Raw genomic sequence first — 144,179 nt, forward strand, 5'->3', positions numbered from 1 at the left:
CTAAAACAACAACATGCAGACCAATCAAAGAAGGAGGGAAAGAAGCAATAGAAGACAGAAAAAAAGGGGAAAGGGAAGGTTATATTTAGGATGGGCAGTTGGGTAAATGTCCTGCAGTCGCGATACCTGGAGTTCGAAAGCAGGAGGGAGATAATTTGCAACTATTTAAAACTGTACATAAATTAATAGAATTTCTCTGAAAGCATTGTATGACTGTCAGCTAGCACAGGCATATAATGGAGTGATTGCCCATTTCACCTAAGGGGTGCACTGGGCAACCTTTCATAAAGTACTATTTTTCACATTTTTATATTGCAGCCTTGTGCTGCAATTGTTTAGTTTTTCTTTTTTTTTCACATCAATCTACACTTAAAGGACCGCTATAGGCAACCAGACCACTTCAGCTCAATGAAGTGGTCTGGGTGCCAGGTCGATCTAGGGTTACCCCTGCAGCTGTAAACATAGCAGTTTCTGCTATGTTCACAAAAGGGTAATCCAACCTCTAGTGGCTGTCTCATTGACAGGCGCTATAGGCGCTTCCGTGCTTCTCACTGTGAAAATCACAGTGAGAAGACGCTGACTTCCATAGGAAAGCATTTTGATTGAATGCTCTTGCTGCGCATGTGCATTCAGTGCTGATGTCGGAAGAGGGAGGAGAGTTCCCCAGCGCTGAGGGAGCCTGGCGCTGGAGAAGGGTAAGAGTTTAACCCCTTCCACCCCGTTCAGCCTAGCGGGAGTGGGACCCTGAGGGTAGGGGGGACCTAAAGACCCTATAGTGGTCCTTTAATAATATGCCATAATGACACAGCAAAAACTAGATTTTTGAAAATTGTGAAAATGTATGGAAAAGAAAAAACTGAAATATTCACTTTATGTGAGTATTCAAACAATTTTTTATGACACATGAGGTTTAGCTCAGATACATCCCATTTCACTGGACCATCTTTGAGATCTTTCTTTGATTAGAGTCCACTGATGACAAACTAAATTGATTGTTTTTATAAGGTCTCACAGCTGTAAATGCACATCGTATCAGACAGGCTTGTGTCGACACAGATATGGGGAAGGCTATAAAAATACCTCTAAATGCATTGAAGATTCCAAAGAGCACAGTGGCCTCCATAATTCTTATATGGAACAAACTTTCTAGATCTGGCTGCCCAGTAAATTGAGCAATCAATGGAGACAGGCCTTGGTATGAGAGGTGACAAAGAACCCAATGGTCATTGTGGATGAGCTCCAGAGATTATGTATGGAGATGGAAGAAAAATACAGAAGGACAACCTTCAATGCAACACCACCAATATGGCATGTATGGTAGACTGGACAGATGGAAGCCTCTCCTCTCTTATTTGCAGCCTTTACAAGGCCCTCCCCTTCTCCCCATCCCAGACTCCAATCACAGACATCCCAATGCAGCTTGATGAAATGTCTTAGCAAGTGGTAGTATCACCAAATGGGCTTTTTTTCAACAGCAGGAACTAAAAGACTGGTCAGGGTTGAGAGAAAGCTGAATGCAGCAAAATACAAAAATATCCATAATGAAAACCTGGTCCAGAGTGTGCAGGACCTCAGACTTGCTGAAGGTTCACCTTCATAGAGGACAGTGGCACTAAGCACACAGCCAAGACCATGCAAGAGTGATTTAGGGACAACTTCATGAATGGCCCAAGCAGAGCCCTCTGGAGTGACCTGAAATTGTCTGTCTACCAATGTTCCTTCTCTAATCCTACAGAGCTTGATAGGATCTGCAGAGCTGGATGACAGAAACTTCCCAAATCCAGGTGTGCAAAGCTTTTTACATCATATCCAAAACGACATGAGGCAGTAATCTCTGTCAAAGGTGCTTCAACTAAGTACTGAATTAAAGCTGTGAATATGTCATTGGGATATATCAGATTGGTTTCTCTTTTATATATTTTCAATGGTGACAGAAATCTGTTGTTTGCTTTGTCATTATGGGGTATTGAGTATAAATTTATGTGAACAGAAAATTAAGCCATTCTAGTTTATGACTGTAACATAAAACTGTGAATAAATATGAAGGAATTGATACTTTCTGAATACACTGTATGTAACTGGCATATATTTTTCCTAAGTCACTTTAACCCCTTAAGGACACATGACATGTGTGACATGTCATGATTCCCTTTTATTCCAGAAGTTTGGTCCTTAAGGGGTTAAACTATTCTGTTATTGATGTGAGTGAGTAAGGGACTTTATTAAGTTAAATCTGGATCACCACACTTTCATCATGTAATGACACAGCTCTATATTTACTGAGCACACTGCGGGTGTACACACCCCTGCACATCTGTCATTCTTAGTGCTTAATATATCTAATACACCCACAGTTGGTAAATAAAACTTAGTACTGAAATCTGGTAAAACATTCTATTTACTTTCATTCAGTCTAGAAACTCCAGTACAGTAAAAAAAGAAACTACTTGCTTTATCTATCTATCTATCTATCTATTTTTTCACTGCGCATTTTAACCAGTTTTGAACCTGTATTCCTATATGATGCAAATTAGTCGTAGGCTCTCCCCATTGCAGTCATAATGGCACCATTTATAACTGAATGGTCTTGTCCCTTTAGGTATAGAGTAATGGTAAACACCAGAAGGATTTGTCATTTTATCATTGTTATTGGTCTTGTATTTTAGAGAACGGCCAACTATACTTACACAGTGCTATGTAAACACCCCTAAAGTCTCACAGTGAAAACTGAGTGTATATGTAAGAGTGAAATTAGGGATTATTCTAGCCTCGGTGAGGGCATAATCTAAATTTTATTAAAGACAGGAGGCGAATATTTGCTTTGCCTTCTTTACTGAAACCTCCAGCAGCAAAGAAACAGTTAACAGAACTTTTCAAAACAACCAATCAGAACAAAGCAACAGTAGTAGATTTCTGAAATAAATTAAATCATTCTTGTTATACTAAATGCATTGTAAGTTTGCAAGTTTTCATCCTCTGGTTAATACAAGGTGTCTGCAGCTGGGGCGGTAAAAATGAAAGGTACATTAGGTCCATGTGCTCTGTCTATGTCTGAGGCCTGTATCACCAAACACCACCAATCTGCTAGAAAAGAAAGGACTTTGTGCCACCTTGAAAGCTATGCAATAATGTGTATTCACCTGCAAGGGTAAGGAGTCATAAAATGAATGATGCACAGCATCTTCCTCATTATTTTTATACACCTGTAAAGTTTGGTTCTTAGTTATTTTTTCATGAGATAAGTTGACAATCTTATTCAGTGGGTTATGGATATACTTAATAATATGTTTGGTATAGTACAACCTGGGTTCCTAACTGTCCTGATTTCAGTGGGGCAGTCCCTTTATAAGTAGGGTTACCAGATCAACCATTGTGGCAAACTCCTCTTTTTACCTAAATTTGCCACGAGCTCCTGGAGAAGCCTGCTTGCCAGCCTCCTGCCCACAGACTATGGGCCCTGCAGGGAAACCTGTAAAAGACTACCGAACTTGACCGACTGTTAGCATTGATTTTCCTGGAACTGTTTTGGACATGGGGCCATGCTTGTGGTCGGTCAAAACTATGACTTCCAGGAAATTCCTGAACCCCTGAACCAATCTGGGTGATTCTTGGATATGTTGTTCACCCAGATCAGGGCTATCAGGGTTTTTTGTGTGTTTTAACCCCTTAAGGACTAAACTTCTGGAATAAAAGGGAATCATGACATGTCACACATGTCATGTGTCCTTAAGGGATTAAGGTACTTTTTGGGGTTTCATAAAATTTTTTTTTTAAAATTCTGTGCTTGGAGATAATTAGGTTAGATTAGTACAGTTCCTGATTCAATTATCTCCCAAGCACAAAGGAGGGATTCTATTGTTTGTGTATGGGAGTGTCTCACTGTATGACTCTGTTTTTATTGGTTTGTTCACTTTGTGTCCCTGTGCCCAACAAGGTCCACCTGGGTGTCACCCTTGTTGGGAAACTTGCATAAAAGGTTAGTGTGCCTCCATTAAAAGCTATTCCAGCTTACACTCCAAAACTATGTGTCGTCCTGTTTACTCCGGTGTCTGCTGTTCCAGCTTGCAGGGGATTCAACGGTCGAACGTCCTTGTAAGGACTAGAGCTAATTCCTCATTCGGCTCCAGGAAGGAGCGGTTCCAGGGCCCTAGTCAAGCCACGGTGACTGTGGGCACAAGTGCTGCGGTTTGTCCCCTGTTCCAGCTAGGAAGCGGTCCTTTGGAGGAGGTACCCAGGTGGGGTACAGTGTTTTTACTGGGTACCCTGTTTTCAGGGTTTTGTCATATGTATAAAAACACATGCAAAGAGTTGCCCTGCAGTATGTATAATGCATATTCTGCAGGATCAACTAATTAATCTTATATACCTTTTTTTTAATTCTTCAAACTACAGGGCAACCCTTTTCATGTGCTGTACATTAATGTGTATATCTAATATGTGTCCTTAAAAATATGGTGGATGTGGTAACCCTATTTTTAAGGTCCTGTCATACTTTTCTGACCTTCCCTGGTGTCCTGCTTTTTGAAGACACCAGGGAACTGAGCCCCAGAAGCTAATATGAGGGCATCATTAGCACTGTTCAATTTCAGGTTTACATTCGCACAAACCTTCAGTAAATGTACATTCGCACAAACATTCACCCTTGGTGTTAAGCAGGCAGCCTGACATATATGCATGCAATGGACACGGCAGACACTGCAGAGAGTGTTGAAACAGCACTATCTGCATGGTCAACCTTTGGTGGGCCTGCTGCCTTGATTATCAGGCAGTCTGACATAGCCTGACAGCCTGACATGCAAGGTTACCTGCTAGTTATTGAGTGGACCATTTCCTTTCCGTGCTGGTCCACAGTTTTTAGGCAGCGTCAGTGATGTGATTCGTGTCACTGGAACTCCTTGTTTGTCAAGCAGGAGTAAGTGGAACAGGACAGAGGAAGTGAAATGAGAAGGTGGTTATGGGTCCAGATTCTGGAACAGAGATGTGACCAACCCCAGATGGATGTTTATGAAGAGGGCCAGCAGCTAAATGGACATAAGGACATGTTGTTGTTTTTTTTTTGTAAATATGTTTTTTTATTGGTTGTAATGTAGATAAACTCAGACATAAGATTTGTACATAAAGACTTGCAGGTCTCAAGCATATATTCATTTTGGTAAACATAAGGTGAAACTTCGTAATCATGTGGGCACGCAGGCTCCATTTCTGTCAGGTCGCTTTTCAGCTCACAGGCCTCAATCAACATATAGCATTGTCACATCAGCCTGAATCCCCAGCCTGTATTAGGTGTTTGGGTTAACTAGTCATTATCATGGTTTATTTGGGTTCTCAGGGTTAGGGTTCTCTGTGATTTGTGTCTCCCTGCCAGTGTGTCTCTACGTTCTGTTTGCTGTGTCAATGGTATTTCCATGAGTGGGTCACATCTACCCTCCTCTTTCCCTTGACCTTGACATATGATTGTTCGCTTTTCAAACCGGGTCGATTAATTAGCTCGGTCTACCTGTCATGTTTGTGTGACTTCTCTCATGAGCCTTTTAGCTTTGCATGTGTGGATGCAACTGTGCCCACAGTGGTGCATCCGCCTCATCCTACTTCTGAGTATCTCTGTCTCCGCGTCTTGTACTCCCATTGGTCAATGTGCGCGTTTGTTGGTGGTTTCATTCAGTTTGTGTCAATGTTGTTGTTTGTAGGTCTAATAGAGTGTAGCTTTGGTTGTGTGGAACCTTGACGGATGATTGTGTGCCTTCCCTTTTGGGTTTCCAATTCGTGGATGCTAGCAACGTGTATGAGTTCTCCAGTCTTACCTGACCTTTATGCGTTAGCCGTTCATAGTTTTGTTCCCTGTGTTTATATTGATGCGTGTCTGCGAGTATCTGTGTACTAAACTATGTGAGTGTTGTTTGCTTAATGTGAATCCCTTGGGTTTGTTGCGTCCCTATGTATCTTGTAGTGGGTGAGGTTGCTGCGTCTTTCCCTATCTGGGGCCATTCCCCCTATGTGCTTCATTTTTATCCACTGTTGGGTCTTTTCAGTTTGTCCTCATCGGGTACTTTTCTCGTGTCTTGAATGTGTGGTTATGTCGTCCCTGTTCGGAACTGGAGAGTGTATAGGTAAGTCGGGGTAGGGGGGGTAGGTGGGTGAGGGTAAAAGTGGGACGGGGTAGGTCGGTCACCCTCCCGGCATGCCCGAGTCCCACCTCACACCATCTCTCGTTCCTCTCAGCCATGTGTCCTGCTGTGTCGTTGCCTAAGCGATGTACAGTAGCCAAGGCTACTTCCTTGTGCCACATCAGCGTGTGTAATCTTTTGTCAGTGGTGTCTCTCCAAAGTGTGACCCACCGTTGAGGGGTGAGTCTATGTGCAGTTCCCTGAGTCTCTGTAGTACCGTTGCTTGGTGGTATAGTTTGATGTCACGTAAAGCTAATCTTCCCCATTGTCTTGGGAGGCAGAGTTTGTCGTAGCTGATCCGCGCACTCTCTCCCCTCCACACGTATTGGATAAGCACCGTTTTGAGCGTCGTAAAAAATGTTTGCGGCATCGTCTGTGGCGTGGTGTGGAAGAGGTATAAGATCCTGGGTAGGATGTTCATCTTTATCACCGCTCTCCTCCCCAGCCAGGAGATGTAAGCCTAGTTCCATCTCCTGAGGTCTCTCAAGATGTTGGCCTGAAGGGGTGTGTGGTTGTGAGTGTAGATGTCCTTTGCTGCGGTTGTGATCCAGAGCCCAAGATATCTCATTCGGTCTTGGCACCAGTGGAACGGGAACTGTCGTCTCAGCTGTGCGCATTCATTTTCGGGCACGGTGACGTTAAGGATGTCGCATTTGGTTAAGTTACATTTTAGTCTGGATAAGCGTCCATAGTTTTTGAATTCAGCCATTAGCTGTGGAGTAGAGTCCAGTGGGTTCTCAAGGAAGAACAGCATGTCATCCGCGTAGGTGGCGACTTTGTGTTTGTGTGTTTTGTATCGCAGTCCTGTTATCCCTGGTTTATCCTGATGCGATCTAAAAGTGTCTCCAGGGTGAGGGCGAACACTAGTGGTGAGAGCGGGCATCCTTGCCTTGTGCCATTCCTGATATCGAAGCTTTCCCATTCACTCTGACTCTGGTGGTCGGTTGGCTGTAGAGCGCAGCGATCCATGTGAGCGTGTTCCCATCACGTATGCTATTTAGCATTTTGTGGTTGTTCAGATAGCATTAATATCTAATACAATGCCTTAGGGATTTAGGGACTTTTCTGAACATTAGTAGTGCCACCTTTTTTGTGAAATTTTGCTTCTTCTAACATATGCCCAGCTTCCTCTATAATTAGCCAAAAATGGTCTTGATTCAAACTATTTTACAGACATGCAGATGAAATTGTTAAATTCTTGTGACCATATGTATACCAGTTGAGACCTGTGTCCTTTGGCAGGAGATTTGTCTTTGATACTAATATGCCTTTATAGGAGCCCCATGTATCTCACAGCTGATCTGTGCACATGTGTAATGACATCAATACATTCAGTGGATAATCGAAAAGATTGCTGATGGTGTGCACATTTCTCTCACTGCTGCTTTAGGGGTTTTACATCCTTTAAAATCATAAAAGAAAATGTTATCACACCCTCCTGTATTGATATGGTGAAACCAAAAGCTACATTCTCTGCTTTGTCAAAATTTCTAAGGAATGTTTCAAACAGATATTATTTTAAAATGTTATGTGTATCTGAATCTGAAAAGGCAAACTTGTAATGAGAATGTTATGAGAGGTGAATGAGCCAACAAGGATCTCCCAGGGATCTTTGGTTTTGGATATCTAAAGCTCAATCCTGAAATTGATACACAGCTAGCGAAGGCAAATTGTTAGCCAACGCTTAATCGTCAAAGGTAGTTCAGTGTAAAATGGACAATGTGACAAAGGACATTAAGCAGACAGGACAAGGTGTCACAGGGTGGCGGTCCGTAGCCCGGGACCCAGACACTGTCCGGGTGGCGGAGCGAGGACCGGGACCCAGTATGCCTGATGTTCAGAGTAGGAGTCACAGTGTGGAGGTGGATTAGCAGGGTCTGGTGCAGGGTAACCGCACGCCCCCTGGTGTTGAGCAGCAGCCTTTGTGCAGCCACAAACCAAGACCCTGAATCAGCTTATGCGGATCCCACGAACTAGAAATAAGCAGACCTCCCAGAGCTGAATAGGGAGGCTCTGCAGCAAGAATGTATCCAGTACAGAAACAAGGCAAGACTAGAGATAGGCACCAAACATGAAAAAAGACAAAACTAATAGAACCCAGAACCAGAGAAATATAGTAAGCTAAACCCAGAACACATACACAAGACATGAGGAAAACATGAACATAACATGGGCATGACTGGACAGGACTGTACATGAACTGGGTATACAAACTAAAACAAGACAAGATAACATAGGCAAAACAAGAGGAGAAATAACTAAGCACTATATATGAAAATCATGGGGATTTAGTCACATTATATGATCATACATTGCATAAGCCTGCCAACAACGCCAATGTACCCCATATCTGGCAGGTCCTACTCTGCCTAATGTATGCTAAAACAACCAAAGAAGACATATATAGCACTTACCTGCAAAAAAAGGGACACTGAAACAAAAGGAATGATGGAAAACAAATGGGTGTGGCAAATAAAACAAACATTTAAATGAATCCAAGAGACTGGGAAATCCAGGGACGGACTATAGGAATGAACCCAGAATTCCAGCATAAAGAAAACCAGACATAGAATAGAAAACCAAAAAAACAAGAAAAACTAAACAAGAATTGTAACAAGAGTACTGGATACCAGAAGCCAAGGCCAGACATCTCCACAGAACCGAGCAAGATGTGACACAAGGTAAAAGAAAAAGAAGAAAAGATCAAAGGCACTCCAAATTCAAGCCGTATGCAGCTTTAATGTAAAAAAATGCGACGCAACGTTTCGACCAACAAAGGTCTTTTTCAAAATGTTGCGTTGCATTTTGTTACATTAAAGCTATATACGGCTTGAATTTGGAGTGCCTTTGATCTTTTCTTCTTTGTATATTGTCCTGGGATTGCTGGTCCTGATCTGGAGCACCCTTGGCCATTTGGATTGAGTGCGGTTCCCACTATCTACTCTGCACAAGGTAAAAGAAAGGCATGGATCCAGTCCAGGACTCGAGAATTATGGAATAATGGATTGAGTTCAGGTACATAGGAAACTTAAATACATAACACAGACTTAGACAATGGGTGTCAAGCTAACTTAGGACTTGCGTCTTAATATCAAAAGTTCCTCTATCTAACTAACTAAGCAGCCATCAAGCAGACTAAACCATTGGGAATCATATTGTAACATTTTGATGAGGTGATGCTTGGTCCCAACGAAACTAGCGAGGATATATAGTGATGCCTCTTCATTATGCTGGAGATGTGGGCAGGAACCGGGATCGTGTATACATGTCATCTGGGAATGTCAGGGGATACAACACTTTTGGGTACAGGTGAAAACAGCCATCCAAGAAACCACAAAAGAAGAGATTCCACTGAAACCAGAATATTACCTCTTGCATCTCATACCTACCTTACAATGCATAACATGCTTCATCTATAAATGCCATACAATAACCTATAGGGTTTGCTATTAGATGCAATTTATTAGTTGATTCCTATTTCCAATGACCTAACTAACATTTTAATTAATCTGTCTTATTACACCTTTTTTGCGTCCTTTGTTCCTTAAAAAAGTATCTGTCACCTAATGCTTTCAGGATAGGGGTATTTGTAGTACTGGTGATGTTCTCTCCATGTTTAGCCTTCAGCTGGGGCTCTTTTGCACATGCTAGAGTGCTTATTTAAGTATACTCTAGATTTCAAAAATGGGCATTTCCATCAGTGTAATGAAGAAATTCTGGAAATGTTTCTTTTAAGGCAATCAAGACAGACAAGCTAAGACTAACAGAGAAAGACTCATTATTGTCACTAATAGAGCATAGCTGTCAGGGCAAAAGATGAGAATGGTATTGGCAACCTATCTGTAGAGCCACTGATCTACACTAGAGGTTAACCCTCTATCTTTGGATGACCATATTGCCAAGTCTTGTTAAAAAAAACAAACCAGGCACTAAAATGGTCATCCCATTCCTTTGTTGTCCAGTTATCTTACAGTCCCTCTCTTTATATACGGTGAGATGGCTGTATCCAGTAGGGGAGAGCATTTTCAAAGTGTTCTGTTCTAAAAACTGGTCTGAAGAACTAAAAGTGAGGCAATCACCATAGAAACCAGTGGAACCAGTAGGCACGCTCCATTGCTGACTCTTTCCCTTTTACAATTTTGCACATTATTTTCAAGAGAACTTAGAGATCTCCTCCTTTTATGTCTACAATTAAGCATTATGTCTACAGTTAAAGGAACACTATAGTCACCTAAATTACTTTAGCTAAATAAAGCAGTTTTAGTGTATAGATCATTCCCCCTGCAATTTCAATGCTCAATTCACTGTCATTTAGGAGTTAAACCACTTTGTTTCTGCTTATGCAGCCCTAGCCACACCTCCCCTGGCTATGATTGACAGAGCCTGCATGAAAAAAAAAACAGTTTTCACTTTCAAACAGATGTAATTTATCTTAAATAATTGTATCTCAATCTCTAAATTGAACTTTAATCACATACATGAGGCTCTTGCAGGGTCTAGCAAGCTATTAACATAGCAGGGGATAAGACAATCTTAATTAAACAGAACTTGCAATAAAGAAAGCCTAAATAGGGCTCTCTTTACAGGAAGTGTTTATGGAAAGCTGTGCAAGTCACATGCAGGGAGGTGTGACTAGGGTTCATAAACAAAGGGATTTAACTCCTAAATGGCAGAGGATTGAGCAGTGAGGCTGCAGGGGCATGTTCTATACACCAAAACTGCTTCATTAAGCTAAAGTTGTTCAGGTGACTATAGTGTCCCTTTAACTTTTCACCCTTATGGAAAAGACCTCTTGAGGATTTCAATGTTGAAGGCTTCCAGTAGAGGATAAAAGCATTCTTTTCACATCCAAAAGCTTGCTTTTCAAATTATATACATTCAATTCACTATTTGATTCTTATTTGGCATTCGATTATACATTTTTATGTTTAATTCACTGCATTGAGATGGTTGTTAGAGTGATTACTGTCATTGCCTCACATTACTGTTACAGCAGCCAAAATGATCGACTGATTTGCATCAACATCATGCCCGGTGATTTAGAGTAATGCGGTCCGTGCTATGAATATATGCAAGCTTCCCTTGCGTTTTTTAATGCTAATTCCTTTTGCATTCTTTTTTCAAATAATCACGTGTACCATGATATCGAAATCTATATGTAAATATATCAGACTGATCTGATGTATTCTCTGCAAGAGGTCCAGTACACGAAAACTTACATTATTAGAGCACTTTGAATGTAAATATTTTACAATTGTTTTCTGCCTATATGACATACTTTCAATTTGCACTCAAGACTTAGAGCTAACAGACAAACCTTTATGCAGAGCCTGTGACACAATAACAATATTCATCCGTTTGCACTCAGGACTCAGAGCTACCCCTTACCTGTAAAGCTCTGAACAACTCTAGCCCCTGTTACATTAATTCAATAATTGGTGGGTACATCCATTTTCGGTCTCTCCTGTCTGCCAGTGACCTTCTCCTGTCCTCTGCTCTCAACTTTTCTACTAACTTGTGCTTGCAAGACTTCCCGCGGTTGGCTCCTTTCCTTTGGAACAGCCTACCACCATAAGACTCTCTCCTAGTCTTTAATAATTTAAGAAAGCTTATGGCCTCCCAGAGAAGCTTCTATTTCACCAACCTGTCTCTTAATCTCTCTGAAAGGGCCACACTCCACCATCACATCCGATTTCTTCTACTTTCCCCCCTTGCTGCTTAGTTGCTACCATCACCTTTGATGCCCTTCTTGTTGTATTTTTATATCCCACCTCCTTTCGATTTTAAGCTCGTTTGAGCAGGATCCTCATCTACCTATTGTTCCTGTAACATTTTGTAATTGTCTCATTTATTGTTAAATTTTTAATTATTGTAAAGCCCTGCAGAATAAGTTGGCGCTATATAAATGTTATAAATAATAATAATATATAAAGGCAGCGTCGTAAATTATGTCTTTACATGATTTCTTCTTGAAATATACACTTTATGAAACAGGGATTTCCTAGATATAATGGGTTCAAACTACAGGGCTTCTGATACTTCTCAAAATATATGGTCTCTTCTGTAATCAATTACATTTTCCTGGATTGAATAGTTCATGTTGGGCCAATAGCCCTACGTTTAATTCCTATAAATTGTAAGGCTCGTCATCTCCCTGCTTTCCATGTGTCCTTCTAATCTGCACTTACAATATTAAAGACAATCATTTTTTTAAACCAAATGTTCAGCAAAGAATATCTGGCATCCATCATCCATGAATTTGTGCCAACAACAGTGTTGTACGTGTCATTTCCAAAGCCATTGATGTCAGAAGTATTGGTAACTGGACTAATGAAAAAGAATTGGAAAAAAGTCCTGTAAGCAGTAAACCTGAGAATACATCTTGACAATGATCCATGTTCCATGTGTGGAATTAAGATGGAGATTCTCAGTTTTCCTATAGTTTAGCAGTTTGTAATTTAGAAAATATAGAGTGTTGTTTTTTTTCTATATTCCATTGATGGAATAAACCTCCCAAATTTCTCAGATGGAAGACTCTTTCATGTGAACATATGACGGTTACAACTCAGAGCATTTCCAATTGATTTCTTGCTCATGAAATAATACTCTGTAGAACGCCAGCAGACAGGAGCATTAAACATTAGTGATGGAGATTGTATATGCTTTTTATAAGGAAATTGCAGTACTGGAAGTGTCTTCCAAGCACACAAAGGACATAGATATTGTAATATCTGTTCTATGCTTCCTGTGCTGCTTGATTACTGGAGAGTCTGTGGTATCAGTTGCATAGGGTAATTCAATTATAGAGTAACTTAACACTCCTTTGTACATGCCCAATGCAAGCTTGAATGCAGATATTTTAATAAACATTTTGACCCTTTGTATGCCTAAATGTTGTATGCCAAATGATTATTATACGACTATGTAATAAGGTTACTAAGGATACTCTTTATTTCCTCCCATTTTTCTACATTTGGTTTCAAACAAATTGCAATTTGGAAATTTCTCTAAAATCCCGAACTTTGATATGCTGTGTAGATGAATCACAAAACAAACGGAAGAACAATGTGCAAAACCGGAGTGCAATCCGTAGGGTAAAAAAAAAAAAAAGAAGACATTTGATGGAAAAGAAGATGACTGATGGTTGGGGAACAGACACTAAATTTTCTTTACAGATCAAGAGGGGAAAAAGGTGGAGCAGGAAAACAATATATGTATAAATGATATATTTTATAAATGTATAATATATAAATATATATTTTCTTTTACTGCTACTCTTCCCCCCCCCCTATCTATTTGTTACCTCATTTTACCTGGTGATCAAATTAATTTGTTTTGATCAAAATTTCAAATGATCACAATCTGTTAGGAAAACTTTTCAAATGATTTATATATATATATATAAAAAAAATCCTATTTACTTAAATGGTGAATTTTGTTGATAAATCCTTTGAAAGGTTTTTCTAACAGACTATGATAATTTGAAAAACTGATCCAAATGAACTCAGTTGAGGTCTTGATATGTGAACCAAATGGTGCGCAAATGCGGCCATCAGTGTACTGCAGAATATGTTCGTGATATTTATATTTTGCAGTACACAGATTGGCCAATTTCCACGCCATTTTTCTTTGACCAAATAGTTTTTCCCAAAATAATTTAATGAGCAGAATTTTTCTGATCTGCGCGACTGCAAGAAAATGCATATAAAGTTTTCACACAATGGTACATTACCCCTGCCAAAATACACGCCGGTGATTCTACGATTCCAGACACGTGCGGTGTTGCGGTACGGAGAGAGGAACCTTCACCCACATCTGGTGGTACTGCACCCTCATTAGGCCTTTCTGGGAGGCAATCAGCCAAGTGATAAAAGAAGTGCCACAGACACCGGCCCCATATCTCCTCCATCACACCTCAATGCCGACACTGGCATATAAAAGATCAGTAATCCCGCGGCTTCTCAATGTCGCAAATGCGATCATCCCCATATTCTGGAGATAACCACTTACACCCCTCCTCAAGCGATGGGTGGAGGAGGTGGAAGACACAAGGAAATTTGAAGACCTAAAGGCGACCTCGCTGAAAGCCAGGGAAAGACACACACAACAATGGTTTTACGGGCTGAGACACATCTCCTCAGGCACGTTCCTTTGACATCTGGACGACACATAAACAGCATGTGAACAGAGGAGGGGGTGCGGTGGGCTGAGGTGGTGACCGGGGACAGTGTCCGGGAGGGTTTCTCCCCCCCTCCCTTTTTTTTGCTCTCCTCTTTCCTCTCACCTTTTCTTTTCATACACCGCCTGACATTCTCCACAGACCTAAACCCACGCATAGACTCTCCTTCATACCAAGGGATTGACGACTAGGTGTAGACGACACCCAGCACACCTCGAGATACGATACACGCCTGTCTGACATACACAAATTCACCTACCAACTCAACCATATTTATGCAATAGACAGCTACGCTAACCGCCGATCCACTATAAGCGGATCCCCGCCTACATTATAAATACGGCCAATTAGATGAACCTGCGGGAGGAAAGGAGGGAGGGGAGACGAGATTGTTGAAGCATATGGAAAATAGTACACATGAGCGAGCCCCAACAAAAGCAACGCCAATATTTACTATTTTATGAAAAGTATATACACACACCCCTGCGGTGGAAACTAGGCTAACAGATCAATCCCGACAACCATGGATTTAGAATATACTATGCCTCTGTGCAGGCAAACATCGAGGTACCAAAGCTATATCAATAATGGACCCTATACTACTCCCTATATTTGCATTGCCCCCCCAGAATGGGAGTTTTGGTTTATGCTCCATAACCACTGATCTAACACCAAAGTTGAAACCATAACCTAAAATTCCTTGCACTGCCTACAATACGTCCCCTGAGTGGGAAAACTGTTTACCTTGTTGACCGTTATGTTAGTGATAACGCATATATAGTCTCTGCGCAGGTGAGTATACCAGTGTATCAGTATACCAATGCTTTGCCAAAACTGTTTAATATATTGTAAACTGAATATGCACTACATCCCCTGCGAGGGAACACTGTTTCTAAAATTGTCTCAATAAAAACGGATTTAACACTAAATTTTTCTGTACCAAAACACTAAATGGATGCAACCTGAACTTCCTGAAACAATCTTTGCATTTTTGTGCAAGGCAACCTGTTGTGTAAGGTTAGTCTTGTGACTGGCTCCTATAAATTTTACAGCAAACTTTGGCTAGAAAAGCACAGCTAAATTAAATAATAATACACACTATATTTGAAACTAAATATTCCCGGCAAATTAGAAATGCAGATTATTTTGAGAAAGTTTTGTCTGTGTAAAGATTCTAAATGCATTCAGCATTTTGTTGCATAATGGTTACTCAGTCAGTCAGTGTCTTTGATGTATATACAAAATTTGCTGTTTGAATATAGCCAATGTTTGCTGGACCAATATTCGTGCCTTCACGCTCTGCATGAAGACGGCAGTCGCTCCTCAAAGAGATTCATTGAGCCAATCAAGGGATGCTGATGGACGCAGCCTGACGATTGCAACGCATACAAATTAGCCTCAAAGCTCCCCCATGGGAGAGCATTGCAGTGGTTAAGAACAACTGTAATGATGGTCTTAGACAGTGGTGGAGTGGTGGCCATGGCAAAACCATTGAGGTGGAGGACTAAAGTTAAGTAAATATTTCATTACTTAATCATGTAAGGTTAAGTAACAAATTAATCTTAATAGGCTGGAAAACACTCTAAAGTTAGAAATACATTTGGCCCACAATCTCCAGCCAAAATATACAAAATATTATTGACAAGATTTGCCAATGTGCAAAAAAAATGTCAATAGAAAAGCCCATGTCTTTCTATCACTCAACTTCATATAGTAAGTGCTCTTTGAAGTGAGCCAAAAAATATTATGTAAGTGGAGAAAGCTGCTTGGTGGCATATTTAAAATTTTCAGTTCCTTAATCCCTTCTAAACCAACGTTGTATGAGCTGTCATGAACAGGGGTGTTGGCAGTAAAGGAGGGGCTGAACAAGGCTAGCTACTTGAGTGGTCGCTATGAAGATCAGGGCCAACATTTTTACTTTCACTACTGTTAGTCTCGTGTCCCCGAGGTATGTGTCTGTACAGAACAGGGGACTCAGGACTAACAGTAATGAATTGCAAAATTTAAAAAAGGGGGGGGGGAGCAGAGAGTACCTCTGGTATGGCACCTGTGAGCTCTGGTTGTTCAGAGGATTACAAAGAGTTACCGTGGAAATAATCTGAATGCCGGAACTCGCAAGAGAAACCTATACTGTCTGCATCCAGCGGAGGTGCAGGGCATACTGGACCACGAGGGAAATGTGGCAAAAGGATGGGGGTCACAATGTTGTTGTGTGTATATGTGTAACAAATTTGTGTATAAGTGTGTGTATGTGTATAAGTGTGTATCTGTGAGTATGATGTGCAATAGTTTGTATGTTCCTATTTTACTGTGAATATGTGTAACAGAGGGTATCTGTGAGTGTTTGAGTGCATATATGTTTAATAGTGTGTGCATATGTGAGTATGCACACTTTTTGCATGTATCTGAATGTATGAGTGTGTATATATGTGTACTTGTGAGAATACCATTGTTTGTGTATGTTTAACTGTGTGTGAGTCAGTAAGAGCATATACATCATTGTCTACTTTAATATATATAATGGTTGGTGACAGGGTTTGGGGCACTATAGTATCCCTTTAAATTTGGAATTGCTTGTTTGAGTGAAGATTTTGGGAGCATCATCTCAAGAGTAGCTGTACTGGAGGACGCTGCTTCTTTTAACAGTTGAGGAAACAGTCCATCTAGTACAGGTGGGGCTGAGAATGTAAGAAAGGCTAGACAGATTGTGTGAGGGAACTCTACTATTAGAGTGTAGATAGGATAATCTGTTGCTCTTATCATCTCAACCGGACAGTCTGCTGTCTCCCGGGTGCTCGCAGGGCCGGTGCTTGGATTTTTAGGTACATAGGCGAAGATGCATTTTTCCGCCCCCCCCCCAAAAAAACATCTTCACCTATGTGCCTCTTAACCAGCCCCTCTCCCCTCCCCGACCAATAGTGGTCCCTTCCCTGCCCCTTAGTGTTCTTCTCCCCTCCCCCCTCTTGTCCCTGTCTCTTGGTGTTTCTCTCCCATTCCCTCCCTGTCCCTTGGTGCACCCCACACCCCGTTAGTGGTTACACTCCCCTTCCTGGTGTGCCTTCTACCTCTATTGTTGCATTGCCTAGCGGAGCAGATCCCCTAAAGGAGCTTCAGTTTTCTGTACCCGGCCGAACTGACAGGGAGTGCTCTCTCTGTGAGCACCTCCTGTCAGTCTGGCCAGGTACAGGAAACAGAAGCTCCTGTACTGCGCTCTGCTCCGCTACACTCTGTACACACTGACAGTCACACGCTCAATGACAAACATACAGACGTCACTGACAGACACAGACTCATTGACACTCATTGACAGACACACGGATAGTCACACACATACTCAATGACAAACATACTCTCACTGATTTGACAGACACACACTCATACACTGACAAACACACTCATCATACACTGACAGACACACTCCTAAACTCACATGCACACACACAGACGCACTCACTCACACACGCTGTCACTCATAGACGCACGCTGTCACTCACAGACGCACACTCTGTCACTCACAGACGCACACGCTGTCACTCACAGACGCACACGCTGTCACTCACAGACACACACACAGACACTCACAGACACACACACTGTCACTCACAGACACAGACACTCACAGACACACACACAGACACTCACAGACACACACACTGTCACTCACAGACACACACACTGTCACTCACAGACACACACAGACACTCACAGACACACACAGACACTCACAGACACACACAAATACACTCACAGACACACACACTGTCACTCACAGACACAGACACTCACAGACACAAACAAATACACTCACAGACACACACACTGTCACTCACAGACACTCACATACACACACACTGTCACTCACATATACACACTGTCACTCACAGACACACACGCTGTCACTCACAGACACACACACAGACACTCACAGACACACACACTGTCACTCACAGACACAGACACTCACAGACACACACACTGTCACTCACAGACACACACACTGTCACTCACAGACACACACACAGACACTCACAGACACACACACTGTCACTCACAGACACACACACAGACACTCACAGACACACACACTGTCACTCACAGACACACACACTGTCACTCAGACACACACACAGACACTCACAGACACACACACAGACACTCACATACACACACACTGTCAATCACAGACACACACACAGACACTCACAGACACTCACAGACACACATCACATACATTCACTAATTATTTTAATAAATATACATTTTCCACCCAGCCTCCTTACCTGGAGAGCTGGTGTGGATGATGCATCCTTCCCTGGGGTCCTGCTGAGCGGCGTGCGGCTGTGCTGTGCGGAGATCAGGCGCTGCGAGGGAGCTCTAATCTCACCGCTCTGCTCCCTTGCACGCTGTCTGCTGATACCGCGGGAGCCGGAATATGACGTCATATTTCGGCTCCCGCGGTAATCAGCAGACAGCGCGCGAGGGAGCAGAGCGGTGAGATTAGAGCTCCCTCGCCGCGCCTGATCTCCGCACAGCACAGCCGCGCCGGGGGCCGAGATGGTGGCTGGCAGGAGGGAGAGCTTCCCTCCTGCCGGTCACTGAAATTTTGCGCCCCCAGAGCCCGTGCGCCCTAAGGCGGCCGCCTGTGCCGCCTTATGGACGCGCCGGCCCTGGGTGCTCGTGTCTGGCATGTTGCTGACAGAGTGGGAGGGGTTGGGGATGACCTGGCTGTCATAGTCCATATTGGTACCAATGACAAAGTCAGAGGATGCTAAAGAATGAGTTCAGGGACTTAGGAAGTAAACTGAAGAAAAGAAGCTCCAAGGTAGTATCTTCAGAGATATTACTTGTGAAGATGGGGAGAGGACGTATGTAATAGTAGTAAAATTTCACATAAAGTACAAATGGCTCATGATTATATTAAATGTATGCTCATTAATAAAAGGGAGCTAAATAACAAAATGTGTGAACTAGAGGCAATAGTATATACTAAGCAATATGAATAATAGGCATAACAGAAACATGGTGGGATGATACACACGACTGGACAGTTATCTTACAGGGTTACACATTATTTAGGAAGGATAGAAAAAATAGGTAATGTGGTGGAGAATGTTTTTATGTCAACCATTAGTTAAAGCCAAATATTAAGCAAGTGGAATATGACAATGAAAATGTGGAAGTTTTATGGGTAGTTATCTGCTTGGGGCAAAAAAAGGGAAATTATTTATTGGGTGCGATATATTATAAACCACCTCATGTTGATATCGATGAGGAAGCACAGCTGTTAGAGCAAACTGGGAAAGCTGCACATCTGGGTAACACATCAATTATTGGAGATTTTAAATATCATAAATTAGGGTAGAGAGACTAGTAGTTTTGCAAGTGGAATCAGGTTTCTGAACCTGTTAAATGACATCCCTGTTAAATGACATCTTCATGTCACAACTGGTACAAACACCAACTAGAAAGGACATTTGTCAGGATCTGGTTATAATACACAGTGCTGATCATTTGACCAACTTCAAAAAGTTGGGGAGCACTTGGGAAATAGTGATCACAATATGGTGTCTTTTGAAATAAAAGCAAAAAAGCCAATGCACATGGGGTTTACTAAAACATAATTTTTAAAAGGTCAGTTTCAATAAGACTAAGCAGCTTTACAATTCATTGACTGTCTTAAACTCTTTAGTGAAAAAAGCACTGATGATATATTGGAAAGGTGGAGAGGGACGTGATCCATCCAAAGTATCTTTCGGATCTTTTCCCGGATGGCAGCAATCTTCTGAAGTGGCAGACATAGCATACAGGTGGATGAATTTATCTAGAAGCCCAGGAACTGCACGATCTGTGAAGGTATGAGTGCTGACTTCTCCTTGTTCACCACAAAGCCCTGTGATTTGAGGAAGTCTACGCAAAGTTTGTCTAAAAGGTGAGACGGGAAGGTGAATCACAGAATATGACTCGTCCAGGTAGATCAGACATCTGACACCTCGAGACCTCAAGTATGCTACAATGGGTTTTAGGAGCTTTGTGGAATTTGCCACAATTCTGAGCCACTGATACTGACAGATATGCGTCTTTCAGGTTGAGGCATGAGAATCAGTCTCCATCGAGGGAGCAGGTCACATAGCAGGTGTATGCCTTCCATCTTGAAGTGCCTGTATTCTACAAAGTGTTGAGATGTCAAAAGTTGATGACCAGATGGAATTCTCCCATCTTTTTCCGCACCAAGAAGATGTTGATGAAGAATCCTCCCTCGTCCGTCACGAACTGAACTGTGCCTTTGGTGAATAGAGAACAAATTTTCTCGTTGATGAGAGACTCGTGGTTCTTGGACACCCGAAGGGGAAGTGGAAGGTTGGAAAGGTGTTGAGGTGAACGTCACACCTTGGTCACAAACACTGGCCAAAGTTAGCGTTAGTATTTGTTTGTGTGTGAAAAATGCAAAAACCGCCAATTTTGGCCAGTGTTTGTGACTAAGTGGCTACTAAAAAAGAATGGACATACCCCATTTGCAATACCTTGGGTTGTCTACTATTGCAAATGGTATGCCATCATAGGGGTAAATTTCATTCTTGGGCTACCATAGGGTCACAAAGGCAATGTAAGCAATCTGGCGAATTTTAATGTGAAAAAAATGAAACACAAGCCTTATATTTGACGCTGTAACTTTTGAAAACACCATAAAACCTGTACATGAGGGGTACTGTTGTACTCGGGAGACTTCGCTGAACACAAATATTTGTGTTTGAAAACAGTAAAAAGTATCACAGCAATAATATCATCCGTGTAAGTGCTGTTTGTGCGTGAAAAATGCAAAAAACGTCACTTTTACTGGCGATATCATCGTTGTAATACATTTTACTGTTTCGGAACACTAATATTTGTGTTCAGCGAAGTCTCCCGATTAAACAGTACCCCCCATGTACAGGTTTTATGGTGTCTTGGAAAGTTATAGGGTTAAATATAGTGCTAGCAAATTCAATTCCCTATACTTTCGGCATGGGTTGTCAGGCAGGTCCCGCTAATTGTAATTAATTAGGATACCTAATTATGTAAAAATATTACATAAATATATGTGTAGAATTAATATATGTATATATATATACGTATGTGTATATATATATGTATATATATAATTTTTTTAAAATAGGTATATATAGTGATATATACGTATATATTTATATATATAGATATATATTATTTTGTTCCAAGTGTATTTTTATATAAATATATTAATATCACAATACAGTTAGAACAAAATAACGCACATCTATAAATTTTTTAATTATTTATTTTTAATTATTTTGTTAATTTTATTTTTTAACGTATTTACATATTTTTTTATATTATATATAAATATATATATATATATAACAATAATTATATATATATTTAATCAGTATCAGTCTACGTGGAATTTGATATTAATATATATATATATATATATATAATTATATATATATATATATATTAATAGTAAAATGCACCTAGACAGTGTGTGTGTGTGTATATGTGTATATATATGTGTATATATATATATATATATATATATATATATATACTTAGATCATATATATATGATCTAAGTATATATATTATTTTTTTTTACACTTATTTTAATTTAAATTTATTTGAATTCAGCCAGCAGGGGGACTAACTGTCATTACAGGCAGTCCCCCTGTTGGCAATGCATGAGCCAGCTAACCCGGCCATGTGATTGTGAGGTCCTCGCAAGGACCTCACTCTCACATGGCCGGGGGGCCCCCAGGAGGACGGACGTGCCACGCGGGCTCCCTGGGAGTCCCCCCAACCGTGATCGCCGACGTGGGATCGCGGGCGACCGGGTAAGTAAGTAAAAGCCGGAGGGCGTACTATTACGGCCGGCGGCTTTTAGAGCCGCTTAAAAAAGGGCGTAATAGTACGCCCTCCGGTCTTAAAGGGTTAAGTGTTGCCCTTCACCACCTGCAATCACCACTTAGTTTGCACTAGCAGAAATCTGAAGTCCAACACACGAGAAGAATTTGAGAATTGTTATAGACAAAAAAACTAGGTAACAATGGACAATGCTAATAAAAGGGGCATTATTTTTCGTGCCTCTAATATTGCCTTTTTATAAATCAGTGGTAAGACCATACCTTGAATATGCTGTCCAGTTTTGGCCACCTGTTCGAAAAGAGGATATGATTGCACTAGAAAAACTGCAGAGGCAAGCTGCAAAATTAATAGCAGAAATTAAACATTTTACTTATGAAGAAAGGTTAACAAATTTAAATCTCAATAAATAAGCATGCATCACCAGAACCCCTATTAACTGGGGATAGACGAACAGAATGACAAAATTAAATCATGTAGGGTCCTGTGGAATCCTTGATGATTGTTAGATCTGGTCACATAGTTCCCACAATACTCATTTCAGGAACATTGGAGTGCACAAATAAAACAATTAATACCTTTCTGTGAGCAGAAGTCAGTTTTGCTCCATCTTCCCAAAGCCTTCCTATCATACAGTACAGGATTGAAGTAAGGCAAGGAAGACATTGCCTTCTCCTTTGTATCAGCCCTTTACTCCATTGGGTTAAGGAAGGGGTTGTTAATCACTATACCCATGCGGTTGTTTTCCAGTCTAGTGCTGTCACATGTTTTTCAGGTGACCTGTCATTGTGTAAAGTTACAGGGGATTTGACTTATTGCCGATTCCTCCCTAGTTGTGCCTATTTATGGGCACCAATTACTGATCAACACTTCTAATCTGGTGAACCTGAGGAATGCCAGTATAATTGTTTTGGGTTGAATGTGGAAGAGAATTTATTGGGTGTTTATTCAAGGCAATTCCTTGAGATTTGTGATTGTTAATGCAGGCCATTCTTTTTACATTTAGACGTCAACATCATCCTAGTTTTGGCACTAAAGGGCTGATAATGTTTTGCTTTAATGCTGGCCTGTCTTCCAAGCAGCAGAATAATCAATTGAATGAATAACATGAATACATGTTACCTATATACCTTGTTCACACTATACAGTGAAAGAATACTGGTTGACAACAAAAATGAAATCATTCCACATCTAGGGAGGGTGCAGGTTATTGCTGTAGTTGAATGGTGCCAAGGACAATAGGAATCCTATTGAGATATGTGGTTACTGTTATAAGGAGCTGAGTATCTTTTTAGTTGAGCCTATTTCCTGGCACCAGAATGTTGTAAGTATTTGCAAGCACTACCATCTATTCAGCTAATCACATCCTCACTAAAAGTGTAAGTAAGAATAGGGTGTAAGATTAAAAGAGACCTCAACAATTCTTAAAGATCAACTGAAGTTTGGAAACTGTACAGTTTTACGCAAACTCTGACTAAAATAAGCTCTTTGGGATCCCTAGATTAATAAAATCATCTCAAATGTCCTAAACTATAGAAAAAGGACAGCTGGAAACTAAGGGCCTATCCACCCAGCTTTTCTCTCAATGGACCTTTGCTACACTCCTATGTTTAATGGAGCCCTTGCATGATATTTACCCTGTCTACCAACAATTGTAAATTAGGTGCAGGAGAGTGAACTCCTCTACTGTACATGGGGTGAAAAGGGGATTGCTTTATACATGTTCTTTTATTACTATTGTTTGTTTTTCTTATTTGGGAGCCATTCATTCACTCACTCATTCATTAATTTAGTAAAAAGATGAGTTCACTCTGACACACTTCAATACTGATATACAAGCAGTCACAGATCGAGTAAGAGCAGCCAACGAGGAAATCATCTATATTCAAACCAATTCCTCTGGCAATAGTGACACGATTAAAAAGCTCCATATTCAACAGATGACCATGTCACTCAGAATGACCACAATCTAAGACAGACAGCGCCGCAACCATATCAAGATTCACGGGGAAGAACTACCGCATGTTTGGCAGTTGCTGGCAACAAGTCTACCTAACCCAGTTGCCAAAAGGGTGGCCATCAACAAAGTCTATCGCATACTAGACACATCTAGATCATCACTTGATATGATACGGGACATATCATGTCCTCTCAGGAAAAAAACTAATCATGATGGCCCTGAAAGGCAAGACTCCACAGTCCTTCAAAGGCTCTTCTTTATCCTTCTTCCTGGATCTCACAAAGGCCACTCTCCTTTGGCGCAAATCTCTTGAATCTATCACATCATAACTGAGAGCCGCGGGGGTGACCTACCATTGGGGAGCCCCTGGAACATTGCAAGCTATGCATAATGGAACTGTACATGTGCTTGCCTCGGTGGCTGATGCACCTGTCTTTCTCACCTTGCTGGGAGTGGGAGACCAGAATGTGGGTCCATCTACAGGGACACCTGCCAACATCATCCTGTTTACCCCAAGATCCGGAGCTTCACAGGTCTCAAAAACCTGACTACGCCGGCTGTCCAACTATACATGGCACAAACCTGTAGACGCACAAGTCGCCTACCTTAGACACGCGCAAAATTCATAATGTGCCACAGAGTGTTATAATTTTATGTTTTCTTCATGTTTCTGTTAAGATTTGATTTTCAATTGTTGCTGGCTGTGAGTCAAGATATGTTACACTCATGGCGGTTACGAGGTGTACTCACCCAGACAATAATCGATAACTATATGATGGTGAATAACTCTCCCCTCCCTCCCACTGCTACCCCCTTGGTTAGGGGCATCTCATCCGGAGGTAAATTTTACTCTCCCCTAGTATCCAGCTCACCAAATGCTGGTAAATAATGGGCCACAAGTTTGTCTAAAACGCACCTATTTTATACCCCAGTTCATAGGGGTTACATACTTATGTACCTGTAAGTGTAGACCTATGCAATATTTTTTTTTTTTTTTTTTTAAATTCTTTATTTTATTTGTGCACGGAAAAAAAAAACATATCTTGTTTACATTGCCACAACAGCTTGGATGAATGAGCATTAATTCGTATAGTTACAGTGGTGAGGCTTGTAGAGGGTTCTGCACATTTTTTATATATATGTTATCGTCGCTTGACAGGTGGATTGTCCTGTTCAGCTCGTCAGGTGAGGAGAGGTACAAGATGAACTATATAACATAAATAACTTGAACTAACAGAAGAGTAATTCTAGACATTTAAATATTGTAATGCTGCTACTCGTTGGTACCATGCCATCATAGCCCATTGAGCGGTTGTTTGAGCTGGGTGTGTGCTAGGCAGGCATGGGATGGAACTATACAGATATATATACTGTGATGTCGCTTTATCAAAAAGAAGACAAAAGAGTTTGTCCTTGCTCCACTTTTCAGGGCATGTGGGTTACGTTAAGAACTAATGTATAAGATCTTAACCCAGCATATCGACTGCGCTAGGGACATAAGCAGTGCAGTGGAGGAATGTGGTTTACGAAACCTATGCGGAGGTAATAGTGGGCTAAAGAAATAATAAGTAGCTGGGGGGTTAGACCAGCAGCTGAGTTGCTTGCACACAGAGTATGCCCAGAAGAAACAAGTTACCCCCGAAAGCTATGCGTCTAACATTTTGTAGTACCTTAAAACATTTGGCAAACATCAAATTATATTCAGTAAGTACACATTCGGTAAGTACATAACAAAAGAGTCCAGTGCAGTCGATCGGAGTGAAAACAAGACATGGTGATATCACGATGCCTTTTGAGTAAGGTAGCGTATCGTAGGGCCTTGAGCGTCTATGTGATTAATTGACAGCTTGGGGACATAGCCTAATATATTGGTGCTAGGTTAGAGATTACCCGTCTATGATGCAGCGATCTTGCCCCTATTCTCTAGTGTTACCAGAATTTTCTAGCTGCAGCCTTTTATCTCAAGTGGCCTATTAACTAATTATGGGCCTTGGAGATAGCACCTATGTGTGTAGCTGAGGGAATGACACAAGTAAAGGCCCGTGAAAATGCGTTGCAGGTTCCACTACGGTAACGGGCATATGTAAAAAACCTGGTCCTAGTCAGGAAACCTAAGTGGGGTCATATAGACGTAAGAGTGGTCGGGTGAGGTAGCCCTCAAACATTATATTTAGGCCATTTGTGTCGGAGAGTTCTGTAAGAGTGTGTAGCACAAACCAAATAATGATAACAAAACAAACGAAACAAACGAAGAGAGGCGTTAGTGTCCCTGGGCATTTAGTCAGGTATAACCCCACAAGAACGTCAGGAGTCACGTTCTGCGTCCAGGTAGGTAACCGAGGTATGGGCAATTGCTGTCTTTCATCCGTTGTTCCCGGTGTCCCTCGGGTGGTAGTCTCTGGGATGGACAGTGTTCATAATAGACCACACAGCCTCCGTAACCTCAACAAATGGGAGGCGAGGATCACCAAGCCCATCAATGTTTTCAATGTTCGCTCGTTGATTGAGCCGCTTGGGGAGATCTTCTCGGGACAAATGTCTCGGAGGTTGCCGGATTCCACGTATGGGTGTTGGCGGGTTTGGTACGCTGTTGTAGGGCGTCTTGAGGGAGACCCCACACTGCTAGGTGCTTTTTTGCCTCCAGTAGGTCGGCAACCAGGTAGGTATTGTTCCCATGGAGTACCTGTAGCTTGCGAGGTGGACGCCACTGGTATGTTATGCTGTGTGCGCGGAGTAAGGTGGTGAGTGGTCTGAGGGTTGCACGCCATTGCATAGTTCCCCTAGATAGGTCCGTATAGAATGAGAGGGACATGCCCTCGAAGGTATATGGTGTGTTTCCTCTTATGGCGGCCATTATTGCTGTTTTATCGTGATGTTTTAGGAACTTAACTATAATGTCCCTGGATGCCGTCGCTGGGGCTGTCGTGGGCTTGGGTATGCGGAATGTCCCCTCAATGCATATGCCCTTGGCCTGTTTCGCAGGGAGAATCGTGCTTACCAGGCGTCGGATGAGGTGAGGTACTTCGGCGTCTGAAACTGAGTCTGCTACTCCCCGGATCTTAAGGTGTTGGGCCCGCCGCGTGTCTTCCATCGCCGCCATTTTGTGTTCCGCTTGCAGGTACTGCTGCTGTAGGGTGGCTACATCTCTCTGTAGTGCAGTGAGGTGCTGCGTGTGGCTCTCGGAATCTCGCTCGACGACATCCACGCGGTCCGACAGGCCCTGGATGTCTTTCTTCATATCCGCCATGTCGGCCTGGATGCCCCGTCGGAGCTCCGCCAGCAGCTCCTTCATCTCCGCCTTCGTGCCCGGTGCCGCATCCGACTGTGTCTTAAGTTGTGTCGGCGGTCTGGAAGCGGGTAAGGTCACCTCTTCTTGGTCTGAGAATTGGTCATCAGAGTTAGTGAGGTCGTCCACATAATCTGTGTAGGCCGCCATGTGGGGTTCTTGGGCCTCTTGTGCTCTCCGCCATAGGTCCCCTATACTTGCGCCGGGACGTGTCCCGTCCGATTTTAATTTTTTGTTCTTCTTCCCCATGCTGTCGCTATTGTTGGGGTAATCAGCTTGCTTCAGTTGTTTATTGGGGGGTGATATATGTAGTTTTTTTCGCAAATAAGCTTTTATGCCACGGAGCTCGCTGGAGTTGCGACCGCACAGTTCAGCTGTTGGCTCCGCCCCCCTATGCAATATTTTAATGGTAATCCCCAGCAAGTTCATAATGAATGCTTTCACTAAGGCAAAGGGGCCACATGACGGATAATCACCACTACAATATGCCCCCTGTAGGGCACTCACAGCTCAAGTGAGTGCAGCTTGTCTAAGATTGCATGGGTTCTTAACCTTGTTATATTACGCTCGGGCTTTTAGTCTAATATTTTTCGCAGTTTAGTTAAGCCTGTAATCTTCCTGTAACCTTGCTATCACCGACCTGCACACAGATTTGTCTAGACTTAGATTTGTCTAGACAATAGTAATTTTTCATCTGACTTGTTAGGTCAGTCTGTTTTCCACATGATAAAGTGGGAGCGGGGGAGGCAAACAAATCAGCATTTTGGATATCTCCTTTGTCATTATCGTAGCACTGCTTTTTCCATTCTGTAACAAAAAGATGAGTTCACATACCATATAAACAAAAGGTACAAGTTTGAATCACTCTTACGATTTTTCATATTCTCTCTCATAGTGGATATCCACTTTCTCCATACAACGAAAGAAATTATAAGCATTGATTCAGGGTATTTCTGAAAAATTTGTCTTTTTTTTTTTTTACTAACTTAGTTGAGCAGGTGACTGGAAATTCCCTGGTCCTTAGGTATGTTATGGTTATGAAAAAAAGATAAAGATCCAATTATGGATATTTTTGGATAATCTTTTAAAATAATAGATTTTTGGAATACCTTTTTCATTTTTAAAAAAATAAATATTTAAAATAACAAAAATATATTATATAGAAAAATGCATCAATATATAAAAAAGTCATTATTTTAATATTTTACAACATATTAAATCAATTTAAAGGTTATCCAAAAATATTAAATAATTTGAAAAGATTACTTAAAAAATATTAAATCAAGGTCTACATTTTACAGGTGGCAAGGCCAAAGTAAAGAGTTTCCACTAATTCATTGTTTGTTTTGGGTTTTTTTTTGGGTGGGGAGGGGGGAGAGTTAGCAGGGGGGTTTACTGTGTGACCAATTCATAAGGCAACCAATGGTCTTTCTACTTTTAATATAAGTGGAAGAAGGTTAAAAAAACAAAACAGATAAATAGCCAAATGCTTGTTTGATTGGTCATACCTTTACACCTTGCACGAAGGATTAGAAATGAACGGGGGTAGATATAAGCCACTCACTCATTTTTTTTTTCTAATAAGTCCCCAAACTGGCTTTGAAAGGGCAACTTAGCTTTTCTCTGTGCTTTTTTTTAAAAAAAAATTAATTTGGGATAGAGATTGTGCTTACACACAAGCTGGCAAAATAATATTCAGACCTCCTCCTTGATTCTTAGGAGACTATATGGCTGTTATTTTATTTGTAATGGGTGATAAACAATTATATTTTCACTGCTTATTAGATAATTTCATATTGTGCCTGATTCTTCATTCAGAGTTGCCAACATTTGAAAAAAGAATTCTAGGGACACTTTGTGGCAGATGTACACAGACATATTCAAAAGATACAAGTACAATGACATACAAACTCTCTGACACACACCTCTAGATACACACACTGACAAACTGACATCCTCAGAGAAATAAATTAATAAAACAAATATTTGCAGTCACCTTCCTGTGAGCTATGGGACAGGTATACTGACTGCACCCTAAGATGGGGGACAAGTTCAGGACTCATTTTTGTGTATTCAGCTTCGTGGTAGAATACTTGAATACTCAAGCAATTGAAATGTGATTGGAGAAAGATTTTTTAAGAAGCCGTAGTGTGATTTTTGCAAGTCCACAATTATGACTAGCTTTCACATATATTCATTGCCCCTATTATATACAGAAACAAGATCTATAAACAAACACCACAAATATGTAAAAAATACATCAGCAACAACTTGCAAGACATGTAGGATTTTATCAAGTTCATGCGCTCTAAAAAACTTGCAGTTTTCGTAAATCCATTACTTTGCAACATGTTTTGACCAAGAAATATTAATAGTATACTCTCAATGTTTGTCTTGTGCAAATATCTTATAATCTTTCATAATCAGAAAAAAAACATACGGGATCATTGCCTTGGCAAACACTAAATGTTTATTAATCTTTTTCCAACAAGATTAAACTGTTGCATGAGTGGTTGCAACTAATAAGCTGTGTTGCATCACATTTGCCATAATTCTAAACGTAAAATATTACATAATACACCTGGTAAATTCCCGGTTGAACTGTACTCACCTGAGGAGGAATACACAGATTATTTTGTCTACTCTGTGAATGCTTTATGAAACCCTTACATCAGTTTGGAGAATTACAAATGTAGACATGAATCTGTATATTGTTCATAGTTCCTCTTTATTTGTAACAAGCAGTCAGTAATGTAGATTTAATGAAATTATTGCTATTTCTGATTTGAACTGTCATACAGACAGGTCAATCAAGGTGTTGATGTAGGACTACCAGATTAAGATCCATTCATGGGAAGCCCAATTCTAGCACAAAAAGTTATTCTTCTGGTCAGCGAAGACTGGTGGTATAGCACACATGAGGCAAAATTTTGAGTGATACAAATCAAACTCAGATATACACATTGTTGTGAGTAACACATGGCTATTTTAGATGTAACCCATAACCAATCTTTTGGGGATATTCTCACTGGGATATAGACAGAGGTTCAGACTAGGATTTTCTTTCAATTCCTAAAACAACCACACAGGGCATTACCAATGTCAATTTGACCACTTGAAACGTCTTCTAGAAAGAGGAAGAGTTGTCTGAACTAGGCATTGGTTGAGCAATTTACTTTAACATTTAAGAATTATTTTGGTCACTGTGGTAAAAATTGCATGACTGTTTTTATACATCATCTCACCCATGCCAGGAAATGTGATTACTCTTCAGTGTATTTTGTGTAGTTTGAGGACTAGGGTTAGGGAATTGTTTTGATGACCACATGTACTGAAAACACAACAAACAGCATCTTCTCACTAGGCTATAGACAGAGGTTCAGACTGATTTTTTTTCAATTCCTTAAAAAAAAACACACACAGGGCATTTACAATGTCAACTTGACCACTTGAAACGGCTTCTAAAAATAGGACGCGTTGTCTGAACTAGGCATTAATTGAGCAATTTACTTTAACATTCAATAATTAATTTGGTCATTCTGGTAATCGTTGCATGACTGTTCCTATGAATCGTCTCACCCATGCCAGAAAGTTTTATTACTCTTCAGTGTATCCTGTGTTGTTTGAGGACTGGTGTTGGGGAATAGTTTTGATGACCACATGTACTGAAAACACAACAAACAACAGACTTTCAGTGTATCATTAAAACAGAACAAGTAAGTGTACCATTAATATGAATGGTCTTTCCTAATGAATTGGCAAAGTAAGATCTGTGTTGTAATCCAGCCTCAACTAGTGAGGACAGTACCAGGCACTCAAAGACAAAACATTTTACTACCGCAGCAGAGGTTGGATGTTTACTTTGACATTTGAACTCCCAAAAGCCATTGTAGTATATTTTCCATGTGGACACCTTAGATGAAGAAACTATAATTAGGTTAGAATGCCTCTTTTGAACACAAGGGACTATAATACTCTGCTCTGTATTTTCTGTTTCTAATTACCAGGAGGAGAGCAATAATTATGTTCTGATTTCCCCACAGGGTTTCTGATGATTTTTATATGAGTTGTTGCTACATCGTTTGCAGGATCATTGCTAATAACGATTATATTGTTATATGTCTTAATCTGAGTTTTGTGTCTGTTTCTTTTCGTGTGTTTGTTTACTTGTGTGCTTGTGTGTTTTTTTTTGTTTTAGTGTGTGCTTTCCTGCCACAAGCAAGCTCAATGTCTTTCTATTTTACATTTGGTGTTTTGTTTTATTTTCTTTTTATCCAGCATTGTGTTAGACCCTCTCAAAAGTTAATGTGGTGGCAAGCTACATCCTGTGGCTGAACCCCACTCATTTACCATATATGTCAGTGTGCCAGACTTCTGTATTCTGTTTGTTCTGTTGTGTCTGTGATTGTTCTATTGTGTTTTGTCTAATTTCTGTGCTTGACTTTGGCTCTGCTACATTTCCAAATTCTGTGTGTCTATCAGGCTACAATACCAACCAACCTCTTTCATCTCTACGTAACAAACAAATCCTTCTTAACATGTTACTCCAAATATGTTGAGCAATTCAATGATTTAAAGTAGTCATGATGTCTGGAGTCGGTGCAGTGTTTCACTACCCTTCTGATGCCAGATATGTAATTCCACCAATGGTAGTGTCATTAAGGTTGTCATTAACCAGCCTGGAACAAGAATTCTGGGAGAGTAATGTGAATTATGTACAAAACTAGTGACTAGTGCCAGCACACATAGCATGTTGGCACCCAACAGTCTATTGCAGCAGGCCCTACCGTATGCTTGTCCTACCTGACATCCCTCCTCCTCTACTGAGGAGGAATGATGTCAGTGGAGGAAGATCAGACTGAAAGGAGAACTTGGCCTTGGTGTTGGAGCAGAAATACATTTGAACTGTTTCCTTTTTGGGAGGAGGTAGGGAGGTTGGAGGGGACCATATAAGAAGAGTTACTATGTTCAAAAATAGTGTTTCCTTAAAACACTACTTTTTGTTGGATTACACCTTTAAGTATTGATGTGATAGCCAGTAGGGAACAGGGCAGTTGGAGTCACAAAACCTGCCCATTTTGCGCTCCTTTGGTGTTCTCTTTGCCAGTCTATGCATCATTCTTGCTGGGTTCAACTCCAAAAATTAAGCCACTAACCAAAGACACTGCATCAGTATTAATGCATGATTCAACTTCAAAAAGGAAGCCATTGAATTATAATTACTGTTATTATTTATAAAGCGCCAACAAATTCCGCAGCGCTATACAACGGGTGGACTAACAGACACGTATTTGTAACCAGATGAGTTGGACATACAAGAACAGAGGGATTGAGGTGCAAGTTGGGAATACGTAAGACCACTGAGAAGCAGACTACAATAGTCAATAGTCAACACCTTTGCTGTATCAGTTGTTAAATAGGGTCGGATGCGCGCAATGTTTTTAAGATGGAAGTGGATGGATTTGGCAATTGATTGGACATGAAGGGTGAAGTAGAGGTCGGAGTCAAAGAGAACATCTAGGCAGCGAGCCTGCGAGGTGGAGCAAATGGTTGCTCCATTGACTTTGAGGGAAACAGACAAGAGAGTAGCAACACTTGAGGGAAGGAACACCAGAAGTTCTGTTTTGGACAGGTTACGTTTAAGGAAATGAGCAGCCATCCAGTTGGAAATAGCAGAGAGGCAGTCAGAGACACAAGTCAAGAGGGGTGGTGAGAAATCAGGGGAGGACAGATACATTTGCATGTCATTCACATAGAAATGATAGTGGAAGCCGAAGGATCTGATAAGTTTACCAAGGGAGGCAGTGTAGATTGAGAACAATAGGAAACCAAGGACAAACCCTTGGGGAACACCAACAAAGAGGGATTGGGGAGAAGAGGCAGAGCCAGAGAAAGAAACACTGAAAGAGCGCTCAGAGATTTAGGAAGAGCACCAGGAGAGAATGGTATCTCGTAGATTGAGATTACGGAGGATGAGAAGAAGCTGTTGATTATCCACAGTGTTAAAAGTAGCCGAAAGGTCGAGGAGAATTAGGATAGAGTAGTAGCCATGTGATTTTGGATACTTTGGTAACAGAGTGACGAGTGCTGAGTGCGGAATCCATATTGAAGCAGGTCAAGCAGAGAATTTGATTTGAGGAAGTCTTTCAATCTCGCATACACAACTCTCTCAAGGATCTTGCAGGCAAACGGCAGTAGCGAGATAGGGCGCTAGTTGGACAGGGAATTAGGCTCAAGGTTAGGCTCTTTCAGAATCTGGGTTATGGTTGCATGTTTGAAGGATAGAGGAAATGTAACAGAGGAGTAGGAGAGATTGAAAATTTTAGTGAGAGGCAGAGCAAGAGAAGGAGACAAAGTGCGCATGAAATACGAGGGAATAGGATTGAGGAAACAGGTGGTGGGGTGGGAGGAACGAAGTAGAGCAGAAACCTCTTCTGCTGTAGCAGGTGCAAATGAGCATAGGACAGCTGAGGGAGTGTGGTAACGGGAAAAGTTGGTAGGGGATGGAGTGAGATGAGAGATTGTAGAAAACATCTCAGTGAAGTGAGTTGCAAATTTTGTGGTGGTCAAGTTGGTAGGAGGAGGAGGCACAACAGGGTGAAGAAGAGAGTTAAAAGCATGAAACAGTTGTTTGGGCTCCCGGGAGAGTGTGGTTATGAATGTATTGAGGTAGTTTTCTTTTTAAGAGGACACAGCCAGACTATAGGAGCCCAGCATAAATGGGAAGGAAGTCAGACATAGAGTGAGACTTTCTCCAGCAGCATTCAGCAGTTCTAGAACATTTTTGGAGGTATTGGATAATCTTGGTGTGCCAGGGTTGTAATTGGGGGCACTTGCTGTGTTTAAGTGTAAGAGGTGCCATGATGTCTAGTTGAGAGGAGAGAGTGGAGTTGTAGAGGGAGGTTGCCGTGTTTGGGCAGGTGAGGTTTAAGATGGGTGAAAGGATACTTTTGAGGCTGGTGGAGAATCGTTGTAGGTCAAGACAATTGAGGTTTCTGTGAGACTGATGTGATGAGGGTGGTGTAATTTGGGTACGGGGTATGCTAATGTTAATGGGCAGCAGATGGTGTTCAGATAGAGGAAATGGAACATTGGAGAGATTAGAGGTTGTACAGAGATTGGTGAAGATGAGCTCAAGAGTGTTTCCTGATGTATAATTGGCTGAATTAGACCACTGTGGGAGTCCAACGGAGGAGGTTACAGAGATCAGACGAGTGGCATCAGGGAAGTTGGGGTAGGAAATGGGGTAGCCAGGAAGTAAAGTGTTCAATAAACAGCCTATGATGACTGGCGGTGGTGGGGGGGGAAGCAATAAATGATGGTAATACTTAGAGGAGTGGGTTTAACTAGTCAGACAGTGTGAACTTCAAAGGAAGTAAAGGATAGGGCAGGGGCTGGGAGGATAGGTTGAAAGGTACATTGAGGGTAGAGAAGGATGCCTACACCCCCCTCCTTTATAGATTTTTGGTCTTGGAGTGTGGGAGAATTGTAGCCCACCGTAATATAAGGAAACAGGAGTAGCAGTATCATATGGAGACAGCCAGGTCACAGTGAATGCAAAGAATTTGAAAGAATTTGAGATAAAGAGGTCGTGTATGGCTGTTGATTTTATATTGCTGCAGATGGAGCGGGTATTCCAGAGTGCATACTGAATATTGGTAGATGGGCATAGATGGCATGGTATTGGGATAAGGTTTGTGTGGTTTCTGGTTGTCTTTGTGTGAGCAGAGTAGGTGAATGGCCCTGGGTTGAGAGAGACATTACCAGCTGCTAGAAGCAGGAGGAGAGATAAAGACAGAAGATATAAGTGGGTTTTATATGGATGGAGTCTGGGATGAGATCAAGTAGGAGAAGGATGGAGAGAATAGATAAAATAGAGCAGGGCATGAGATGAGAGAAGGAGAGTGCAGCAGAGAGGGGTTAATATGGAGGTTGAGGGAAATGGGTGTGGAAGGAGAGATTTTGATGCTGAGGGAGAAAATGGAAAATAAGAGAAGATTTTTACGCTAAAGCCCTTAGTTTTTCAGGATGTCAGTTTCTATTATGTCAATCCAGTGCCACCATCCATGCACTTTCTAGTGTAGGAATTTGATTTCAGCCAATAAGGAGTTTCTTCCTACTATTTGAGCCCCTCTCTACATTACTTTGATTTGGTTTTTGTACCCAATCAAACCTTCTTGCCACAGCTCGCTTTGATGTAACATCCTGGATGCACTACCTGAGCCACTTGTGTGGGTTGTAGACTCCGTCTCATGCTACCACTAGAGTGAAAGCACCGCCAGCATTCAAAAGTGACCAAAACATCAGCCAGGAAACATAGGAACTGAGAAGTGGTCTGTGGTCACCACCTGCAGAACCACTCATTTATTGGGGGTGTCTTGTTAATTGCCTATAATTTCCACCTGTTGTCTATCCCATTTGCACAACAGCATGTGAAATTGATTCTCACTCGGTGTTGCTTCCTAAGTGGACAGTTTGATTTCACAGAAGTGTGATTGACTTGGAGTTACATTGTGTTTTTTAAGTGTTCCCTTTATTTTTTTGAGCAGTGTAATTAAAAGGAATATCAAATGGAAATATGGAATGGCTTAAAGTGTTACTTATATTTATGTATAAAATTAAAAGTTCAGAACAATGTTTCAAGAAAAATATTACTACACTATATATATTAACACCATATATATCAGTGGCTATTTTTGTACATGTATAAATGCATTTTATTTTATGACCTTCCAACTCTACCAGGACTGTGCAAAATTTGACAACATTGTATTAAATCGAATGGCTACCCTAGATATAAAATAAGACCAGAGACTTATAAAATAGGGCAAACTAGATGGGCTGAATGATTCTTATTGGCTGTAACATTCTATTTTTCTAATGTCCCAGAAAAGTTAGAGGCTGAGCCGTTAGTAAAACTGATCTAAAGTGAACCTGTCATGGCTTGTACACCCATAAAGGGGAACTGTCATACCTGTAATGAGGTTAAGTAAAATCACTTAAACTCACTTATTTTTTTTTGTCAATCTTTCTTTTATTGAGGTATGTGTTTATGGTGGTACAGAATAAAGAGAGGGAGACTTGCAGGGGATATACAGGTTAAGGACATCATAACGAATTACAATATCTCCTAGGTTTAACATCCTCATTTTAAATTATATAAACAAGCTTATCTCAAAAGGAACAGAATAAAGTAAAGAAATCAAAGTGATGGACATTATAGGTGCTATATATGGCTTAACAGCGCAGATTCTTATCAGTAACAGGCGAGTAATTATTATAGTAAAGCATGAGTAAATATACGCTGGGAGTCTGTGCCAGGCTTAATAGCAGGAATAACTTGAGGGTCAACATGAGGATAACCGTCCGAGCCTAAGAGTATTACAGATTAAGAGACAGCAGAGTGGTTTGCATTATGGTAGCGGTAATGGTAGCACAGTAAGCACTTATTATATAGTAGCTAACTCAGTAAGTCTGGTGTGTATAACATGAGGAGCGGGTAAAACATCATACTGCGTGAGTTCCTTGCAGACTATGGTTAAGGAAAATGCCAATAGGCCATACTAGCCTGTCTACAGCATTTGCACCTGGGCAGAGACATGACAATACGTGATTAGCTGACAATATGCTCTCCTAGCTGCCACTAAGTAGGAGCTATATCTGCTAAGTACCGGGAGACAGGGCAAAATTAAGACGATAAGGCTACATTCGATGTAGAGACATGCCAGTGTGTATATAATAGCTGTGGTAGAACCTTACTATTGTGTATTTGGACTGGTTAATCTGTTAGTGCGTCATTAAAGATACATATCGAGAACAGTAGTGGAATAAAGGAATTAGTAACATCAGTGAGTAGTTAAGTTAATGTGAGACATTACTGAGCAGCCTTTGAGTGCGTTCCCTTGGAAGGGATATGGTATGTGTCTCTTACGGCCGGGTCAGTGTACCATGGTGAGTGTCTCGCTTTAAAGTCCATAGTTCGGTAGGTCCAACTGTGTTTGCTGTGTCGCGGGCTGGATTGTTGGCTGTGGGCCGCAGTCTGCTGGAATCCGGATCACCTCACCCGATGCCCGTTCTGGCGGCTCTGCATGCGTGCCCGAGTAGGCGTGAGTCGCACCGGTTCCCTCTGGGAAGGGTTGCCGGCAGCGTCTGCAGGTGGGTCAGCGAGGAGTGGAGGTGGTTGATGCAGGGTGCTTCACCCTTCTTCCGGGCATAGTGTGGGGTTGGCACCTTGTAACCACAGACACGGTTGCCTCTCGGGGCCGGGTCTTTCCCATGGTGGGCGCTGTGGAGGGTCCTGGTGGTCATCCGCCGCCTGCGGCGGGCGGCTCTCCGGCGTTGTGGTCGGTGTATGGGAGGGAGTCTCCCGACGTTCCCCTGCCCGGACGGGTGTACCGCCCGTCCGTGCGTGGCGGTTGTTCCTGGGGTCTGCCTTCTCTGCCTCGCAGTTTGGGGCTGCCTCACCTCTTCCATGCGTTTAGAATTGTGGTGTGCCATCCGCTCATCTAACATCTTCCAGAACCGGTTGAGCAGTGTGTCTAGCCGCTCGTGTAGAGGCTGGGTGGAGGCTTGCTCCTTGGTTGGGCCTGATGTCGCCATTTTAGGTGCAGTCATTTGTTTTCTCCTTTCGCATTCTCTGCTGTTCTCACTCCTTACATTTAATTCAGGCTTCGGGTACATGCTTGTGTGGACCAGGATAACCCCCACTGGTCCTGGGGGGGGAGTTGAGAGGCCCGATGCTGCGGGTGCTGCTGGTTTTGGCGGGTCGGGAGAGCGGCCGTCTCTCCCATCCACCATGCGTTGTAGGCCCCAGGTTCTCGGCCCGGATTATCAGTGTGTTCTCCGGCTTGAAAGGTGTCAATCTGTGCCCCAGCTTGCATAATGCCGGTTGCCGTATTGGAGGGACCGGTTCGGGTAAGGTATCCTCCGTTTTTCGCCGAAAATCGGGCCCAGGCTCGGGAGCTCGCTGAAAGCGTGTCTGCTCAGCTCCCCGGTCAGGCCCCGCCCCCTAAACTCACTTATAACTTGCGATAACCTTTGTTTAAAATCAGATGTTTCCCATAATTTTAAAAATGTATATTAGAGATTTAAAAAAGAAAAATTAGGGGGGCGGAGCCGAGCAGCGAACCTGGATGGCAGCAATCCCTCAGAGCTCCGCTCAAAATTGACCAAAAACGGCTGAATTCTGTTAAAAAAAGACCTGCTTACCTTACAAAAAACGACACCCTGACTGCAGGAACCAGAATGGGTCGCAAAAACAAAAAATCTAGACCTGATAAGAGTCCACCGGGCCGAGACATTGGAGAACTTTTCCGAAGCTCACAGAGGACAGCATGGGACAAAATGGCGCTGGCGGACGACTGCTCCTCTTACTCGTCGGACGACATGGCTGTAACGGATCGCCTGGCACCCCGACTTGGTACCTCCGTTAATGGATGCTCCTAGTGCTTCCTGAGGACTCCAAGCACTCTGGCAGACACCACAATCACCGAATCAGAGAAGCATATGAATCTTCTCAAGCCTCTGAATGCTGTAGACAGTTGAATAGGAACCATACGAATAGGCTTGTCCTCCTAGCAGTCAACTGGAACAGCATGCAATAAATCCTTCCCCCCAATAATGAGACGACACATCACTTTGAGGGTAAAACAGGAACTCTGGACTGGCTCATCCAGCCTGGCTTTTATTTCCAACTCACACATACAGGCCACACCCAGGGGGAGGCATAAAAGAACCAATGACATAGATGTTACCTCCCACACATCCCCTCCCCTTAGTGTGACACATAATCCCATTATGCATACAGTGTAAAATATACTTTTACACAACTTTCATAACTTTAAAACCATACATCACATTCACATAAAAATACATATCCACAATCAATCCATTCAGGGGAACAACATATTAAAAAATGGCATGAATCCGACCAGGGGTACAAAAGTTACTAAAAGTATCTTTTGTTCCTTTCTAGCTGGCAGAAAAACATCCCCACAATGCACCCTGGTTTCCTCCCTTCTGCCCTGGAGTTAATTGGAGAAGTAATCCAATTACCCAGGACTAAAGGCAGACTCCATTAACCACATGGTTGCAAAACAACATAAAACACTTTAAAATACATAAAGTCACATTTACACATAACACACAGACATTTCACCTATCCCATGATAGCTGGGATCTGCACGCACAAAACTACCGAATAGCGCGCAGATCCTACTCACACAGTACAATTGCCATGGAGCTAAAGTCTTTCCCATAGTCTTTCATTATATGAATAGGCTCCATGGTATGGCTATCTGGGGTATCACATTCCCATAAAGTCTGGTCCATAGTCCAAAGGCAAGAGGCGGGCAATCAGCCCCCTCCAAGGACACGTGGCGAGGTCGGTTTCGCCACAATGGCAATTGCCCCAAGGGTACAGACCACTCCGGCTATGAAGCAGTGCCAAGCCCCACTGGGGACCACCACAGACCGAGACCCGGTCACCGCCGCGCAAATCAAGGCGATGCTGGCGGAACTCCGCGCGAATTTGGCGGACGACCTAGCCCCCCTCAAAAAGGCAGTGGAACACACTACTGCCAAATTGGCCCAGCTCGACACTACCCAGAGCAAACACGCTAACCGGCTCACTGCGGTGGAGACAGGGCTGGCAGCCTTAAACCAACACCGGCTAAAGACCGACCGCAGACTCGACAACATGGAGGACCAGAGGTGCAGGCACAATTTGAAACTCAGGGGAGTGCCGGAACATGTGGGGCTATCAGACCTACCTCACTTCGTCAGGAGATTCATGGCGGCCCATCTACCTCCAAAACAGGCCAAATCAGTCAGAATTGATGGTATGTTCAGGCTCCCCAAGCCGCCAAACGCACCAGCCTCCACTTCTCCGGACCTCATCATCCGCTTCAGCTCTCTACAGGACAAGGCCCTGCTGCAGGCTGCGGTGAGGGGTAAAACGCCCATTCCCTTCGAAGGCGCTTCGCTGCTCCTTTTCCCGGACCTGTCCAGGAACACACTCCTGTGGCGCCAATCCATGAGACCGCTACTTCAGCAGCTGAGAGCCAAAGAGGTGCCATATCGCTGGGGTCCCTCCCGCACGGTGCTGATAACAGCCCGGGACACTACCCTCCGCGCGGAAACCTATCAGGAGCTAGAAGACCACCTACGGTCGCTGGGACTCCCCCTTACTGCTACACCTGAAAGCAGCAGCCTGACACAGGTTGACCTAACCACGATCCGAGAGTTCGTGCCTCGAGCGACAGGACCCACCGCATCCGTAGGATTCGGGACTTGACTAAGAGGTGGAAGGGTCCCAGCGGAGGCTGAGCACCTACCCAAATGCCTCCACACTGCCAGGGACTGTACGAACTGTACAAATCGTTCTCAAGTTACCGATATTACCGACCGCATGGTCAAATGTTGGACTTATTTTTTTTTTTACTTTACTTTTTCCATAGTTCAGGACTCTGAATGATCTAATTGTTATACTTGTTTTAACCCGCATTTGCTGTGTCTCCAACACACACATATACGACACAGACCACATAATAACACCATCCAGGTACTCATTGCAAACATATCAGACTCTCTCTCTCCCCCCACCCCTTCCGCACTTCCATCTGCCGCACTGATCGCGTTACTCTCTCCAGAGGGAAGGGCACACACTCTAGCCGCGAATATACAAATCACCCACACTGCACTCCGACACTACAAGTATGCGGCATCACCACTCACATAACAATCGGGCAGGCTCTCACCACACAACAAACTCACCCCAATTCACTAATAGAGCTATATATAGCAACGAGATTGTAAACAGGAACGCTGAACCTCGCAAATGCTATAAAAATGTTGTTGTTCCCCTTATTTCAAACAACCCTACTGTTAGTGATCACGTTGCAGAACCTTCCCATATAAACCTATAGCTAACAGGGAGGTCTTCTGTTAGCACAGTACTCTACATTATGCTACGATATTTGGGCTGTGTAAACAGTAACAGCTTCTTGTGCACCGGTAGCAATACGTAGCTCACTCTTGCTAAACTAACCGACAAAGGACAGAGCTTCATGCTTCCTATTTGTATCAATGTCTTAAAATGCACCAATACTGTTGAGTTTTATACATGTACTTCTCTTCAATATATACAAAAATGAGCGCAGTTTTTCCCATGTACCACTACTATATTATATGTTGTCAACACCTGTCTTACTTAGCTGATGTGTCAAAGCAAGAATACTTGTAACTTTCAAGCGCTCCAAAAATAAAGAATTAAAAAAAATAAAAAATAAAAAAATAAAAGAAAAATTACATCCAGTTCATAATCCAGTTCAGTATCAGACAAGGCAAAGCCAGGGTAAACATTACATAGTTTCATAGGCTGAAAAGAGACATGTGCCCATCAAATTCAGCCTTCCTCTTATTTGTTTTTTTGCTGTTGATCCAAAAGAAGGCAAAAAACCCCAAACATTTTGAAGCACTTCCAATTTTGCAAAAAAATAGGAAAAAAAAAATCCCTTTTGACCCCAGAATGGCAGTCAAACTTATCCTTGGATCAAGAAGCTAGAACCCTACATTCAAAAATCATATCATTGAATATTCTGTTTTTGCAAGAATGCATCTAGTTGCTGTTTGAACATCTGTATGGACTCTGATAAAACCACTTCTTCAGGCAGAGAATTCCATATCCTTTTTCTTACGGTAAAAAAACACCTTTCCTTTGCCTTAGACTAAATCTTCTTTCTTCCAGTCTACACGCATGACCTCATGTCCTTTGTAAAGACCTGTTTGTGAATAGATTTCCACATAATGGTATGTATTGGCCCCGGATATATTTCTATAATGTTATCATATCCCCTCTGAGGCAATGTTTTTCTAAACTAAAGAGGTTTCAATTTGTTAACATTTCTTCAGGTTAAAAAAATTTAAATGTTCCATTCCTTTGATTAATTTTGTAGCCCGCCTCAACCCTATTTCTAGTGCCATAATATTCTTCTTTAGAACAGGTGCCCAAAATTGCACAGCATATTCAATATGTGATCTTACCAGTGATTTATGGAGAGGAAGAATTATATTCTCATCCCGAGAATTAATGCCCTTTTTCATGCATGACAATATCTTTTTTTTTTATAAATTCTTTATTTTGAAAGATTTTTGTTTTATGGGGTGGGGGTACAGAAAAGAAATGCATGACAATATCTTACTGACCTTAGTCACTGCTGATTGACATTGCACATTTTTGCACATTTGTTGTCTATAACAATTCCCAAGTCCTTCTCGTATGTTGTTATCCCTAATTCACTCCCATTAAGGGTATAAGTGTTGCATGTGCATTTATTACACCAAAGTGCATAACTTTGCATTTTTCTACATTATATTTCATATGCCATTTGAGCGCCCAGTCCCCCAGTCTATCTAAATCCCTCTGCAGCAAAGTAATATCTTGCTTACATTGTATTACTTTACAGAGTTTTGTGTCATCTGCAAACACTGAAACATGACTATTAGGGATGTGCATGGGAAAAATATTTGGTTTGGTTTGGCAATCCGAAATTCGGGAAAAATATTCGGTTTGGTTCGGCACTTCGACACTTCAGAACTTTGGCACTTCGGCACTTTGGAACTTCAGGACTTCGGTTAAGTGAAGGTTAGGGTAGGGTTAGGGGTAGGGTTAGGGTATGGTTAGGGTTGGTTTATGGTTGGATTAGGGGTAGGAGTTGGGGAAGGGTAGGTTAAGAGTAGGGTTAAGGGTAGGGGTAGGGTTAGGTTAGGGGTAGGGTTAGGGTTGGTTTAGGGTTAAGGGTAAGGTTAGATTTAGTGTAAGGTTAGGGTTCGGCTTAGAGGTAGGGTAGAGGTAGGGTTAGGTTAGAGGTAGGATTAGGGTAGGGTTAGGGTAGGGTTAAGGGTAGGGTTTAGGGTAGGGTTAAGGGTAGGTTTATGGGTTAGTGTAAATGTAGGGGTAGGGTTAGGGTAGGGATAGGGTAGGTTAGGGTTATGGTAGTATTAGGGGTATGGTTATGGTAGGGTTAGGGTTAGGGGTAGGGTTGGGTTAGGAGCAGGGTTAGGGTTAGAAGTAGGTTAGGGGTAAGGTTAGGAATAGGGTTAGGGTTACCCTAACCCTACTCCAACCACTAACCCTATCCCAACCCCTAACCCTACCTCTACCCCAACCACTAACCCTACCCCAACCTCTAATCCTTCCCCAACCCCTTACCCCAGCCCACTCCTGTTTTGCCACTTTTCTGAAATCCGAAGCACATCGGCACTTCCGAAATTTGGCACTTCAGCAATTTGGAAATTCTGCAATTCGGCACTTCTGCAATTTGGTTCGGCATTCCGAAATTTGGCACTTCCGAAATTCAGCAATTCGACACTTCGGACATTCGGACTATTTGCACATGTCTAATGACTATTAATTATTTTTTCAAGATCATTTATAAACATGTTAAATAGAAGGGGCTCCAGAACAGAACCCTGAGGGACACCACTTGCCCCCTCTGTCCAGCTTGAAAATGTATTATTAATGACAACTCTCTGTACTCTATTTTTAAACCAATGTTCTACCCAAGAACACTAATTTTCCTCTAGACCAATTTCTTTGTTTGAACACTAATCTGTTGTGTGGAACTGTATCAAACGCCTTGGCAACATCCAAATAGATCACATCCACTGCAACACCCTGATCTATACTTCTACTTACTTCTTCTGAGAATGCAATCAAATTAGTTTTACTTGACCTGTGCTTCATAAAACCATGCTCATTTTTGCTGAGAACCATATTCTTCTCAAGGAATTCTTGAATAGTATCCCTTTATAAACTTTCAAATACTTTGCCAGCCACAGATGTTAAGCCCACAGGTCTATAACTTCCAGGCAAGGGTTTGAACCCTTTTTGAAATTAGGAACCATATCTGCCTTCCTCCAATCTACTGGAACACTTCCCAAAAAATAATCTTGAAAGATTAAAACTGAGGTTCACTTATTTCCATACTTAGTTCCTTAAGTACTCGTGGATGAATACCGTCAGGCCCTGGAGCTTTGTTTATATTAACTTTCTTTAGTTCCTGCAGCATCTGTCTTGAGGTAGCCAATTAAAATTTTTCTGCAAGTTTTTTGCAGCAGTCATTTGCACATCTATTGCCATGGGTTCTTCCTTAAAATGTACAGAGGAGAAATAGTTATTTAAAATTTCTGCCTTTTCCTGGTCTCAATTAACTAACACTCCATCCTGGTTTTTAGTGAACCTACACATTCATTATTTGGTTTTTTTTTAGAGTGTATGTACTTAAAAAATGCTTTGGGGTTGATTATGCTCTCTTTGGCTATCATTTTCTTATTTCGAAGTTTAGTGAATCTAATCGCCTTTTTACACGCATTATTGGCTTCCTTGTATCTTTTATAGGATGCCTCTGATTTGTCCGATTTAAAGGCTTTGATTTTCTCATTTTTAATGTCTTGATTTACTTTTCCACTAAGCCACATTGGTTTCAATTTTTTTTTTTATTTATTACCCAATACTGAAAAATGTACCTTTCTAATATTTGTTGGAAGATATTCCATTTACCCTCAGTGTTCTTTTCACTAAAGAGATTATACCAGTCAATCTATTGTAAAGCTCCCTTAACTTATTGAAATTGGCCTTTTAAAAAATATATGTTTTAGTATACCCCATGTGCTTTTGTTTTTTGAGTTTATTTCAAAGGTTACTATGTTGTGTTGTTTTCCCAAGTGCTCACCTACTTGAATATTGATAGAAAAATCTACGTTGTTTGTTAACGATACAAGCTATTCCTATGCAAACAGAAAAACTATCCTACAGGTCAGTGGCGGATCCAGACCCTGATCTCGGGAGGGGCACTTGTAGATTATTTAAATAAATAATCCAGACACAATAACCACTACAGCTCAGTGTAGTGGTTATAGTGCCAATAATGCCAAGACCCCCTCCCAGAGTAAGTAGTCAAACTGTTTAAGAACTGTTTGACAACTTACCTGAGGTCCTCTGGGAAATGGGGCTGTAGTAGGGCAGAGGAGCAGTGGAATGTGTGAGTGGTGCAATGTGTGAGGGGTGCAGTGTGTGTGTGTGTGTGTGTGTGTGAGGGGGACAGTGTATTAGCAGTGTGTGTGTGAAGGTTGCAGTGTGTACGTGAGGGCGGCAGTATATGTCAGGGGTGCAGTGTGTGTGTGGATCAGTATGTGTGTGTGACAGTTACAGTGTGTGTGTGTATTGCAGTGTATGTGTGGGGCAATGTATGTGTGTGGGGGCAGTGTGTGTATGTAGGGGCAATGTGTGTGTATGTGTATATGGGGGCAATGTTTTTTATGGGGGGCAGGGGCAATGTGTGTATATGGGGGCAGGGGCAATGTGTGTGTATATGGGGGGCAGGGGCAATGTGTGTATGTATGGGGGGCAGGGGCAATGTGTGTGTGTATGGGGGGCAGGGGCAATGTGTGTGTGTGTGTGTGTGTGTGTGTATGGGGGGCAGGGGCAATGTGTGTGTATGGGGGGCAGGGGCAATGTGTGTATGTATGGGGGGCAGGGGCAATGTGTGTGTGTGTGTGTGTATGGGGGGCAGGGGCAATGTGTGTGTATGGGGGGCAGGGGCAATGTGTGTGTGTGTATGGGGGGCAGGGGCAATGTGTGTGTGTATGGGGGGCAGGGGCAATGTGTGTGTGTATGGGGGGCAGGGGCAATGTGTGTGTGTGTGTGTATGGGGGGCAGGGGCAATGTGTGTGTATGGGGGGCAGGGGCAATGTGTGTGTGTGTATGGGGGGGCAGGGGCAATGTGTGTGTGTGTATGGGGGGCAGGGGCAATGTGTGTGTGTGATAAGAAGGATTTTTTTTTAATGTGTGTGTGGTTTTTTTTTTTTTTAATTAAATAAATGTTATGTCCCCCCTCCCTTCTTACCTTTACTGGGAGGAGGGGGGACATCTTTCTTTCCCTGGTGGTCCCAGTGGGGAATCCCTGGTGGTCCCAGTGGTAGGAGTGAACTCTAGCCCGCGCTCCAGGGCTAGAGTTCACTCTCGCGAGATTTGGAGTGGTAACCACGGCAACGCTCCAAATCTCGCGAGAGGAGGACCCGGAGGAGCTGCTGGTAACAGCTCCCGGGTCCTCTCTCCCTCCCCTGCCGGTCGGCTGTCAGTAATGTGCCTGCGGACCGGGGAGGGAGATCACTGATCACTGATCTCCCTCCCCGGTCTGCAGGCACATTGCAGGGCTGGCACTTGGGCAATGTCAGCCCTGCATTAGCCGGCAGGGGAGAATCTCGAGGGGGGCAATTGCCCCGTTGCCCCCCCCCTGGATCCGCCACTGCTACAGGTTATCCTTGCTAGTGGGTTGGAGATAATTACTTATGTATTCCCTACCGTGAGATGTCTGCATGGGTGATTTGAAATAATTTATTTGAATCTACAAAAACTTTTATATACAAAATGTTAATTCTTGCTACACATTACCTTACATGCAGGGCCGGACTGAGAAGAAAATTCGGCCAGAGAGGCAGAGAGGGTGTGTTTTGTCATCACCAATGACAAGCACGCCCCATCACAAAGTGAGCATGTTGGTTCAATGCTCTTCCAGAGCAGACCATGCGCAGAGCTCTGCTGAAGAGCTCTAGCATAAGAAAAAGGCCCTGTATTTGTTCTGCACAGCGCAAGCTAATGTAATAACATGCTTGCACTGGGTTTCCTTGAAATTTGTCTCTGGTGTCTCCATAGATGGGATACCAGGAGACAAAAATGGAAAGAGTATTGTGCAGTGTGTGTGTGTGTGTGAGTGAGTGAGGGTGTTGTGAGTGCCAGGGGTGCAGTGTGTGTGTGTGTGAAGGTGCTGGTGTTTGAATATGTTTAACCTCTTAAGGACCAAACTTCTGGAAAAAAAGGGAATCATGACATGTCACACATGTCATGTGTCTTTAAGGGGTTAAAGAGCTTGTGTGTTGGTGGCGGGGGGGGGGGGGGGACTGACTAATATTACTTGTGATATTATATTTTTCTATAGTATATAACCAGAATGACCTACATTTCTAATAAACAAAGCTAGAGCAGAGTGTCAGTTCCATTCCTAAGACCATATAAAGTGTAATCATCCATGAACTGTTATGTATTGAAAATGCTGGCACCTGTTCAATGCATCTATAAGTGTTAACACAGAATAGGTATTTTTTCAGATGCTTTCACTTCACATCCAGTCACCTTATTCTGTTGACCTCATTTCTGGACAAAAAAAATCCATCCACTGAGAACGGCTCATTGACTTTCCAGGTTAATCTTCCTCCTCCATCTGCCATGTCAACAATACAATCTAGAAATGATCTCTTATTAAAATAAATTCACTACATGCCAACTCCTGATTTGCAAATTAATGAAGTGTAATTGGGGATTTTCACCAGCAAAGCTTTTTTCAGTATTTTGACACTGTTTCCATCCTTTGTATGAGCCCCAAATTACCAATAACTATATATATATATAAAAAAAATTAAATCACCCATTCTGTACCACTACGACATAATTTATTTTATGCTGCTGTTCGGCTTGTCCAACTTTGGTACAACAAAAAAAAATTGAGAAAGATTTTCAGAAAACCAAAACAGCTGAAAAAACTGTGCTGGCATGCAAAAAAATGCTACAATATTGCCCCATTTAATGGCTATACAATATGAGACATTTTGTTCTGAGTTGTCAAAAGTAAATTATTATATATTTGGATTTAGAGACAGCATTTGAGAGAACTTAGTTTTAATGATTAATTGTAATCTTCTTCCTTTTCTTATCTTGTAGAAAGAAACATAGGGAGCAGTTTAACCCCTTAAGGACAGACGACGGATATATTCCGTCATGATTCCCTTTTATTCCAGAAGTTGTGTCATTAAGGGGTTGGAAAAAGGAGAATTTTTCCAAAATTAAAGGAACAAAGTCAGTGGACAATTGACCACCCAATCACTCCATCCACCCTGAGAACAAAGCTCTCCCACTTATCCATTCTCAGTGACCATCCTTCAGTGTGGGAAAACTGTACATAGTGCTGTCCCGAACGGTTCGCTGGCGAATAGTTCCTGGCGAACATAGCATGTTCACGTTCGCCACGGATGGCGAACATATGTGATGCTCGGTTTGCCCCCTATTCGTCATCATTGAGTAAACTTTGACCCTGTACCTCACAGTCAGCAGACACATTCCAGCCAATCAGCAGCAGACCCTCCCTCCCAGACCCTCCCGCCTCCTAGACAGCATACAATTTAGATTAATTCTGAAGCTGCAGTCTTTTTTTTTAGACAGAAGTGTGTTATATTTGTGCATGCTAGGCTGAACGTGCGTATATCATGGCTAGTTGCACTGAGGGTATGAGTATATAGCAGTACATTGTTGTGAAAGATGGCTGTCATGTTTAGGGTGTAGCTTGCACGTTATCAACTGTGTATTTAGATCAGCAGCTCCACCACTAGTTATAAATCAAGTGTGAGTCGCCCCATGAGATGAGACTAGTGAATAACATAATACATGAACGGTTAAGGTAAAGGCATGTAAGGAACTACGACAATAAACTCTTTAGGAGGTGAAATAATGACATGTTTAAACGCTTGCTACTTTACGATTAGTTAATGTGCAGAGAGCAGTTCATGTGATCAAAGGCATGGTGTGGAGGATCGGCTATAGTGGGACATGCTTGGCAGGCTGCTGTTTACTGCTTGTGCTCATCCGATCCCTTCTGGGCGCCAGGTGTAGACCCTGGGAGTCCCTGATACCTGGAACAACAAAGGCAAGTCTCTGGCTGAGTGCCGGGTTCACGGCTTGAGGTGGTGGAAGCTTGTTTTGTCGGGTGGTCGGATGTGTCCCGGTGGTGCGGGATTGTGGTGGCTTAAGGTGGAGGCGAGTGCTTGACATGGGGCAGGCTCTGCATTTCTTTTTGTGCCTCCGGCCCCGTCTTTGACGCCTTTTGCGTTGGTGGATTTTAATGGGGACTGCTTCGCTTAGCTGTGATGGAGCTTGTTGGGGCAGTGGTGGAGCTTGTTGGGGCTTCCTGCTTGTTATTTGCTTCCAAAATTGATTAAAGAGTCTGTCCAGCTTAGACTCAATATCCTGCCATGCTTTGCTGGTACCAGGAGGACACGCGGCTGCCGCCATATTGGGAGAGTCGCAGATGAGTATGTCAGCCTGGGCGGCTGTGCTCTGTGCGTCCATTAGCTCCAGACAGCCTCTCAGGGGTGGACCGGGATAACCCCCACCGGTCCGAGGGGGGGTAACGGAGCTCCTGCCGGGAAGTAGCTGCTCCTGGGCATCCCAGGATCGGGAGATCGGCCGCCTCTCCCGCCCAGTGAGTACCAGGCCACACTTGCCACGCGGAGGTAAGTAAGACTCTGTCGAGTTGCTGACCGCTATTAAGCATGTCAGGTCGGTCAGGTAGGAGCAACATTGCTGGGTCATCCCCTTCTGGGGTGAAATTCGCTTGTTGATAGCTGCTTAAAGTGAGATATTGAGGGAGCTCACACGAAGTGCGTCTTTCCTCCATGACAGCTAGGCCCCACCCCCCGGAAGCTGAATTCTTAGTGAGAGGAGGGACAGTGTAGCTGCTGCTGATTTAATAGGGAAATCGATAGCTAGGCTAGTGTATTCAGTGTCCACTACAGTCCTGAAGGACTCATCTGATCTCTGCTGTAAGGACAGCACCCCAAAAAGCCCTTTTTAGGGCTAGAACATCAGTCTGCTTTTTTTTCTGTGTAATCTAATTGCAGTTGCCTGCCTGCCATCGTGTGTGTCAGGCTCACAGTGTATACTGTGCCCACTTGCCCAGTGCCACCACTCATATCTGGTGTCACAATAGCTTGCATTTAAAAAAAAAAAAACAACTGTTTTGATTGTAATATAATAGCAGTCAGTTTCCTTCACACGTGTGCGTTTCAGGGCCTGCCAGGGCACAGTGTCACACCAGTGCAACTCATATCTGGTGTAACAGTAGTGTACATTTAAAAAAAAAAAAAATACAGGGGGCTTGTTGTCACCTTTTGGGGACCCTTGGTGTTGTACGTGGCTGGGTGGAGGAAGAGACCTTCAATTACATCAGTGAGGACAAGGAACGGGACATGGCTAGCTTGGTATCCAACCTTGTGCAAATGGGGAGTTTGCGGTTGTGCAAATGGACTGTTTGCGGTTGTTTGCGGTGCGTTAAACGGGGAGTTTGGTCTGTCACTGTGAAGCGGGCGTAACCCTTACACTACCTGATCGATACAACATCATACCTGATGTTTTAAAGAACGTTCTTCCAAACAATTTAGGAATGTTAGGTGATTTATGCCCTTTATGGATTAAAACCAGACTCTGCATCAACTATGTAATTTTCCATGGGAGTTTTGCCATGGATCCCCCTCCGGCATGCCACAGTCCAGGTGTTAGTCCCCTTGAAACAACTTTTCCATCACTATTGTGGCCAGAAAGAGTCCCTGTGGGTTTTAAAATTCGCCTGCCTATTGAATGCTATGGCGGTTCGCCCGGTTCGCGAACATTTGCGGAAGTTCGCGTTCGCTGTTCGCGAACGGAAAATTTTATGTTTGCGACATCACTAATAACAAATATTAAATATTGTCCTGTTACCTCCAAATGTGTTGATCAGAAACTGAAGGAGCTTAATTGAAAGAGTAATTAAGACTTGGAGATGAGTTTTGAACTGAACTGCAATTCAACATAATAGTGTTTTATTAGTATTTTCATTAGTGCATGTAACATTGGCACCTTTTGTTTCAATAAGCCTTTTGACCCCTCCTGATTGCAACAACTGTAACAAAGACATTCTACAACTCAAGCAATGCCAAATTCCAAGTCCTCATCAATTCTTCAAACCTCCCTGCTGTCTTTGGTACTGTAGATATGGGAAATAGTGAAAATAAATAAAACACAAAAATATACAAGTTCATCTTTGCATATTTTTTTCTGGATCTACAGAGATCAAGAAGATACAGTTTTTCATCCAATCCTATTTATTCAATTGTTTCCAATAAGAGCATTTGGCAAGTTTAACTTATTCCTGTGCAGCATAGGTTTATGGAATAAGTAGTTTAGCAGGTTTTATTTTTAATTTCTTTGTTCATAATAAACATGTGTATATCAAGCCCAGGTTAAGGCTAACAACAAAGTCAAGCTCTGAGCCAAAGTAAAAAAAACTAGAAAAACAACATCAATCAGAGGCGAAAATAGCCCTGGGCCCCTCATGTGTCTAACCCCCCAGCCCCTCCACGCATCTCATTCCCTCCCCCATAGTCTTTCCGTGCATCTCTTTTTCACTTGCCCCTCCATGCATCTTATTTCCCCCTCAGTCTTCCATGTGAGTCATTCCCACCCCCCCAGCCTCTTCATGCGTGTCATTCCCAACCCTTCCCCCAGCTCCCCCTTGTGTATTATTCCCAACCCCTCAGCCTCTCCATGTGTGTCATTTCCTCCAGCCCTCCAATGTGTTTCATTCCCAATAAGGGCCAGTGCAAGGATTTTTAGCTACACAGACGATGTCGCATATTGATATGCCCCCCCTTAAAAAAATGTGTCTTCATCTGTGTGTCTTTTTGACATTTATACTCTTTATTGTATTTTAGCCCCCTTTTACAATGTCTTACACCCACTTGTGTGTCTCTTCCAACCTTCCTTGTGTATCTCAGCCACTTTGTGTGTCTTTCTTCCCCCCCAGGGGCTGAGAGGGGTGGACAGGGGCTGTAGTGGGGCTGTGGTGGAGGTCACAGAGGGTCACAGGGCCTGTAGTAGGGGGCTAGGGGCTGTAGCTGAGGGATAGAGGCTGTAGTTTGAGGGATGTCTGGTAGGGGAGTCCAGGGTTGTGGTGAGGGGCGCAGGCCCTGAGAGGGGGGGATAGGAGCTGAGGGGGGCGATGACACAGGTGCTGGAGAGGGTGGGACGCAGGGGCTGGAGATGGGGGTGAAGGGGCTGGAGAGGGTGGGGTGTAGGGGCTGGAGAGGGTGGGAGGCAGGGGCTGGAGAGGGGGGACACAGGGGATGAAGAGGGGGACACAGGGACTGGAGATGTGGACACAGGGGCTCGAGAGATGGGTGACAGGAGCTATGGAAAGGTGACAAGTGCACAGGGGCTGTGGTGAGATGGACAAGAGCTCTAGAGAGGGGCACAGGGGCTGTGAGCCTTGAGATGGGGATACATGAGCTCTAGAGGGAGGACACTGGAGTTGGGGGGGGGGGGAGACAGGAGCTGGAGAAGGGGATGGACTGGAGCTAGAGAAGGAGGGATAGGTACCGGAGGGGGAGCTGTAGCTATAGGGGGACACAGGAGCTTTAGAGGGGGACACAGGGGCTGTGATGGGGGCAAAGGGGGGTGGGGGGTTGGACAGGGGCTGTAAAAAAAATTGGATTAAAAACAAACAAACACATATCCCCCTTGAAAGAGGAGCGCCTCCATGTTTGTCATTCCCAACCCTCCCCCGGCCCCTCCATATGTGTCATTCCAAACTCTCCCCCGGCCCATCCATGTGTGTTATTCCCACCCCAGTCCCAGCCCCTTCATGTGTGTCATTACCACCCTCCCCAGCCCCTCCATATATCATTCTCTCCAGTCAATCAGTGAATAAATTTGTTATATTTTAAACAGTATTATACTATCTGCACTCTCTTTTTGTGCTCCTGAGGATTTATCCAGCTGGAAGGATTTTCATCATCTAAAGACACCCCTGAGGGGAGATATGCGCAGAATTTCTATGTTTTCTTGTAAGTTCTCTACCTCCTGGAGTTAGCTATCCAGCTTTTACATACTTCACTATATGTGATTTTGTATTTTCAGATCTGTACAATATTCCATCCTGTTTTCTCAGGTTGTATCCTCTATATATCATATTGTGCAATACCACCCTCCTCTCTATACTTCCCCACGGGGGGCGTATATATAACTTTTTTGTCTTAACAGTTTATTTGTGTATGTGGGGTACACTTAACGTAGGGTGGTGGCACTGCATTTCTGTGTTATAATATAGTACATACTTCATGGATTACTATAAATACCCTAAATATTTATTCATTGCAATTCCGTCCCATGTATGACTTTTGGAGATCTTTTTAAAATGCTGTTTAAATGTGGGTGATTTCTATAAGCATTAGAATATTTCTTCTTTATTTTTGTTGTGCATATAGTTACAAACATACTTGCAGAGCCACAATAGCTATAGCAAACAATTCAAAAGGCATAGTAGTACAATTGTGTGGCATTGCGTTAATAATGCACATTTTTAACAATTATAGCAAGAAAAGAGACACAGTGCTTGGCGTTTTAAACAAAAATAGAGCAACTAAGTGAAGCATATGCACTGATTAGCTTAGCAACAACAGAATTTCGTTCCACCCTATAGGATGGTTAGTAAATGCAAAAGTTAAACCGGGCAAGTGCACAGAGAGAAGAGTAAATATAAGAATAAAAATACAGAGTAGAAATAGAACTTCTCACTTGATGCTGATTTGTAGGCAAGTATAGTAAAAACAAGTATATAACAAAAATAAATAAAACATAAAATATCAATTGCCTGGTAGCCCACACCACCCCAACACTCAAATACCTTAGAGGTCAGCCTGCAATGAACTGATCTAAGAGGGCACTCCCATGATAACAAAGGATGGTGTGATGGCTTGGTATTATAACAAGGTAATAGTATCTTAAACTCAATGCCAGCATTAGAATTTGATGAAACATAGCTTAACTTTGCCTAATACAACATAAAATAAAAGATAAGCCTGGAATAGAAATAAACAAAGCATAAAACCCCCAGAGCCCCAAACCACCATGCGACCCAATATATGATTGCAGAGAGCTTGCAATTATATAAATGCTCCTCATCTCCTTCCAACCTCCTGCAAGTCTGTTGACTAATGGCAAAATTCCTGCATGTCAACCAGTCCAGCTAGCTCTGCTCCACCACCCTCATGGCGTTGTACGAGCACGCTTCTGTCACCCGCGGATCTGGCCCTTCAGTGAGCTATAGTCGGTATCCCTGAATTGGCCCTGGTGGCGTTCCTATTGCCGGCGGATAGCCCTTCTGCAGGGCTCGATGCCTGGGTAAGCAGCTGCGAGGCTAATCTCAGGTGCCAGGTAATCTCTTCATGTTAGGGCCATCCTGTAGGCTGAACATTGTTGCTGGGTCTGGAGGGGCCTCTGCGGCAGCCATTTTAGGTTTGAGTCGCTGGTGCACTCACTGCAGGCCTAATGAGTATCGGTCGCTGGACTGACTCTGGGCCCTCCAGTGGGGGTACCAGCAAGATGGTAGAAGCCGATATGCAGCAAAGGCAGATGAGCAAAGCAGCGGCCGTCCACTTCACTCCCCGCCCCTGTAGGCTGCAGTCTCAATTCCCCCTCGGGGGCCATAAACTCCTGATCTTGGGCCTGTCAGCAGCACCAGTAGCTGCCTGCATCGTAGACATCAGGATTCTGACTCAAGGTAAGTGGAACAGTGTGATAGTCATTGAATAGAGGCCAGAACCTTTAGGAGCACTTCTGACATGCGGATATCCGCTATGGCGGCCCAGCCCCGCCCCCCCCAAATATTTATTTTTGATTGTATACTATTTACTTTTCATACATTTAAAATTCATTGTCCTATTCAGTTCTTTGTTTCTCACTGCATTAATTAACCTATTAATTTTCCCTTTATGTGCGCTACTCTGTGTTTTGTATTATTTATGTACTATATTTCGTTCTCTCATATTGCTTTCATAGATTATAAGCTTGTTTGAGCAGGGCCTTGTTACATCTTGTAATGTTTGTATGTCAATTTATGGTTGTTGAATATCCCCATTCTATAATTGTAAAGTGCTGTGGAATATGTTGGCGCTATGTAAATGCTAATATCATAATAATAATGCTCAGACTTCTGTAGCACAGACTGAATATTGTAAAGCAAAGCATCGGGTGACTTGTAATATTACAAAGATGTGGATGGTGAGAGCAGATGTGGATGGTGAGAGCACTCAACAGAACTTTACCCTTTTAACACTTGTAAAAATACACACCACTCTTGTAGATCTGAAAACAAGAACAAGAGATATATAGGGTAATAACGTAGCAGCTAAATAAATTTAAATCTTCAAATGGTTGAACTCACATGGTCATGGGCCACTAAAACAAGCTGGCTCAGACTAACAGCACATCAAATCAGCCTTTGTATATTGATACTCCAAGTTGGCTCCTTTCTGTGGTCCTTAATCCTTATGGCTTCAATTACTCCAGGATGCAAGAGGTATGAAACAAAGATTTATTGGACACACTATAGGTGCCTAAACATAAGTAAATAAAAACAAACAAACACTCTTATTGTAAAAAGTCAAGAGTTCATCGGGTGACTTGTAGTTTTACAACATTTGGGGAACTACCTTTTGGGCACCCCTGCTTTAGAGATTGAAAACAACTGTGGTGCCAAGATTAAATGGAAGGCTGCGCATTTACTACTGATTAAAGCAGTTCATTTTTATGAACATTTTTATAAACATTGGTAAGAAAACATTGCATCTAGATCTGAATCTATAATGACCAGGTCACAAGTGAATTCCATTATTTCACCATTTTGTTTAAAAATCACAAGAAATTAACTACTTGTTCAGTTGCCAGATATTTTCTTCAACTAATATCCTCACGTTGAGACTGACAATTTGCCTCTTAGATGAATGCATTTACTAAGTGGGAATGAGATCATTAGTTTATTCACTTAAAAAACATTTCTAGGAGAAGAGCAGAATATAGAATTGAAATCAGTGGCCAATATTTTATAAGATAATTAGTTTAATAATGAACATAAAATATTTAAGATGTGCTTTATAAGGTGAAATACATCTTATTTTCAAGTATGTCCTAAGAACATCTTTTCCCCACCAAAATCTTTTAGAAAAAAAAATATAGACAAGCTTTTGATGTCTGGCGTACCACAGCCATTGTCAATTCCTGTGCCAAAAAAACGCTTCTTTTCATCACATCAGAAAAAGAGCCGGGCTATTACAGGTCAAGAAAAATGCAGCTGCTCATCTACAAGTGAAAGGTTAAACCAACAATAGTTTTCAGCCCTGAAGCAGAGTTAGTGAAAATTCTGCTCCATCCATTAAATGTTGCCATTCTTTGTAATATGAGTAAAAAAGACATAAAACCGGTATTAGTGAAGTCTGCTTCCAACTGGCCCATGATTGAGTGGAAAGCCCCCAGGTGCCCAAGGGTTGAATCTTGTTACATATTATGTGTTGCATTTTTATTGCTCGTAAACTAGCTATATTTCATATTTAGCACAGGCCTGATCACCAAAAAGTGCCAAATTTACACCTGGAGTTTATGTACATCTAAGTAATATGATAAGTAAATTTGAAAAACGGACCACGTTTGATTTCTGCCATAATTAGTTTCATGAGATTTTTTTCAGGTTACACTAAAATTCAGTTAAACTTACTTCACTCCCAAACAAACGGCCCTAGATCTTTATTTTTTTCCCTTTCCAGGCTTTTCAAGTTGCTACTATTAACCCAGCCAATTAACTTTCTAGTTTCCAATTATCTGAGTGACATTTGTCAGTCTCTTTTCCATAATAATAATAATAGGTGTTGCCCAATTGGGAAAAACAGGTAAATCCAAATTGCTCAGCTTGCAGAGGGAACTGGAAACCCCTCAATCAATATCCAAATGTGTAAAAGAAACAGGAAGCATAGTAATGTAGCCCATGGATCAGCACAGCTAAGGGAGTTGGCCTTGACAGAGCCAGGAGGTAGGCATAACAGCCAAGGGAAGTTGAGTGACAGCTAGCAAGCTAGCGGTGAGGGAGGGAGTGGAGGGAGCTACGATGGGAGTATTTATACCGGCCATTTTGTGAAGTGGTCATCTTAACTAAACCTAAACTTAATTGTTAGTTGTCTCTCATGTTTGGGTTGTTTTTTTCTTTCTTTTCAGATGGATCCTGTTGAAGAATTCTTGCAGGTGTTCATGTGGCGGTGAGGAAGCGCGGCATCGCTTGGCTGCAGGAGCGGAAAGCAGCCCCTGGACCTACTGGTGGGCCGGCAGTGGTTCCAGAGCGACGGCCTGTGCGGAGGACAAGGCCTCCCCAATTTTGAGACCTGGTTCAGTGCCGACAAAGAGGAGGAGCCCATCTTCAAGAGCTGCTCCCGTGGCAGACGGTTCCGCAGCAGGCCACGTGGTCGAGGTGGCGGTCGGCGGGGAGAGAGCTGGGCCTGAGGTGTTGGCCGCGGAGGCCCCTTGCAGGCGATCTACGCCAGGCGACGTTGCTGGAGTGGGTCGGGTGCGAGAGGCTGCATGCGTCTCCCAAGTCAGCCTGTGCCCTGTCAGGAAAGGTCGGGTGCTGAGGACGGCGGGCTCCAGTGTGGCAGGGAATGCCGCTGGAGACGCCCCTGCTGCTCTTGGTAAGTCAGGCCCCACGGGCCTTGTATCCTTGGGGAGTGTGGGGCAGGACGTGGGTGCCCAGGGGCACAGAGGGGAATGGGCCGTGGGGGGGTCCAGGCAGCAGGAAGGAGTCTGGTACAACCCTGGCTGCGGCCAGGTCGGCTGCGATGAAGGACAATATACCAGTTGGGGCTAAGTCAGCGCGGGCGCCGGCTGGTTCAGGCAGCCAGGCAGGGATAGGACATAGCAGTCCTACGGCCAGGGAGGTGCCTGGCAGGCCTAACAGGCAAGATAGGAGCCCTAATAGCTGGGATGCGGCCCAAACGGGAATTGGGGGGCACAGCACGGCCCACACGGGGTCAGGTGGGAGAGAGTGCGCCTGGCTACATGGAGCCAGGCAAATGGATAGGCCGGATTGGATGAGTCATGCTGTCCGAGAGTTCAGGAGTGCCTCTCTAGGACGAGGGATTACGGGTCACCAGGTGTCCCAGGCCAGGCTACTTTTCAGGATCGTTCCAAGGATAGGACCAGGTGCAGTGCAGATAGACGGTCCATGCGGGTCGGTGCAACAGAGACAGGAGCCCTTCTGTTAGGCATTACAGCAGGGGTCGTTCAACTTCTTCCGAGAATAGGGCAAAGAGGCGGTGCAGGGTTTACAGGTCGCCTAACAGCTAGTTCTAACAGCTAGTAAACAGAGAAGAATGTAATATCAAATCTTAAAATGCTTATACATAGGAAAAACTGAAATGGAATGGGTCTATAAGTTACAGACCCTTATACCTCATGGTTTAAATGCAGACTTTGATCTGTATAACTTTTTATGATCATACATATCATCAAAACCATTTGTCACAATTTTTGATATGGAACTCTCAGTTTGTTTTAATATTTTAATTGTTAAATGTGTATTTCATGGTTTTTATTTAAAACAGCACACACTATTTTATTTTCATAATAATATGTTATAAGGCTATCCTAGATATAAGATAAGGCCAAGGACTAATGAAAGTATTTAGAAAATTGGGCAGACTAGATGGGCCGAATGGTTCTTATCTGTCATCACATTTTATGTTTCCATGTTTCTAGTAACATTGGTAGAAGTTGCAGAGGAAGATCAGTGTCCAAGATTTTAGAAATCTGGGTGTGTATTTGCTTCCAGAAAGGAGCTATCTTGGGGCAGGACCACCAGATATGTAGGTCTGTCCGTATCTCAGATTTACATCTCCAATTGGTCACTGGAATATCCTTGTTCATGCGGTGGAGTCCAGTTGGGGTATTTTTACCAGAACATGATCAGCTTACAATATAGTTTTTGCAGCTTTGTGCTAATAGTCCCTTGGTGTGCAAGTATGTGGATCTTCTCCCACTGAGGGTCCATTAGTGTGAAACCCACATTCTGTTCCCAGGCTGCCATGTACCGCGGTGGGGACCTCTGTGTTTTGCAATCTTAAATTACATTTTTTTTTTTAAAACTTCTTCTGTTTCTCCTTTTGTTTTACCTTAGTTACCATATTTTACTATTGCTGAATTTGCTTAGTACAGGAAGGCAATACATAGTTTATTATAATAAAAATTATTGTAATGAAAAATTTTCATGTTTTTGCTGCTTAACTTGTATTGCATTTAGTGAAAACTGAAAAACCTTGATAAATATACCCGTTTATCTCAGCACATGCGCAATATCCAAAACCAATCTTAAATCTAGTACCAAATCTCAAAATCCATCATCGTGAACTTAAAAAAGAGCAGAATGTTCTATTAAGTGAATAATAATTATGATGTACCATTCTATGATGTTCCTCCTGTTTCACTCTGATATATCAAATTACTTGTCCCTGGAACTTATTAACATCAAGGTCAAATAAGGGATGTGATCGGATAACTAGACCGTGTAATGAAACGTGGGCAGCTAGATATGCAGTATTTCTGTGTGAGTATATCCATTGCAAAGCATAGCTAAGGTAAGTTTCTCTCTTATGCAAAATTTGCATGGAATATTCACAAATAGGTATATTAAATGGTTTACATTTTGAGATAGTTCAGAAGACTAACAGCTATAATTTAACCACTTCACTCCTGTGTGAGTTTCACTATAACGTAAGAATTACATTTATTTGTAAAATGGGATGTATAGTGTACCTTTGTACAGAGTACAAATTTTATGCATATATTGCTGTTTAGGGATTCATTTAACTTATGTTAACTTCAGTGGTGGCTGGTGAAGTTTTAAGATGGTGGGGTGCCAGACCTCTGCTCTCTGCATTGTATTTATATTTCTGTACTGTATAGGCAAAATTCTGAGAGAATTTTGCCTATACAGTACAGAAATATACATACAATGCAGAGAGCTGAGCATAATACAGAGGCGCTGATACAATAGAACAAGCTGGGCACAACATAAATATATCAATAAAAAACATAGAGCTGAGTACAAGTAAAAAAAAAAACTATACCACAAAAAGAGCTGGAAAATATAGAGATACAATACACAGAGATGGGAACAATACAAAGATAACCCATACAACAGATAGAGCTGAGTAAAATATAGAGTAATAACAGCTAGACACAATAAAGAGATAACATAGCTATCCCACACAGCCTTGATCACTGTGATGGATTACACAGAGCTGCAACACAGACATGCCCACACAGTACATGTCTCTTTAAAATGCTGTAGGTCTACACACCACAGATTGGGGCTGTACCTGTGTGACTGCCTAAAACACTTCCGAACACCCAACAAACACGACCTAAGAGGGAGATGCACAGTCATTTAGGACCGTGAGTTGTACTCAGGCCCTACTGGGGCAGGTGTGATAAAGGAGGAATATTAGCAGAGACGAGAGGGATCTAAAGTATGATGTATAAAGTATGGTATATAATGTCTATAGGACGAGTAAGATACATCGACAACCAAGGGGTTCCCCTTTGCACTCCACACCCAGGTCTGCATAGGAGGGCGAAGGTATAAGGCACTACCCGCACTGCCCTGCTTAACCAAGCGGTTGACAGAGTTTTGACGCAAAGCACTCAGCCAAACCTGCAGACCAGCCAAAATGGGCCTGCACGGCTCAACACCCCCACTACTTTATAAACTCACTATGTAACTCGAGATCTCACACTAACTGCCCAGTACCATGACTACCGGGAATGCAGGGCAATGTATTATGTATTATTATCATTATTTCATGTATTGCATAACACAATGCCTACTGAAACTGTATGTCTATCCTTGGATGAGGGACCATATTGTCCATGAATTGATAACTGTTACCTGATGCCTGTTTAACAAGCAACGACTAATAACTACTGATTCCAGACTGTCGATTGCCGATCAACCACTAATGTGCACAACTGATGTACTTGAACTCTGTGTATATTTTCCCTTTCCCCCCTCCCCTTTTTTCCTTTCGGTACCCTATATCCAAAAACCTTTTCAATAAACTACGAATTGAAAAATAAATGCTGTCTCTATCTTCCTAGCCCTCTCTTAGCTCTCCCTTACATGATCCCATCTCCATTAGTACTTCTGCTATAATAACTTTGACTTTCTATTGAATATTGCAATAAAACATGTCAGCTACTCTATTAGCTCTCAGCACACAGTGTGCACAGGGTTAAAGCATCAAGATACTAGACTCCTTATTGCTTTTGTTGCTGGCAATAAAATTAATCATTAGTGGTAATATGGAGCCAAGAAGTAGCTGACATGGTTAGCCGAATCAACAATCATTACAAATTAAAACAGATTGAAATCAAAATTAAATTAGTCCTCAGAGTCAAAGCCTCAGTCCTGCAGTTTCAAGCTTCAAAACTTTTCAACTAGCCACTGCATGAGTGTCTCAGGTCAGCTGTAGAGTGACTGAGCACTTTAAGGAAGAGAGTGGGTATGTACAGTAGGAAGTATTAAAACTATCAGTTTCCCAACACATGTTTTACCACTAAATGGGCTCTTCCAGGGGACACCTGGAAGTCCCCTGGAAGATCCTATTTAGTGGCAAAACACCTGTCAGGACATATCTTCAAAGTATGGAAGACTACACAGTGTTAGATTATAGATTTAACTAGATCCACACTATATTTTGTTTGGTGGGTGTGGAGTATAGGAGGGGTGTCCTCAAGGCAAAGTTAAGAGTTTTTTTGTTTTTACCAGATCTACATAGTACAAACTTGGATATAGTTATAATTAGTGTTGATGGTTTGCAGTATTTAGTAGATAAGCCGACTGTGCAATTGTGTATTAACACTATTACAATCTGACCAAGTTTACATAGATTGTATCTCAGTAAAGGACACAAGGTCTGACAAGATCTACTTTGCTCTTTCTGTTTTTAGTTACAGCTGCCCAAGATAATTTAGTTTGTTTATTACACCTTTGTGTACCAGATGGACCTTCAGATAAGTCTTTCTCTGCATTAAATCTTTAGGCTGGTAGCCTTTGTATACTATGCCCTTTTTATTGTTATATATCATGGCTTTGCCATTTTAACTATAAGCATGATTCAAAGATAAAGGGACACTATAGTCACCAGAACAACTACAGCTTATTTTATTTGTTCTGGTGAGTATAATCATTCCCTTCAGGCTTTTTGTAGTAAACACTGTGTGTTCAGAGAAAATGCAGTGTTTACATTACAGCCTAGGGATAACTCCACTGGCCACTCATCAGATGGCTGCTAGAGATGCTTCCTGTGGCAGTGCTGCACACCATTCAGTGTTTCCACCCTCTGCATGGAAACACTGACCTTTACTCATAGATATGCATTGATTCAATGCATCTCTTTGAGGAGATGCTGATTGGCCAGAGCTGTGTTTGGCTTGTGCTGGCTCTGCCCCTGATCTGCCTACTTGACAAGCTCAGCCAATCAAATGCTTTCCTATGGTAAAGTATTGTGATTGGCTCAGATCACTACTTCTGATGAAGTCAGCCATGCAGGCATGTTAGGGACAAAGCAGCAGCAGTCTGGATCAAGAGTAAGATTTTACTATATTTTACTATAATTAGGGGAGTAAGAGGGGCAGGGGGGCTAGATGATGGTTTTAACACGATAGGTTCAGGAACACATCTTTGTGTTCCTGACCCTATAATGTTCATTTACGTTTTATATTGGTATACTGTGTACGGCTGGTTCTTTCATTTTCTTTGTTCATTACTGATTGGTAGTTTATACTATATAAGGGGTTACCCCATATGAGTTTTTAACCTGACATTCTCCCTGATTTGTTGTTTGTGGTTTCTGTTAAGATAATATTATACACTTACATTTGGCAGGGGCCAGGAGCTGCTGCTGTGCTCTCTCTTTATTACTTTAAAGATAACCTCTTGCTTCTCTCTCCAGTGGGCACTGTAACCCCACCCTGGTGCTATCACAGCAGGGCCGGACTGGCCCACCGGGATACCGGGAAATTTCCCGGTGGGCCGCCGGCACCTGGGGCCGGGCAGACAGCTGGGTCTGCTGGCCGGTGGCCGCTGGCTGGGGGAGGTCTGCTGGCCGGCGGCCGCTGGCTGGGGTATGTCTGCTGGCCGGCGGCCGCTGGCTGGGGAGGTCTGCTGGCCGGCGGCCGCTGGCTGGGGAGGTCTGCTGGCGGCCGCAGGGGGAGCTCTTCTGTCTCTGCTCCCCCGCCCTCGCGCGCAGCTTAATGAGACCGGGGCCGGAATATGACGTCATATTCCGGCGCTGGTCTCTTGCTAGCGCGCGAGGGCGGGGGAGCAGAGACAGAAGAGCCTGCTCCCCCTGCGGCCGCCAGCAGACCTCCCCAGCCAGCAGACCTCTCCAGCCAGCGGCCGCCGGCCAGCAGACCTCGCCGGCCAGCAGACCTCCCCAGCCAGCGGCCGCCGGCCAGCAGACCTCCCCAGCCAGCGGCCGCCGGCCAGCAGACCTCCCCAGCCAGCGGCCGCCGGCCAGCAGACCTCCCCAGCCAGCGGCCGCCGGCCAGCAGACCTCCCCCAGCCAGCGGCCAGCAGAAGACCTCCCCCTGCGTCCACTAGCCCACCCAGCCGGTCACCAACAGGTAAAATATGTAATTCTGTCAGTGTCAGTGTGAGTGTATGTGTGTGTGTGTCTGTGTCATGGTGTGTGTGTATGTGTCATGGTGTCTGTGTCATTGTGTGTGTGTCTGTGTCATTGTGTGTGTCTGTGTCATTGTGTGTGTGACTGTGTCATTGTGTGTGTGTGTGTCATTATGTGTGTGTCTGTGTCATTGTGTGTGTCTGTGTCATTGTGTGTGTGTGTGTCTGTGTCTGTGTCATGGTGTGTGTGTCTGTGTCATGGTGTGTGTGTGTATGTGTGTTTGTGTCATGGTGTGTGTGTGTCTGTGTCTGTATCGTGTTTGTGTGTCTGTGTCATTGTGTGTGTCTGTGTCATTGTGTGTGTCTGTGTCATTGTGTGTCTGTGTCATGGTGTATCTGTGTGTCTGTGTGTATTTAAAAAGTGTTTTTACTCGCCTTTTTTTTTTCTCCCCACGCCATGCTGGTCTCCCCTCGACTGGCCCTGCCTCTATGGCTGAGATCATCAAGCATGATGATCTGAGCCAATCCAATGCTCTGCCATAGGATTGGCTGCAAAGGTGCTGCACACTGTGCAATCACGCTGTGCAGCACTGACACAGGAAGCACCTCTAGTGACTGTCTGAGTGACTGTCACTAGAGGTGTCACTAGGAAGCAATGTAAACACTGCATGTGAGTATGCGTAATGTATTATTAAATTAAAAGGACCAATATTATATATTAGAAAAAGAAATATATATATATTATATAACTCAACCATCTGGGGTGGCAAGACATTGCCTTACATATTACATACGGCAATATATGGGGCAATGACTTATGGGGCTGGCATAGATTTTTTTTTTTCCAGGGCTGCTTTGTATCCCCAGTCCGGCCCTGTATCACAGTGAAGGATTTTAAGCATGCATGGGATAGGCATAAGGCTATCCTAGCTATAGGATAAGGCCAGGGACTAATAAAAGTATTTAGAAAATTGGGCAGACTAGATGGGCTGAATGGTTCTTATCTGCCGTCACATTCTATGTTTCTATCAACCAATGATGGCCCCTGAATAGAGAGGCCGATCGCACGCCTTCATTAAAAAGCAGCAGGCTCTGCTACCCGGATGGAAACTCAAGCGGAATACCCTGAAATGTATTTTTAAATGATACTAGGCATGTACAAACCCTGCTGAAACAGGAAAGATTTCAAGTCTGCATCATTCTTGACATGCCTATATGTTTCTAAACTACTGCAAATATTTATTATATATAAGAGGGGGCATATTTGCCCTTTCCTCCTATTGGTGGAGAGTAATGGTCATAGTTATTATGCTAACCTATGACCTAGTGTCCTTTTCTTGGCTCCCAACCATTGGCTGTGGCCGTCATACTAATAGTCAGGGGGTGGACCTAGTATCCCCCCAGCCCACATCCATGGTGAGTGGGGGCTCTAAATAATTATACAATAGGGGGTGGACATGCCATTGCCCACACCTCCACATATTGGCACGAAGACCCCCATTCTTCCCCAACAGGTGGCTTGAGGTACCCAGTGTCCTAGCTATAACCTGATTAAAATTAAAAGACCCTTCCTACCTATTCACTAAATGCTGAACATCAGCTAAATGGCAGCTGAATGCTGTTCGTGTGTCACAATTCACCTGTTTTAAACTATTTAACTATTCACAAAATTCACCATTTTTTTTTTCCATCCTAACCTTTACTTTTATTCGGCTACAATTTAGTTGTCTGTAATCAGCTGAACCTCCATATAACATTCACAAACAGCTGAATTGCAAACAAATTGCAACCAAATTGGGTTCAATGTGTTGTTCCAATCCCCCTGATATGGACCAAAAACATTGCACCAAACTCTTAACAAGATAATTTACTAAAGTAAAAATTCAAAGTGAATTTCACATTTTATGCCAGAGTAGCCTAACTGAAAGCATAGCCAACTTCAGTCCGACATGATTTGACCTTTTATTTGAAATTCACTCTGAATTCTCCATTTAGTGAAAACCCTATAAACCCCTTGATCTGAAGTCACCCTAATGTTACACCAAACCCTCCCTAGACCTATGAGGAATACATTAGTAAAATATATATATTTTTTTATTTATAAATCAGGGAAAATCAGTTTCAATTAGTTTGCAATTTGATTAATCTATTTTCTTATAAATTGCACTGCAGCAATTAGATCCATTTGAAAATAGCAAGTATTAATTCGCTCAATGCAGGTACCATTCGGTTGTTAGTAAATACAATAAACTACAGGGAAATTTTCACATCCAAACTCGGGACAAATGATTTGAATGCAAATTAAATTGCAAAAGCAAATTTGAAGCTTTGTAAATAATACCCACTATTTTACAATACAAAAAGCAAACGGCCTTTTGTTTTCCATTAAAATTGTGAAATAAAGTTGTCCCTCTGGCATAGAAATGTTATTTGAGGACAGAGGAATACTTTTTTCTTCCTGTAGAAAATATACGGTTGTAAGCATCGTGAAAATGAATTAAGCTTACAAACAGCCAGTGATTTAAATTTGTAGTGAAAAGAGGCAACAATTTTAAAAGCTTGCCTTGCTCTTGAGATGCTGTAAGCTATCATGTTATATTTAAAAATTTGTTACACAAAGAACAGCATTGTAATTTATATACAAATGAGAGATAAAGTAGCTAAGAATATATCAGTTTTCTCTCTTAATTTAAGTTTAAAAATGATGCAAAACAGAGACATTGGCATGATTTATCTAACAATTATGCATAAATATAATTGTTTTACATAGCAATTATGAAAGTTCATTTAGGCACTCTCAGTAGATGCACATGAACATGTGAACAAAATTTTGAAAGAGGAAAAGTGCAAATAAATCACATAGCTCCTTTAAAACACATTGTATGCATTTTGTCGACACAAATTTAATTATAGACCAAATATGACCAACTTAATGTAAATAGCCCCCAATCTATGCATTCATTTTGCGGATCCTACTCACTAAATCACCAGTTGATAATCATCTTGGAAAATTAAGATCACAGTAGAGAAATGTGATGCACCCAAAGTCCAACATTTTAATTGTAACACATTATGTGCCGAGTTCGCTAATCTCATCCATTCTAACAATTCTTCTGTTGTGTTCTCACATCACAAGCTGTTGGAATTGACGAAATAGAAAGAAAATCCGTTACCATCTTGAGCTCAGGCAGTAAGACAACACACAGACCGTTGGCAATACATATACAGAACAAAACAACACCTACAACAAAGTGTAAACAATCACACCAAGTAGAGGTGAACCCTTCAGACTGAATATAGTAATATAATACAAATATATTTATGTATATAAATTGGAAAATCTTCACAATGTCTGCAAAAAATAATAATACAGAACATAGTGTATACTGTTTATATAAACAATTAAAAAGGAATAAGTGGAACAACTCACAGATTGCAAAGCCGTGCCAGACTATGTATATTAAGCCCAAGGGTGCCTTTCCAGGCTATAGTTGAATCTCCATAGGCCACTGATGTATAGATGGACCACGGAATAGCAGATGAAAAATGCAGCAGAAGATGAGGTATGAAGAATTTATTAACAATAAAAAACTATTAAATAAAAAATGTATTAAAATATATATAATAAAAAAATCTTCAAAGGGAGCAGAAACAAGCGCGTTTCGACTTTCACAGTCTTTCTCAATGTCAATGTAGAATTGATATTTTGTAAAAATTATGAAAAATGTATATTATTAATATGTCTGACAGCATACCATCAAAGGACTCACGTGAATTACTTTTTGTTTTGCAGTTTTGGTTTTTTGTTGTTGTCTTTTTTTGTTTTTAACTGTTTTGTCAGGATAATGTTTTTTTTTACACATCCAGTTTTGGTGCTAAAAATGTTTTTTTAGGTCCCAGGGAACTCCACACTTTGTTAAAAATTCTTCAAAATAATGAATTAATGAATTAATTAATTGTATTGGAAAGACCCATCCACCCAAAGACCCATGTGAGGGAGGCAATCGGATCTCTCTTATGACATGTTGAGGTCATAAAGTGTAAATTAAAAAATACTTACACCCCTATCCCCTTACACCACTTTGCTTTTAATCTGACAACAGGTACTGTTACTTTCTGGTTTTGTTCGCTCAGTGGATCTTAACTCAAGAGGCAGAAATAGCTCAGAACACCTGCCTTGCAAAGATTTCTCATGGAGCTGCATTGGACAGCCACAGAAAGTCTGGGCGAGGTTAGAAGAAGTTTTGCAAAAGCAGCAGACAAGATAACTGAAGGTTTGCAAGCTGTTTTATATATACTCCAATGAAAAAAATGCCTAATTAAATGCACACATGTTTTAATTTAGGGTATATCTACTAAACAGTGATTGTTTAAAAATCTATTTTGTATTTGGTTAGTGGAGTGTCCCTTTAAGGCATTAAGAAATAGCCATGAAAATTAGGTCAATGTAAGTAATGTCTACATTAATACAATGCTACAATTACTTTGAAGTATTTTGCTGCAAAATTGCTGAAACAGAAGCCTAAGGCAAATCTACTCAGGCCTACATCACTACCTTCCCCCATATCCTATTCACTTGGGCTGCTATCTCATCTCCACTATTCATTTGTCCACTGCTTAACCTAACACCACAACACATCCCAGCACTAGTCATTGTTCCATCTAAGCCAAACTCCCACCCAGGAACAGTTTCTACAACCCTAACCCCATGACTAAGTCTACTGTTTGACAGGGTCCAACTCCCAATTAGTCACACTACTGTCCATCTGTTCATTCCCACATTATAAGTGAAAGTGACAGTACACACTGTCAATTAGAAAATTAATTTCCTGGATGCACTTTCCTAGTTAATCATCTACCTCTCCAAGTGGTCTTTAAGTGTCTTCTTTTCTATTCCCCAAGGTTCTGTCCTCAATCTCTCACTTTTCTCAGTCTATGCTGCTTCCCATGGTAAACTAATCAGGTCCTTTGGCTTATCACTTCTGTGTTCGTGACATGTAAATCAATCTTTCTTCTAACCACTTGAATTGTGTCTCCAACTGCCTCCCTGCTATTTGTAACTGCATGGCAACTCACTTCTGTAAACATAATTTCTCCAAAACAAAACTTCTTGTATTTCCTCCTTCAAACACTGCCACTCCCACGTCTATATTCCTCCAAGTCAACTGCACTTATGACAAGCTCTACCTTGGCCTTCTCTTCAATTCTAACCTCTCATATACCCCTCACATCTAGTCTATTATCAAATCCTGTAGCTTCCATCTAAAAACAGCTATTAGACAAATACAGGAGTATGGACATCTTTAATTACTTCAACTGGGTTGTCGCATATCTTAAGGTATCCACGTAATTTTGAATGAAAAAAAAAGACCCTTTTAGAGGTAAATTTTAAATACCAGGTTAGAAACCCCTATCTGTCTCTGTCCTGTGTCTATAGGTAAGTGACTACTTTGCCAACTGTCAAAGCTGGCCCTGCTGAGGACATTCTATATAGTTGTATACTCTCTGCGTAATCCATTACTGGTTTAGTAGGACAGCTTACATTTTTTTTTTATTAATATTATCACAAAATACATTTAAAAAAATCATTTGCAAACATTACACACAGCATAGGTATTGGTTTGAAGCAGGTTACACAAAAAGGATTAAAAAAAAAGCATTTACAACAGTCAATCTGTCAATACATACTATCTTAATATAGTGATAAACCCAAATTACAAATAATAACCTGCACCCTTCCCCCATCTGCCCAACTTCCTCACCAATCCCCCCGTAATCCTAAATTAAGGGGATACTCCAATTCCACATGTTAAGCATCATCTCCAACCATATCTTAGAGGAAAAGCCCTAGAACATAAAAAACACTCTATATACATAAGAGTAAGGAAATATTCTAAAGGCTGTAAAAATGGAAAACCCGGGAAGATGGGGTATATCCGGGTCACAAACCCTCAATACCCATGAACCACAAGCACACACTTCTCACATACATAGTTCCAAAATCCCATGGGGAGGTGAGCTGATGAGTAGCCTAAACTATAAAGAATTTTGTCCATGGGTTAAACAATAGTCATCCCAGATGACCCACCTATAATTCGGGGCTATATAAACCCCTAATTGCCCATCCTCTCTTTCTAATGCTCTATTTCTCTGCATCATCCTTTCCACATCTAACCATTTTGGCAACCTCCCTGCTTTCCAATTTACAGCAATCAACCATTTCGCTATTGAAAGAATACCAAGCAGGAGGAATTTTAGTTCTTTTGTGCGGTAACTAGGTATGAAATGAAACAGAGCCAATTCTGGGGTTAAAACAATCTTTTCACCAGTGATGCGAGACACCCCACATTGTACCTCCTTCCAATATTTTTGTATATAAGGGCAAAGCCAACACATATGTAACGCTGAACCTACTTGGTTACAACCTCTCCAACAGAGTTTAGAGATATCATCTTTCTTCATTTGCCAAAGTTTAAGCGGCGTTATATATACCATCTATTTACAATTTTGAAATATAATTCCCTATATGAGACATGTTTAATTAATTTATCTGTTGAGACAAAAGCAGCCAACCATATCTCCATGGGCCAAGATTGATTTAATTCTTCCTCCCAAATTCTTACATTCAGAGGTTTAATGTTTAAATCCCCATCTCTCAAACAACTGAAGCATTTCGATAGCATATGCTTCCTATTTGTTGAACATATTATTTTTTTTTACAAGAAGTCAACTGTCTAAACTCTTTTAGGCAATAGATCGATGAACAAATACTCAATTTCAACCTGTTATATTCCAACCACATATTAGCTGGAATATTAAAATTAGACTGAATATAATCAAATAGGAGGAATTTATTATCAACATACAAATCTCTTAAATATCTACATCCTGCCTTTAGTAGTATCTCTAGCAAAGGAGATTGAATCTTCTCCTGAATTCATAGAATAGGCGTGATCGGGCTTGGAAATGGGATCAAGGAATATTTATGATACAAATTCCGCCAGCCTTTGAGAATATGCCATAATGGTGAATTTTTACTTTATACTAAACCACTAGTTAAATCATCACGATAAAGAATTGAATTCAGACAAAATAAGTTTCTGTCGATACCCAATTATTATTTTGTACCTCTTCCTCCCATCTCAGTGCATGTGCCAGAAGGGATGCTTCCTGATATTTCTTAATATCTGGGTATGCAATCCCACCACCAGAAAACTTTTTAGCCAATATTGGTATCTTAATTCGCATTCTTTTGTTCTGGTGGATGAATACATCTATCACCCTTTGTAAATTATTCAACAAATAAACGGGATAGTGCCAGGGTATACATCGCATAACATAGGTGATCTTAGGTAATAAAGTCATTTTAGTCGCTGCTATTCTACCTGACCAGGAAATCTTGAGATTTTTCCATGTAGATAGTACTTGCATTATATTAGAATAAACTAATTGAAAGTTAACTGTTATGTTTTTTTTTCATTTCAGCAAATAATTTAATTCCTACATTGAATGTTGGCAGTTAAACTGATATAATTGACTAAGAAAATTTTTCTCAGACCGCCCCATGTTGAGACACATCGCTTCCGATTTTCTTGCATTTAATTTATAATTAGAAATTTCACTATATGACGATATGACCTCTTGAAGAGCTGTTAGGGATTTTTCCGGATTTTCTACTGTTATTATTACATCATCAGCATAAAGAGAGATTACATGAGATTATCAAATCACATAAATTCCTGTTATATCAATAGATTCCCTTATCGCACACGCCAATGGTTCAATAATCAGAGCAAAAATTAAAGGAGACAATGGGCAACCTTGCCTAGTACCATTAGAGATGACAAACCTTTCAGACCGAAAATTTTGACTCGTTACACATGCAGAAGGAGAGGTATATAAAGCAGCTATCACCTTAAAGCTATTGCCATATTTTGACAGGGTGTGGAACATAAAGTCCCAATCCACCCTGTCAAATGCTTTCTCAGCATCCAGTCCCACAAAAACTGCAGTTGTTTTTTTTTTTATTTTTAACCAGTGAAATTAAATTAAAAAGTTTCCTAATATTATCTGAGCCCTGTCTCCCCTGAATAAAACCTGTTTGGTCGGAATTTATCAAGTTGTGGATATGTTTATTCAATCTTTCCGCTAAGATTTTAGCATAAATCTTAATATCCACGTTTAACAGAGAAATAGGTCTAAAGTCCCTACATTCAGGGGTTAAGTTGTTTGTTTTGGGGATTGTTATTACTTGAGCTTCTAGCATTTCTGGGCTCGGCCAGCATTCTTAATTTCGTTTAAAGTTTGACACAGATAGCTGGAAATCTCCTCTTGACAAAGCAAATAAAATTGATTAACTAGGCCATCAGGTCCAGGAGCTGAGCCAAATCTCAATTTAGAGTTGCCCATTTAACTTCCTGTTCTGTTATATCTTCATTTAACTTTATCAATTCTGTGTGAGAAACCCTGGGGAGATAGATCTTATCTAAAAATTCCACAATTATCCTTTTTTCCCCGCTATCAGCTATATTAGAGGAATTTAAATTATAAAGATCACAATAATATTTCTCAAAACATGCAGCAATTTCATCAGGTTTAGCAAACAGTTTTTATTAAGAAAAAAGTGGACTGATGGGTGGCGGATATAAACAATCTGCCTCCCAAAAAGACCTGGTATCTTTATAGAAAGAGCTCCTCTGTCATAGATAAATATTAGAATAGTGTGCAGAGAGCCAAAAAACAATAAACTCTTTAATAATCCCTCGTAGGGGAGAAACTACACCAAACATAAAAGGAAAAAATACATATAAAATAGGGTCAAAAAATGGGGTGGTAAATTGACTGATCTACCAAGAGAAAAGTTAATGGTGTGATCATAAAAATCAAATTGTCAATATACATGTAGCAAAAGTTGCTAGATGTTATGTTGCAAATGATAGAGGATACATTAAATGTAGCAAAAATAGGAGCACTGGGTGTAGCATAAATGAGTCTATATATAGAAGGTAAATGCATTAACAACCAGAGTAGGAACCTAAATCTGCAACATTGCTAAGTGAATAAGTGGTCTAATTGACCAAAAAAACGATGTGAAACAAAATTGCCTATAACACTATAGGAGATTTGGGGGAAGGAGTCCCTAACATCGTATAGATCTTAAACTAGTATCCAGTCCTATCATAAGGTAGTGAAGACAAACTGCCAGCCCAAGTGACCCAAAGTTAAAAATCATCCGCTTAGAAATGCTCAACGCGCGTTTCGGCGAAGCAAGTCGCCTTTTTCAAGAGCAGTTTGCGGAGTGCTGGCGCCTCTTTTTAAATGTGCCTTAAACTCCGCCCATAAACATGACGTCGGTAAGCCTCTTACGATCATTGGTCATACAGGGAATGGGCGGGGCAAATCTCCGGGCTCCGAAAGAGTTTGGAGACCGGTTAACCCTCACATAACCAGAATGGAGCGTGCATCTATCACATCTATTAAGACGGAATAAAAGTAACAATTATAAAGTATATACGGTGGAAACGTCGAATATAGGTGGAATAGGTAGCTTATACACTAAACAAACCAACGGGACACTATGAATAGAGTGTCAAGAATTCCAAAGTTTAAAGACATCGCCATAATACACATGTTGTACAGCCTAAAAAAGTTCAAAATGATAACCATTCAAACGAGTGGCATAATGTGAATAAATATCACACCGTTTAGGTCCTTTATATAAAGATCATATATGATGACTTTTAAACTTAAATGTTATATACAGTGGAAACAAAAGGTTGCACCAAAGAATACCTGAGGTGGCTCCATGGGAAAGTGAGGATAGCAGAATAGAGACCCAGACTAGGGAAAACATTAAAATAGACTGTGGGATGATACTGAAGGCAAAAAATAGATATGCCTAACAAAATAATATTAAAATTAAAATTAGAGTAGACTCCTATATCAAAGGGGAGAATAATGTTAATTCATAGAGAATTTGTTCAGATAAAGTTAATGTGTTAACATAACCAGTAGATAGCAATTTGGACTAGGTCCGAAAATGGTGAAAGATACAGACTCTTTCGGAGCCCGGCGATTTGCCCCGCCCATTCCCTGTATGACCAATGATCGTAAGAGGCTTACCGACGTCATGTTTATGGGCGGAGTTTAAGGCACATTTAAAAAGAGGCGCCAGCACTCCGCAAACTGCTCTTGAAAAAGGCGACTTGCTTCGCCGAAACGCGCGTTGAGCATTTCTAAGCGGATGATTTTTAACTTTGGGTCACTTGGGCTGGCAGTTTGTCTTCACTACCTTATGATAGGACTGGATACTAGTTTAAGATCTATACGATGTTAGGGACTCCTTCCCCCAAATCTCCTATAGTGTTATAGGCAATTTTGTTTCACATCGTTTTTTTGGTCAATTAGACCGCTTATTCACTTAGCAATGTTGCAGATTTAGGTTCCTACTCTGGTTGTTAATGCATTTACCTTCTATATATAGACTCATTTATGCTACACCCAGTGCTCCTATTTTTGCTACATTTAATGTATCCTCTATCATTTGCAACATAACATCTAGCAACTTTTGCTACATGTATATTGACAATTTGATTTTTCTGATCACACCATTAACTTTTCTCTTGGTAGATCAGTCAATGTACCACCCCATTTTTTGACCCTATTTTATATGTATTTTTTCCTTTTATGTTTGGTGTAGTTTCTCCCCTACGAGGGATTATTAAAGAGTTTTTTGTTTTTTGGCTCTCTGCACACTATTCTGATATTTATCTATGACAGAGGAGCTCTTTCTATAAAGATACCAGGTCTTTTTGGGAGGCAGATTGTTTATATCCGCCACCCATCAGTCCACTTTTTTCTTTGTATATATAGGGGTTATGCCCCAGGGTATCTCCCAACCACTACAACTCTGGCGTGTGGATTTATTCCATGCCTAACCAGTGTTGTCTTTCTTAATTTTTTATTACATAACAGCTTGTCTATTCTATTATTATTTAGTTTTTGTTTCAACTTACTAGCCATCAATTTCCCTGCTCTATTTTGGCCGTGATATGATCTTTGTTGGGCAGCCCATAAAGATTTATCCGCCAATAATTGCTGAATTCCTTTTATTTGTAATTGTAGTTCTCGTATTTTATTTATCTTTAAATCAGATGGAGATTTTTTTTTTCTTTATCCAATATCACCAATTCTATATGTAGATCTCTTAATGATTTACCTCTCTGCTTCTTTAAAACTGACTGCCATTTTATCATTATCCCTCTTATGTAAGCTTTATAGCAAAGCCATACTATTGCTTTAGAATTTACAGTTCCATCATTTCTTGAAAATAATGCAGCCGTTTAATTTTTTAGGTTTTTAAATATTTCCTGATCTTTTAATAATTCTATATCCATCCCCTGATCTCTTGTTCTTAACAGGAGGGTCAATATCCAAACTTACCAAACCATGATCAGACCACGTGATCACCCCTATTTATGAATATTTGATCTTTGAAATACACTGCCCATCCACAAAGATATAATCCAATCTACTATACATTTTATGTCTATGTGAAAAAAATGAGTAATCCCTCTCTAACGGGTGGAAAATTCTCCAGGACAGCTTACATTTGATCCACATAAAAGAAACAAACATGCCTTAAAGTCCTTAGGTCTATGGGATGTAATTTTAAAAGTTATTAAACGGAGGCAAAAGTTAGCTATGGGTATGGTATTTAAAAATCAAATCCTAATGTAGTTTATTTTATACTTTATGTTGTAGGTTTGCTCGTTAATATAACCCCATGCTGCTGTGCACTTGAGTTCCGTGAGAGGTCATGCAGCTATAGTACTGTGGAAACTCCTTTGCCATTTGCAGCATGTTCTTGTTGCAGGAGATGTCTTAGAAACTAACACAGTGGAAGAATCAAAAAAACATAGAGACAAAGTTGAACAGAGTGAAAAACAATGCCTGCGTATTTATATAGGAAATGGGCAGATGTGACAGGCCAATTGGCTTATACCCGCAATCGAAATTTTTGTTCACTGGTGAAAAACTAGGAAAACTGATTATTTACGTTTTCAACTCAAATCTTTCAGAAATGATTAGTAGTACTGGCCATGTGAAGTGATGGTTATTATTGTTATACATATACAATAGGATATACCTATTGTATTTTGACAAAGCATTTGCTATAAAAGCTTACAGTGAAATAGTTAGAAATATTTATGTCTTTGATGCCTTCTCACCCCGTATGATATAGTACAAGAATGCATGCAGACGTGCTTAGCTAATGGAGACACCCTCATCTAAAACCCAGATAAGAGCATAATAGAAACTGCATTCAGTCAAAAACGGTTTACACGCCTAAGGGTATATTTGCCCAACTCTGGTATTTCGTACGTTATGAGATAACATCTTGTCATGCTCTTACAAAGCACTTAGTAATTTTGTTCTGTTAAAGAGAAACCATAATTTCCCCTTTATTAATTTCATTGTTTATTTAACCCTGTGAACATTATTGTAGTGTTTACTATATTGAATATCTGAGGGTTTATTTGATGTACATTGAATTGATTTTGTTAAACATTAACTTTGCAGAAAAAATAGTGACTTTTAAAAAGCTTTTCCCTTTGGTGTCATTTTAATTCCTATTTGGCGGAAATTCGTGCATTAGCAGACATAAAAACTTAAAGTAGATAAATATCTAGATTTATATATAAAAAAATAAATATAAAATATAACCGCTTGGGGGAGGAGCTAGCGGCCATACTGCTGAGATGTATCTCCCTCGAACTCAGAGCAAAACTCCTTAAAAATTCGCTCAAAAAGCGAGATTTTGTGTCTACATGCACAAACAGCTGCTGTTTCCTTACTGCAGTCATTGGGGGTTGGAGTAAGAAATATAACGTGGACAGACCCCCTACAACTGCCAATATCAGTGATCTCCTGTGGAGGCCTTCAACCTCCCAGAGGCCTGCAATGGCGTTGGCTATATGCCATAATGTGCTATTGCTACTTGGCACATATTCTCTATTGCTATGGTGCTATATGTACTATCTATTGACTGTGAATAAAGAAAGAATTACAGAAATATAAATCGAATTATATATATATATATATATATATATATATATATATATAATTCAGGATGCACTCACAGCTCTTGAAGTGGAAAAAGTGTGATTTATTGAAGAAAAATGACATTTAGCAAGGAAATCAACATTTCAAGATCTTGAAAAAGACCCGACAGGTTCGAAACGTCGATATCCTTGCTGAATGTAATTTTTCTACAATAAATTACACTTTTTCCACTTCAAGACCTGTGAGTGCATCCTGAATTATATTGGGAATAATTTTAAGGAGAGTGCCAAGTTTCTATCATTATATATATATATATACTTTGCTGAAAGTGCCTGTGCTTATCTATAAATTGTTATTAGAGCTATCAGTGTTGTTTTTGTTTTAAAAAAAAAACAAAAAACACTATTAGCACAATTCTTTATTATAGTAAACCTATAGAATATATATATTCTATTATAAAGTTTTACGATAGAATATATTTATAACTTTTTTATATATATAAAAATTCACTACAAAATATATATATAAAACACACTAGACTATACAATAGCATCCCAAATCTGTAATTTCAAACGATCTAGTGATATTAAACAGTTTTATTCTGAAATGTGGAACTGGATATAATTCTTTTTTTTTTTTTTTTATTCTTTATTTTGTTGTGCATAGATAAAACAGATTACATTTACGCCGGCAATGCCACAACGGCTTATGCCAGTGTTTCCATATACATAGAAAAACAATTGTGTGGCATGGATTAACAGTGCACATTTTTTTAATTTAAGAAAAACTAACATATCGTGGTATGAGTCATAACGTGTGCGCTTATAGAAGCTTCTTACTGGTTAAGTTAGTAAGATTGTCCTAAACATTTGAAAGATCTGTAAAGTTTAATAGTAAAACACAAGCTTATAAGACATGAGTAGGGGATGGGTCTATATGTCTGGAGCCATGACCGGTAACATGGTTAGGCATGGCATCTCACCGTAGCTGAGTGACCCTGTAGGAGCTGCATAACCATGCAAATGGTGTACTAAAGACCACCCAGGCTGGTTAGTCACGGCTCTTAGACAGTGCTTAGGAGAAGGAGGCCACTATGTGTTTCAGTTACTGGGTGCTGAGTATTAGTGGGTTTGGGTGGATTGAGAGACATATTAGAACAAGTGTCAAGCAAGGTTAGTAAATCACATGTGGTAGCTGTGTTGCGGTGCTGTGTGTGAGGGAACATCGGGCTATTATGATACTATACTTAGTGTCCCCTTGTACCCATCCTGCTCAGCCTATGCCCTTAGCCGTCAGGCACAGTCCAGACCTCTTTGCAGGGTTGCGGGAGTCGTCCAGCATGTCTATTCGGCTCATTGCGTCGGTGGTGACTGGCTCTCTGTATCTGCGGGCTGTCCTCTCTATGTGAGCCTGAGCACTGTAGGGTCTGGTTTGTAAGGTCCACAGAGGTTTTTGCTGGTGCAGGTTGCCTGCAGGTCTCCGCTGGATCAGTGGCTGGAGGGCGGTTCTCTGCCGCCATGAGTGTCGTCGGTGGCTTCTCACCTGGACCATTACCCCCTCTCGCCGGAGTCGCTTGGGCATTTTGGTCCGCCGCCATGTTGGGACCTGACTGGTAAGCTGAGCCTGCATGGCGCTGGTCAGGATTGGAGGCAGCTGTTTGAGCAGGTGGCTGCTTGTCCGCTGTGAGGTTAGCGGCTTGGTTGAGGTCAGCTTGTACTTGGGTGCAGGCATAGCTGGTCTGAGTTTGCCTGTTGGCGGGTGTAGTCATTTGCAATGGCGCCCTTTGCTTGGTGTCTTCCTGCTATAAGGTGTGCCTTGGCGGCGGGAGCGTGTGAGCGGCAGTGTATAAACTTCTGGGGCTTGTGTCAATGCTTGGCGTTCTTCTTGTTTGCTCCAGAAGGCTGCAAATATGGCGTTTAGCCTTGCCAGAGTGTCATTTCCCTTTGTGTCAAGTGTGTCAGAGGTTTTCGCCGCCATTTTGGGGTCAGCGGGCTCCATCTGAGGTAGCTGATCCGTGATCCGGGTGGGCACTCCTGGGACCGGGATAACCCCCACCGGTCCATAGTGGGGAAACGGAGGCTCAGGTATCAGTTTTAAGCCGTTGAGGGCTGCGGGGGAGTGGCCGCCTCCCCCACATCGCCCATGCTTGCGGGCCGCAGGTGTCTCTCCATTAGGCTTTGTCGGGTATGCTGATTTTTGGTATCTGCACGTGCCCCTCAATTTCACCTCTCGCTAGTGTCGCTTTGGAGTCGGTTGATCGCCGTTTGTGGCTGATTCACCGCGGTTTTGTCTGTTACCGCCGGAGGAGTTCTTTCCTGCGACCGCTCAGTTCAGCGGTCAGGCCCCGCCCCCCTGGATATTATTCTTAAAGGGAAACTCCAGTGCCAGAAAAACGATCCGTTTTTCTGGCACTGGAGGGTCCCTCTCCCTCCCACCCACCAATCCCCGGTTACTGAAGGGGTGAAAACCCCTTCAGTCACTTACCTGGGACAGCGGCGATGTCCCTCGCCGCTGTCTCCGCCTCCGCGACGCTCCTCCTAATGATTACGTCGGCCGGTGGGCGAGACTAATCTCGCTCACCGGCCGAGGAGACCTAATGCGCATGCGCGGAAATGCCGCGCATGCGCATTACGTCTCCCCATAGGAAAGCATTGAAAAATCATTTCAATGCTTTCCTATGGGGTTTTGAGCGACGCTGGAGGTCCTCACACAGCGTGAGGACGTCCAGCGACGCTCTAGCACAGGAAACCTGTGCTAGAACCCAGGAAGTGACCTCTAGTGGCTGTCTAATAGACAGCCACTAGAGGTGGAGTTAACCCTGCAATGTAAATATTGCAGTTTATGAAAAACTGCAATAATTACACCTGCAGGGTTAAGGGTAGTGGGAGTTGGCACCCAGACCACTCCAATGAGCAGAAGTGGTCTGGGTGCCTGGAGTGTCCCTTTAACAGTTGTATCCAGTGGGCTAGGTTTTTTCAGTGTAAGGTTTAATTACTCTCAGTAGATATGTGACAAATGATTAATGAGTACCAGAAGAAATTAAGGAGGCTTTATATTTGGTTGTCAGATCAGCCATATATTAAGGGAGTCCTTTAATGAAATTCATACTCCAGGGTTGTATTGAAAGTAATTCAGGATAAAGAGTGCTTTTTTTTCCTTAAGAGTCTTGAGATCAAATCCTGTTTTGACAATCCAAATATTATGGCAGGGATGTGTGTCATGTGCTGTCACTCAGCATAATAAGAGAAATGGTGAAGAATCCAAGTGAAAAGCTGACCTCTATAATGGACAAACAGAAGACACAATCACAGAAGCCCAGTGGGTTGTGAGCCTCATCCTATTAATTAGGCTCAAAGAAAAGCCTGTCACTATCCTATTTGTCACTGATTGTGTATGACTGTATCTGGATCTCTCGAATGTATAATTGGGATCAAATTAGTGCCCCACCTTCGTCCAAATACAGCCTCAATTTAACTCAAACTGACAGAAGGGTTACTTCCAGTTTTGATTACATACTTCTGTATCCGTGTGTCCTTCCACTGACTTCCACCAAATCAGCTTCCTTGACATCACATGTTTGATGTCAGGTCAATGTCAGGCTTCTAGGAAGAAAGAAACAGTTACAGCGTCAGTGAAGTGTATGAATAAGAGACAATATGAAGTCAAAACAATTGGGTTTTTTTTGTGTCAGTTAGCAATTACAATGCCTTGTATAGGAACAAAGCTGTTTTTCTTACTGTTGTGAACATTAGAACTGTTGTTTTGCTGCCTTTATATAGTGTTAATACCTCTCTCTGTTAAAAAGAATTTATCTATATGTAACAAAATAATTTTGAGATCCTGGTTAAACGCCTAAATACTTAGAAAAAGGCCAAATTTGGTTGAAACGTTGCTGCTGGACACTTTAGTTCCAATAAATTTGTGTTTCTAAATAAACCTTGGTAGTGTTTTGACCATTTTCTCTTTTTGGTGACTACAAACTAATTTCTGAGTCTTGGTGCTGGCCCTGGATCTTGGTGCTGGTCCGAAGGTGGGGTTCAATTGCACCCAGGTTTTGTGGATGGGTGAGTGCTGTTCCTTATTTGGATTCTAAACGCTAAGAGATTATATAGTTTTAAGGCATACCTGAGCACATATGTACTTGTTTGGCCTTATGGGACGAGATTTTTGGAAGGCAATGATGCCAGTGCTTGTAAGTGCTGCAGACATAAGTGTGTTTGTTTTTTACTTACCTCGAATTACACTCCACATCTAATCTGAACAGTTATACAGAATTTACTAGACTTAAGCTATATTGAAACATTGCCACCTCAGAAATATACCTTATATGTTAAAGAAGGTACAGAAAGTTAAAGGGACACTATAGTCACCAAAACAACTTCATCTTTATGAAGCAGTCTGGGTGTATAGATCATGCCCTTGACGTCCTACTGCTCAATTCACTGCCATTTAGGTTAACTCACTTTTATTTTTGGATATGCAGCCCCAGCCCCACCCCTGTTGACCGTGACTGACACAGTCTGCATGAAAAAAATGATTTAAATTTCAATCAGATGTAACTTATTTTAAATGTTTTTTATCTCTTGCTCTGTAACATTCAGCTAAAATTGTTTTGGTGACTATAGTGTCACTTTAAAGGAACACTATAGTCACCTAAATTACTTTAGCTAAATAAAGCAGTTTTAGTGTATAGATCATTCCCCTGCAATTTCACTGCTCAATTCACTGTCATTTAGGAGTTAAATCACTTTGTTTCTGTTTATGCAGCCCTAGCCACACCTCCCCTGGCTATGATTGACAGAGCCTGCATGAAAAAAAAACTGGTTTCACTTTCAAACAGATGTAATTTACCTTAAATAATTGTATCTCAATCTCTAGATTGAACTTTAATCACATACAGGAGGCTCTTGCAGGGTTTAGCAAGCTATTAACATAGCAGGGGATAAGAAAATCTTAATTAAACAGAACTTGCTGTCCTCTGGCTTTAACTAATTAACTTTAACTTTAACTAATTACAGATAGGCTGGATCTCTTTGGGGGATTTTTTTCTCTACAATCACTTTTTTAGCATTTGCAACTATGTTCAGATGTTTCATATAAACTATATACTAGTTGCATTTGTGTGATACATTGTTGCAGTTTCCTCTACATAAGGATTTTGCCTTACTGTTTTGCCAGTTTAATCTACAGTCCTTTTTCTCTTTTTTAATCCTCACGATTTGGGGTGACAAATTTATGTATCTAGAAAATATATTTTTGTTTCATTAAAGTTTTGTTATTTTAAGTTTTTACGGTTTGATACTTGTCCTGGGGGTAGTGGTTGTGAGGTGACGTACCCTGTATCTACAAGGAGCTTCCCTAATTACCTTTCCTTTTGATTGTTATATATTCAGGGTTATGCCCTGTACTACCCCTGTAACCCTTCTTCTACTATCGGCCAGAGTCTACTTTGACTGATAGTCTGTTTGTTTGCAATAAAGAAAGCCTAAATAGGGCTCTCTTTACAGGAAGTGTTTATGGAAGGCTGTGCAAGTCACATGCAGGGAGGTGTGACTAGGGTTCATAAACAAAGGGATTTAACTCCTAACTGGCAGAGGATTGAGCAGTGAGGCTGCAGGGGCATGTTCTATATACCAAAACTGCTTCATTAAGCTAAAGTTGTTCAGGTGACTATAGTGTCCCTTTAAGCATTTTATTCTATTCAACACAGTTAAATGTGTATACTGTAAAATGTGTTGCCAATTTAAACATTCTCAATTCCTCCCTGAAGGATCAGACCAGCATTGTTTACATACTTTACTCCACACTTACTCAATATCATAAGAATGATCTGTTTGCTGTTTGCTATTTGATGAGAAATTAAAAATGTGAGAAAATCGTGACATTTTAGTTATTTGTTTTAAATATTCTTGCGAAGAAATCCCATATATCTACACAAGAAGCACAGTGAAACAGATTTATAACATGCCACATAGTAACACATGACTTGTTTTATGATTTATAAAAGTCCAAGTTAAATATGTACGGTTTAAAAGTAATAGTCAAGATATATTGAATAGCTTTTCAGTAAATAATGTTCACTGCAGGAAAGTGCATTTAGGAAATCACATGATGTAAACATGATTTACAATACCCTTGAACTCAAATGTAATTTTACATCCAGGAAACTAATTTTCTCATTGATAGTTTGTGCTGTCATGTTTCTTTTTAATATGGGGATTAACAGATGGGCAGCAGTGTGGATAATTAGGGGTTCGGCCTTGTCCAAGAATATGTTCCTGGGTGGGAGTTTGGCCTAGATAGGCCAATGACTAGTATTGGGATTTGTTGTGTTGTTAGACTGAGCAGTGGACAAGTGAGTAGTGGAGATGGGATGGAAGTGCAAGTAAATAGGATATGTGACATGTGGGTAGTGATGTAGGCCTGAGTAGATTTGCCTTAGGCTTCTGTTTCAACAATTTTATTAAAGACACGGAGGCTCATATTATGCATAACTCTTTCTTTATTTCCTCAGCAGCAAAGATAGAGGAATATAAATATTGTCAAAATGAAAGAAAAAACTGCATAGGCATAACGGGTAGCCGATCACATGGTAGAGGAAGTAGCTATATAAGTCCTGTGTCTCCCACAATCCCCCTCTTTCTTTGCTGCTTCCTCAGACAGATAAGTGTTACTTGTTTGCTCTTGATTCTGATTTTTCAGTTTGGTGTTTTAAATGTCTTTGTATTCATCTTGTATTTATTTATTCTGTTTGCCTTATTGTGCACTCTATTCTGTCTTGACCTGTACCGTCAGTGCCTCGGACTCCTTGGGGGTTCTACCCTTCTAGCCGGAGGTTTTCCACCCTTCCCCTCCCTCCCCTATTCTCCCGCTTTCCCGTGCGGGACCCGGCTCTGCCTCGCTGCCGCGACCGTCTCCTGCCCTCGGCCGCGGCTGAGTGCTCTCCTCTCCCTTCTCACCGGCTGCCCGCGCGGCTCAGGTGCACGCGCCCCTTCCCCCTGCGGGCACCCGGTCACGAGCGCCTCCCTCACGTGCGGCGGCCATTTTGGGCAGACTCCGTTCTGCTTGCAGTGCTGCCGTGCGGTCGGTCGCCTCGTTTTGTCCTCTGGGTCCCCTGGCACTCTGACGGTCTGGTCCTTCTTTGTTTCTCCCTGCTATTTCTGTGGGTTACTCAACCCTTTTCCCATAGTATAATTTGTCAGTTTTTCTTAACTTAAGCTCACTGTGGTTTTGCTAAAATGCAGGATAGGGAGGATGGCCCTGTAGGCCCCCCTGGGGACTTTCACTCAGATAATCCTGAGGGTAATATGGCCTCTCAAGAGTTTCAGGCCATGCTGGAGGCCACTATGGCTTCTTCAATCCAGAAGGCTATTGCCTCAGCCATGGGGGCTGTTTCCTCCTCATTCTCACAGTCCCTGCATTCTGTGGTTTTACCTAATATGGTCCCTACTACCCCCCTAGGTGTGGGTTCCCCTTCCCCTGCCCAGACTGTGCCTGGTGCCCGTAAGGCAAGGACTAAGTCTAAGAATGTCGGCTCCCACTCCTCTATGCAGGTGCTTCCTGCCATGACTGACACGCTGGAGGCGGTCACGGATAGCGCGCACCCCACGCGCAAAAGAGCCCCTGGCCGGGCTAAAAAGGCTAGATTATGGAAACGGGCTAGAGCCCTTGATGATGGGTCGGATACCGACCGGAGTGTGGAGGATGAATCCGACCTTATGGAGTACGACTCCTTTGATGATAATGACTCTGGCGAGGATTTGCCCCCTACGGGCGTCACCCCCTCGGGGTCCTCCGCCATGGACCGGGGCCAGTTGTTAGGCCCCTCTGGGGATGCCAAGGTGATCCTTGACCCACAGGGTAACCCCCTGTTCGACCCTGACAATTTGCGCCACCCCCGGTCCGCTGAATGGGTCCCCCCGGATCATATTGCCCAATATGTGGCTAAACGCATCCGCACGCCCCTTTCTAGGGAAGGCCGCAATAAGCTGCGCGCCGAATGCCCACGACCCTCCCTCCCGGGCTCTGCATGCAAGACCCCTGACATTGATCCGCAGATTGCCCAGTTTTTGAATAAGTCGGGGTGGAAATCTAAGAAGGGCCTTGACCACTCTCTAAAGGGTTGCCAGGACAAGATCCTGGATACGCTGGGACCCCTGTCGAAGCTCTATGAGCTCCTCGACTCTGCTAGAGCGGGAGACTCTGTTGTTGATGTGGATGTGGCCATAGGTTGGGTCCAACGGGCGATATGCCTACTGGGGAACGCCAATACGGCGATGTCCACTGAGAGGCGTAAAGCGATCCTCTTGAAGATAGACCCTAAACTGGCCACTATGACTATGGCGGAGCCTGATCCGACCGATGAGGGTTTGCTGTTTGGCACCTCTTTTGTTAAAGACATGGGGTCTTTTGTCAAGACCTTCACTGCCATTGACAAGGCACAAGCGAATATGAAGCGCGTGTTCGCGCCTAAGGTTTTCGGAGGGGCCGGGCGTAGCAGGAACCGTCCACCCGGCCGTGGTTTCCGAGGCGCATTCCGCGCAACCAGAGGTTCCTTTTTTCCCTCCCGGGGATTTCAGGACCAGAGAACCCCTCCCTTCTTCCCGGCCAGAGGTCGGGCTTGGGGCTCCAGGTATTCCGCGGTGGTAACCCCGGCAGACGTCCTTATGGTAAGTACCCTTTCTTCCCCTGCCATTCAAGTAGCGGGGAGGTTGGCCCTATTTTACCGAGAGTGGGAAAATATCACCTCGGATGCTTGGGTTCTGCAGTGCGTAAGGGGGTATCGCCTAGAATTTGTTTCCATGCCTGTCCAGTTTTTATTCCCCCAGAGAACTATCTCTTCCACCAGATCAGGACGAGATGATCTCCGCAGAGATCACAGAAATGTTGTCCAAGGGCGCTATAGAGGAACTGCCGTTCACCGCCAAGGGCTTTACGAGCAATCTGTTCCTGGTGCCCAAGAAAGGGGGCGGAGTTCGCCCTGTGATAAATCTTCGTCCTTCCTGCGTTACCAACACTTCCAGATGGAAGGTATACACTGCCCTCAGAGACCTTCTACGCCAGTCAGACTGGCTGGCCAAACTGGACCTGAAGGACGCTTACTTCACGGTCCCTATTGCCCGGGAGTTCAGAGACTATCTCCACTTCACATGGCATGGGCGTCGCTGGCGCTTCACCTGCCTGCCTTTCGGTCTCTCCTCGGCTCCCTGGTGTTTCACCAAGCTCTTGAAGCCGGTAGTGGCGTTCCTTCGAACCCGCGGGGTTCGTCTCATTATCTACCTGGACGACATTCTGATTTTGTCCCAATCAAAGGAGGATCTCCTTCTTCACCTAGCGTGGACTACCAACCTGTTACAGAGGTTAGGTTTTCTGATCAACTGGGACAAGTCGGTCCTGGATCCCGCCCAGTCCATAGAATTTCTGGGCTTCAAAGTGGACTCCGTCCGACAGTTTCTGTTTCTACCGGGCCCCAAGGTGAAAGCCATCCAGAAGGAAATTCGCAGGGCTCTTCGCGTCCCAGATTTGTCCGTCAGGCAACTGGCGAGGATAATTGGCCTTCTCGCGGCCTCTATTCAAGCGATCTTCCCAGGTCCACTACATTACCGAGCCCTCCAGCGGCTCAAAGGGGCACACCTTCGGTCAGGTCACTCCTACGAATCTCGATACGCCTGGATGCGGAGTCCAGAGACGAATTGGTGTGGTGGCTGGCACACATGGAGGCGTGGAACGGGAGGGCCATTTTCGTCTCCATCCCGGACGTAGTGATCGAGTCCGATGCCAGCTTACACACGGCTGGGGTGCTCGTTGTGGAGACGTTTCCACAGGAGGCAGATGGTCAGACATGGAGAAGTCGTTGCACATCAACTGCTTGGAGCTCCTGGCAGGGGCGTTCGCGATCCGCAGCCTTACCCCAGGGCGGGCGAATTGCTGCGTTCTCCTCAAGATGGACAACGTGTCGGCGGTCCGTTACATAAATCACCTGGGAGGTACGAAGTCCAAAATGTTAGCGATGCTTGCAAACGATTTCTGGCAGTTCTGCCTATACAACAACGTCTCGGTGACAGCGGAACACATTCCGGGTCTGGACAATTCGGGAGCGGATTGGAATTCCAGACACTTAAGAGACTCTGGCGATTGGCGTTTGCACGCTTCGGTGTTCCAGGGCCTGGAAATGTTGTGGGGAAAATTCCAGATGGATCTGTTCGCATCACGGCTGAACACACAACTGCCGAAGTTCTACAGTTGGAGGCCGGACCCGGCAGCGGTGGCGACGGATGCCTTCCTCCAAGACTGGCCACAGGGTCACCTGTACGCTTTTCCCCCGTTCAACATGATCGCACGCACGATCTCGAAACTGGTTCGCCACGACTGTCGTGTGGCGCTGGTCACTCCTCTCTGGAGATCTCGGCCATGGTACCCTCGCTTGATGGAGTTGTCCATAGATTTCCCTCGGTTGATCCCAATCTTCCAGGACCTCCTTCTGGATCCGGATGGGAACTCGCACGAACTGGTGTTGCAACACCAGCTGCCCCTGATAGCATGGTTCCTTTCAGGGGACCTTGGGTTGTCTCAGACGTTCCGCAGACAACTCTCCTACTCCTCGATAACGCCTGGGCCCCAGGCACACGAACAGCTTATCGAGCTTCATGGAGATCGTGGTCTGGTTGGTGCATGGAACGGGCAGTGGATCCCGTATCTGCCCCTCTACATTTGATCCTGGAGTTCCTCACGTTCCTGTTTGATTCGGGTAAGGCCTACCGCACGAACCTATCCCGCTCGGCTATTTCGGCCGGACCCAAGGGTTTGGATGGTTCCCCTATCGGCAGACATCCTTTTGTATGTCGCCTTCTCAAAGGTATTCGACTCGCCCGTCCTCCCTCGGCCTCGTTTCTCTGCCTTTTGGGACGTCAACGTGATGTTGCAGTTTGTTGTTTGTGACTCCTCACAGTGATGTTTGGTAAGTCTGCAGTTTTGAGTCTGGAAATTACCATATTTCTCCGTCTTTTTTAGCTTGAAGTTATCGTATTGTTCCTGTCTCCTGTGTTGATCAAGTGGGGACATCGTTCTTCTTACCTGGTCTTCGGTTTTCGCAAGAAAGAGGGGGATTGTGGGAGACACAGGACTTATATAGCTACTTCCTCTACCATGTGATCGGCTACCCGTTATGCCTATACAGTTTTTTCTTTCATTTTGACAATATTTATATTCCTCTATCTTTGCTGCTGAGGAAATAAAGAAAGAGTTATGCATAATACTCGCCTCCGTGTCTTTAATAAAATCATGACTTTACGTCATGTTACTAGTAAAATCTGGGAATTTTGCAGCAAACTACTTCAAAGCTATTGTAACATTGTATTAGTGTAGACATTACTTAATTTGACCTAATTTTCATGGCTATTTCTTAATGCCTTAAATTTTTTATCCATTTGATGGAATGTGAATTGAATGATTCAAGTCTGCCAAAATACACATCGGTGGCCTAATTGTACAAAATATTTCATTTAATTATCAGGCCGAATCCCGTTTTTTTAACCCCCCTCCCGCCTCCACTACATCCAATTGACCCCTTAGTCACCCCCAAATGCCCCTAAGCCCCCCCAGATTACCTCTTTTTTATTCTTTATTTTCTGCCCCGATCTATATTCAAGGCGCCGCCATCTTTATGTGGGTAGAGGAAGTCCCTGTGGGACACGTCATCTGCCCACACTAGATAGCCTGTGAGATTCCCGCACATGCCCAGTGAAACACCTGGACATGCGAATGGGAATTTCATCTATTCATTCATTCATCAGACAGATGAATGGATGAATAGAAAAATCACACGAAAAAACTGAGTATCAGTGTTCGCTTGTTCGTTTAGTTTATTACAAGGAGGGAGCTACCGGCACGCAGCTCCCTCCTTGTAATATGTAAAGACAGAAGCGTCAGGGAGCTGTGCTTCCCGCCACTTCATAAGCCCCCCAGGTCCTCCCTCACTCTATGGCCCCCATAATAGCATAAGGGAGATTAAAATCTCCCGAATGCCCCTACTCGCTATACCGCGAGTAGGGGCATGTCTACTAAACAGTGAGCAGCCTGTGGCTGCTCACTGTAAAAAAAAAACCCTACTATCCGGCCCCCACCCCTGCGCGGCGGGTGGGGGCCCTAAATAACAATAAGGGGGGGCAGACCTATTGTCCTCCCCCCGGCCCCCGCCAATGAGCGGTGGGTGGGGGCCATAAATTACAATGGGGGGGGATGGGGACCCACTGTCCTCCCCCCCACTCTTGAGCGGCGGGTGGGGGCCATAAAGATAATGAGGGGGGGGAACCTACTGTCCTCCCCCCCAGGCCCCCACCCCTGTGCGGCGCCTGGGGGCCATAATGATAATGAGGGGGGGGGACCTACTGTCATCCCCCCCGGCCCCCACCCCTGGGCAGCAGGTGGGGGCCATAAAGATAATGAGGGGGGGGACCTACTCTCCTCCCCCCACGGCCCCCACCCCTGGGCGGCGGGTGGGGGCCATAATGATAATGAAGGGGGGGCAACCTACTGTCTGCCCCTGGCCGGCGGGTGGGGGCCATATTGATAATGGGGGAGGGGGACCTACTGTCCTCCCCCCCCCCCGGCCCCCACCCCCGGGCGGCGGGTGGGGGCCATAAAGATAATTAGGGGGGGACCTACTGTCCTCCCCCTCTCCGGCCCCCACCCCTGGGCGGCAGGTGGGGGCCATAATGACAATGAGGGGGGGGCACCTACTGTCCTCCCCCCCCACCCCCACCTCGGGTGGGGGCCCTAAGTCAAATAACCCCCCCCTCCATCAAAGGTGACTAGGGGTCCCCAAGCTCCTAGTCACCCACCACCCCACCCAAATAAAAAAGCCCCTACCTACCCCCCTCACCCTAAAAAATTGTGAGGGGAGAATAAAATTACTACCCTGTAAAGTAAAATTAAACTTACCATTCGACGACTTCTTTTTTCTAAAATCTTCATTCTTCAGCCCCAAAAAAGGACAAAAAAAATCCATTATACCCGTCGAACTTAAAATAAAATAAAAAAACCCGAGCGCAGTGTTATACAGTGTTAACAGCCCTTTAAATGCAAATGATCCAAGATTGTTTTATCATGTTTGGGGCTAAGAACAAACAAACAGAAAAAAGCATTAAAAAGTCATGCGTTGTTTTAGGAAAACCCATGATGACTCCAAAGTCTAATGTATTGATTCTAGCTAGCACACACACAATAACCCATTGAGGATTATCAAGCTATCCAGTGTTCGCCTTCAAATCTGCTTTTAGATAACATATGACTGTCTTTTCAAAATCCCAGATGTTTAATAAATGCCTCTTTATTTCTAACACACAATGTTATATTCGTTGTATTTTAATAAACATGTAACAATTCTAATGTATCCATGTGTGGCTGGTACAAAAATGAGGATAATGATATCTTTACAAATATCACCAGAGTGGCCATTGCTAATTCTTGAGTCGAGTGACCATAAGCTCCTATGGTGCTGCAAATTACATTTTCTCAATTTTAGCACCAGCAAAAGTATAGTAATGTATTATTGCAGCATTGCAGGTCTGGAGGAATTCAGCCGGTGGTGAGCACCAAGGTAAATACTCCTCCGAGAAGCCAGGGGAATTTATGTCTGTATTGCCACAGGGACGAACTGAAGTGTCACCCCCACTCTGTCCACAAATGCCTGTATCCAAACCAAGCGAGCAACCTAAAAACAAAAGTGTGTATTAAATCCCACCTGCTGCAAGGTTACCAACATAAGTCAATATATTTTACAACAATTGGTGATAAACCTCACCTAATGTTGAAAATTACATTGTACATTGAATACATAATTTGTCGCTGTAATAAATGACATATTCAATGCATTTGGTGAATTTAATTTATAAGACTAGCACAGACGAGCACACTCACTGACAGACACTCACTGACAGACACACTCACTGACAGACAGGCACACACACACTCATTGTAAATTTTAGTGAGAAAGTATATGACTGGTATCTTGGGGTGGAGGATGTTTATATATGAAAATTCATGTTTATTGAGAATATTAAATGGTTTTCATTTTTTGAAATAATTAGTTATTGTTTCTTTAATAAAGGGACACTATAGTCACCAAAACAACTTTAGCTTAATGCAGCAGTTGTTGTGTATAGATCTTGCCTCTGCAGTCTCACAGCTCAATTATATTCCATTTGGGAGTTAAATCACTCTGTTTATGCACCCTAGTCACACCTCCCTGCATGTGACTTGCTTTCCTAAACACTTCCTGTAAAGAGTCATCTAATGTTTATACTTCCTTTATTGCAAATTCTGTATAATTTAGAATTTCTTATATCTTGCACTGTAAATAGCTTGCAAGACAGGAAGGAGTCTCCTGTGTGTGATTAAAGTTTTAAATTTAGAGCGCAGGACATAAAAACTTTTTAAGTAAGTTACATGTCACAGAAAGTGAAACCATTTTTTTCATGCATGCTGTGTGAGTCACTGCCGGGTGAGGTGTGGCTAGGGCTGCATGTACAGAAACAAAAGTGATTTAACTCTTAAATAGCAGTGAATTGAGTAGTGAAACCTCATAGGCATGATCTATAGAGCAAAACTGCTTAAGTAAGCTAATGTTGTTTTGGTGATTGTAGGGTCACTTTAATCTTAGTAGTGGGACCATAATTCAGTTTTTCACATATTTTAGTGTCATTTAGTTGTTTGAGGGCTTCCTCGATATACCTGTACTTTGATAGTATGATTAAGCCACCTTTGTCAGCAGTATTGATCATAATGACTTTGTCTTGCTGTAGTTTTTAGACCTCCTATTTCATGACTAGAATTATTGGTCATACCTATTATTTCTTAATTTTTTTATAAATATTTTGAATACAATCACTTAATATTTGTACAATCACTTAATAATGTATAAAGCATATATCAAACTCCAAGTGCAAACTCTGTAACTTAGATACTTTAAGGAGAGAAAAAACAGGTAGAAAGAGAGGTGAGAACGGACAACGGCTTAATTAGCCAGCCCTTCGGTGGGTCAATCCAAGATGATACAGTAGAATGTAAAGAAAAAACAGGTTCTGCCGAATAACAGTATGAGTACAGGTGGTCCTCATTTTGCGACCTACCTGTTTTATGACGGCTTGCACTTAAGACCAGCTCTTTTGTGGGGTGGTAAGTGCTAGCCATTGTGGAAATTAGAGGGATTCCCTGCTCTGCTGCTTTCTTCTATGTTCGGGGATATTTCCCCGAACATAGACGAACGCAACAGAGCAGGGAATCTTTCTAATCTATGTTCGAGTAAATTTCCCCAAGCATAGAATAGAGGGACTCACTGCTCTTGTGCATTCGTCTATGTTCAGGGAAATGTCCCTGAACACAGACATGCGCACCAGAGCAGGAAATCCCTTAAATCTATGTATGGGGAAATTTACCCAAACATAGATTAGAGGTATTCCATGCTCTGGTGCATTCGTCTATGTTCGGAAAATTTCCCCGAACATAGAAGAACGCAACAGAGCAGGGAATCCCTTAACTCCTCACTTATCGACCAATTTGTTCTACGACCAGGTTGTAGGAATGGAACCCGGTCGGTAAGTGAGGAGTACCTCCACAGCTAAACAATAAAATTGAATGTGTACTTCAGACTTGTGGCGGATCTGGTATCATTCCTTGACGTTGCCTGAACCTATATTTAGTTCTGCCGAACAGACCCGTACCCCCCTGTTCGGGAACCGAACAGAACTTATGTGGTCCCCCTCTTTATTGACTTAGATCACTGACCACCCCTAACTGTTAACCACAATTAAAGGATTAATTTGAGTGCTTTCCCTGGGTGGCCACCATTCGTATAAACGAATGCACGTGGTCCTGTGCATGGCGGCCATTTTGTCTCCTGAACACAGGCAGCGGTACTTGGTCATCGAGTGCGTGGAACTATTTTCAGCTACATGTTCTTGCGAACCCCGGTTAAGATGGTACTGCTGCCTATACACTTTCCCGACCAATTAGACCAGGGGTAGTCAACCTTTTAATACTTACCGCCCACTTTTGTATCTTAGTTGATAGTAACATTTCCTTACCACCCACCAGTGCCCCTGTAAATAATTTTATAGCACAAGTGTGATTTTTTATTTTTGTAGAAAGGAGTTTTTTTTTTTTAGTTTTTTTATGTACTTAAACTTATCTATTTTCTATTCTACTTTTTTCTGCATGTGCATGTGTGAGGGGTGCAGTGTGTGTGTGAGGGGTGCAGTGTGTGTGCAAATGGTGCATGTGCATGTGCAACAGGGCAGTGCATGTCTGTGTGGGAGGGGGGCAGTGCGTGAGTGTGTGTGTGAGGGAGGCAGTGCGTGTCTGTATCAGGGGGGCATTGTGTGTGAGGGGGCAGTCTGTGTGAGGGGTTTAGACTGTGTGTGTGGGAGGGGGAAATCTCTGTGTGTGAGGGGTGTAGTGTGTGTTTGTATGTGAAGGGTGCATAGGGTCTATGCTATGTGTAGGTGGGTGAGATGTGAAAATCTATCTTTTTTTTTTTTAATTCTTTATTTTATTTGTGCACAAAGTTAACAAGTAGCCTTGGTGCGCCACAACAGCGACATCAGGGACAGTTAGTAAACATTGATAATACAAGTCATGGCATTTGCTAGTCAGGCACTTTTTTTTTATATATAGCAATATTTCAGTAGTGTAGGTTCTCGATTGGGTTAAGTGAATCAATTATACCAGCAAAGCTGTACGCTTAAGTATAACCTAAGTTTATCAGCGAGATGGTCATACATAGCTCTAGTCAAGTTAAGCTTGGACTAAATGGTTGTCATGCTAACTTTAGCGTATACGTCCAATATATGTATAGTATGAGTATTATGTTTGCATCGCTTAATAAAAAAGTTGTGTTCAGTAAAGTTAAATAACAGGCTTATAGCATTAAAGTTATAGGGTTATAACATTATAAGAGGAGAACAACAATATAAACGCTCAAAATACATCGCTGGTTGCCACGGTGAGACAGTAGCTTTAAGAGGTATGCCTTTAGTAGGGACTGGCTTACTATCTGCGTGATAGGTAAAGTAACTGGTACAGGCTAGGCTAAACAACAGAGACTTATTCAGAGTTGTGGTATTTTCATTGTGGTTTGGGATCTTGGGTGGTATGTCGCCCATCAAACCGAGTAGTCTCAGTTGCGTGTCCCGGTCGGTGTAAAGTCCCTTCAACCTATGCCTTCCTTCAGGCTGCGGCGGTCTCCCTGATGTGGGTCTTGCAGAGTAATCACCGCGATGGGCTGCGGAGGGGCTTTCCACCCGCATCGCACACCGGCCGCCCGTCTCTCCGTCTCCCGATCAGCGTATCGGCTGGTAGTGTGGGCTGGCAAGGGTGAAGCAGCGCCTTGTGTGAGGGGGGTGGCTGGGGCTGCTGAGGTGCTGGCAGGTTGGGCATGTTGGTGTGACCTCGCTTGTGGCAGAGGGGCGTAAATGCTGGTGCCCATGGTACCTGTTGTTGATTCTCGCCGTGCCGGTCCCCGGCGGGGAGGCTCCTTGGAGGTACGGGGGGGACATCCGCCCAGACGGCGCCTGAGTGCCGGGCGAATCCAGGCCGCCACCATTTTAATTGCCACCTGAAAGAGTCTCCTCTGGGCATGAAGCTGTGTCCAGAGTGTAGAGTAAATCCGCTTATAAAACTCCTGTGTTCGCCTAGGAGGTTTGATTGGTGCGTGGCTTGTGGCTTGCCGCGACCGTGTCGCCATTTTGTTTGGGCCCGAGCAGTCCCATGTTGCCTTGGGTGTTGGCGTTGCAGGCTTGCTGTGCGGGTTCATTGCTTGTTTCCTGGGCGACCAGGCTTGGATCGGGATAACCCCCACCGATCCGGGGGGGGGGAGAGCATCATTCCACCGGTGCTGTCGACGAGAGGACGGGGAGATCGGCCGCCTCTCCCCTGTTCCCGCGTCAGTAGGCCGTGTTCCTGCATCCGTGGATTATGTGCACCGATTTTCACAAGACAGGTATCTTTGTGTACAGTGGGGCACACCGAGCTCAGGCAGGGTATTCTGGTGCTGGTGAGAGTCGTTTTTGCCTAGTTTTAGGGCAGTTTTCGTGATTTAGCTGCAGGAGCTCTGCAGCCATGCGTGTGATCAGGATGCTGGTCAGGCTCCGCCCCCGTGAAAATCTATCTTAATGTCTCCCCCTCCCTTCTTCTTACCTTTTACCAGGGAGGTGGGAAATAATTCTGCAAGCCCTGGTGGTCCAGTGGTGGCATGTTCACTTTAGCCTGTAGCTCCTCCGGCTGCAGGCTGACTCTCCTGTCCTCCTGCGATCACAGCACTGTATCAGAGCATTGCCATGGTAACGCGCAGCGACACTCCAACCAGCCTGCTTGCGGTAGGAACACACAGCCTCCCAGGCCCTTCCCTCCCTCTGCTGGCACTGAGTGCCAAAGGGCCGGTGAGGGAGATCTTTGATCTCCTCAACAGCTCAAGAGGCCTTACAGCAAGGCTGGCTCTGCATGGGCCGCCAGGGGAGATGAAAAGCTCTCCTCTGCCGGCCTTGGTCCACGGCCATCAAGGCCCACTGGGCGTTTTCTGCAGAACCCACCACCACCCACCTGAAATCCCAAACCGCCCACTAGTGGGCGGTAGGGACCAGGTTGACTACCCCTGAATTAGACAAACCATATTCGGGAGATAGGATCTACTGACTGGGGGGAGCATTCGCTACCAAAGAGCCAGGGGGAGCGTTCATCGGTATCCCGTTCCACCAAACCTATATGAGCGCTTTTAGGATATGTTGGGCACTCAGACACAGGCTTTTTGGGGATATAAGAATTGTGAGGTTGCTGTAATGTTTTATTATGTTTTTCCAGTGTTTTGTGATATTTTATGTTAGTCCCTGTAACTGAGAGATAATTGAGTTAGCATGTTTCCCAGCTCAATTATCTCTCAAACCCAGAGACTCTTGGGAAAAAAACACTGTAAACTTGCTGTAGATACCCCATACTATGGGGCTGTACTGCCTGTACATAACAAGCTGTGTGTGGGCTATTAACCCCTTTGCGCCGTTACGACGTGCTATGCCGTCACGGCGTTTATGGGCTTAAACGCCTTCACGACGGCATAGCACGTTGCGGCGTTTAAGCCCACCCACATGTTCCCGATCCCTCCCAAACTGCAGATCGCGGTTGGGGGACCTGCCTGGCAACCCAGGCAGGTCCCCTGTGGCCAATCCGCAGTGATCTGCAGTTTGTGATCGCAGTGACAGCCAGTCACTGCGATCACTGTTACAATGTGTCAGCCAATGATTTTAAATCACTGGCTGACACATTGTCTCTGCCCCTCTCCTCACCTCACTTCGATCTGAGAGAGAGAGGCAGAGAGATCGTTGCTGGAGAGTCCTGTGTCCTGAAAATTGTTAAAAAGAAAGTTAAAGTTAAAAAAAAAATAATTTTTTAACCCTTCCAGTGCTGGTCACAGCATTTTACACTGTGATCAGCCTGTTTAGGGATTTTAGTACATTTGTACTATTATTCATTTTTTTTTTTAGGGTCAAAAAAATTTTTTACATTTTTTTTGACCCTTTGTCAGCCGCAGCAACCCAAATCACCCTTAACCCTTTCCCCGCTGCCGTGATCACTGTACTGTACAGTATCGCTACTGTACAGCATTGTACCAGTGATCACTGTGATCAGAGGGCTCTCTGATCAGGCTGACTTTTTTGGGGGGGTTATTTTTATAAAAAAACAGAAAATAAAATAAAAATTAACCCTTTCTGTACTGGTCGCAGCAGCCTAAACTGCGATCAGTACATTTATTTTATTTTTTGTGGGTTTTTGAGGGTGGGTAGTAGGGTGTTAGGCAGGTAGGAATTTATAAATTTCCCCCTTTTTAAAAAAAAATTAATTATTGAGTAGTCCCCCCCCTAGAATGGCACGACACTACTCGGCCGAGGAGGCGTACGCCATTCTGGCAGGCAGTGATAGTGACACTCTGCAAGATAGTGACACTATCACTGCCTCTGACATTGAGGCTATGAGTGACTCCTCTAGTGATGGTGCCCCACCACCACCACCAAGAGGACGCTCAGCAACCCCAATGCCAGATGGAGACTGGGTGCCCCCAAACCTGACGGCCCGAGATATTCCCCCATTTACGGCGACCCCTGGCATCACGGTTATAGTGGATGCTTGGGAGCCCCTCAAATATTTTGATTTGTTTATGTCAGAGGACGTATTTCAGTTATTGGTTGAGCAAACCAATTTATTTGCCAACCAATATCTGACTGCGAATCCGGGGTCACATTACAATCGGCGTAATATGTGGCACCCCACGGATCTCGCAGAAATGCGCAAATTTTGGGCCCTAACTCTAGTTATGGGCATTGTCAAAAAACCGAGTATCAGGTCCTACTGGTACAAGCACCCCATCCTGGCGACCCCTCTTTTCCCTGGGGTTATGAAGAGGGATCGCTATGAGCAGCTGCTGCGTTTCCTCCACTTTAACGACAACACACTGTGCCCCCCAAGAAACGACCCATCGTTTGACAGGCTGTACAAAATTCGGCCCCTAATTGAACTCCTGTCAGACAAATTCTCCCAAAATTATGTCCCCGAAGAAAATATTTGTATAGATGAGTCCTTAATGAAATTTAAGGGCAGATTACTTTTTAAACAGTATATCCCTTCTAAACGGTCCCGATACGGTGTAAAATTTTATAAATTGTGTGAATCAAAATCTGGCTATACATGGGCGTTTCGTATTTATCAGGGGAAGGATAGCCATCTTGACCCACCAGGATGCCCTGATTCTGTGGGTACATGTGGCAAGATAGTATGGGACCTAATCCTTCCCTTGTTAAATAAGGGATACAGGCTATGGGTCGACAACTATTACACAAGCATAGAGTTATTTAAAACTCTATTTTGCTTTGAGACCGTAGCCTGTGGCACAGTGCGCAAGAATCGTAGAGGTTTCCCCCAAGCCCTGGCAAGAGGTAGACGCAGTAGAGGCTCCCTTTCAGCGCTCCGCCAGGATGAGTTGCTTGCCCTTCGGTTCACCGATAGGAAAGATGTGTACATGTTGTCTACAATGCACGACGAAACTTCAGTGCCAGTGTCTGTGAGAGGTGGAACTGAGCAGCTGGAGAAGCCGAAGTGCATTGTGGATTACAGCAAGTTTATGGGGGGAGTAGACTTGGCTGATCAGTGCATACAGCCCTATCTGGTGAACCGGAAGAGTAGGACCTGGTACAAGAAAATTGCAGTCTACATAACCCAGATTGCAATTTTCAATGCCTATGTGCTTTATAAAAAGGAAGCCATAGGTAGACCATGCCCATTTCTAGAGTTTATGGTCCAAATTTTGTCCCAAATTATATTTGCCCAGACCCCAAATCCTAACCCTCCTTTGGAATCAGAAGATGTCCAACGACTTACCAGCAAACATTTCCCTTCCCGAATCCCCCCGACATCCTGTAAAAGGTCACCCCAACGAAGATGCCGTGTTTGCTGGAAAAGAGGAGTCCGAAAGGACTCCAGTTATTATTGCCCCTCCTGTCCATCCCTACCCGCCCTCTGCATAACAGACTGTTTCAAAGTCTACCATACAGAGCTGAACTACTAAATCACTCTGTATGGTACTTTGGCAGTTTGTTTGCTTGATTTCCCTGGATTCCCTGACCTCGGCTTGTCCTGACTATGCTTCGTTAGCTGCCTGTACCGACCCATTGGCTTGTTTTACCGACTACTCTGATTTCTGGATTCCCCTGACCTTGGCCCGTCCCTGTTTATGCTAGCCATTCTAAAGTGGCTACACCAAACAACTCAAAATACTACATTTGTAGTACTTGAAATGTGCCTTCTCAAAAAAAAAAAAAAAAGCAAAAAACTAATCACAGGGTTAATGCTACAGTATCTGAGTCAAATATCTATCTGCCTCTCTCTGCCTTCAGATCAAAGTGTATGTGTACTGTACTATTCCTGTGATATACTAAAAACCTGGAAACATTGTACATGTAGGTACCGTTATATTCAGAAGACAGTGTTAAATCAAAATACTGAGGTTTTAGTGCACTAACTAATACCAGGATTATGACATTTCTAGTGAAAATGCAATTTATGTGATTAAAAAGACAAAAATAAAAGTAGAAATTGCTACATGGGCCCATCATTTCTGTTAAAATGGCTAAACCAAACATCTCAAGGTCTGCCATTTGTTGTACTCTGGGTTGCCTACTTTTGATAATGGTATGCCATAACGGTGGAAATCTTATTACCCAGGCTGCCATGCTCTCTAAATAGCCACATAGGCCCAGCAAATAACTTTGTCAAACTTACAAGCTAAAAGGACATCTAATATATTTCGCTCTGTACTTATCGGAAAGAATCTGAAATAATGATACGTGGGGGTACCGTTATATTCAGAAGACAGTGTTAAATCAAAATACTGAGGTTTTAGTGCACTAACTAATACCAGGATTATGACATTTCTAGTGAAAATGCAATTTATGTGATTAAAAAGACAAAAATAAAAGTAGAAATTGCTACATGGGCCCATCATTTCTGTTAAAATGGCTAAACCAAACATCTCAAGGTCTGCCATTTGTTGTACTCTGGGTTGCCTACTTTTGAAAATGGTATGCCATAATAGTGGAAATGTTATTACCCAGGCTGCCATGCTCTCTCAAAGGCGAAATAGGCCCAGGAATTAACCTTGTAAAATTTCCAACTTTGAAATGGACATCTAATATATGTGTCCCTGTGACTTCCCCCAAAAAACAGAAAATCCGGTACATGGGGGTACCGTTATATTCAGGAGACAATGTTAAAAAAAATTTGTGAGGCTTTGTTGCAATAACTCATACCAGGAATAAGAAATGTCCTGTGAAAAGTGAGTTCATGTGTGGAAAAAAGCACAAATAAAACTATTACCGCTATGTGGGGCCTTCATTTCTGATAAAGTGGTTAGATCAAACATCTTAAAATGCACCATTTGAAATACTCTGGGTTGCCTACTTTTGAAAATGGTATGCCATAATAGTGGAAATGTTATTACCCAGGCTGCCATGCTCTCTCAAAGGCGAAATAGGCCCAGGAATTAACCTTGTAAAATTTCCAACTTTGAAATGGACATCTAATATATGTGTCCCTGTAACTTTCCAAAACCCCATAAAACCTATACATGGGGGGTACCATATCGCTCGTGAGACATCACTGAACAGAACTAGGAGTGTTTCAGGGCAGTAAACTACCGTATATACTCGTGTATAAGTCGATCTCATGTATAAGTCGAGTGCAGTTTTGTGACCAACAATTGTGAAATATGCTATGCCTCTTGGATAAGGCGAGGGTAAAACTTGGGGCTATGAAATTCTGTGATTTTTATAATTATATACACACACACTCATACAAACATACACACTGCATTATATACACACACACACTCATACAAACACACACACACACTGCATTATACACACACACACACTGCATTATATACACACACACTCATACAAACACACACACACTCTGCATTATATACACACACACTCATACAAACACACACACACATACAAACACACACACACACTCTGCAGTATATACACACACACTCATACAAACACACACACACTCTGCATTATATAAACACACTCTTTCTGTTTGTGTGAATGCAGAGTGTGTGATTGTATGAGTGTGTGTGTATATAATGCAGAGTGTGTGTGTGTGTGGGGGGAGGGCATTTTTATTATTTTACATTTTTTTATTTAAATATTCACATTTTTTATTTTAATATTATAATTATTTTTTATTTTAATATTTTTTTATTACATTCATTTTATTTTATTATTATTTAAATTCTTTTTGTCCCTGGTGGTCCAGTGGTGTGTACTGTGCTGGAGGGGGGCTGGCAGGAAGCGTTTACTTATCTTTCCGTCAGCTCCCTTCTCCTGCGTTCCGGTCAGCTCCCCTGTAAGTCTCGCGGTCTGCGTGCCGTAACCCGTGGTAACCCGTGGCAACGCTCTGACGCCGCGGCTCTTGCGAGATTTACAGGGGAGCTGACCAGAACGCAGGAGAAAGGAGCTGCAGGAAAGGTAAGTAAACGCTTCCTGCCAGCCCCCAACAGGACCGCCGGGCTTGTAATGAGCCCGGCGGCCCTGGTCTGTATTATGGCAATGTAAGTTGCCATAATACAGACATTGACTCAAGTATAAGTCGAGTGGGGGTTTTTCAGCACAAAAAATGTGTGGAAAAACTAGACTTATACTCGAGTATATATGGTATATACTGACAATAATATTCTCAGTAAAAGTACAGTTTTTATGTGAAAAACGCAAAAAAAACACGGAACACTAACTTTGGCTAGCATTTGTGCCCAAATGGCTACTACAAAAGACTGGCCATACCCAATTTTGAATACCCTGGGATGTCTACTTTTTCAAATGGTATGCCATTAAGGGGTAATTTTGATTTCTTGGCTGCCATACGGTCTCAAAGGCAGCCTAGACACAGCAAACTAATCTGACAAATTCCATTGTGAAAAAGCATAAATGGATAAGCCTTATATATGACCCTGTAACTTTTGAAAACCCCATAAAACCTATACATGGGGGGTACCGTGGCGCTCGTCAGACATCACTGAACAGATCTGGGAGTGTTTCAGGGCAGTAAACTATATACTGTTGTTAATATTATCAGTAAAAGTACAGTTTTTATGTGGAAAATGGAAAAAAAAAAACTAACATTAACTTTGGCTAGCATTTGTGCCCAAGTGGCTACTACAAACGATTGACCATACCCCATTTTGAATACCTTGGGATGTCTACTTTTTCAAATGGTATGCCATTAAGGGGTAATTTTCATTTCTTGGCTGCCATACGGTCTCAAAGGCAGCCTAGACACAGCAAACTAATCTGACAAATTCCATTGTGAAAAAGCATAAATGGATAAGCCTTATATATGACCCTGTAACTTTTGAAACCCCCATAAAACCTATACATGGGGGGTACCGTGGCACTCGTCAGACATCACTGAACAGAACTGGGAGTGTTTCAGGGCAGTAAACTATATACTGATGTTAATATTATCAGTAAAAGTACAGTTTTTATGTGAAAAACGCAAAAAAAAACACGGAACACTAACTTTGGCTAGCCTTTGTGCCCAAGTGGCTACTACAAAAGACTGGCCATACCCCATTTTGCATACCTTGGGATGTCTACTTTTTCAAATGGTATGCCATTAAGGGGTAATTTTGATTTCTTGGCTGCCATACGGTCTCAAAGGCAGCCTAGACACAGCAAACTAATCTGACAAATTCCATTGTGAAAAAGCATAAATGGATAAGCCTTATATATGACCCTGTAACTTTTGAAAACCCCATAAAACCTATACATGGGGGGTACCGTGGCGCTCGTCAGACATCACTGAACAGATCTGGGAGTGTTTCAGGGCAGTAAACTATACACTGATGTTAATATTATCAGTAAAAGTACAGTTTTTATGTGAAAAATGGAAAAAAAACAACCTAACATTAACTTTGGCTAGCATTTGTGCCCAAGTGGCTACTACAAACGATTGACCATACCCCATTTTGAATACCTTGGGATGTCTACTTTTTCAAATGGTATGCCATTAAGGGGTAATTTTCATTTCTTGGCTGCCATACGGTCTCAAAGGCAGCCTAGACACAGCAAACTAATCTGACAAATTCCATTGTGAAAAAGCATAAATGGATAAGCCTTATATATGACCCTGTAACTTTTGAAAACCCCATAAAACCTATACATGGGGGGTACCGTGCCGCTCGTGAGACATCACTGAACAGAACTGGGAGTGTTTCAGGGCAGTAAACTATATACTGATGTTAATATTATCAGTAAAAGTACAGTTTTTATGTGAAAAACGCAAAAAAAAACACGGAACACTAACTTTGGCTAGCCTTTGTGCCCAAGTGGCTACTACAAAAGACTGGCCATACCCCATGAATACCTTAGGATGTCTACTTTTTCAAATGGTATGCCATTAAGGGGTCATTTTCATTTCTTGGCTTCCATACGGTCTCAAAGGCAGCCTAGACACAGCAAACCAATATGACAAATTTCATTGTGAAAAAGCATTTATGGATAAGCCGTAAATATGACCCTTTAACTTTGAAAAACCCCATAAAACCTATACATGGGGGGTACCGTGGCGCTTGTGAGACATCACTGAATAGAACTAGGAGTGTTTCAGGGCAGTTAACTATACACTGACAATAATATTATCAGTAAAAGTACAGTTTTTATTTGAAAAATGGAAAAAAAAAAAAACGAACACTAACTTTGGCTAGCGTTTTTGCCCAAGTGGCTACTACAAAAGACTGGGCATACCCCATTTTGAATACCCTGGGATGTCTACTTTTTCAAATGGTATGCCATGATGGGGTAACTTACATTTCCTGGCTGCCATACGGTCTCAAAGACAACCTAGGCCCAGCAAACCAATCTGTGAAATTTCTATGTAAAAAATAAATAAATAGACAAGACGTATATTTGACCCTGTAACTTTCCAAAACACCATAAAACCTATACATGGGGGTTACTGTTTTACTCATGAGACATTTCTGAATACAAATATGTATATTTTATTGCAGTAAAACCAAACAGTATTGTGACATTAACAGTTAAATTGACATGCAGAAATTGAAAAATATCAACATTTCTTAATTTTACAAACTTTTTTAGATTTTATTCATAGAAAATGGAGTTCTATATATGAATGTTTGATATGGAATGAAAGCCCTGTTTCCCCTGAACAAACCGATATAAAATAAGTGTGGGTGCACTTAGTATGAAAGAGGTAAATTATAGTTGAACAGACATAGAGCCAAATTCTGTGGTTTGTTTTCGTTTTGTTTTGATCACAACTTGTACATTTGGCTCCGTCCTTAAGGGGTTAAAGATCAGTTGACTCCCAAAACTGTGTGTCGTCCAGTTACTGGGAGAATGGGCTACAACCACTGAACAGCATTTTTTTCCAGCTCCAGAGGATTTCAGCTGATATCTTTTATCTTAGGATTGCAGCTTCGCTACAAGACTAATTTACAGTTGATGTATATATGATTGGTTTGAAAGTAGTATAATACAATCCCAAAATAAAGTCTTTATGGTAAAAAAAATATATGTGGTAAAGAAAATATTTGGAAAAACAGTCTGATGTCCTCACAGGTTCAGGTAAGTCTAGTGATTTCTAAAGACATGTATATGCTACAGCAATAATTACCTTAAAGGGTTAACTCCACCTCTAGTGGCTGTATGCCAGACTGCCAAGAGGGGGATGCAGAGCGTATTATAGTGTAATGCACTATAGTATGCTTTTAAGGACATTCCTTTGTCCTTTTCCTTGTTGCAGGAGGATGGAGGTTGAGAGATGACCAATTAAAGGACCTCTCAGGAATTCTTCACTCTTAAAGAGGCACTGTAACCCCCATATTAAAAAGGAGTATGTCATAAAGATTGAAACTTTATGAAATGCTCATCAAGACTGTTGGAGTTTCGCTGAAAATCCAACCCAGTCATGAGACATACAGAGACAAAGTAAGGACAGTGTCGCTTTAACCTTATTCTCCAAGTCAAACCTTCTCCTAGTCTTCAGTCCAAGAAAGCATTAAAAACTTGTAAATTAGGATTCTTTCCTAAAGCAATCTATTGCCATCTCATATGACATAGCTTGTGCTAGCTCTTTCCTTACACCTTCTTACAATACTGCTACTGCACATACATTTGTATCATTATTATGTTCACCTATTATCCTTTGATTAGTTTGACACCTGTCAACTTTTCCTTCCTCCTGAATCCATTGCTTTTTAACTCTTGGGCACCTAGTGCATTCTTAGTTTTATTCATCTATATCTATATCAATTTATTCATCTATATTTTCTTGTCACATTTATATTTTTTTGCTATAAGCTTGTAGAACGTCTTGGCAATCTAGAAATAATAAAATAATTATAATATAATTGAATATAAATATTTAAGCCCATTAAGTGCCTGGGGTTACATTAAAGTGATGCACAAAAAAGTGTGTTTTATTTATATATAACTACAATTTACATCTTGGATTTATCCAATAGAGTCGGCTTAACAGACATTGGAGAACAATGCAGTCAAATGATATACAGAAGAGAAAATAGTTGATTGGACATAGATTTATTTACCTGCTTCCCATGAATTTCAAATAAAGGATGTGACTTGTGCATGAATGATCTGCAGCAGTGTGCAATTATGAGTTTATTAGCAACAGAACACAGGATTACTTGCCAGATGGCTCCTGTAACTGCATCAAGAGTCTTTTTGAGGGTTAGGGAGGCACACAGAGATCCCTGTTTGGTCAAGTTACATACATATCTGATCAAGTCACATCTAGTTGCTATAACCGAAATTCATGTATGAAATTCATGTAAAAGTATGATATGAAAAGTGATATTTTTCAAATATAACACACGGAGTAGAGGATGCTTATAAATGTAAGGCAAGAAAAAATATAGATATCGGGAATAGGACATGCTGTTACCAGACCTGGATGCTATATGTGTGGTAACAAAGAAACATTGTGTCCATATATAAAGGTACTGATTACATGATTATACTCACTTGTTCTTAATCAGTAAGGTAATTTTTAACCAACTTCCTTTTCCCAAGCATTGCTTCAAATTACCTAGATAACATTGGACCTCACACACTGTAGAGTATCTGTAGAGAAATGATAGCTGCTGACAACCTGTGCTGTTGGTGGCCATCACAGCTCCCCAGACATTTCATATACTCTATTTATAGCAGCACAACAGAGTAAATATTTACACCAGAGACAGAGGAGTATCCACAAGTCAGGACAGTGCAGAAACTAGGGGACATTATATATACACTGAACAAAATTATAAACGCAACATTTTTTTTTTTGGTTATGCAAATCGATTGTTGCAGCAGCTTCTCTGGGTGGCTGGTCTCAGACGATATTGGAGGTGAAGATGCTGGATGTGGAGGTCCTGGGATGGTGTGGTTACATATGGTCTTCGGTTGTGTGGCCGGTTGGATTTACTGCCAAATTCTCTGAAACGCCTTTGGAGACAGCTAACGGTAGAGAAATTAACATTTAATTTACAGGCAACAGCTCTGGTGGACATTCCTGCAGTCAGCATACCAATTGCATGCTCCCTGAAAACTTGATAAAATTGCACATTTTAGTGTGGCCTTTGTAATAATCATGCTGTCTAATCAGCATCTTGATATGTCACACCTGTGAGGTGGATGGATTATCTCGGCAAAGGAGAAGTGCTCACTAACACAGATTTAGACAGATTTGTGAACAATATTTGAGAGAAATAGGCCTTTTGTGTACATAGAAAAAGTCTTAGATCTTTGAGTTCAGCTCATGCAAAATGGGGGCAAAAACTAAAGTGTTGCTATATAATTTTGTTCAGTTTATATAGGGCAGACAGAGGGTATTCATCTTATGAGAGCCTGGGAGAGTAGTATTATCTCTGGAAATTTCACTAATAGTCATTAGGGTTTATTCATTAAAATTGTGGAGATTTAACAAGAGAATCAGAAGTTCTGGCTCTAGGGGAGGTTTTGACACACTTAGTGTTGCAGGATAAGTTAACACTCCCACAAAACATAATTGGCCTAATGTTTCTGTAGTCAAATTTGCTGCAACAAATTCAGTCTTTTTTAAGTAACTTATTAGACTGTGATTTCAAGGCTGAAAATGAATTTTTACAGCCCATCATAAAATCTTCTGAATTTATTTGGATAAACGTGATTAATTTGAATTAAGTTTACTGTGTACTGAAATAGTCAGACCCTATTTGACTATTTATGATTTTTTTTTTTTACAATGAGGGTTTGCACCATATTTATCAAATCATTTAAATGTTCCAGATCTAATTTTTTTTTCTTGAATAAAATAAGTTTGCTAATGCCAAACCCGAAGTTATGTGCCTTGTTCTTGGACTTAGTAATCCCTTTGTTTAACTGTACTCTTTGAAGTTCAAGCGAGACATGGAAGATGTAAGGGTTTGATGTTTGGTGGAGATCCATCGTTTTGAAGCATTATTAATTTTAGTTTCCTGAAAGGGACAGGAAACAGATTTGCTTTTTTGTCTTTTAAAGTAGTAGACCTGTCTAACTCCACATTGCCCAGTTTCCCCAATTGACCTGCAAGAAAGTATACTTCTGTTTTAAATAACATTTTCCTTCTGTTGTGCTTTGTCCTCTTCCATCAAGCTTTGTTCTGGTTTGACTATTGAACTTTTATAAGCATTGCCAAGTTTTTACAAGTTCCTTATGTTTATTGGGCTTTTAGAATAATTTTGTCTGATGTCGTTAATGAGATTCTGGTGTAGTATTGCAAGATATTGGCCCATCATTACAGAGGTAATCACACCTTCAGAATGAATATTTTTGCTAATCTGACTTTTAAAAAGTTCTACCTAAAACATTAGGACGGCTGAGCATGATAACAAGAAATTCAGTTAAAGTCATTTAAAAGTAACAAATAGTTTTTTACTTTAAAAAAAAAAAAGCTTTTAGTTTATGTGTTATTTCAATATAATTTTTTTATCTTTTGAAGAATGGGTGTTCATGTATAACAAACCGATTTCGGCTCATTTGAGTTCAGTAGTCTATTGAGAGATATACTAAAAAGAATGAGATCACACATCTGCTAACTGGATTGCCCCAGCTTTCATACTTGTAATGGCATAGTGTCCAGTCTATAGTTATAGTTATCTTAAGGACACATTGAACATCTTACAAATTCTAAAGGAGATTCAATGGCAGGACCAAATTTTTTTAGCTACAGCGGACGTATGTGCGCTATATACTATCATAGCCCACGAAAAAGGCTGTGAGGCAACAAAATATTTTTTAACCAAATCTAAATTATTCAAACAAGAACAGATAGATTTTATCATTGAGGGCATTCTATTGATCTTAACAAATAATTATTTCTGGTTTAATGAGGAATTTTATTTCCAAATTTGTGGCACGCCGATGGGCACCCGATTCACACCCAGTTATGCCAATTTACTTATGGCAGATTGGGAACGGAGATTTTTTCACCAAGGGCATGACTGGGTGAGTAACCTGGTCACCTATCGCCATTACATAGATGATCTGTTTTTTTATTTGGAATGGCCCAGAAGAACACCTCAGAGATTTTTTAAGTTATTTAAATCATAATGATTGGGGTATAAGACTCACATCTAATTTCAGCCAAACATCGGTTGATTTTCTGGACCTCAATATATTTATAGATAACAATCAGATATGTACAAAAACACTTTTTAAGCCCGTAGATGTAAATAGTTGTATCCAATCCTCAAGCTGCCAATATCACACTTGGTTAAATGGTATTCCTCGGTCTTAATTCCTCAGGGTAAAAATAAATTGCACAAAAGAGGAGCACTTTATAGAACAGGCGTCCAAACCACAGAGAGACTTCAATGATAAGGGATACAATGAGGCAAGCATCAAATCCAGTTTGAGTCAAGTTTTAAGTATGGAAAGAAAGGACATTTTAAAATATTAGAATAAAGATATAACTAAGGAAAATTAAGGTGGACCAATTTTAAGTGACTTTAATCAAAAAAAGTGTAAACATTGGCCGATATTAAGACAGGATCCTACATTACATAATATTTTACCAGAGAAACCAAAAATGATCTGTATGGGAGCCCCAAGTTTAAAACAAAAATTAGTAAATAACCATAGTAAAAAGAAACCTTGCAGGAGAGAGACCCTGAAAAAGCTGTCAAACAGAGTGAAAAACCCGCAAAACGAAAGAAAAAAATAATCACCCACTTGGAAAACCAACATGGGTAGGAAAAACAAAAACCCAGATCGGACAAGGGCCTGCCAACCCGGGAAATCGACGAATTGTTCCGTAACTCCCAAAGGGCCACATAGGACAACATGGCGCACTTCAATGGGGGCTCCTTGTGCTCATCTGAAAACCTTCTGGACATGGGAGCACTCCCAGCCTACAGACGGGACCCCGGCTGCCTCTGACGGAGATTAGCAACCTGTCACTGCATCGCTACTTAAGAAGATGCTGGTGGAGCTCCGAGCCAACATAGCTGGCAATATGGCCAACTTCCAGAAAGCGGTTGATGGCGCACATGCAAAAATTGTCGACCTGGAGGCCTCCCACTGCAAACAAGACACCAGGCTCTCTGTGATGGAGAAGCAATTGGAGGAACTCCACCGGCAGCAGAAATCAACCGCGGACAGGGTAGATGCCCTGGAAGACCAGCAGAGGAGATATAACCTCAAGGCACGAGGAGTGCCGGAGGCATTGAGCCTAATAGACTTACCACACTTTATAAGAAGATTTCTGTCCGCCAACCTACCGCCTAAACATGCCAGGGCTAGATGGTGTATTTCGCATTCCTAAACCGGCGACCGCACCACAGACGTCCACACCGGATATCATAATCCGATTTCAGTCTCTACAAGACCGAGCCTTACTCCTTTCAGCCATTAAGGAAAATAACTCACTGCAGTTTGAGGGAGCTACCCTACAATTGTTCCCGGACTTAACCAGAAACACACTGGCCTGGCGTCGATCTTTGCACCCTCTCCTCCAGCTCATGTGAGCAAAGGACATTCCCTATCGCTGGGGCCCAGAAAGAGCCCTGATCTTTACTGCCCACCGAGAAACTCGACGAGTGAGCACACTGCCGGATTTGGAAGACCACCTCCACAAGATGGGCCTACTCACCCAGACCGCATCAGCTACAGTGGCCCTGTCTCGTCTGGATCCAGCAGCGATAAAATAATTCACCCCCTGATTGACACAGGCTCCATCGACTACCAGAAAAGTGACCTGAACACATGAACAGGACTTGGAACTGACAATCAGGTCCCCAACACCACAGAGACTTACTCTCTTCTACCACCAGTTATTTTAATCTTAAGTTTACCTTAGTACGTTTATGTTATCACTCTCACACAACTGACAGCAGTTCTTTTTATTTCATTCAACACTACCAAGCTCTCAGGAGGGGGTTTCCACGCTGACATCACTCCAGTTTGTTTAACATAATAGTTTTACGTGGACTCTACTTTTAACATGGTGTACTTCTTAGCTGCCCTATTTTTATAAAATATGAAAGGAGGCAGAACATATGGGGCATTGGTCCTACGTGCACAGCGTTTGTATTTCCTATTGATGGCTACCCGTGTGCACTAACCCCGTTTTCTAAACCTGTAATGCTGAAATCTTGCCTTAATTATGAGATATACCAGCATTGTTAAGCCTAAACATATAACAAAAATATGCAAGTTCCAATGCCATTGTCTCCCATGTATGCCTACATATACACTGTTGTGGCGTTTGTAAATGTTGTGAACCCATCTGCATGATGAAAAAAAAGAAACCTTGCAAGACTTTTTAAAATAACAGTACAGGTTTTTACGGGTGTGGAACCTGCCCAGCGTGTAAGAACACCAACAACACAAGAGGACACATTACCCACTTTAAAAATCCCTCACAAAGAAGTCACACTAACTACATGATTAAATAATTAATCACATGCCATACTAAAAAGGTTATATATTTATTAATATGCCCATGTGGACTCGCTTATGTGGCCGCACAAAGAGAGCTCTCCACATGAGAGTAGAACATAAAAAAAGCATTTGATGGACACAGCGTATCTACATATTTTAAAACATACCACAACTGTGACCCAAGTGGCTTACAATTCATGGGCATTCCGAGAATTTCTGGCAATTGGAAAGGAGAAGATGTGGCAAGAAAAGTAGGCAGGGCCGAAATGGAATGGATTTTTAATTTAACCCCTTAGTGACCAGGCCGATTTTCAATTTTCTTACCGTTAAGGACCAGAGCTCTTTTTACGTTTCTGCGGTGTTAGTGTTTAGCTGTAATTTTACTCTTACTCATTTACTGTACCCACACATATTATATACCGTTTTTCTCGCCATTAAATGGACTTTCTAAAGATGGGTCCAGTTACAATTGTATGACTTGTAATTTGAGTTGAAATTGAGAGTATTTCTTCTGATAGGTCTATCTTTAGCTTGGGGCTTATCACGTACCCCAGTTTTACTTATTGCCGTAAGAGTGTATATATTTGAAACGTAGACACCCCAAGGTATTGTATAGGGAGTGCTTTGATGCATTTGATGCAACTGTTTTAGCCCAAAAAATTGGAAAAGTGTGTGGTGGTAATTTTTCAATTTTCATTTTTACACACACATGGCTTTTTGACTGTGATTTGGGAGAGCCTGTTGTTGGTTATTGCAAGAAAACACTTGTTTTCTGCAAGGCCTCCTTAGTACACCCATTCCCACCATGCATAGGGTAAACGTAACAAAAAAACAAACAAAAAATAAGTGAATGGCAAATGTTTAAAAAAAAAAAAAAAAATGAACCAGTGTGTGGTATCGTTTGAAGCAGTCCCCGGTGCAGGGTCCAGGCTGTCCAGGGCAATCAGGACAGTGATATACACTATCTTTTCTCTGCCCCCTCTGAAAACAGAATCTGCATCTTTTTGGGGGATTCTGCTTTGCTGCAGTAGGGGGAATTTTAAAAATAACATGTGTAGCCTCAACTCTGCTCTCTCCCTTTACCACCCGGAGAGCAGGTGCCTCACGGTACAAAATCCCTGAAATTGTCTGGAGCTGAAACTGTAAAAAACTCAGTTGCATTCCGGGGCTTGCTTTTTTGAACAACAAAAAAGCCTTGTGGGTTGCAATCTGCATTAAGTAGATTGCAACCTTTTTGTACCAGGCCCTTGTCTTGCGTATAATTAGGTAGGGCTGTAGCAGCTGATCTGCCAGATCAACCCCACCCATATGCCGGTTATAGGCCTTAATGCACACTGGCTTCCTTGTGCTCTCAGCTCTGCCACGTACAGAGACCTCCACAGCCCCTTCAGTGTGGATGGTGGTAATACGGTACACATCCTTCTTGTCTTTCCTCTTGGCGCAGAGCTGAGGTCTCCCCCCTTCGTAGCTGCGTGCGTGCAAGTTGTCCTGGGAAACCTGCGTCGTTCTTTTTTTGATTGTAGCGCAAGCTACTGTATCAAAACAATACAGTAGCTTGAACAAAGGGACACTTATATAAAAATTGTCTATATACAAGTGGTACCCTTTGTTCATCAGGGGGAATATCAGGACCCAGACAATCTTGCCACTGGTTCCCACATGTTCTGGGCAACCTGGAGGGTCAAGGGGGCTATCTTTTTCCTCGTACACCCGGAAGGCCCGAGTATACCCAGTCTCGCTATCACAGAGCTTATACACCTTTACACTAAACCTAGAGTGCTTGGAGGGAATATACCACTTGAATCCCAGCCTTCCCTTATACTTCATCAGAGATTCATCCACACATATATTCCTTCCAGGTGTATAAGCATCTGAAAACCTGGCAGCGAAGTGGGTAATCAGGGGGCGGATTTTATACAGCCTGTCAAACTGGAGATGCTCCCTAGGGGAGCACAGGCTGTTGTTGCTGAAGTGCATGAAATGTAGAATCATACCTCTTCCTCGACATACATTGGGAGTAAATGGGTGTAGATGGGGCTAACCCCTAAAAAAAATGCACAGACAGCAAAATAAGTGCTGCTGTGCAAGAGCCTGTGATCTACACAGTGATCACTGGCAGGATAGGGCTTAATAGCTCTGAAAAGAGCTTTTGGGTCTCACAAAAAAAAAATGAACCCCTAAAAAAATGCACAGAGAGCAAAAAAGTATTATAGTGATCACTGGCAAGATAGGGGTTAATGGCTCTGAAAAGAGCCTTTGAGTCTCAAAATTTTACAAATCCCTACCTAAAACTACCTGCATCTCTCTAAATCTCTCTACCTAAAACACAGATCTCTCTCCCTCTCTCACTAACACAAGTGAAGAGAGAGAGGGAGATCCACACTGATCAGAGTAAATATTTACTAATATTTACCTGATCAGACAAATGGGGATCATAGTTAGAATAAAATTGTTATTGGGGCAAGCTCTGATTGGATGTTCCTGGCCTGCCCCTATGATGAGGAGGCTAGGGACACCCCCAGAAGCCCCATGATGCACTGCCTTTAGATATATATATATATATATATATATATCTTCGCTAAGTGCCTTGACCCCTTGAAGCCTGCCTGATGGTTTCCAATGCTCTGCTTAACTGCCTGGCGCCACGTGGAGCAACCCGGAAGTGATTGCTCTGGGAGAAGCGATCACCCGGTACTCTCTGGGTGCCCGGCAGAAATGAGCAGTATTGCACGATGCCTCAACATATTTAGATATTTAAATTGAATCCTGGACCTAGAAGACATCACAGCCAACTTTCACATCGAAACGCGTTTTGGCATACAAGGACTGCACTACATAGTTACATAGTTACATAGTTACATAGCTGAAAAGAGACTTGCGTCCATCAAGTTCAGCTTTCCTCACATTTGTTTTTTTGCTGTTGATCCAAAAGAAGGCAAAAAGCCCCAGTGTGAAGCACTTCCAATTTTGCAAAAAGTTAGGAAAGAAATTCCTTCTTGACCCCAGAATGGCAGTCAGATTTATCCTTGGATCAAGCAGTTATTACCCTACATTGAAAGATTATATCCTTGAATATTCTGTTTTTGCAAGTATGCATCTAGTAGCTATAGCTATACATTGCCCCATATGCCGTGTTGGTCTATGACTCTCTTATCTACAGTGGTATTAACTGCCTATACACAGACTATTTCAGGTCAAGAGCCATTAACCATCCATACAGCATACAGAAACCATTTAGGTTCTCCTTAGTGACCTATAGCTATACATTGCCCCATATGCCGTGTTGGTCTATGACTCTCTTATCTACAGTGGTATTAACTGCCTATACACAGACTATTTCAGGTCAAGAGCCATTAACCATCCATACAGAAACCATTTAGGTTCTCCTTAGTGACCTATTCCCTAGACACCCATGTCAGCTACCTGACATCTACCTACTTATGCACTCTTAACTCTGGACTTGACCTTTTGTTTTTGCCCAATAAAGTCAGCAGCCAGTTGTTTATTTCAGAGTTGTATAGGTAATAGGGTTTATTAACCTTTATAGAGGTGAGCCATTAAGGCAAGTTTTCACGTAATTTTCAAATTTTTCTTATAATTATTTGATTCTTTCTATTACACTGTACATATTTATCTTTGTATTATATCCAGTATATACTCAGCCAGTCTGGATCACTCCAGCTCCTTGAGTATTTTGTTTGTTCTTTAGTCAGTAGGGGTTATGCCCCAGGACACCACTGGAGTGTCCACTAAGGTGTTTTTCCACCAGTGAGACGGTTCCTATGTTCTGGACCCATCCTCACAGGTGGATTCTTTTTCTGTTACATTTATCCAAGAAGTTCATCCTGCGTCGTTATAGAGCCTTATCCTCAGGTTCTAAAGATTGTGAGTGTGCCGGCCTTTTTTTATTTTGCATCAACTATATTATAAATACCATCTGCACTAGATTTTTTAATGTTTCTTTTCTTTTTTATGTATCATCCCACATTGAGATTTATATTACCATACAGAGGGGTAAGCTAATATCTGCTTGTCTATTATTCAGTGCTCCACCCACTGATATAGGGTTTATCATGTTAATCATTTTTCTTTATGTATTTATGGTGAGGGAAGAAAGGTATCCCCTCACGGGTGTTTAAGAGCAGCTATCCACATGTTGATTTTGAATTGCTACTTACTGTTCACACTGAGCAGTGTGAACAGTAAGTAGTTACTTATGCTACATTTGAGTTAAGTAGTCTGTTGATAAATATACTAAAAAGAATGAGATCACACATCTGCTAACTGGATTGCCCCAGCAGCCATACTTGTAATGGCATAGTGTCCAGTCTGTATTGTTTTGTATTGCCTATAGAATTAAATGACTAATTTAATTCACCATTGGGGTTCCAGTAGATCTCTAAACATGTGAGTCAACATCAGGGAGGTACAAACATTACAGCTTGTGAAATAATGAAGGATAAAAATACCTTTGTTACTGTGATGGACCGCCTGCCACCCCGTCCGGGTACCTCTGTCAATCGCTGCTTCCTAGTCCTTGCGAGCACCATAAGCGCTTTACTTGAACACCATAACCCCCATAAACCGCATGAACCGCCACAGCTTGGTTGAGGTCTCGCTGTCCTCCACCCACCCTGGACCCAAGACCAGGATCCAGCTTCCAGTGGCTAGACCTCTCCTAGTCCAGAGAGCGTAACAGGAACAACTCTTATAAGAGCTAGTGATTATACTCAGGGGAGTATTGAGATATAGCAATCCCCAGAGTGAATTTAGTTCTCCAATCCCCCAAACATGAGCCAAGACTTCATGAAGGGGTAAACAAATCTCTCTTTAATGGGAGCCACACTGGCCTTTTATGCAAGTCCCCAAACAAGGTGTACACCCACTTGTCCCTTGTTGGGGACAGGGACACAAACTTAACAATCAATAACAGCAAGGTTACAAAGTGTGACACTCCCAATGCAAACATACAATCTCTCCTCCCTGCCTGAGTTCCATGCACTCAATGACCAAACTCCACTGGATGCGTTTAACTAAACAAGATGGCCGCCATGTGGTTTGATTGGCTCTTCGAATGGCTTTGGGAGTTCGGGAGTTTGAAGTGCCACTTCGAAAGTTCAAATGAATCCTGTTACTAGATCCAACAGACACAAATAGTACTTTCAGGCAGGGTTTAACACAGGGACCATAGTCACAGGGCAGGAGGCTGGCAAACAGGCCCCTCCAAAAGCCAGTGGTGAAGTTTAGTTACAGTTAGTTAATACAGCTATTTTCCATTGTGCAAGAAGCCATGTGTTTTCATACATTTTAGAGTAGTATGAAAGAGCAAGTGTTCTTAGGTTATTTGGAAGCATGAGAACATACACAAAAAACATCTGTACTTTCACGAACGTTTAATCGAGAAGGAAATATGCACATCCTATTTGTCTTTGACCTGTCTTTGTTGTAAGCATTGTGGAGGCATTTGAGCTCTCTGGATTAGTCACACTCAATTGGTTTGCTTTGCATGTACTTTCTCAATTTTCTATTTGTATCAATAACCTACCAATGCTCTGTGGTCCTGGTTTCATATTTAATGTGGTTGAGCGTCACTTTAGATACGTAACGTGTTGGGTTGCTGTTTTCTTCTTCTTATTTTGTATTTTTAGTTTTGTGCTCTTGGTCTGCTGTGCACCACATTTTTACTGAATAAATTAACTTTTGTACTTTAAAGTACCATTCCAATGAGTGTTTTGTTTGAGGGTTTTTCTATGTCCCCTTATTTTTGGGTGGAGGTCCGACGGAGTTTGTGATATTAAATTGCAGGAGAAAGTATTCTTCTCTAGCGTGTTTGCTTGCAAAAGCAAACGCTTGAGCTACTTGAGGGGGTTTAATAGGGCAACGGCTGCCCTGAAGATATATGGCAGCAGCTAGAAACATGGTATCAGACAAATGTAAACATTGCTGTTCCTCAGAAAAAAACAATGCTTTATATTTCCTGAGAAAAAGAGACTGCATCTATGCATCACCACCACTTTATTAAGATGAATTGGTTGTGATGCTTTGAGTGTCTGGTTACATGCAAAACACAGTATCATCAGAGAATGAATGTGAAAAGCCTACAATTCAAGGACAAATATATACTTCAACGTCTGAAAGATCTGCATTTCTGTTGTGGATGTATTTCTGTTGTCTATTAAAAAGCCCTGCTCTCATAAATGTGAGCACAAATTCTTCTCAGTGGCATTCCGAGCGACATTGTCAAAGTCAGTGAAAAATGAGCACGTTTTAACACTGCTGAGATCCATATCTTATTAACTACTTAGCACAATGGCTAAAACATAGACCTTAGTTCTTTGGATTCACAAAGTTATACAATATGATTTTACATATATGTAACCTTTAAGACTGCCAATGGAGTTCATATGTTACTACCTAGCTTTTTCAAGGCTAAAGGCCAGCAAGGAAACGAAAGTTCGAACAATGTTCCACTCAAGTCTAAAGCTGTTGGAAATTTATTCATATCCCTCTTGTGGTTGCATATTGATTTATCCATTTTTATGGGTAGTTAATTTTATACCAGCACTTGCTGTTAGCCTGAAAACACAAGAACCATATAGATATGTTTAGCATATTTCACGGTGCCGTGCTGTTAGAGAGAGACTCACACTGAGAATAGATGAGTGCTAGCAGACTAAAAAACATAATGATGAATTTTAACAATCTCATGACTATGTAGCTTACTGCTGTACTCACACCATTTTATACAAAGTAGCAATAATGTGTTAATTCTTCATTCTTTGCACTGTCCAAAGCTGTGAGAATTATAACCGTTTTTGGCAATTTTATATAATAGGATGTAATGTTTGCTAATATACAATTTGACTGTAATACATATTGTATATCAAACTTAAAAATAGCAATATACAGTAGGTTATGTACCATCAACCTATGTCTGTTTACTGGAACTCAGGAGAAGGAACAAATGTAGTGTTGGTTGGACGATATCAAAGGTGGTATAAGAGAGCAGATGTGCTACATCTTGATTTCTTTGTAAACTCTGTTTATGTTTATATACATTTTCCATAACAAATGTCTAAGTAAGTCATGCAAGCCATATGTATTTATTGTTCATTTCTTTACTCTCTAGTATATGTCTACCGTAAAGGGGCACTTCACTGTCCAAATACAGAATAAATACAAATAACTGTTTAGTAGAAATATTCTACTAATTTTTTTTGTATTGGGTATGTATCTAAAAACAGCTTGTAATACCTACTGAACTCTTGTCTGCTGCCTTTGCAAGCCCTCCCCATCTAACCCTACCCAGACTTTCTGTGGCTGTCCAATCACAGACTTCCTATTGCAGCTCCTTGAGAAGTCTTAGCAAGGCAGGTACTCTGGGCAAATACTGGCTCTTGAGTTTAGCTCCACTGAGATAACCAAATCAGGAAGTTACAGGACCGGTTGTCTGATTGAAATTCAGGGGGTGTTGCCAGGTTTAGTTATGAAAATGTCTATTTCTATTGAAATCTGTACTTTTGCAAAATGAAAAAAGAGGACAAACTCTTTACACATAATGTTTTTTCAGCAAGCTAAAGTTCTTTATGAGTTTGGAGTGTCTGTTTAAAGGCAAAGTCAGACTACATTAGCAGCCTTTTGCCTTAAGATGCCAGAGCTTTGCAGGCAAAATTTAAGCCAGAAAATATCTTCAGTTTGTTAGTTGCCGAAATTACGATACTTTGCTCTTTGATTTATTATCTGTACGATCATTTTAAAATGTGTCTTTAAAAATGTATTCTTGGACAAAAAGAAGCCTTATTAATGTGCTTTACAGTTAATCATACACTTCATCAGTGGTGTCGCTGGGGGGGGGGCAGAGGGGGCCATGCCCCCCCCCCCCTACATCATGCTGTGCCCCCCCTTGGGCCCCCCCAAATGCCGGCAACGTGCCCCGCACTTTGACAGACCGGGCCCCTTTACAGTTACAGGGAGTGCTGGGAGGAAATGACTGTTACTTCCTCCCAGTTTACAGACCGCGCGGGCTGAGAACACCCAGGATGCAGGCAGCTGAGAGAGAAGGAGGAGGCAGCTGGGAGAGAAGGAGGAGGCAGCAGCTGAGAGAGAAGGAGGAAGGAGGAGAGAGAGCTATGCAGCTTCAGACTCCCACCAGGATCAGCCAGCCCCAGAAAGTCACCTCCCTGCAACCAAAAGGTATGGAAGGGGCAGGGTGGGTGGTTAACATTATAGAAGCTGCAAATTGTGTGTGTGCCAGTGTGTATGTTTAGGTGTGTGTATCTGTATCTGTGAGTGTCAGTGTGTATGTGTGTGTGTATCTTTGAGTGTATGTGTGTATCTGTATCTGTGAGTGTCAGTGTGTATGTGTGTGTGTCTCTGTGTATCTGTATCTGTGAGTGTCAGTGTGTTTGTGTCTGTGTGTATCTGTATCTGTGAGTGTGAGTGTCAGTGTGTATGTTTGTGTGTCTGTGAGTGTCAGTGTGTATGTGTGAGTGTCAGTGTGTATCTGTATCTGTGAGTGTCAGTGTGTATCTGTGATTGTCAGTGTCAGTGTGTATGTTTGTGTGTCTGTGAGTGTCAGTGTGTATGTGTGAGTGTCAGTGTGTATCTGTATCTGTATCTGTGAGTGTCAGTGTGTATGTGTGAGTGTCAGTGTGTATGTGTGTGTATGTGTGAGTGTCAGTGTGTATGTGTGTGTATGTGTGAGTGTCAGTGTGTATGTGTGTGTATCTGTGAGTGTCAGTGTGTATGTGTGTGTATCTGTGAGTGTCAGTGTGTGTGTGTGTATCTGTGAGTGTCAGTGTGTGTGTGTGTATCTGTGAGTGTCAGTGTGTATCTGTATCTGCGAGTGTCAGTGTGTATCTGTATCTGCGAGTGTCAGTGTGTATCTGTGAGTGTCAGTGTGTATCTGTGAGTGTCAGTGTGTATCTGTGAGTGTCAGTGTGTATCTGTGAGTGTCAGTGTGTATGTGTGAGTGTCAGTGTGTATCTGTGAGTGTCAGTGTGTATGTGTGTGTATCTGTGAGTGTCAGTGTGCATCTGTGAGTGTCAGTGTGCATCTGTGAGTGTCAGTGTGCATCTGTGAGTATCTGTGAGTTTCAGTGTGTATCTGTGAGTTTCAGTGTGTATCTGTGAGTTTCAGTGTGTATCTGTGAGTGTCAGTATGTATCTGTGAGTATGTTTGTGTGTTAGTGTGTATCTGTGTGTATCACTGCACTCAGGTTCCACTTTTCATTCTGGCCCACAGCTTCAGAGGTGTTCTGCATTAGAAAGACACTGCTAATCCGTCCAACAATACAAGGTAATAGAATATACAGGCAACACTCCGGGTACTGAAGGTGTATTTATTGAAGGGTAGAACACCACATAAAAGTGCAACTTTTCAGCCCTAGACGGACTTAAACATGATTAAGGCCCTCTAGGGCCGAAACGTTGCACGTTTGCACTTTTAAGGTGTTCTATACTACAATAAATATATCTTCAGTACCTGGAGTTTTGTCTGTATATTCTATTGCCTTGTATCTGTGTGTGTGTGTATATGTGAAGGTATGTGTTTCATTTTGTGTATGTGTGTGGATATGTGTATCTGTGTATGTAGGTATCTGTGTGTGAATGTGTAGGTATAGGTTTGTATCTGTTGGTGTGCCAGTGTATGTGTGTGAAGGTATATGTTTTTCTCTGTGTGTATGTGCCAGTGTGTTATTGTGTTTTCATATCACTGTGTGTGGCCGCATATGTGTACAGCCTCCTATCCCCTAAACAAGAGTCCCCCTATTCCTCCGCTGCAGCCCTTTTCACCCCGCTCTAGCCCACCACCAGTGCCCCTCCCGAGATTTGGTTCTGGATCCGCCACTGCTCGGCAGTCTGTGTGTATGTCTGTGTGTGTGTGTATGGACTCAGCAGTCTGTGTGTGTGTATGGACTTAGCAGTCTGTGTGTGTGTATGGACTTAGCAGTCTGTGTGTGTGTATGGACTCAGCAGTCTGTGTGTGTGTATGGACTTAGCAGTCTGTGTGTGTGTATGGACTCAGCAGTCTGTGTGTGTGTGTATGGACTCAGCAGTCTGTGTGTGTGTGTATGGACTCAGCAGTCTGTGTGTGTGTGTATGGACTCAGCATTCTGTGTGTGTGTATGGACTCAGCAGTCTGTGTGTGTGTGTGTGGACTCAGCAGTCTGTGTGTGTGTGTGTGGACTCAGCAGTCTGTGTGTGTATGTATGGACTCAGCAGTCTGTATGTGTGTATGGACTCAGCAGTCTGTGTGTCTGTGTGTGTGTGTGTGTATGGTCAACAGTCTGTCTCTCTGTGTGTAAGGACTCAGCAGTCTGTGTGTGTGTATGGACGGTATCAAGGGAAATGTGTTTGTTTTTTAATAATCCTTGGTGGAAAATAATGAATTCTCCACCAGGGATTATAAAAAAAAAAAAAAAAAAAATTGTGCCGGGGGCGGGGCTTAACATGCAGCAGGGGCGGGGTCAAACTGCGGTGAGGGCGGGGTTAAATGAGCCCCCCTACTTTTGCCCCTGGCCCACCATGTGCCCCCCCTAAAAATGAATCCTAGAGACGCCACTGCACTTCATAACAAGATACATACCTATTTTTGCAAACATACTGTAAGCCAGGGTCGGCCCAAGACATTGTGCTGCCTGGGTCCAAGGATGAAATGCTTGCACCAAAAACCCCCTGCCTTGTACCAAAAGCACACCAACATTCATTATGTTATGCACTGTGTGTGTAGTGAATGCAATGTCTGTTTGTGTAGTGGATCTCATATTCAGTGTGTAGTGAATGCAGTGTGTGTGTTCAGTGGATGCAGCGTCTGTGTGTCGTGGATCCTGCACAGGGCCGGACTGGCCCACCGGGATACCGGGAAATTTCCCAGTGGGCCGCGGCACCTGGGGGCTGCACATATATGTGCCACCGGGTGGCCGGTCCGGTGGCACACTCATAAGGGGCCGGCCGCGTTTCATGCTAGAGCCGCCGGGCCGGCTGGCAGCCTCGCCGGTCCGGCGGCACTTCTGTCATTGATGATGCTGAGGGGGGAGGAGCATGTCTACCATTCTCCCTCGCGGTACCCACAATCCCCAGCACAGCATCATACTGATACAGCATAATGTGCTGGGGATTGTGGGTACCGCGAGGGAGCATGGTAGACATGCTCCTCCCCCCTCAGCATCATCAATGACAGAAGTGCCGCCGGACCGGCGGCTCCAGCCTGAAACGCGGCCGGCCCCCTCTGACTTCTCTAGGTAAATGGGGATGGGGAATAGAGAGATGGTGGAGGGAGAGGCACAGGGAAAGTGGGGAGGAAGGGAGGAGGGAGAGGCACAGGGAAAGTGGGGAGGAAGGGAGGAGGGAGAGGCACAGGGAAAGTGGGGAGGAAGGGAGGAGGGAGAGACACTGGGAAAGTGGGGAGGAAGGGAGGAGGGAGAGACACTGGGAAAGTTGGGAGGGAGAGACACTGGGGAAGAGAGGAGGGAGAGACACTGGGAAAGTGGGGAGGAAGGGAGGAGGGAGAGACACTGGGAAAGTGGGGAGGAAGAGAAGAGGGAGAGACACTGGGAAAGTGGGGAGGAAGAGAGGAGGGAGAGACACTGGGAAAGTGGGGAGGAAGGGAGGATGGAGAGACACTGGGAAAGTGGGTAGGAAGGGAGGAGGGAGAGACACTGGGAAAGTGGGGAGGAAGAGAAGAGGGACAGACACTGGGAAAGTGGGGAGGAAGAGAGGAGGGAGAGACACTGGGAAAGTGGGGTGGAAGAGAGGAGGGAGAGACACTGGGAAAGTGGGGAGGAAGAGAGGAGGGAGAGACACTGGGAAAGTGGGGAGGAAGAGAGGAGGGAGAGACACTGGGAAAGTGGGGAGGAAGAGAGGAGGGAGAGCCACTGGGAAAGTGGGGAGGAAGAGAGGAGGGAGAGACACTGGGAAAGTGGGGAGGAAGAGAGGTGTGGAGGAGGGAGAGACAAAGAGGGAGAAATGAGGGAGACACACAAGGGAGGGAGAGAAAGAGGCAGAGGGGGGAGAGAGAGACTGGGAAGGAGAGGGGAGACATTGACACAGTGGAGCAGTGAGGGGGAGAAAGAAACATACAGAGTGACTGGGGGGAGACAAAAAGGCACACAGAGGGTTGGAGATAAAACGAGACACACATAGCACATAGGGGCTGTATATATCACTGGTGGATGGGGGTGCAACGAGGCAATTCCCCCCCCCCCCACGAGGCTTTCCCCTGCCGGCCGATCTCCCTCCCCGTTCCGCAGGCAGCCAGCAGGGGAGGGAGGAAGAGAGGACCCGGGGAGCTCTAGCAGCCCCCTGGGTCCTTCTCGCGTGAGCACAGAGCGCTGCCGCAGTTTCCACGGCAACGCTCCAGCTCTCACGAAGGTGAACTCTAGCCCTGGAGCTACGGGCTAGAGTTCACTCTCAGCACTGCGACCACCAGGGATTCACATCTGCTTAAAATAAATCTGCACTTTTGTTTATTTTGAAGCCTATGAGTGCGCTTTTTACATTAGAGTAATTTTTTATTTAAAGTTCTCTGTTCTAACACTGTATCTGCACACTATGCTGGCGCAACGCATTATGGGGCTGGTAAATATTTTTTTTCCAGGGCTGCTTTTCATTCCCAGTCCGGCCCTGATCCTGCATCTGTGTGTCGTGGATCCTGCATCTTTGTGTTGTGAATGCTATGTCTGTTATTGTGTCATGGATGTAGTGTGTATTGAATACATTGTCTGTCATGACAATAAAACATAATCTTAAATAATAGAGACTCAAAGTTCAACTCGGAATTGCTTGCAAATGTCTAGATTTTCCTAAAATCAGAAGTTGAAAAATAGCCCTCCCCCTCCTCTCAGTCAGTTCAGTCTGTGCTGACTGGTACAGAGATAAGATTGTGCTCTGCATGTCTATTATCAGGTTCCTTGCTTGCTTGTTTAGGAACCAGCACACATAGAGAATAATGTGAGCCACCATACATGGTCTTCAGACTCATGGGTGTGTTTCATGCTGCATGTCCTCCATTTTGATGTGCAGAATTACTAATGCATCATACTGGACATGTGTGGACTGGTTAAACAAGGGCTTGCCCATCACTGAGCAGTGATATAGGTATATGCCCTATTCTAGACTGTTGCCAAGGCAACACAGCAGGTTACTGCAATGTACAAATGCTGCCTTATACTAATATATGGACTTGAATTTACCACAGGATTGTTACACCCCTTCTGCTTCCGACATTGTGGACTTATCTCCCTCCTGTTCCTTGTTAATGTTCACACTGTGTTAACCCCCCAAAGTCAGTTCAATCTGAACAATACAAGGTCATTGGATCTCACATATTCTGAAGATGTATAAGAGTTTACCATTAAAACACAATTTACTATTAATGTATAAACTCTCAAGTGTATTGTTCTCCTATTCCGTAAATTGTGTAACAAGAAATATTACTATTCCACTGCCTGATCGTGGCAATGACTTTATAAAATAAAGTTTTCAGTATGAGCCAGAGACATCCATCTTTTTTTTTAAGCTTAACATGTTTAAATAGCTGCTTACGTGCAAAGTACTTTAATGTTGTGATTTTTTTTATTTCATCCTGTGATATATTCACACAGTCAAATCATTTTGCGTAAATGCTTTCCGTTTAATTGACCCCAGTTATTACGGAGAGGAATCCATAATGGATGTGTCAGGCTATTTATACTTCAGTTAAAATAAAAAATTATATATAATGAATACGTAATTATTGATTTATTTCTGTCTGTATTAGTAGTTACTATGTATCTTCAGCACCCACAACTTGGCGTCTTTTTCGGAGTATGCAGAAATTGGCAAACTATATAAATAATGCTTAACATATGTCTATACTTTACTCTTACAACTCTTGCCTGTACTTAAACCTTTGATTTACTTTTTTTTTTCTCCTCCATTGCATTCAACCAAAGCTAATTTTTTTTTCCTTGGGCTTGCACCTGGTTATTTTTAATGGTTACCTAGCAGAATTTAAGTGCCATCAAGAAAAATCCTATTTCCCATTTTTTCCACTTAATTTCTTATTCACCCTCTTGAGCAAAGTTCTCCATCCTTTGCACAGGTGAAGACAAAGAAAATGTGCAATAGGCACACACTACCTGTTCTTAAAACTTTAATTTAAAATATATGCAGGTTTATTCACTAAACAGGGGAAGTGCAAACAACTGACAAGTGAATCACAAATTTAATTCCACAACAGCCAAATTAGGGAAACTCCCTAGCTAGTTCTTTCAAGCTCTGTTACTTTAGCCTACATTTTGTTAGTCTCTCATTAAAACACCATCATTTCCAGCGACAAACTCAAAGGAAAACCCATTATCTTGCAATGCAACTCTTTAAAGTAAAAAAAAATAAAAAATCCATCTTCCCTCTATTGAGGGCTCCACGCATACTGAGCTCTGATATCAGGGAATACCCTTACATAGACAATCCCATGCTATGTCAGCTATTGCAAAGCATGGGGAAAGTCCCCATGCTATACAATATGAGCAAGAGTACTTTGATTGGTTAGCAAGCCAACCAATCAGAGAACTCTGACAGCCGAGTCTCAACTGAAGATGTATTACAAGATAAAGGATACTGTAATAAAATGTTAATAACCCACTAATATTCTGAGTGAACAAATCAAAGAAAATAAAAATCCACTAATTCCACAAGCGCACATCTTTGGTCTCCAGATGTTTCAGTCTATACATCATTATCCGGTTTTGTCCTAAACTGGTATGCTAAGTATTTTTTCTTTTAAAGAAAATCCATGCTCATATTTTATTAAAATCCATGCTCATATTTTATTAAAAAACTGATAGTAAAACTATGTAGCTTGCTACCGCCATCCACATTTCAAGAAAGACACCTACAAATAACTTATCGGTAGAGATGTCCCGAATAGTTCGCTTGCGAATAGTTCCTGGCGAACATAGCTTGTTCGTGTTCGCCACGGATGGTGAACATATGCGATGTTCGGTCCGCCCCCTATTCCTCATCATTGAGTAAACTTTGACCCTGTACCTCACAGTCAGCAGACACATTCCAGCCAATCAGCAGCAGACCCTCCCTCCCAGGCCCTCCTACCTCCTGGACAGTATTCATTTTAGATTAATTCGGAAGATGCATTCTTTTTTTTTGTATTATTTTTTTTAGACAGAAGTGTGTTATATTTGAGCATGCTAGGCTGAACGTGCGTATATCATGGGTAGTTGAACTGAGGGTATGAGTATATAGCAGTACATTGTTGTGAAAGATGGCTGTCATGTTTAGGGTGTAGCTTGCACGTTATAAACTGTGTATTTATATCAGCAGCTCCACCACTAGTTATAAATCAAGTGTGAGTTGCCCCATGAGATGAGACTAGTGAATAACATAATACATGAACGGTTAAGGTAAAGGCATGTAAGGAACTACGACAATAAACTCTTTAGGAGGTGAAATAATGACATGTTTAGACGCTTGCTACTTTACGATTAGTTAATGTGCAGAGAGCAGTTTATGTTATCAAAGGCATGGTGTGGAAGATCGACTATAGTGGGACATGCTTGGCAGGCTGCTGTTTACTGCTTGTGCTCATCCGATCCCTTCTGGGCGCCAGGTGCAGACCCTGGGAGTCCCTGATACCTGGAACAACAAAGGCAAATCTCTGGCTGAGTGGCTTGAGGTGGTGGAAGCTTGTTTTGTCGGGTGGTCGGATCTGTCCCGGTGGTGCTTCACGTCCAGGGCGGGATTGTGGTGGCTTAAGGTGGAGGCGAGTGCTTGACGTGGGGCAGGCTCTGCATTTCTGTTTGTGCCTCCGGTCCCGTCTTCGACGCCTTTTGCGTTGGTGGATTTTAATGGGGACTGCTTCGCTTAGCTGTGGTGGAGCTTGTTGGGGCTGTGGTGGAGCTTGTTGGGGCTTCCTGCTTGTTATTTGCTTCCAAAATTAATTAAAAAGTCTGTCCAGCTTAGACTCAATATCCTGCCATGCTTTGCTGGTACCAGGAGGACACGTGGCTGCCGCCATATTGGGAGAGTTGCAGATGAGTATGTCAGCCTGGGCGGCTGTGCTCTGTGCGTCAATTAGCTCCAGACAGCCTCTCAGGGGTGGACCGGGATAACCCCTACCGGTCCGAGGGGGGGGGGGGGGTAACGGAGCTCCTGCCGGGAAGTAGCTGCTCCTGGGCATCCCAGGATCGGGAGATCGGCTGCCTCTCCCGCCCGGTGAGCACCAGGTCACACTTGCCACGCGGAGGTAAGTAAGACTCTGTCGAGTTGCTGACCGCTATTAAGCATGTCGGGTCGGTCAGGTAGGAGCAACATTGCTTGGTCATCCCCTTCTGGGGTGAAATTAGCTTGTTGATAGCTGCTTAAAGTGAGATATTGAGGGAGCTCACACGAAGTGCGTCTTTCCTCCATGACAGCTAGGCCCCGCCCCCCGGAAGCTGCATTCTTAGTGAGAGGAGGGACAGTGTAGCTGCTGCTGATTTAATAGGGAAATCAATAGCTAGGCTAGTGTATTCAGTGTCCACTACAGTCCTGCAGGACTCATCTGATCTCTGCTGTAAGGACAGCACCCCAAAAAGCCCTTTTTAGGGCTAGAACATCAGTCTGCTTTTTTTTTTTTTTCCTGTGTAATCTAATTGCAGTTGCCTGCCTGCCAGCGTGTGTGTCAGGCTCACAGCGTATACTGTGCCCACTTGCCCAGTGCCACCACTCATATCTGGTGTCACAATAGCTTGCATTTAAAAAAAACAAAAACTTTTTTGACTGTAATATAATAGCAGTCAGTTTCCTTTACACGTGTGCATTTCAGGGCCTGCCAGGGCACAGTGTCACACCAGTGCAACTCATATCTGGTGTAACAGTAGTGTACATTAAAAAAAAAATTAGAAATTTGACTGTGAAATAATAGCAGTCAGTTTCCTTCACACGTGTGCGTTTCAGGGCCTGCCAGGGCACAGTGTCACACCAGTGCAACTCATATCTGGTGTAACAGTAGTGTACATTTAAAAAAAAAAAAACACAATTTTGACTGTAATAGATTGAATAGCAGTTAGTTGTCTGCAAGCGTGTGTCAGGCCTACAGCGTCTACTCTGCCAACTTCTGCCAGTGCACAGTGCCACTCATATCTGTTGTCACAGTAGCTTGCACGCATAGTACCACTAAAAAAAATGGCAGGCCACCCCGCAGGGGCCGTCGTAGTCGTGGTGCTGTGATTCCCTTTGGCCCTAGAATAATGCCCAGTGTTCAGAGGCCACGTACCCTGAACTCGAAAAGTTCTGAGGACATAGTTAACTGGCTAACACAGGACACCCAATCTTCTACAGCTTCCATTCGGAACCTTGACGCACCATCCTCCTCCAGCTTAGCTTCGGGCACCTCTCAAGATAGCACTCGCCCGCTGCCGCCACCACCAACACTAGCACCACAGCCGCTTCACTTGATCTGTCAGAGGAGTTATTTACACATCAGTTGGAAGAAATGAGTGATGCACAACCATTATTGCCAGAGGATGTAGATAGCAGGGATATGTCTCAGTCAGGCAGCATTACACACATGGACGTACGGTGTGATGATGATGATGTTGTATCCGCTGCTGCTTCCTTTGCTGAGTTGCCTAGGTCAAAAAAGTCTACATTACCTCACCTTTATTAAGATGAATGATGGATTGATCCCGAAGGGACTGACAGTGGGCGATACATTCGACTAAAAAAGGCCTGATGAGGGGGACGTAACAGGGATTAAACTGATAAGAATAGTACTACTTAACGCACCACTCCTATCTGGTGGCACATTAGATTGCATGTGCAGTGCCCCAAATTTGAAGTAGGAGGACCAACCAAGCATCTTTTTCCATCTCCCGGTTCCTAAAATCGATGCCATATACACGTCCCCTGATAGGGGACGTAACAGGGATTAAATTGATAAGAATAGTACTACTTAACACACCACTCCTATCTGGTGGCACATTAGATTACACGCGCAGTGCCCCAAATTTGAAGTAGGAGGACCAACCAAGCATCTTTTTCCATCTCCCGGTTCCTAAAACCGATGCCATATACACGTCCCCTGATAGGGGACGTAACAGGGATTAAACTGATAAGAATAGTACTACTTAACACACCACTCCTATCTGGTGGCACATTAGATTGCACGCACAGTGCCCCAAATTTGAAGTAGGAGGACCAACCAAGCATCTTTTTCCATCTCCCGGTTCCTAAAACCGATGCCATATACATGTCCCCTGATAGGGGACGTAACAGGGATTAAACTGATAAGAATAGTACTACTTAACACACCACTCCTATCTGGTGGCACATTAGATTGCACGCACAGTGCCCCAAATTTGAAGTAGGAGGACCAACCAAGCATCTTTTTCCATCTCCCGGTTCCTAAAATCGATGCCATATACACGTCCCCTGATAGGGAACGTAACAGGGATTAAACTGATAAGAATAGTACTACTTAACACACCACTCCTATCTGGTGGCACATTAGATTGCACGCACAGTGCCCCCAATTTGAAGTAGGAGGACCGACCAAGCATCTTTTTCCATCTCCCGGTTCCTAAAATCGATGCCATATACACGTCCCCTGATAGGGAACGTAACAGGGATTAAACTGATAAGAATAGTACTACTTAACACACCACTCCTATCTGGTGGCACATTAGATTGCACGCACAGTGCCCCAAATTTGAAGTAGGAGGACCGACCAAGCATCTTTTTCCATCTCCCGGTTCCTAAAATCGATGCCATATACAAGTCCCCTGATAGGGGACGTAACAGGGATTAAACTGATAGGAATAGTACTACTTAACACACCTTATAATAATGCAGAGAGAGGCAACGCAGAGAGAGGAGTCTGATGAAGAGGAGTCAGAGGAGGAAGGTGGCTTTGAGGAGGGGGAAGACCAAACACAGCAGGCGTCCCAGGGGGCTTGTTGTCACCTTTCGGGGTCCCTTGCTGTTGTACGTGGCTGGGTGGAGGAAGAGACCTTCAATGACATCAGTGAGGACAAGGAACGGGACATGGCTAGCTTGGTATCCAACCTTGTGCAAATGGGGAGTTTGCGGTTGTGCAAATGGACTGTTTGCGGTTGTTTGTGGTGCGTTAAACGTGGAGTTTGGTCTGTCACTGTGAAGCGGGCGTAACCCTTACACTACCTGATCGATACAACATCATGCCTGATGTTTTAAAGCACGTTATTCCAAACAATTTAGGAATGTTAGGTGATTTATGCCCTTTATGGATTAAAACCAGACTCTGCATCAACTATGTAATTTTCCATGGGGGTTTTGCCATGGATCCCCCTCCGGCATGCCACAGTCCAGGTGTTAGTCCCCTTGAAACAACTTTTCCATCACTATTGTGGCCATAAAGAGTCCCTGTGGGTTTTAAAATTCGCCTGCCTATTGAAGTCTATGGCGGTTCGCCCGGTTCGTCCGTTCGCGAACATTTGCGGAAATTCGCGTTCGCCATTTGCGAACGGAAAATTTTATGTTTGCAACATCTCTACTTATCGGCCTACTACAACCCTGAGAAACCACACAGACTATATATACTGTAGTCTTGGAGACCCTAAACAATGTCTCATGTGTGGGGAGTGAGGAGTTAATCTGCTTTATTGTTTCTGAAAGTGTAGACACTGAAGAGGGATATAATAATTATGGAGGTAGGTAAGCAATCAGTTGTACTCATTGACAAACACTAAACTCTCATTTAATTCCGGAGCAGCCATTTTTTGGGGTACTCTTAAATAGAATAGACATGTTAAATTCATACTGCCTGAGTCCAGAAAAACATTTCTATATCAATGGATTCAATTGTAAACCCTGTCCAAATCCCTATGTTTATCTAAACTCTTACATGTCTTTTGCATTAGTTGGCTATAATCATCCAATCATAAATATATATACTTTCTAAGAAATGTTTCCTGAAAAAAAAGTCTGTTTCTTAAAGGGACACCGTAGGCACTGTAACCTCTTCACCTAATTGAAGTGCTTATAGTATCTGGAGAGCCCTGGCGCCATTCTTCCATTAAGCATCAAACCATTTTTGATGTTAAACAAGATTCCCCAGCAGCCCATCTCATCTGTGCTACTCAGGCTAATAAGGAAGCAATAGCCTGTGCAGCAATGAATGGCTGTGCTTGTCTGAGAATGTGAGCTTGCTGCTTTCAGCCTGTCACAGAGACCGTTGTTGGTATGAATTGGTATGTCTAGAAGGAAGCCTTATCTAGAGTTTCAGAGTATTCCTGTATGTTATTCTTTTTTTTTTTGTTTTTTTTAAATATTCAATATTTTATTCATAATTACAATAATGTAATGAATCTCTAACAGTCTGGCAGCACATATTGAAATTTAATGTTATTACTGGTGTTATTTATTATCGTATTGCAGCAATAGTAAAAATATTAATATTTCTTTATATTCAGATCCATTAATTCAAGAGTGCAGAGGAATACAAAATTAGATTGCAATAATCATAGAAGTGTGGTCTTTGAGTTGTGCTAAGAATTAGCATTATAGTAATAAATAACATAACTAAAAATATTATTATTAAAGGACTAGCCGAAAACTAATTTAATGTCAACTCTATTTCTAGGTTTCCACATGTATCATGCTGGGATGAATAAGCAAATAAGTAATGTAATCCAGCCGTGCTATGAATGCATTATTGTTAGCTTGTACAGCAAGAATGAGCAATAAAATAGCAAGCTGTTACTAATATAATGTAATTTTATTTTCTTACAAATTGACCTTAGTATAAGAGGCTTATTCACTGAGCAGTGAGATATTGTGAAATGAAATCAGATTCGCAAGATTGTGTCCAGAAAATCAAAGAAAATAAGTATTGAGTTTCATATATCAAACTACCGAATTGTAGTGAACAGAAAATAAAATTGCAAAATTTAAAAAAAAAAGTGATAAAAAAATTTGGAAAAAAATCTTCAACTGTCTATAATCACAGCTTGGCTACATTAGACTTAGTATTGCAATTTGGGGTTCAGTTCACTATAATTTGGTGTTTTGTGGGAAAAAAAAAGCCCACCAAAATAAGAAAAACAATCAAATTGTGTTTTAACATCACACAAATCATTTGTGATAAAGATAATGGAATGCAGAGAAAATATCGCAAATCGGTACTTATTTTCCTATCATGACTTACATTTTAAATTATTAGTGGCCTGTTTGCCGCAACTCACTGTTTAGAAAAGACACCCTTACAATTATCACACAGCCTAAAGTCTGTAGCTGAGTAGTAGTCTCAATGGAATGTTAGTTAAAGGGACATCCACTGAAGAATAAAATAAAAATCACTTCTTAGTAGACATGCCCCAAATGAAAACATTTACTTTTGGATTTTTTCATTAGGCATATATCTAAAGACAGATTGACAGCTGGGTTTTGTAGCAATATTAATTTATTAAAGTGCCAATTTCTAACTTTGCACTTTTTGTAAAAAGAAAAAAAAGAGGACACACTGTTCACACATAAAGCATTTCAGCAAGCTAAAGTGTTTTAAGCGTTTTGAGTGTCCCTTTAAGTACAGTTTCTTGGCTTCAACAAGACATGGTCCTGCAATGTATACAAAACACTTATGTCCTTCTTTGACTGCTAGAACGTTCATTATATTTGAGTCATACAGGATCATGTACAGTGAAATAGGGATTCGGTAGCACTGGTGGGATAAACGTCATTTACTGCCTCTATGCTCTATGCATAATAATAAAGAACCGATTAGAATGCTGGTTTCTTCACTCACGTTTTCTACTGAGTAAAGATTGGCCAAGGATGAAAGGTAAGTGTGAATTAATTGGCCAAGATGCATATGGGATTTGGAGGAATGAAACCACGGAGCAACGCAGGGAGAAGTGGGCCTTGACAGAGCCAGGAGTAGGCAGGTGAAGTTTAGGTCAAGGGGCTGTCCTAAGGATTGTGCTAAGGGGGCGTGGGTTAGAGGGGAAGTTAAATAGCGGCCATTTTGGGGTAAGTTCATTCTAACTTGAGCCTTTCTTACCTGTAAATTGTTGCAGGTCGGCTAGGCTCTTCTTTTCTTCTTTTTCAGGTGCAGCATGGCTTCCTTGGAAGAAATTTTGTCGGGTGTGCGGTCCGTGGTGAAGGAGAAGGGTATGGCGTGGCTGCAGGAGCAGTTGGGGGTTCTGAGCACGTCTGCTCCCCCCCATGCGGTTCCGGATCGGAGACCGGAGAGGAGAGCCAGGCCGCCTCAGCGGCTTAGTCCTGGAGCGGGTCCGGCGGCGCGACGGAGGAAGAGCTCGGCTGGAAGCAGTGTGCGGCTGAACGTGGCGACAGCCGGAAAGCAAGGACGGGGAGCCGGCCATCGGCCGGGACCGCCAGCTAGGCGCAACGCCGGGGCGGTGAGGTTGCAGGCCGGGAGGAGGCCTCCCTTGAAGAGTGCCCCCTGCCGGATGGCGGCGGGTGGGCAGGCTGGTGCTGGAGTGGAGCAGGACGGAGCCGAATCGGCTGCGGGGTCCAGGAGCAGCCCAAGACGTCCTGGTGAGTCGCCCCCTGGGGGCAGCACTGAGGGGCTGGGGGGGGCGTAAGAGGTGCTAGCAGTGACAGGTCAGCGGTCTCACACAGCATGGCAGGGGACCAGGTCAGCAGGGCACAGCAGGAAGCGGCTGGTGATAGGGGCAGGAAGGATGGCGCTGCAGATTTAGGGGACCAGAGGAGCATGGCCAGGGGCGCAGGAAGGAGGGGAGACGGTCGCAGCAGCGGTGGATCAGGGGTCACTGGAGGAAGGAGGAGTGGCAGTGTGGAGCGCAGTGGAGACAGGCGTGCAGGTGTGCAGGTGGGGAGACAGACGGGCGCAGCGGACACCGGGCGGCGGGTGGCTAGCCGGGAGGACGGTGGCACCCAGGGCGGCAGTGTGCGGGAGGCCATTAGGGGTCGCTCCCAGGATCAGCGGGATAGGAGGAGCGCCAGCAGTGGGAGCAGCGGAGGACATCAGCATGGAGGAGCAGATTGGCGGGCCAGCAGGCGGGGATCTGCAGACAGAAGGAGGCTGGGGGACAGGAGCCGAGGCGCCAGCGCAGTGAGTCAGGATCATCAGGGAGGAGCTACGCCACGCAGAGGAGGAGGAGAACCGAGCGGGAGGGACGTTACAGGCGTGGGAGTGGGGATGACAGGTCTGATCACGGGGATGAAGGGCGGGTGAGGCTGCAGTCGGACAGATCACCCAGGCTGTATTCTCCTTGCAGGTCGATGAGTAGGACACCCACGGGATCAAAGCACGAACGGGCGGGCAGGAGTCGGCGTCCCCTGGTTCCCTCTGGGTCGGTTGATGCTGTGGACGTTATGGTGCCCCCGCGGCCAGCAGCGGCCGGGGGCTCGAACGGTGAGTCTCCAACTGCACCACACTCGGAAAGTGTACTGGGGTGTCTAAGATCGCTGTTAGAATCATGGTCGGGGGACGGGGGGTCACTGACGCAGTTTGAAAAGGTGTGGGTTGCGGACGGTGGTCGGGAGTCGGGGTCGAAGGCCGCAGCGTCTGCAGCGCCTAAGGGGGGTGAGGGCACCACGAGAACGGGTCATGGAGCGACGGTTGGGGAAGGGGAGCATGTCGATCTCTGCGGGGAAGTAACGGATGCGGCGCGCCAGAATGTCCATGTGTCTTTTGCGGGGCCGCTGGGGTGCCACTTAAAGGTAGAGATTAAGGATAAGATCTGGAAAGGGGAGTTTGTGGAAATATTCTCCCTACTTCCCCTGGAGGAGTTTTTAGATTTGAAAGAGGAGGATAAGAAGGTTGCGAAAAAGGAGGAGGAGGAAAAGAGGCGGAGGTATCGGAAGATACCCAAGTCCTTTGGGAACTGGTTGAGGGCTTTTTGTATCCTGGCGAGCGTGATTGGGGAGAAATATCCTGATCGCTGTTCGCAGCTGTTTTGTTATTTAGACGGGATTGGGGACGCGTATCGGACCTACGGGGGTTTAGCGTGGTGGAAGTATGACGAACAATTTCGTCAGCGTCTAGCGGCTAATCCGTCCATGCGGTGGGACCAGATGGACCTACCGTTGTGGATGAGGCTGATGATGGCACAGAAGAGTGCCCCCTTTCTTGGAGCAGCCGGCGCGGGCTCGGGTACCGCGTCGGCGGGACAGAAGAAGGCTTTTTGCTGGCTCTACAATGAGCCAGTGCAAGTGGGGTGCGTCATGCAGATTCAAGCATGAGTGCTCCGGTTGCGGGGGTAATCATGGAGTCTCCGGGTGTTTTAGGAAGGGTAAGCCGAACCTTGGAGGGGGGCGCCGGCGCATCAACCGCTGCGTCTGCAGCTGGGGGTGTCACCGGTGAAGGTAGGCACGATGCTGCATTGGTTAAGAATATACGATAACCAGGAGGTGGCGAGGTTTTTACGGCTCGGTTTTACAGAAGGTTTCAGGATTCCGTTTCAAGAAAGGGCTTTGGGTGAGTTGTGTAAAAATCTTCGGTCCGTGGGGGAACATCCAGTGGTAGCTCGGGATCAGTTATGTAAGGAAGTGCAATTGGGGAGGATGGCGGGGCCGTTCCCTTCCCCGCCGTTGGTTGGTTTGCGAGTGTCCCCGCTCGGGGTAGTCCCCAAGAAGGAGGTGGGGAAATTCCGTATGATACATCATTTATCGTACCCGCATGGGGCATCGGTTAATGATGATATTAGCGAGGCCCTGTGTTCTGTTTCCTACACGTCATTCGACACGGCAGTCGAGTTGGTCAGGAAGGCAGGGCAGGGGGCACTGATGGCGAAATTGGATGTAGAAGCAGCATTTAGGCTGCTTCCCATACACCCGGATTGTCATCACTTATTGGGGTGCTATTTCGATGGGGGGTATTTTGTGGACTTATGCTTGCCTATGGGTTGTGCCATATCGTGTGCTTACTTTGAAAAGTTTAGCACCTTTTTGGAGTGGGTCGTACGGCGGGAGTCGGCGGGGGGTGCAGTGGTGCACTACCTTGACGATTTCTTATGCGTTGGCCCGCCACACACGGAGCGATGTAGCCAGGTGTTACAGACCTTTCAGTGGGTGGCGCACACGTTTGGGGTGCCGTTAGCTGAGGACAAGACGGTGGGGCCCACTACGTGCCTCAGCTTACTGGGGTTGGAGATTGATTCAGTGCGGAGGGAGTGCAGGTTGCCGGAGGACAAGCTACACGCCCTTCAGCGGCTGGTGGACACGGTTGGGAAGGCAAGGAAGGTGACCTTAAGCGAGCTTCAATCATTGATAGGTAGCCTGAATTTTGCGTGCCGAGTCATTCCAATGGGGAGGGTTTTCTGCAGACAGTTGGCACGGGCGACGAGCGGGGTGCGGAAGCCGTCGCATTATGTCAGAGTTTCGGTGGACATGAGGGATGATTTAAGGATATGGGCGAGGTTTTTGAGGGAGTTTAATGGGAAAGTGTTTTTTCGGGATCCGGTCGGATCCTCCGCAGATGTGGGTTTATTTACGGATGCATCGGGTAGCGTCGGATTTGGGGCGTACCTGGCTGGTAAATGGTGCGCGGAGGAGTGGCCGGAGGCGTGGAAAGCGAGCCCATTGATTAGGAACTTAGCCTTTTTGGAATTTTCCCAGTTGTGGTGGCGGTGGCGTTATGGGGTTCGGAGTTAGCCAATAAAAGGGTGGTGTTCAATTCGGATAATATGGCAGTGGTACAGGCTATCAATGGTTTATCTGCTTCCTCATGGCCAGTGGTGCAACTGTTGAGGCAATTGGTCCTCTTGTGCATGTCATATAATATTGTGTTTCGCACTCGGCATATTCCGGGGCTTAACAATGTAGTCGCTGACGCACTGTCTCGCTTGCAGTGGGAGCTCTTTCGGGAGGCGGCGCCGGAGGCAGAGGAAGAGGGCCTAGCCTGTCCTGCGGAGATGTGGGAGCTCGGGACGTCCTGCTTGGGGAATACGTAAAGAAGTCTCTGGCGCCTGGGATGTGGTTTTCCTATGTTAAGGTTTGGCAGGTTCGGGAGGATACAATGCAGCAGGTAGGGGGAGAGGGCTCTGGGGATAATCGGCTGGACGTACTGTTGTGGATACTATGCCGGTTGTTCGCAAAGCAAGCATCGCCATCAATGGTGGATAGACACTTGTCAGCATTGGCGTTCATGTTTAAGTTTAATGGATGGGTGGATTTGACGAAGCATTTTATAGTGAGGCAAGCGGTTCGGGGATTCAGGAAGGGTAAGAAGACGAAAGATACGAGACGGCCAGTCTTGTTTGCAGTGTTGCAGGGGTTGTTAGGCACACTGCCTGAGATATGTTTTTCCGGGTTCGAGGTGGCGTTATTTACGGTGGCCTTTTCATGGGCCTTTTTTGGGGCGTTTCGGATTGGTGAATTGCTCAGTGCCAACAAGAAAGGGGTTGGCGGGCTTAGGTTGGAAGATGTGTCGGTTGGAGGGGACAGGGTGATGATTCGACTGGTTCGATCGAAGACGGACGTTTTCGGTAAAGGTTACACGGTGACGTTATTTGAATTGCCGGGATCAGGGTTGTGTCCGGTGGCAAGCGGGAATGGGTTTTTGGTACTCCGCCCGGCAGGGAGCGGGTGTTTCTTCATACATGCCGACGGTACAGCGCTGTCGCGGTTCCAATTTGTGCGGGTTTTCCGTTTGGGCTTACAGAGGTTGGGTCTGGAGCCCATGCAGTTTGGTACACATTCGTTCCGCATTGGTGCAGCGACCGAAGCGGCTCGCTTGGGCTTAGGAGATGAGCGGATTAAACGGATCGGGAGATGGGAATCTCTTCGATTTCGCTCTTATGTGAGGCCGGATAGGTTGGTCTGATGTGGGAGTTGGAAGTGGATGTGTTGTGGGGGGTATATGTGCTGCTTCATCAATGTTATGTTTTCTTTTAGGTTGGACGGTGTGGATAATTGGCCATTTGTATATTCACTGGGCGAGGAGGAGGGCCGCAGTTAGAAGAAACGGAACACAACTGGGCTTTCCTGTGGACCGGGTGGCATTATTCTGGTTTGGTTATCGGGGGTTTGATTGGCAGCACATTAATACGGCACTGTTTCGGAAGGTAGCAGAGGGGGCCTTACCGAATGTGGTGGTAGTTCACGGGGGTGGGAACGATTTAGGCTTGGTCCCCCAGCGTGAACTGGTTAAGCGTATGAAACAGGATGTGGATAAACTAAGGGGGCTTATCCCTGGTGTGAAAGTGGTATGGTCAGAGATGGTACCTCGTTTGTGCTGGAGATACGCCAGGGATGCGAAGGCAGTTTCTCGATGCTGGGGTAAGGTGAACAGGACCATGTCAGTGTTCATTCGTAGGCTAGGAGGAGTGGTGGTGCGGCATCGGGAATTGGAGGAAAGGTTACCCAGTTATTTTAGGGCAGACGGAGTGCACTTATTGGAGGTTGGTTATGACCTTTTTAATCTAGGTTTGCAAGACGGTATAGCACAAGCCCTGTTTCTGTGTGGTGGGGGTCGCACGTGTCCTTAAGGGGTCAAGGCAAGTGCTGTGGCGGAAAAGGTCTTGGTTAAACTGGAAGTTTGGGGGGTTAATAAATTGGTAGGCCAAGGTCTAGGCTGAAGTAGGCTGGAAGTTAAAAGTATGGAGGTAGGTTCGAGCCCATCGGTGGCTACGAACCAAGGGGTGTAGGGGTGTCTGGGTACACCCCTGCAGTTAGGCAAATGGAGGTGGGGCCTCTTGGTAGGCCGTTGAGTTACGTGTATATATTATTGGTTATGTTAATGTTTTTTTTGGTGGGGTCATTGTCGGGGGTATGATACAGGAGGGAGCGTAACGAAAGGAGTACTGTTGACAATGACCCTAAATTGTTAATTTATATATTGATATTAATTAATAAAGCTGTGGATGTTATACTCCAACAGAAAACTTTGGTGTCTGTGTGTTATTAAAGTTATGGTTGGCACATGCCGAATAACGACTGTGCAATAATGTCAAGAGTTGGATGACCAAAGGGTGGATTGGGAGATAAGAGTTGGATAACCAAAGATCTCAGTGAGGTCATTGGAGGATGATCACAATTATTGAATATGTCAAGTGCAGATGGCTTCACAGATAATTATCTATGTTTTGTTTAGTAGATTTAAAAAAAAAAAACTTTGTGAAGCATTATAATTTGTCTTCAATTAAATGCACAAGAAAAACAAATATTGCAAAGTCTGCACTGGATTGTCCCTTAATAATTAATTTAAGTAGAATATGGTGAAGGGGCGTTAACACATTTCTTGAGTTAAACATTTGTTTGGAATGTTGCTAACATTGTGTACAATTATCATCATTATGATCTTATTTAAAGTTAACACTGTACAATCTGAGTATGATGGAAGTGACACATAGGATACAAACCACATTATAAACATTAGTACAACTATGCATAGATCAATCTCTTAAATCTCTGCATTCACACAGTAACCATGATGGCAATTTCCCTTTGATTGCTAGATAGTTCTGATAGGCGACACTACATGCTTTGATATAGCGTTTCCTTTCTAAGAACTTTAAATACAGCTAATAAAACACTAAAGAGACCAAAGGCTGAAATATAATAGAAAATAAGACTCTTCACTTAAAGAGCCACTAGATCTCCCCCACACCCATTTTTCCTCTCCTTCGTAAAAAAATGCAAAGTTACTCTTCCTATTTCCTATGAATATTTCCAGCTGTGCAAGTTCAGCAGGATCTCAGGCATACATTTGTCTGGTTGCCATTACAAACATCATATGTCAAAAGGAATATTAGACATGGAGACTTTGCAGACATCCAAATTGTTTTGCAAGTTGTAAAGTGTTGCTTCAATATACAACATCAATATGGGATCCTGTTTTAGCGAGAACTTGCTTATAAAACATGCTTTCTTAGTTTATTGCAAAGAAGATTTGCAGTCGACACACAATCAGCTGTTTTACAAAAGAATTCCGTTTAAGCCTCTTTCTGTGAATCACGCTGCAATTGAGCTCTTCGTCTACCGATTCATCAACGTTCTGTTTTGAATATTTTTATTGTATTCACAATATAAATACATGTATCAAACTGATTTGTAAAATAACAAAGCCAGAGATTGCCCACGCAGGGGCTTAGGCATCGGTGTAAAACAGTGTAAACATTTGGTTGCCTGCGCAGAGGACCGTTTAACGTCGATTCATCAACGTTCTGCAATAACACACAGATGAAATGGCAGGTCCCCTAAGCATTTGTTTTCCAAATCATTTTTTTTTTGATTTGCCGTGCATGCTGAAAGACGAACTCATATTTTCTTTTAATGTGGAAAACCCAGAATGTAAAAAATATTCAGAGAACTTTTGAGGGCTTCAATATCAAATTTTCATTCCCCCAGCATAATCTTGTCTTGGCATTAAAACAATATTGCAACCTTATGTTTTCTTAATAAATCAAAAGGAGAACATTATGAAATATATTCATCAGATACTTCCTTCTGTTCTGTTGCAACAGCTTTTTTTCATTTTGTCTTCCCCTTTCGAGCTTGTCCTGTCCCACCGAGTCCATTTCAGGCCATCTTTCATTTGGTCAGGGTCTACCCTTGCTTGCAAGATGTTTCTGTATGCCATTGGAACATATTGGTTTACTTACAGCTGTGTTGTGTTTTATGCTCTCATATAAATGTTATGCAGAGATTATAAGCAAGGCTATATGATACCATTTATTTGAATAGAAAGACGAATATAGAAAGTATTATAGCAGGTTGATTTAATTTACTTCAAAACATGGTCTCTGTTCAATATCTGCAAAAGATTTAGCGTGTCCTTAATACACTCTCCTTCAAAAAGGCTCTTTTTAATTTTTACTGCTTTACTAAATCAAGGACGTGCACAAGATTAAGTACAAACAAATATTATATGAGTCATCAACTAAATATAGTTCTCCTAGCTAATATGCAAACCTAGAAAATTTAAACTCTTTAACCCCTTAAGGACACATGACATGTGTGACATGTCATGATTCCCTTTTATTCCAGAAGTTTGGTCCTTAAGGGGTTAAAGGAACACTCCAAACACATACAGCATTCAGATTGCTAAAGTGCTTTATGTATGAACAGTGTGTCTTTTTTTTTTTTTAAAGTGTCCCAATAAACACATTTTGGCAAGTCCTGCAGTCTTTGGTTAGTTGGTCATTACGTTTCAGAACATGAACCTTAAAAGAGCACTATAGGGTTAGGAATAGTGATGTACCGAACTGTCCGCCGGCGAACAGTTCCCGGCGAAATTAGCGTGTTCGCGTTCGCCGCGGCGGGCGGACACATACGCAGTTCGATCCACCCCCTATTCGTCATCATTGGGCAAACTTTGACCCTGTGCCTCTCGGTCAGCAGACACATTCCAGCCAATCAGCAGCACTCCCTCCCTTCCACACCCTCCAACCTCCCTCCCAGCATCCATTTTCGATTCATTCGGAAGATGCATGCTTAGTGAGAGGAGGAAAAGTTTAGCTGCTGCTGATTAGATAGGGAAATTGATAGCTAGGCTAGGGTATTCAGTGTCCACTACAATCCTGAAGGACTCATCTGATCTCTGCTGTAAGGACAGCACCCCAAAAAGCCCTTTTTAGGGCTATAACATCAGGCTGCTTTATTTTTTTCCTGTGTAATGTAATTGCAGGTGCCTGCCTGCCAGCTTCTGTGTGAGGTTCACATTGGATACTGTGCCCACTTGCCCAGTGCCACCACTCATATCTGTTTTAACAATTGGTTAAGCTTTAGATTTAAAATAAATAATTTGTTTTCACTGTAATAGAAGAGCAGTTGCCTGCCTGCCAGCTTCTGTGTCAGGTTGGATGCCTTGCCCATTTGCACAGTCAGTGCCACCACTCATATCTGTTTTAACAATAGCTTAAGCTTTAGATTTTAAAGAAATCATTTTTTTCACTGTAATAGAAGATCAGTTAGTTGTCTGCAAGCATCTGGGTGTCAGGCCTACTTCAGCGTGTGCTCTGTAGACCTGTTCCAGCGTGCTTTGACAGTTGCCAATCATATTTGGTGTCTCTATAGCGTGCTTTTAAAACCAAAATTTGTTTTTCACTGTTATAGATTGAATAGCAGTTACTTGTCTTCAAGCGGCTCTGTCAGTCCTTCCTTCAGCGTGTGCTCTGCAGAACTGTTCCAGTGCACATTGCCAATCATATCTGGTGTCTCTATAGCGTGCTTTTAAAACCAACATTTATTTTTCACTGTTATAGATTGAATAGCAGTTACTTGTCTTCAAGCGGGTGTCTCAGGCCTACAGTGTGTGCTCTGCAGAACTGTTACAGTTCACATTGCCAATCATATCTGGTCTCACAGTAGCTTGCACGCATAGTACCACTAATCCCAAAAAAAATGACAGGCAAAGGCAGGCCACCCCGCAGGGGCCGTCGTGGTCGTGGTGCTGTGATTCCCTTTTGCCCTAGAATAATGCCCAGTTTTCAGAAGCCACGTACCCTGAACTTGAAAAGTTCTGAGGACATAGTTGACTGGCTAACACAGGACACCCAATCTTGTACAGCCTCCGCTCGGAACCTTGACGCACCATCCTCCTCCAGCTTAGCTTCAGGCACCTCTCAAGATAGCACTCACCCGCCTGCCGCCACCACCAAAACTAGCACCACAGCCGCTTTACTTGGTATGTCAGAGGAGTTATTCACACACCCGTTTGAAGAAATGAGTGATGCGCAACCATTATTGCTAGAGGATGTAGATAACAGGGATATGTCTCAGGCAGGCAGCATTAAACACATGGAGGTACGGTGTGATGATGATGATGTTGTACCCGCTGCTGCTTCCTTTTCTGAGTTGTCAGATACAAGTGAAGCGGTTGATGATGACGATGCGTCGATGGATGTCACGTGGGTGCCCGCTCGGCAAGAAGAAGAACAGGGCGAAAGTTCAGATGGGGAGACAGAGAGGAGGAGGAGACGAGTTGGAAGCAGGGGGGGGGGTCGTCGCAAGGAGCTAGTGGCACAGTCAGACAGCATGCATCGGCACCCGGGGTCAGCCCGACAGCACGCCAATCAACGCATGCTGTGTCCACCACCAGAATGCCGTCATTGCAGAGCTCAGCAGTGTGGCATTTGTTTTGTGTGTCTGCCTCTGACAACAGCGATGCCATTTGCAACCTGTGCCAAAGGAAACTGAGTCGTGGGAGGTCCAACACCCACCTAGGTACAACTGCTTTGCGTAGGCACATGATCTCACATCACAAACGCCTATGGGATCAACACATGAGTACAAGCAGCACGCCTACTCTAAGCCGCCATCCTCCTCCTGGTCCAGCATCTTCAGCCACGTCAACCACTGCTGTCCTCCTTGCCCCCTCTCAACCATCCGCCACTCCGTCTCCCGCCTTGAGCAGTTCCCGCTCATCTGCCCACAGTCCTGTGTTTCTGTCAAGGACATGTTTGAGCGTAAGAAGCCAATGTCACCAAGTCACCCCCTTGCCCAGCGTCTGACAGCTGGCTTGTCCGAACTATTAGCCCGCCAGCTTTTACCATACAATCTGGTTGAGTCTGAGGCGTTCAAAAAATTTGTAGCTATTGGGACACCGCAGTGGAAGGTACCCGGCCGGAATTTCTTTTCACAAAAGGCAATCCCCAACTTGTACTCGATTGTGCAAAAGGAAGTCATGGCATGTCTGGCACACAGTGTTGGGGCAAGGGTCCATCTGACCACTGATACCTGGTCTGCAAAGCATGGTCAGGGCAGGTATATCACCTACACTGCGCATTGGGTAAACCTGCTGACGGCTGACAAGCAAGGAATGCGTGGCATTGCAGAGGAGTTGGTGACACCGCCACGAATTGCAGGCAGTCCTGCTGCCACCTCCTCTACTCCTCCTACTCCATCCTCTTCCATAACCTCCTCGGCTGAGTCCTCTTGTGCCGCTGCTTCTTGCTCCACATCAACGGCACCCCCCCAGCTCCCCAGGTACTATTCCACATCCCGGATACGGCAGTGTCACGCCGTCTTGGGTTTGACTTGCTTGAAAGCAGAGAGTCACACCGGACAAGCACTCCTGTCCGCCCTGAACGCACAGGTGGAAAAGTGGCTGACTCCGCAGCAACTGGATATCGGCAAAGTGGTGTGTGACAACGGAAAAAATTTGATAGCGGCATTGAAGTTGGGCAAGTTGACACATGTGCCGTGCATGGCACATGTGTGTAATCTGATCGTACAACGCTTTGTGCATAAGTACACAGGCTTACAGGACGTCCTGAAGCAGGCCAGGAAGGTGCTTGGCCATTTCAGGCATTCCTACACGGCCATGGCTCACTTTGCCGATATCCAGCGGCGAAACAACATGCCAGTGAGGCGCTTGATTTGCGACAGCCCTACACGTTGGAATTCAACACTCCTAATGTTCGACCGCCTGCTCCAACCAGAAAAAGCTGTTAATGAATATTTGTATGACCGGGGTGCTAGGACAGCCTCTGGGGAGCTGGGAATTTTTTTGCCACGTTACTGGACGCTCATGCGCAATGCCTGTAGGCTCATGCGTCCTTTTTTTTTTTTTTTCAACGTATATTAAAATTTTTAGTATACAAATGTAAAAACATGCTTTACCCATTTTACAGTACAACTGTACACATGCAACATAAAAGAAATCACTGCAATTCAACAACACAAAGCTTACATGGGCTTTGAGGTGTTTGCCAAAATGCATGTATTTGTAGCCCAGATATAACAGTGGCTATAATTAACCTATGTAAACTTGTCACATCTAGCACACTTATACATTACTAAACACAGAATAGTAGTGAACTAAAAAACAAATTAAAAAATTCTGGTATTTGAAGAATATATTCAAATCATTCGTTTTCT

The sequence above is a fragment of the Pelobates fuscus genome, chromosome 4, assembly GCF_036172605.1.
Source record: "Pelobates fuscus isolate aPelFus1 chromosome 4, aPelFus1.pri, whole genome shotgun sequence".
NCBI lineage: Eukaryota > Metazoa > Chordata > Amphibia > Anura > Pelobatidae > Pelobates > Pelobates fuscus.